General features: G+C 37.0%; 1 protein-coding gene across 2 annotated transcripts; it reads right to left on the bottom strand.

Moving 5' to 3' along the window:
- Positions 1-62,769: 62,769 nt before the first annotated feature.
- Positions 62,770-120,483, bottom strand: GABRG1 (gamma-aminobutyric acid type A receptor subunit gamma1). 2 transcript variants are annotated; one of them, XM_027457150.3, is made up of 9 exons: positions 120,166-120,471; positions 99,078-99,226; positions 92,777-92,844; positions 79,914-80,134; positions 76,951-77,033; positions 75,606-75,743; positions 75,290-75,442; positions 71,626-71,837; positions 62,770-65,728 (listed from the first exon to the last, which is right to left on the bottom strand). In XM_027457150.3, the coding sequence occupies exons 1-9, from the start codon at positions 120,255-120,257 to the stop codon at positions 65,450-65,452; spliced, it is 1,395 nt and encodes a 464-aa protein (XP_027312951.1). In that variant the 5' UTR covers positions 120,258-120,471; the 3' UTR covers positions 62,770-65,449. The 2 variants fall into 2 exon arrangements, with proteins under 2 accessions (XP_027312951.1, XP_071893749.1); XM_072037648.1 differs by lacking the exons at positions 62,770-65,728; positions 71,626-71,837 and adding an exon at positions 75,040-75,192 and having other exon boundaries at positions 120,166-120,483.
- Between the last annotated feature and the right edge of the window lie 23,696 nt (positions 120,484-144,179).

Raw genomic sequence — 144,179 nt, 5'->3', positions numbered from 1 at the left:
AATAATTTATTTATTTATTTAATGAATAATATATTACACTGAGGTTTTTATTAAAAGGTTGGTGCGTACTTGGGGAACTGTGCATTTGTTGTACTGGCTTTAAACTTAGTTTTCTTAAATGCTTTAAAATGTCTACAATATATTATGTCCATTACTACCTCAAATGCAGTATCAGAAAGAATATTTTCTTTGTTTAAAAAAACATAGTTCTCTGAATATTGACTCTGCTAAGGCAAAGCTTCAGATTAAGATCATATTATTTTACATTGCACGTGTATATTGTTTGCTTTTTAAAAACTGATGTTAAAGCTAATTGTACATTCCACTTTAAGTGATAAACTATTGTTTATGATAATTGAATTCAGCATTTGAAGGCAAATCTATACTTGATAGAAATCTAAATGACATGCTAAGCACTTATGCAAACTGTGGTTCAGAAAAAATGCATTACAAATTCTCTTCTTGCTGTTTATCCTTTTTCTAGAAGAAATAAATGGTTGCTTAAATGGGACATATGCAAAAATGGAACACCTTAATTTCCACAATAGTTCTTTGAATATGTTCATTAATCCAGCTAAAGTTAAGTAGGTCTGTGGTATTCTGAGGTAAGGTCACAACAAACTCATATAAAATTAAATGTTTATTTTAACAATCATATCTCATTAAGCACACTAAAGGAAAAATACTGTCATTATTAATACTAATTTTATAAATAATTATTAATAATAATCACAGAATCACAGAATCGTCTAAGTTGGAAGAGACCTCCAAGATCCTAGTCCAACCTCTGACCTAACACTAACCAGTCCTCCTAAACCATATCACTAAGCTAATAGAATCAATAAAATGATTCTGAAACAACTGCACGGTCTTTCAAGATTACAGAAATTCAGAGGAAAATCTTCAAATTTGGACACACAGCATAAGACCGATTTTAATGTCAGTTTCCCAAATCTTCATTTGATTTAATACCATGAAAATAAATTCTTGTTTACCACAGTCTCTCCCTTCTCTGTCTGACCAAAAAGAAATCCTGAATTATTAGTGGAGGCTGGTGTGGTTAAAGTATGTCTCATTGCAGGTTGTTGGTTTCCTTTCCTTTCCTTTCCTTTCCTTTCCTTTCCTTTCCTTTCCTTTCCTTTCCTTTCCTTTCCTTTCCTTTCCTTTCCTTTCCTTTCCTTTCCTTTCCTTTCCTTTCCTTTCCTTTCCTTTCCTTTCCTTTCCTTTCCTTTCCTTTCCTTTCCTTTCCTTTCCTTTCCTTTCCTTTCCTTTCCTTTCCTTTCCTTTCCTTTCCTTTCCTTTCCTTTCCTTTCCTTTCCTTTCCTTTCCTTCTTTCTTCTGTTTCATTTTTTTGCTTTTCTCCTGGATGAGAAACTCAAGAGGGAATCATAGTAAGAAACAGTAAATGTAGGGGACAGGGAGAAAAACCTACTGCAGATCATGGTGGAGGAAACATTTATGTCTAGCTTAACAGAAAGTCAAAAGAAACAAGGGGTAATGAGAAACAAGGGGTAATGAGAAACAAAGGAAGAGGGAAGATCATGAGAGAGTTGTTAATTGTCTCATAAGATGGATGTCTCTTACCAGGCTGGTAGAATAATTAACCTAGTACCTATGGGAACTTTTCCTACCAAAATCTGCCCAAAGGTGGGAGAGACAAAGAAACAAAAGGCTAGTTCAGAAAGTTAGGTCAATGTGGGGAGAGGAGAGCCTGAGAAGTCCTGAAAAAACAAACTCTTCAAAACAAATTAATTTGCCTGTTGTGAATGCTTAACCTTCTTTAAAAATGAAGCTTATCACTCAGTGTACTATAAAATTAATGCTGCCCAGTATTGAGAGAGAATGTCAGATGATTAGGAAATGTACCGGACAGCCATTGAGAAGTGTTCATAAGAAGTGTGAGAGAAGAGTATAATCTAAAGGTATTCTACAGCGATTAATACTGTGTTTGAAGTGCAAAATACATTTCAGTGAATTAACTGAACAATTATTCTAGACAAAACGTGGGTAAAATAAAGGGTGGTAGCATCATAAATAACAGTAGGAATGGTGCAAAAAAAAGTCAATATGGTTCATTCACACTGAATACACTTTTTTCAGCCACAAACAAAACTACACATACTCAATATGAGATGTTAAATATGTAGTAGAAAAAAATATCAGAAGTTTCTAAAACATTTTAAATGCTTTTGAAAGCAGAAATATAACTGGGATTACTGAGTAAGAACAGACGTGATTTTCACTTCTCTTTATGGCATGATAAGACCAACAGAAGCATAATGAGTAACAATGGGGGTTCATATTACACAAAAAAACATTACTGAGAAATCACAAAGGGTGCAGAAAAGTATTCAAAGGCTAGAGAAAATGCCTTCCTGCAGGAGATTTAAAGAATTCAATCACTACAGTTTATGTAAAAGAAAGTTAATGACAGTGGCTTCACACTGTCTTAGAGAGAAAATTTCTGTTATTAAAGCACTTGGTGAGCTATAAGAGAAAAGAAAGGCGAAAACCAATGTCTGGAAGCTGAAACCAGACAAATCCACTATGAAAAGGCACACAGTTTTAATAGTGATTAATGAGTGGAAAAACAATTATCAGAGGAGGTGATAGATTTTCTTTCCCTCTTGATTTCTTCCCATTATGACTAGGTGGCTTTCTACAAATTAAGCTTTAGCCAAACTCAGCTAATGGGCTTAGGAAAGGAATAACTGGAGATGCATAACCACTTATGGATGCTTTCCAGACTTAAACATTCTAAGTCCCTGAACATATCTTAAATTTGGTAGATTAGAATAGTCCTGTCAGAGGGCATTTTCTAGAACACACTTTGCTGGTCTTTGGAAGATGGTGGTGGGTGCCACCCACACCAACAAGGAGACTTCCTCATTGAACTTCTGCTGCCCACTACTGTATTTCAAAATGGCAGAAAGCTGTGGTGTTTTTGTGCTTGACAGGAAGATCCAATTTGAAAATAAAAACTATTTGGGAAAACTTACTGTATTTAGGCACATGATCACTGCTTTAGATGCAGACATCACTACATGACTTCACGGAAGAGGAAGAAGCCCTTTCTGACAAACCTGAACTTTACATGTCTGTAACAGGAGCAAAAAATGTCTCTACTTACCTTTAACCCAGAGTTAACCCAGACTGAAATGGCTCTTTCTTAGTACAAATGTTTATGTGGGTATGGCACACATGAATCATAAAAAGCATAAATTCTTTGAGTAGCATGCCAAACTGGGATAACCCATCTTCAGGTTTTTGTCTCTCCAGATCTAGCACACAGGCACCTAGAGTATAATTAAGGACAAAAGATCCTTTAATTATGAATGGCTTTGCTTTTATCCATCTTAGAAAAGATGGGTGTCACTAATACAATCAAATATATGTCAAGAAGTATCTGCCAATGTCAATTGTCGGGAGATACTTGTTACAACCACTAGTTGCATACCTGTAACATTTTTCATTTAGAAAGTAAATAACAAAGGTTTGTCTCTGTTGTTATTATATATATATAATGTTTATATATGTATATAATATATGTATATAAAAGTTATAATGGTTATCTAGTCTGGGCTTACTTGGGATATAAGTTGCTCTAGACCTGTTTTTAAGGATAAATTTCTTTTGAGAAGCAGAGATATGGGGATGGTGGTTTTGCCATCAATTTGCATCATATTATCCATAAACATTGTATTATCAGAAAGAGCAGAATATACGAAGAATTCAAAAGTATTTTGTTTACTAATCACATTTCTGATGCGCATTACAGATCTGTATGACTGGGCATTTTCAAAGGAAGGAAAAAGCAACTCTCATTGAAAAATTAATGATATATGACACCTGCCTTTATAATGGACATAATGGGCTTGAAAAGTTGATTTTTTTACAATGTACTTAACCAAAAATGGTAAAAATTAAGCATTTTAACAGCTGCTGCATATTTTATAACTGATTAAATTGACTATGCCATTTGAGATATGAATGACATTTAGCTGACAGAGTTCATGATAAATTCAGCTGCTGGCAACATAATTATCCCTAGTCATTGATTCATCTGTATGTTTCCAAGCAGTAAGACTTTAGTGTTTTTACAGATGTGGTAGCTAGCTGTGTCTCTTCCTTGTTGGATGTGGTAGCTAGCTGTGTCTCTTCCTTGTTGGATGATAGCTATATTTCTTTTCACTAGTTTATTCATTTTATTTCAGCTAATGTATTGTGTGATTGAACTTTGTATAATGCATAGAATATAGTTCACCTAGAATAAGATGCAGTACTGAAGAGTGGAAACTGAAGCAACTATCTTTTTAAAATGATTCAGTGATATCCAAGGAGTAAAAGATAAAGTTGAGTATTATCTGTGAGAGTTTCTCAGCAAAACAATATATGAAATTTCTGGCATATCCAGTGAAAAATAGGTCAATCTGAACTTCAATAAACAATGTTAACATTTGCATTTTTAAATGAAAACAAAGCATAGTCTTGTAAATGCTTTTCTGCATGGAATAGTTAGTGCAGTATAATTACACTGCAGTTATTTCTTTATACTACTACATTTCTTTATACTACTACATTTCTTTATATCTCTTTACCTGGAAAATATCATTTTATGTTAAGTAATTCTGCACTGAATCCCTCTCTTTATATAAAGTCATCTCCATTTTCCACATACAGAGAAGGCTCAAGAATTTAACATCACTAGGCTAAAGCTAACCTTTGTGAATTTAATCTACAAGTGCTTGTGTGCTGTAATTTAGTAGCTTCTCAGGAAGAAAAATTTGCTATAAATTATTTCCCTCATTTGCTGTGGATTAACTGGTCTGTGAAGACAAACTGTAAGTCACCTGGGTACGCTTGAAATTTATGCTCACATTTTTACCCTCACAGAACTTGTACTTTCTTATCATACCCAGACATAGCAATCAAAAATTTGACCTTGACCAGGGCCTAGGAAACAGCAGTTGCTCAAAATTAACCTTTAGAAATACTCAAAATCAGGATTGAGAGCAGTTTACTTTCTAAGAAACATTTGTAAGTTTTTGGTTGATTTTCATTCTTAGCTACAGAGGCAGTAACAGCAAAAAGATATCTGATAGTTCACAGCATGTATTTACAATACTAGACAATACTGCACTTTGTCAAACATTTTTACTGGTCAATTAAATTTCATGTGGATTAAGAAACGGGAATCCTGGGTTTAAAAACTTCTTTCTGTACTGATGTTTGTAAACAAAGAGGACTCTATTAGTGGATTATGAAAGCAGACATCTAATAGACTCTTGGAATGGTTGATGTTGACTTCTAGGACATCCCTTCACTAGAAAATATGAAGTAATGATATTTTTTTCTATTTTGTTTTTCATTCTTTTTGGTTTTTACTATCACTCATTGAAAGTACTGACAGATGAGGATGTGATCCAAAATTGTGTAGAATATTTGACACAATCAGAAATTTATCAAAGAAAAATATATAATACTCTAAGTTTTTGAATAAGAATGTATTCTTTTTTGGATATAGAATCTAAGTTTTACCATCCCTTGGAACTATTAAGTAACAGAGACTAGGGTTGTTGGGGTTTTTGTTGCTTTGTTGTTACTGTTTGTTTGATTGTTTTAATAGTCTATGCTTTCCTTCTGAGATAGTTGTGATAAATATTTTATGCAATGTTTTCCATCTAAGCCTAGAAATTTATGCATCATACCTAAATTGATATTTAGTTTTATAATATTTTATTAACAAGAAATTATATGTGCAATCATGTACATTAACAAAATTAATAAATGCTAGCATTTTGTTTTTAACACTGTTTTAGTATTCCTCTCCAGGCTAAGGCAACAGTGAATGTAATTCTAATTCAATATATATAGTGATAGTTTTATACAGTGAATTTTAATTGGGAAGGGATGGGATACTTTATTTGAATTATATAGCTGCTACTTAGGCCAGTGCTTACATGACAGATTTGTTATGTGATAATTCTGAGTTTGCTCAGAATTTTGGTCCTGTCAAAACTTTCCATAAAATCTATTAATTTTTAAAGGGATGGAGGTGAGAGAAGGCAGGTGAAAATAAGATGGAGCACACACCACAGTTATTAAGTGGCAGATGGCTTAATTCTATCAAAATTAAAGCTCTAGTTCTGATGTTTAGAAAACTTGATAAACATAGAGGTAACTCTACTGACTTCTGAATTAACATGTGTAAGATAAAAGCAAATGCAATTCTTCAACCATTACCATAGCAACATTATTAATGTTATGTTAGTTAAGACTGCTGCAATGTTTCTATTTTTTATAAAACAGTGCTTCCTCCTTTCTCGTAGTTCATGTAAAATGGAAAGAATGCAGAAATATTTATTACGTGTCTGTCTCCTAATGACAGGTTATCATCACAAATAACGTTCCATCACCACTGACATAGTATAGAAGTTTTGATGATCAATGATGTGTATTAAAGATTTAACACTGTAAAATAGTAGATCTAAATATTTTTGTTACAACTGAACCACAAACAATAATGACAATTCCAATGAGTCTTCTCAATTGAAGTGCAAAGCCAACGGACTTTCCACGCCTTCCAGCAGTCTTTACATAAGGATATTTTTATGTACATACGCACACTGAATTTGCTAGTCAGAATTTCTAGTATTCGTCATGAATTACTTCAGCTCACAATTTAGGTACATCAGTTATCTGCTGCCCTCGCAGCAATAGGACTCACAGAACAGTGTTTCTAATTACTGTTTGTAGTTACTCAAATGTAACCCATGTAATCCTACTTCTGTATATGCTATATGTAGCAATGCATAACAGATACATTTTTTCTTTACTCTGGATTAACTTTTTTTTCCCAGTGTGCCTAGATGCTCCCTAATATTGATGCTATTTCTTTCCACAGTACTTTATACCCTCAAATATAATTGAATCTTCATGAAAAGAGCAAAAGAATTACATTAGGAGATTTTGGGGCCGGGGGGGGGGAACTGATATGGTCTTCTGAATCCTTTATTCTTTCAATACTACATCAACATTTTAAATGGGTGAAAAAATAATTTACATTAGAATAATATGCTAAAGGCTAGCTAGACAACAACTAGTAAGAATGCACATACAGCTCACAGTGAGTTTGTAGTTCTCCCCAGTACTCCCATTTGCACAGTTCATGGGTAACTTTCTGATGCATTTTCAGATATTTGCCATGGAAAACACAGTAAGAGAAAAAAGTTCCCATAAAGCTGCAGTGTCAGCCAGAATGATTGGCATATTTTGTGCAATGCTCTTCCCCTTGCACATACCTGCTTCATCCTGGAAGACATTCTGGGCCACAAGAGTATAGGGAACAAGGTATTACTTATAATTAGTCAAGAATCCTTTGTGAAGAACAAAAAATTGCATTTTTGCCTTCAGCCAGTATAAATTTTATTTTATTTTATTTTATTTTATTTTATTTTATTTTATTTTATTTTATTTTATTTGCTTCCATGTCTTCAGGAAGGGACAAGTATTTGTCCAATCTTTGCAAAAAATAAAATAAATAAAAAAAATAAAAAGTGAAGTAGTTTCTAATCTCAATTGTAATAAGTACCTTCTCTGAACCATTTTATTGTAGTCAGCCTGAAATGTGCCCAAATCTTCATTTCTGGGATAATCTCCACATTCTCAATAAATGATCTTTTCGCTGTCATGAGATTTTGACCTGCATGCTCTCATTTGAAATGACATTAGTTCTAAATGTGTCCAAATTTTCAGAATTGGAAAAATACCCAAAAGTGAATTTTGTACGTTTCTTTGAGATAACCAGATGTCAAATTGATAGTAGGTGTTAATCCAGAATAATTGGGTTTCTATGAAGGGAAAGCATCAGCAGGGAATCAGCAGGGATGAAGTTCAGCAGAAAGGGTAAAATCCATCATTAGATAGTAAGGGACTGTCTAATTGAAATTTGAAAAGTGAAGAATGAATCACACTTTGTCCTAGAATGCTGTGAAGATTTCAAAGGAAAAAAAAAAAAAAAAAAAAGACCTTTTTACAGAATATTATCCAGGCTGCTTATGTGACCTAGCAGGCCATCTCTGAGTCAGAGAGCGTTCAGTACTCACTGACCTTCTGAAAACAAAAGTTGTCTTTTAAACTCTCAGTGACTGCATATGGAAGAGGATCAAAAAAGTATGTTTGCTACATGAAACGGAGGTTTTGGTTCTTTAATAATAGTGAAAAGACAACTTCACTAATATTTCTTTTTGCAGTGATGATGATATATTTCAGGAAGCAATACTGTATTTTTAGCTTTATACATCTGATATAAACATGTTCCTCAGTCTTTACAAGTCACAACAGTTTTGTGACACTGACTCAGTTCAGTCCTATAAATTATCTGAAGTAGCAAATTATTAATAATTACTCCTAAACTGTAATTAGAAATATAAGAGAATTGTTGAATTACCATTTCTAGTCTGATATCCTATTTTCAATTTCCTTTCAGAAGTGCGTGTCTCCATAAGTAGCTAATATAGCACACAGTAACTTGGCATGCTTAGAACGTTCCTGGGGCTTCCGTTATCCCAGTTTTGTTTTTGTTTTGTTTTGTTTTTTATCTCTCATTCTTGTAGCAGGATTAACCTTTTTACAGAGGAATGTCTGCCCTGGGTCAGAGCAAAGGTCTCTCTTTAACATGTCTTGTCCCCAGTGGTGGCAAAGAGCAGATATGAAGAGAAGTATCCTAGAACAGGGCAATCATGCAACAATGCTTTCACAGAATACTCTCCCAGTCTCTGATCTTATTGTTGCAGAAGTTGTATGATTTTGTTTAATAATTCTTGTGGATTCCACTGATTTGCCTAATTGCTTTTAGAACCCATGTAAATTTTTGTCATCACAACATATAATGACATTTCTACATAGCTCAACTATCTATCATGGAAAGATGCCCTTCCTCTTGTTTCTTCTGCATAAACCTGCTGATAATCTGGCCTCTTGTTCATATATTGGAATAAATGGTGTTACATCTTTCCCAAAGTGCTTGTGTTTTTACATACAGTTACAATTTTTTCACCCGTTTCTTTTCTACAACAGTAGTACAGGTTCACTTATCACCTCTTTGTAGAAAATGATTCCATGTCTTTGCTCATCCTTGCTGCCCCTCTCTGAAGTTTTCCAAGCTTTACCACAGCCTTTTTGAAAAAGGAGACATATGGGAGAGGCTATGTATTCAGAGTTTTATGTACATCATACAAGAGAGAGGAGTACCTGGGATTTACTGAGTAGGATAAAACATTTTCTTAGAAGCCCAATATTTCACTTCAGAATACTAGTAGCCAACTTACAGCCCAGTAGGTTTTAAATTTGCATCTTGTTCCCTTGCCAGCAATGAAATCTAAATTCTGTTTCCTTACTCCAGGAGAGTACTATGACAGTCAAGTCCTCCTGCTTGGTTCTGAAGTCATGTGTGTACAATGTGCAATTGGTATTCTTTGGTGTCTTTAGAATTTAGAAGCTCCTTGAGCTTTGTACTACCCACTGCTCAGTCAAGAAGAAACAATAATTATTCCAGATGTTCACAAGTCAATATTATCAATGCTGTAACTGAACTGAATCCAACAGTGGCCTGAAAAATAAGTTACAGTTAGAGGAAATGCTGGCTTCTCATAGGGAAAATAAAGTTTCTGCTCAGAATCATTATTTCAGATTATTTCAGTTTTATTTCCTTTTGTAAAGTGTACATGGCCCCCAATTATCAGCAGCATTTTCTGCTTAATTTAACTTGTTTTTATCACACAGTCTTATTGGTTTAAAAATTCCATGTTCTGAACTGGTGTACCACGAAAAATGAACAGTTTGCTTATATTTATTTTAGTGCAAAAAAATTTAATCATGATAAATTATGGCTTCTGGGAAGTGTTACATTTCTGCCTCAAATCTTAAGCAGTCAGAAACCAGAGCTTACACACTGACTCACTGTCATTCCAAGTGATATTCTTTGTCTACAGATTATTCTTTTCCTCATATCAGCCAATAGTCACACATGAGCTCAATGACAGCTGCCAAGCTTAACAAAATAAATTTTCCTTTCTCTCCAAAATATGTTTAAATCAAGCTGGATGAGACTGTAACCCAGAACTGTATCTAGTTTCAAGCATAGAAATGGGGCACAGATCTTTTCACGTCCTATTGAACCAGCTGTTTCCAGTTGTTTCTCATGGTGTCTGGTGCTCTCCGAGTGCTCTCTGCAGTCTATTTATCATATTTGGTGTAGATGGCTCCTGATTTGTCTATTTATTTTTTTTACACTGTGACTCCAACAGAGTTCAGAATGGATTTCCAAATGGCATCTTGCTGTTCTGTATTCATCATCTTACACCTTCCAGTTGTTTTCTCAATTACAATGTAAGAATAATTTATCCTGACTTTCCCCTGACTGGAAGCCCTGTAAACACATGCAAAGATATGCATGCCACTACATAACCATATACATGGAAACAAACTCATAGTAACAATGAGCAAGGCAGGTGACAACACTTTTAACTGTCTTCATGCCTTTAAGGAACTCAGCCTTTATGATTACTTATCTCAGTATTAATATTAAACATAATTCATTATTAATATTAAACATAATTCATTATGTTGAAATATTAATGTTATGCATAACAGCATGACACATTGAAGGAAGACATTTGAATAAAAATAGCTTTTCTCTTAGTCTGAATTATCATTTAAAAATACTCTTGTAGAGAAACATAAACGAAACAGTGCAGCTTACTGCATAATTTTATCTTTTGGATGAAGATTTTGCTTGCAGACAGAAGTAATTAATACTCTACTGAAGAAAGAAAGTTTTAAGAACTACTGTAACTCAGGAAGATAAGTTTGCATTAGGCTCAGTAAGTGAAAGAATCTTCTGTTCACTTTGCAGACTGTTATAAGTCATGGTTTTCAAACCCTGAGGCAGATTCTGCTGCAGAATTGAAAAAGAAGCCACTGGCCAAAAGCATTTCCATTGGGAGAACTGTTGTACATGTATATTTTTCATCTAAAATATTTTTCTTTCAAATGGAGGATAATTCCATTCAATAAATTTAAGTATCAATAGGAAAATTATATTCACATGACTTTTATTGCAACCTAGATCTTATGACTTTGTTAAAATTGTAAGATTAAATTGTAAGTTATATTATTACATTTTTTGTCTAAAAATAATCAGATTTGATCAACATTACCCAATGTATAATGAACAGCAAAATCTCAGCTAAATTACAGTGCAATTTGTCAATTTTAGTTGGTAGTTCAAGGAAAAAAAAAAAAAAAAAAGAAAAGAAAAAAAAATACCTCAGGCATTCCTACTTCTGGCTCCGGATGCTTCTCAGGAGAATGCACAAAATAATTGGAATGGTTACACTCTTTAAATGCTATGAACAATGAACTCAGCATGCAAACAGCTCTGACAGCAACACCCAACAATAAGATCAAGTTAAAAATGCCACTTTTCTTAGCACAACAGTTGAACAGGGCTTACCACTTGTGACAAGACATTACAGAAGTCTAGCACACTACCTTGAACTGTTTCCTTTTCCTCTTTCTTATATTAATATATGGCTTACATTGTCATCCTTCTGCCAACTGATGTAAGCACCAGCATGGTCCTGGTCCCAGGAGCTAGTGGTTATAAACCACTTAAGTTGGCTCCTGCCATGCATTTTCAAGAGAACTCTATTGGAAAAAAAAAAAAAAAAAAAAAAAAAAAAGAAAAGAAAAGTGCACATTAAATTATTTGGATAGAAGATAAGAAAAGCATTGTTTCAGGATAATTCTTGACAATATATTAGCTGATACTCTCTTTTAGGACCATCAGAACAGGAATAATGGTGTTGCATAGAACACCATTTTTCCTTCTGCTATTCTCTGACCATTGTTTACTGTTAGTGGGTAGAAAGTCCCCAAGTCCTGAAGAGTGCTTCAGGGTACCCTTCCTCCCAAAGTGTTCTTCACCAACATCCTTTCTACCCTAGAAAGCATCATCCAGTTTTACATGATGTCCCAACACTTAGTTCACAATAACAATTTCAGTGACAATTTCCATCCCAAATTTCTTCTATAGTTTTGCCTTGCTGAGCATAAAAACTCTTCTGAATTCAGTTCCACATTAAGTACTCTCAAGAACATGGATCCTTTTGTGGGAAGTTGTCACATCTTCCTCAAAAATACAAACCTCTTTTCACAGCCAGTTTCCCTACTCAACCCTCTCTGACTATGGAGTTGCAGTGACTTCCAGAGTCAGCAATAAATTCCTGTATAGTCTATTTTGAGGAAGCAACATTCTAGTAATAATTTCTCCATCCAGAAACAAGTGACAGAAGATGACTCTTGGTGTATTTTCTCATTCTATCACTGGAGCATAAGACCCAAAGACTGTTATTACTTTAAAGTTTTAGAACTGGAGCCATGTAGTCAAATGTGACATACCCTTAAAGCCACCACCAGAGGAAAGAAGGATACTGTGAAAGACAAACTAGCTTGAGTTTTAGACTATCTCTGTACTCTTTGAAAGGCAGCAGAATACAGCATCTGTTTTTTCTTAACTGTCAACTTAAAAACTGAGATATTCTTTCAATCTTTAGGGATTTCCATACATTAAGCTTAAATTTGTCTAATATGCACCAGGAAAAGAGAGTGAGGAATGGAAAGGTACCTGGAGTAGAAGAGTAGCAGATCCGTCAACTGACCCTCAAGTAACTTATATTTATAGACCCTTACATTTTTATTTATAACCCATAAATTCACCTGGTTTAGTCCAGAAAAGCCATGATGGGAAAAAAGACTGGCTGAGAATTTCAGAAATGTGTTGAGTACTTACACTTCCTACCTTCTTCACCTTTCAAATTCAGAGAAAGATAGAAATGGAATAATGATCATAAGTAGAAAAAAATGCAAGGTGATAACAGTAAAATCAGTAGTGTTACTGCAGTGTAAAACTGTTCATAAACATCTTTATTCTTTAGACAGTTACTAATGCCAGAGATTATACAATAAGATAATGCCTCTTTTGACTCATTCAACAAGCACCACATTAATATATGAACATTCAGGTCTAATGGTTTGTTCCTCAAAGAGCAAAACTATATGATTTTTCATAAACTGTGTACAAATTTAGATGCTTGATGAGAAAAAGTCTGTGAAGTGACCCTCTTAAAATGTTTAAGCTGCCCAAATATGCAATTTGCTGGAAGCTAAAATCATTCTGAGTAATCGTTTAATAGTGTCGTGGTTCCGCTCGAGTGGGCAGCCGAGCTCCACCACAGCCGCTCTCTCACTCCCCCTCCTCAAAGAGGAATGGGGAGAAAATATGTGAAAGGGGCTCAAGGATTGAGATAAGGACGAGAAAATCACGCAATAATTAGTGTAACGGGCAAACCAGACTCAGCATAAGAAGACAGATAGTAAGATTTATTGCTCATTACTAACAAGCTAGAGAAGTGAGAAACAAAGGAAAGAAACCAAAAGCACCTCCCCCCCCCATCCACCCTCTTCCACCTCCTCCCCCCGAGCGGCGCAGGGTAACGGGGGAATGGGGGTTATGGTCAGTCTACAGCACTTCTTCTCTGCCGCTCCTTCTCGGTCACTCTCGTCCCCTGTGCTGTGGGGTCCCACCCACGGGATGCAGTCCTTGACGAACTGATCCGGCGTGGGCTTCCCACAGGCAGCAGCTCTTTCAGAACTGCTCCAGATATGGGTCCGTACCACGGGGTCCATCCCTCAGGAGAAAACTGCTCCAACCTGGCTCCCCTACGGGCAGCAGCTCCTGCCAGATCACCTGCTCCTGCGTGGTCTCCTCTCCACGGGCTACAGGTCCGGCCTGGAATCTGCTCCAGCAGGGGTCTTCCACAGGCGGCAGCCTCCATCGGTGCAGGGCCACCTGCTCCACCGTGGTCTCCTCCACGGGCTGCAGCGTGGAACCCTGCTCCACCGTGGTACTCCATGGGCTGCAGGGGGACACCCTGCTTCACCATGGTCCTCACCACAGGCCGCAGGGGACTTCTGCTCCGGCGCCTGGAGCACCTCTCCCCCTCCTTCTACACTGACCTTGGCACCTGCAAGGCTGTTTCTCACTCCCTTGACTCTCCCGGCTGCTGTGTGGCGCAGCGTTTTTTTCCCTGTCTTAAATATGCTCTCACAGAGGCGCAAAACAACATCGCTTATTGGCTCAGATCTGGAAAACAATGGGGCCCTTCCCAAACATGGGGCGGCTTCTAGATCTTTCTCACAGAAACCACCCCTATGGCCCCCTGCTACCAAAACCTTGCCACGTAAACCCACTACATTAGAAAAGATAATGCACTACACCAGGGGTTAATCTGGCTAACACATATGCTTCTTTGACATCTCTAAGCCTTAAGAAGAAATACTAAAGGTTAAAGTGTATCTGTTATGTTATGAGATTTTTTCCCCAAGAAAGCAAACAAAAAAAAAATAACTTAAAATAACAAAAACATATCAACAAAAAGCAATAAATAAATAAATAAGGAAAAAATAAGCCAAGCAGAACCAAACAAACACTATCTTGCTACATTAGCATTCTTTGAGAATTAGATAAAGTATTAATTTCAGGAAGATAAGTAGAAAGCCTCCTGTAACAGGATGAGATACATATCTCTTCAGTGAACTGAAGTTGAGAAGTCCTAACAACTATACTAGTGGCTTTGTCTTGCTGAAGCTTTCAATTTAAACTAGAAATAATCTTACTCTTCCCTTTACAGCTGCACTGATTGTCATTATCCTCGCAAAGTATCAACTGTTGAGCCTGAGGGCAGTGAGGAAGAAACAGTGAGGAAAAAGGGTAGTTTTGCATTGTATCTGACTGAGCCAAATTAGAGATAAGGGTTGTAATTCCATGATATCAGCAACAACCTAACCTCTATGTTCTGCAAACTGACAAGGCTGAAATCCTGTCCGAAAATTCCTTGATTCTAACTAAATAGCAGATAGGATTAGGAATCTGTTTCTGTGGATCAGATATAGTAAATAAATTTAAATTTGACTGTGCCTGTTTTGAGAAGATGATAAGGCGGTAGCCATGGTTTTACTGTTTTGCCAATTAGTTTAGTTATTATCACTTAGGTTTGTTATTATTCAGTGCTTGCTTATTCTTTTACTAGAGTGTTGGCCTTATACATTATGAACTAGTCTTCTCTTATTTAAAGGTAGAGTCAGATCCCATCTGGATTTCAACTACTCTTCCAATAAGCATATTTTTTTTTTTTCCTAATTTACTTCTTCATTCTTTTAATCTACCTTAACCATGAAAATGATCACTGAGGTAGTCAGAAAAGAGAAATAACTTTCATGAAATTATTCAAATTCAAACTCTACATACACTCACTACAGAAAACATTAACAATTTTTCTATCAGAACAAAGTACCTTCCCTAACAAAGGGAGTAATCCTTGTTCTTGAAAGAAGAAAAATCATTAAGAACTAGCCTCCTTTTTCCTTCAGGCCATTTCCAAGTGTTGCTCATCAACAGTTATTATTATTTTTCTAAATAATTTTCTTCACTGAGGTAATAGAATGATATTATTTTTTCCTAAGATATTATTATGGCTATTATTCATAGATGGTGAACAGCCCAGAGAAAGGTTATCCTTGCATACCAAATATTGATGAATGAACAACGATATTCAACCTCCAGTAGATTAATTTTCTGCTTCTACAGCTAGAAGTCAGGAGCAAACCAAGTGTGTATATTAGAATGACTATATCACCTCTTCCTCGTCTTTCAGTGGAACAGAAATTTTGATCATTCATGAGCCTACTTAAAAGCAAGTAGATGAGTAATCTTGCTAGCACTGACAACCACATCCCTCCATCGCCTCCTTCCCTCCCCAGGGAAAAAAAAAAAATAATAATAATAAAAAAAAATGTTATAGAGTCAGCATGGGATTCAGTACCTCACTTAAAAAAGAAGCCGTTATGCCTACTGTGTTTCATGCTTCTGAGAGCTGAATGGTATACCGCTGTCTATCCACCAGCTGAAAATATTTCGGAACAGTCACTTTTAGATACCTAAATAAAGGTGATTTATGAATATGTATCATATTCATTTTAAAAGACAATATATATTCTCATGAAAAGATGTGTCAGACTGTAGCAGTCCTTGGCCATATTTCTGTGCAGCAGGAGTATCTCCTTTACCATCTAGAACTGATTTCTTTCTCAGCTCCAGACTTTCTCAGCTTCATACTGTGGATGTATAGCCCCGGATTCTGAAGAGGAATTGCTCAAAAGGGACTTAGCCAAGCCTGGAATATCCAAGCCAGGAATAAGACAAACATTGATCAAGTCTCAGCCAAAGTCTTCCTCCACCGAAAGGCTTCCTCCACACACAATGAGTGTTTGAGTTAATGGAAAGCACTCTACATTATCAAATGCAGTCCTAAAATTATACAAATATCATACTTAGAATGAGGATTTGAAGTGTGAATTATTCAAGTTTACCAGGAAAAATTTCAGCTGTGCATAGCTAACTCCTCCACACAAGTCTAGGTTAAAGCAAAGCCTCTAGTATAGACATAAATTTCCTGTTACTTTTCTCTAGTTCACCAAAACCACTAAGTTTAGGATGCTTATTTATTCCAATTTCATTCTGCAGACAACGAGAATTTCTATTTTATTATTATTTTTTTTTAAGTTAATGTATAAAGTTTATATTTATTCATTTACCTGGAAATTTAGAATTTCAAATTAGCTTTCAGTCACTTAACAGGGGATTTCAATGGCAATTTCATATAGGTAAGTTGAAAAATAGGACCATGAGAATTTTCAATTTTGTTCTTTGACTCCAATTCAAGTCTTTGTGTACTTGTGCTTATAAAAGCATTAAAACAGAGCTTCAGACAATATGAACAAACACATTTTCACTGAAGAAAGTGGACTGTATACACTCCACTTACAACAAGATGCAGGTCTGGCCCATTGTTCTGGTTTTGGCTGAGATAGAGTTAACTTTCTTAATAGCTGGTGTGGTGTCACGTTTTCCATTTAGGAGGAAAATAATGGACAATATATCACATTGTTTTAGCTGTTGCCGAGCAGTGCTTATACTAAGTCATGAACTTTTCAGCTTCTCATGCTACCCTGCCAGTGAGGAGGCTGGGGGTTCACAACACACCGTGAGGGGATAGAATGAGGACACCTGACCCAAATCAATATTCCATACAATATAAAATCATGCCTAGCAATAAAAGCAGGGGAATTTGGCCAGGCAGGATGCCATTGCTTTGGGACTGGATGGGCATTATTTGGTGAATGGTGACCAATCATGTTTTGCTTCACTTGTTTTGTGTATTCTTTATTATTATTATTATTATTATTATTATTGTTGTTGTTGTTGTTGTTGTTGTTATTATTATTATTATTATTCCTTCCTTTTCTGTCCTGCTATACTATCTTTATCTCAAACCATGAGTTTTACTATTTTTCCACTTTTGCCTCCAGTCCCACCGAGAGGGAGTGAACAAATTGGCTGTGGTGTTTAGCAGCCTGCTGGGTTAAACCACAACACCCATAATTCACAGTTTTGTTGAAATGTTCTATATAATGAACAAGTAAATAAAACATATACTCTTGTGCTTAAAACAAGCCTTTGGACAAACAGCAAGAACAGAACTCATGCCAAGCCATCTGCAAATCACAGGAATGCATTTCAGCAAAACCCCCTGCAAAACCCCCTTCTAGAATATAAACTGGCATATTTGCCTTTATGTTTCTTAAGCTTCTCCTAGCTAATACAGGACAACAAATATTAAGCTTAGCTTCAGATACAAAGGCATCCAGTAGATACTAATGGATGCAGACTATCTTAATGTTAGAACAAAAATTATAGGCTTTAAAATATCTGTCAGACTTTCCCCCAGGGCACTTGTTACTTGATTTTCACCATTTTAACAGGTAACAAGTAGAAAAATTAAGGCATCAGGTATGTGAAGGAAATTTCAACATCTGAACATTAAAAAGTCATTTTTTATCAGTATTTCTAGCTTTCAAAAAAAAAAAAAAAAGTAAATATAAAGCATTTATTTCTCCATAGCTTCCTTTTCACTGTAGTTAAAACACTGTCTTTGGATGTCACTGTTAACAACATTGTGAGTACATTACATTTAAACTTAAATTATGAAGACTATGAAACATATTTTCAGTGTAAAACTCTGATTTATTTTTTTTTTCACAAAGAAGTGAGAAACACATCATCAAGCTTAGTCTTTGTGTCTTCTTTAGGTGACAATGAAGAGCATGTTCTTTGTATTGAATGTTGCAGCAGGGCATGTTTCCCAGATGGAAACCAGGTAGGCTCACTCTTTCTTGGTCAGGTAAGTTTCTGCCTTCTCCTTACTCTTGCTGTTCTCACTGACACCAGTGGATCCCACATCAACTGCCTTCTAGGAAGTGGCAGAAAACGTCTGTATGAGGATCCATACAGCATCGCTCAGCTGCAGGTTCTGGACAGACAGTCCATTTTGGTTACTGTATGTAATTAAGATGCAACTGTCATTCAAATGTTTACAAGTCAACACAAAACTTTGCCCATCTAAACTGATGTCTTCCAGGCCATCATCCCTGATTTGTACTTTGGCAGTGGCATACCATGTGTTGTCTTTAGGATCCACTTTCAGTGAGATGCCAGTCAAGGTCTGTTTTTTCCAAGAGATCTTCAGGTACTTTATAAATAAAAACACATGAACTCATGTTAATAAAGACCAAGGTCTTAATCAAGATCAGGCCGGATTCAGTATGGTGATAGTAATGACCCAGGAGAATAGCATTTATCTAAACTAGTGAAATCCAATATTCACTCACACGATCCTGATTCTGGTTCTAACCAAAACGAAATATTAGTATCCCTTTCTATAGCTGTGGGCAACTGCCAGATAACTACTGATAATATTATTTATATCTCCCACTGCAATTAATTTCACCTAAATTTGTCAGACTGATTACAAGACCACAGTTCTCCTCTTTCCTGTAATTATTACAGTGCTAGCACCTCAAAATCCAATTCACAACTAGACTTCCATCATATCTGTTTTTCCACATACAAAAGAACATAAAGACCAGAAAGAGCTCTTGCAGGCTCTGCAGTTCTCAAGTTAAGATTTAGATGTGTGTAATAAGTAAAATAAACAGACAAACAAAAGACAACTTCATGACCTATTTACACTTCTCTTTATTATGCCAAGTTATTTCCCTTTCTGCCTTCCATTTGCACAGCTCTGTTCAACAGAAGCAACAAAGAAAATTCATATTATTTTGCAAATTTACCACCTACTGTTAGAGATTTATTTTCTTCTATTCATTTTCATAGTATACTGAGCAGTTTTAAATGGGCCAGAAACAGTATTTCTATTATTACTGCTAATGGTTCCAAAAGGGAAAAGATTTAACTTCATCATTATTTTTTACAATGCATTATCATAGAAAACATCAATATCTATAAATGATAGCTATTGAAAGATTGTATACTGCAAGACCTTTGAGACATGATGGTTTTGTTATGTTCATGGAGTGCAACTATCATCTTTGCAACTCAGTGTGAAATAGTGGCTTCTGTGCAATAAGCAACATTCTGTGTTAGTACCTCTTCAATCAGTAGATAGATGGCGGAGAAAATGAAATACAAATGGAAAAATACAGATATAATAAATAGACAGAAACTAGTTTTACAGGTCTCTAGTGGAATAAATTATCTATTTCTTTTTCCTCCTGGTAAGCAGGAATCAGGTTTATTGACTTTTCATGTAATATTATCTTGCTTAGTGACATATATTTTGTGCTTAGTTTTGCTCATTGTGTTTGTTTTGATTTGAATGCTTTTGCATCATTGAATTAAAAACACTATCAGTCATCTTATTCCCCAAACTCAAGCTAGAACACTGGCTTGAAGCTTCACTGATGAAGAATCTGTACAAACTTTGAAATTGTCTGGAATTCTCCAAAGATGAGTTTTGCCCTGCTCTTGAGTTGTAGCAGTCACAGTATTCCACCAAGAGGGAGGTCAAACCTAGAAGATATAACTATTCTTCTTATATTTACGTATGTGAGTTTGTGTGTATTTATGTACATATAAAAGATGTACATTCTTTCACTGATCAGGAACTCTGAGCACAGAGGAACTAGATGATCAAATGATGTAAAATGACCTATGAATTGAGATGGATTAAGTCCAGCTGAATTTAAACTACCTAAGAGCTGTAGAACACATTCTAACATTTCAGTAAATAAACATGAACAATTACATTGTTTGTAGCAGTTGTACAGTTGACCATACAAATTTTGACAAAAATGTTGACAACAAGAACATCACCATACTTTTTTTGTCCCCCTCAAGCTAGTAACATACAGTGAACAACTAAAACAAAGGGAAGAAAAGTAGAGCACAGTTATGGAAGGTTGATTAGATAGAGCAGATAAACATCTGTTTTCTAAGAACTAAAAATAAAATTAAAATAAAATAAAATAAAATAAAATAAAATAAAATAAAATAAAATAAAATGATAGTAAGAAAAATAAATGATTCTAGAGCTGAATTGAACAGAATAGATTAGCCTATCATCTAAAAAAGCCTTGTGCCAGGATATATATACGTTATATATATATATGTATGTATATATATGCATATATAATGCATATATATATTAAGAATGTATTATGAGATTAACATTCAGTATTTTCATAAATTAGAAATGATTTTCCTTTAAATATACAAACTGGGTCTATCTTGTCAGGCTCATCTCCACATGGACATCCTTCTATGTCCAGAGACATAGAAATTCCAAATTTAAATAAAACTTCAATGTTCTAATAATCTTCTGTAATGCACAGGCAAGCCCCAAACTTTTCCAGATTTCCACAGGATTAAGTCACAGATAAATATATATATATATATGTATATGTATATGTATATGTATATGTATATGTATATGTATATGTATATGTATATGTATATATATATGTATATATATAATTGTTATGAAAATTGTTTTCTTTCTAAACATGATCAAAGGTAGATAGGCAAATATTCAATTTCACAGAATCATAGAATAATGTAATATCTGAGGATAGAAGGGACCTCTGGAAGTCATCTGGTCCAACCTCTCTGCTCAGGTAGGGACACCTAGAGCATTTTGTCCAGGGCACTGTCTATTTCTATAAGACATACAGAGTTTTCAAGTCAGCATTATATCAAATGCCTGAGGAATACCTCAGAACCTCATACCTCTTATGTTATTTAAAATATTTAAAATGGTCATAGAATCTTGAAAAAAAAACTTTACACTGCTAACATAAAAATTGACAACACAACAAAATAAAATAAAAAAAATAATGAAAAAAAAAAAGACTTTTAAGTAATTGGAAGTAATTTGTGTTACTCATTGTCGATTTCAAAAACTCATAAAACATCTTTTACATGAATTAGAATTGACTAATGTCCATTCAGATGTTCAAATGAAATCTTGTAAATCTTTTTGTTCTCGAAGCCCTGAATTATTTGTATTTTACTTGGTCTATAATCAATATATAACATTTTGAAACGCATCTAGAACTCAGCTCATAATTATTACAAGCCATTGATATTAAGTAACATTCTTCATTTCCATTTCTTTCAGTAGGGCTATCCTTGATTTTGTCCTACATATCAAGGTGAATGAAATACAGTACTAAATTCTCCTTTAAATTGACTCAGGAATAACAGCAATAAGATGAAAAATGATGATGATAATAATATTTATGCTATGCACTATACTGTAATCAGGAAAGATCTCCTTGACCAGTCTGTCTAGTAAATCAATTTTACCAAATTTAGTGTCTACCTGAGCTGCATTTTGTTTCGTGCTTGGATTATAGAAGTAAAATAAAGTCACCATCCCTGCTTTACTGAACTTGGTGACTACCTTGGTTTCACCAACAGTGAGAGTAAGCCTGATGCTGAAATGCAGGATGCAGAATATGAAAATCAAGCCAAAAATGAGAATAAATCCAGCCAACAGGAAAAACAGAAAAGACAGGAGAGTGTTTAGAAAACTCATAGTTTTAAGTGTCTTGATGGAGCAGAAGCAGAATGATGTACTTCAGAGAGCACTACATCTCACTGTTGGCATTCTGGTGACCTGTCCTTAAGCCACAGGCCGCATCTTCAATCTAAGTGTGTTGGAAGTTCTGCCACATCACAGTCGGTGGCATAGGGATGACATAGAAACCTCCTGCATACCTGATATGCCTGTGCAGTTCACAGCCATTACAGGTCATGACCTTCCAGTCTTTGTATAACCATACAGCTATCATTATGATACTAACTGACTTTTTCAGAAAATTTTAGTGCTTCCCAGCAGTAACCTGGGGAGATATTAAATTTATCTAAATTGTGGGTTATTTCTCTAGTTGATCTCTATCTAACATATACGTAATTATGTCCTGGAGATCAAAAGATTATTGAAGATGACAGGAACAACTGGAGTTCACAGAATCACAGGATCACAGAATTTCTAGGTTGGAAGAGACCTCAAGATCATCGAGTCCAACCTCTGACCTAACACTAACAGTCCTGCACTAAACCATATCCCTAAGCTCTACATCTAAATGTCTAAACAGGGTCACATACAGAAGATTGCTTGGGGCCACATCCAGTAGTGTTTTGATGGATGGAGTTTTTCTGGGCAATCTGTGTCAACATTTCACCACCCTCACAGTAAAAGCATGTTCTCTTCTGTTCAGGTATGTTTTCTTTTGTGCCCATTGCCTGTTGTCATTTCACAAGATACTGCTGAGAAGAGCCCAACTCACTCTTCTTTACAACCCTCATGGGGTATTTATTCACATGGATAACATCCTTCCTGAACCTTCTCTTCTCCAGGCTAAACAGTCCCAGTTGTCTCAGACAGTCCCAAATGATCTCAGCTGTGCCCCAAAGACATCATAAATCTTACAATTTCCTCACCACACAAAGCAGCTTAGCCAGGATGGCTAGTGTTATGGAATATAATGTAAATTGGAAATACACCAAATCTAGCTTTCTTTTGAAGAAATACCTAGTCCAACAACAACAACAAAACAAAACAAACAAACAAAAAAAGTCTAGTTTTTAACATATTTAGTAGACTTGGTTTTAATATCAGAAATGGAAAACAAAAAAGTATGTACTAATATTGCTATTTATATTGCAGTACTGTACCAAGATTCCACATAAATATTTATGAAGCTCTTATTTGTTATTTCTTGAGAATATGTTACTAACTTATAAGTTGCCATTTGCCGAGGCGATCGGCTCCGGGGCAGACGCGTTCTGCGGCGGAGCGGGGGATCGGGCCAGGCAGGGCTAACTTTCCGGCATCGAGCCGACTTCAGGGAGCCGCCAGGAGCCGGCAGCCCTCGTGCGGGACGCTGACGAGGCGAAGGCGGAGCCAGCAGCGACAGCGGCGGGCTATTTAAACCGGGCGCCACCGCCATTTCACTGCCATTTGCCGAGGCGATCGGCTCCGGGGCAGACGCGTTCTGCGGCGGAGCGGGGGATCGGGCCAGGCAGGGCTAACTTTCCGGCATCGAGCCGACTTCAGGGAGCCGCCAGGAGCCGGCAGCCCTCGTGCGGGACGCTGACGAGGCGAAGGCGGAGCCAGCAGCGACAGCGGCGGGCTATTTAAACCGGGCGCCACCGCCATTTCACTGCCATTTGCCGAGGCGATCGGCTCCGGGGCAGACGCGTTCTGCGGCGGAGCGGGGGATCGGGCCAGGCAGGGCTAACTTTCCGGCATCGAGCCGACTTCAGGGAGCCGCCAGGAGCCGGCAGCCCTCGTGCGGGACGCTGACGAGGCGAAGGCGGAGCCAGCAGCGTCCCCTCCCCGGCCGTTCAAAAGCAGCCCCTAGGGAGCGCGAGCGACCAGGAGCGCGGCGAACAGGACGGGCAAACAGGGCGTGGCGCGGCAGTTAGCGCGGCAGTTCGCGCAGGCAGGGCGAGCAGGAAGGGCGGAGAGCAACACCCTCCCACACGAGCACCTGTTAACGACAGTCGTTAGCAAGGTGATAATGGTCTCCACCAGGCACGGAGCGCTCTGCAGGAGGTCGGTACACACCCAGACCGACTGCCTGTTAAGGAATGCAGCGGTTCAGGTCAACGGATGCAGGGAGTGTCAGAGCCTGCTGCTGCCATCAACGGGAGGCAGGGACGCTGCGTGTGTGAGGTGTGAGCAGGTGGAGGACCTGGTCCGCATGGTGGCGGAGCTCAAGGAGGAGGTGGAGAGGCTGAGGGCCATCAGGGAGTGTGAGCGGGAGATTGACTTCTGGAGCAACTCCCTGCAGGGCATCAAGGAGAGGTACCGGGGTGAGACACCCCAAACGGGGGTGGACCCCTTGCCCTGTCGCCGTCGGGCTGAGGGAGGGGATCTGGGAGCTGAGGAGGAGTGGAGACAGGTCCCTGTGCGACGTGGCAGGCGATGCCCTCCCCCTCCGGCCCCACCTTCCCAGGTGCCCTTACAAAACAGGTTTGAGGCCCTGGAGATTGAGAGACCGGTAGCTGAGGAAGAGATAGAAAGTGTTCCCAGGAGGATGCCTAGGGCGAGGAGGTCGACTCCACGCATCAGAACTGCCTCCACCAAGAAAGAAAGAAGGGTGATTGTCGTGGGAGACTCTGTCCTTAGGGGGACAGAGGGCCCTATTTGTCGGCCTGACCCTACCCGTAGGGAAGTCTGCTGCCTCCCTGGGGCCAGGGTCAGGGACGTGGCCAGGAAGCTCCCCAACCTGGTGCGCCCCTCTGATTATTATCCGCTCCTTATAATCCAGGCGGGCACTGATGACATTGACAACAGAAGCCTGAAGGCTATCAAAAGAGACTTTAGGGGACTGGGACGGTTAGTGGACGGAGCAGGAGTGCAAGTAGTTTTTTCGTCCGTCCCTACGTTGACAGGGAGGGGTACGGAGAGGACAACGAAAGCCCACCTGTTAAACACGTGGCTCCGGGGCTGGTGCCTACGCAGAAATCTTGGGTTTTTCGACCATGGGGCAGTTTACTCAGCACCTGGTCTGGTGGCCGTAGACGGGTCCCTATCCTTTAGGGGAAAAAGGATCCTGGGCCAGGAGCTGGCGGGGCTCATTGATAGGGCTTTAAACTAGGTAAGAAGGGGGATGGGGCTGGAGCGAGGACTGTTGGGGCTGTACCAGGGGGAGCAGTGGCAAGGCCGGAGGATAAGGTAAAGGCCCAGCTGAAGTGCATCTACACCAATGCACGCAGCATGGGTAACAAACAGGAGGAGCTGGAAGCCATCGTGCAGCGGGCAGGCTACGACTTGGTTGCCATCACGGAAACGTGGTGGGACCAGTCTCATGACTGGAGTGCTGCGATGCCTGGCTACAGGCTCTTCAGAAGGGACAGGCAGCATGGAAGGGGTGGCGGTGTGGCTCTCTATATTAGAGAGTCTTTCGATGTTGTAGAACTCGAGGCTAGGAATGACAAGATCGAGTCCCTTTGGGTTAGGATCGGCAGGGACAACAAGGCTAGTGTCCTGGTCGGGGTCTGCTATAGACCGCCGAGCCAGGATGAGGAGACGGATGAGGAGTTCTACAGGCAGCTGACAGAAGTTGCGAAATCGTCGGCGCTTGTACTCGTGGGGGACTTCAACTTCCCTGATATATCCTGGAAGCACAACACAGCCCAGAGGAAGCAGTCTAGGAGGTTTCTGGAGAAAGTGGAAGATAGCTTCCTGACGCAGCTGATTAGTGAACCTACCAGGGGTGGTGCCCTGCTAGACCTTCTCTTCACAAACAGAGAAGGACTGGTGGAGGATGTGATTGTCGGGAACAGTCTTGGGCAGAGTGACCACGAAATGGTGGAGTTCTCTATTCTTGGCGGGGCCAGGAAGGGAACCAGTAAAACCACTGTATTGGACTTTCGGAGGGCTGACTTTAGGCTGCTCAGGACACTGGTTGGTGGAGTCCCATGGGAGGCGGTTCTGAAGGGCAGAGGGGTTCAGGAAGGCTGGGTGCTATTCAAGAGGCAAATCCTAATGGCACAGGAGCGGTCTATCCCCATGTGCCCTAAGATGAGCCAGCGGGGAAGACGACCAGCCTGGCTCAACAGAGAATTGTGGCTTGAGCTTAGGAGGAAAAAGAGGGTTTATAATCTTTGGAAAATTGGGCAGGCCACTAGGGAGGACTATAAGGATGTAGCGAGGCTGTGCAGGGACAAAATTAGGAAGGCCAAAGCTCATCTGGAGCTCAAGCTGGCTACTGCCGTTAAAGATAACAAAAAACGCTTTTATAAATACATCAACACAAAAAGGAGGACTAAGGAGAATCTCCATCCTTTACTGGATGCAGGGGGAAACTTAGTTACAAGAGATGAGGAAAAGGCAGAGGTGCTCAATGCCTTCTTTGCCTCAGTCTTTAGTGGTAAAACTGGTTGCTCTCTGGATACCCAGTACCCAGAACTGGTGGAAGGGGACGGGGAGCAGGATGTGGCCCTCACCATCCACGAAGAACTGGTTGGTGACCTGCTACGGCACTTGGATGTGCACAAGTCGATGGGGCCGGATGGGATCCACCCAAGGGTACTGAGAGAACTGGCAGAGGAGCTGGCCAAGCCTCTATCCATCATTTATCAGCAGTCCTGGCTATCGGGGGAGGTCCCAGCTGACTGGCGGCTAGCAAACGTGACGCCCATCTACAAGAAGGGCCGGAGGGCAGACCCGGGGAACTACAGGCCTGTCAGTTTGACCTCAGTACCAGGGAAGCTCATGGAGCAGATCCTCTTGGGAGTCATCATGCGGCACTTGAAGGGCAAGCAGGCGATCAGGCCCAGTCAGCATGGGTTTATGGAAGGCAGATCCTGCTTGACGAACCTGATCTCCTTCTACGACAAAGTGACGCGCTGGGTGGACGAGGGAAAGGCTGTGGATGTGGTCTACCTTGACTTCAGCAAGGCTTTTGACACCGTTTCCCACAGCATTCTCCTCAAGAAACTGGCTACTCTTGGCTTGGACTGGCGCACGCTTCGTTGGGTTAGAAACTGGCTGGATAGCCGGGCCCAGAGAGTTGTGGTGAATGGAGCCAAGTCCAGTTGGAGGCCAGTCACTAGTGGCGTCCCCCAGGGCTCGGTGCTGGGGCCGGTCCTCTTTAACATCTTCATCAATGATCTGGATGAGGGCATTGAGTGCACCCTCAGTAAGTTTGCAGATGACACCAAGCTAGGTGCGTGTGTCGATCTGCTTGAGGGTAGGAAGGCTCTGCAGGAGGATCTGGATAGGCTGCACCGATGGGCTGAGGTCAACTGTATGAAGTTTAACAAGGCCAAGTGCCGGGTCCTGCACCTGGGGCGCAATAACCCCAAGAAGAGCTACAGGCTGGGAGAGGAATGGCTGGAGAGCTGCCAGGCAGAGAAGGACCTGGGAGTGATGGTGGACAGTCGGCTGAATATGAGCCAGCAGTGTGCTCAGGTGGCCAAGAAGGCCAACGGCATCCTGGCTTGTATCAGAAACACTGTGACCAGCAGGGCTAGAGAGGTGATTGTCCCCCTGTACTCGGCTCTGGTGAGGCCGCACCTCGAGTACTGTGTTCAGTTCTGGGCCCCTCGCTACAAGAAGGACATCGAGGTGCTTGAGCGGGTCCAGAGAAGGGCGACGAAGCTGGTGAGGGGCCTGGAGAGCAAGTCCTATGAGGAGCGGCTGAAGGAGCTGGGCTTGTTCAGCCTATAGAAAAGGAGGCTCAGGGGTGACCTTATCACTCTGTATAAGTATATTAAAGGAGGCTCTAGCGAGATGGGGGTTGGCCTGTTCTCCCATGTGCCTGGTGACAGGACGAGGGGGAATGGGCTAAAGTTGCGCCAGGGGAGTTTTAGGTTAGATGTTAGGAAGAATTTCTTTACTGAAAGGGTTGTTAGACATTGGAACAGGCTGCCCAGGGAGGTGGTTGAGTCACCATCCCTGGAAGTCTTCAAAAGACGTTTAGATGTAGAACTTAGGGATATGGTTTAGTGGGGACTGTTAGTGTTAGGTCAGAGGTTGGACTCGATGATCTTGAGGTCTCTTCCAACCTAGAGATTCTGTGTGATTCTGTGATTCTGTAAGTTAGCAACAAGAAAAGCATATCAGTTTTGTAGATACAACACTATATATCTGTGGATTTGTGTGTGAAAACAGTGAAATAGCTCATTAACATGCTTTTTACTGAGTCTACTTGCCAAGACAGCCTAAGTGAAAAAATAAAATTTAGATTTTTTTCAAGTAAAAATCTGAGTTTATATATAACTCTTTTCATACTCTGAGCATGAAATGCATATTACTAGTTTAGGTTGCTTTCTTTGTTTATTTGTTTTTAATTGTCAGATGATTTTTCTGGTGTAGATGAGGTCTTTGGTGACACCACAGTACATGGGACTGGCACTGACTCAAGCATGCTGAGCCAGAAGCTTATATTAAATTTGGGAAGAGTCCAGAGGCCTAAGCATATCTATAACTACAGTCTCTTAAATTCAAATCTAATGAAACTTGTGTGTCTACTGTAGATTTAATGTATAGACCACAACTGCATATAATAAAAGTGCTCTGGGGTTTTGTATCAGTTGTTATGTCTTTCCTAGCAGGAGGGATTTTCTTTATGTTTTACTGTAGAAACAATGATCTATTGGTGATCTATACAATTATAGACTACAGAGTATATACTACAGTATCTTTCAGTGTCTGTATCAAACATGTTAGTGAATAAAGAGCAACAATGAAGAATGAATCATGATACATATTGAATAAGTAATACATTCAAGACCTATTGATTTTCTCATCTTGTTGTAGATAGAGTGCAAAAAATTTGATCTCACATACTTCATAAGGTTCAGGTGAAGTGTCACCTATAAAATTTGCTAAAAGAACGGAACCACCACAGCACCTACTTTGAAAGATATTAACCACAGTGTAACAATGTTGCATATCCTTTTGTCTAGATCCGCGGATCCAAGTGGGGATAAGCAAAGTCCTGAATGATTACATACTGAAGTTAGAAACACCAACTACAGATAATCAAAGTTCAAGTTTATTATTATTATTATTATTATTATTATTATTATTATTATTATTATTATTATTATTATTTAAGGTACAGTTATTCATTTTCAATTTACTATATGTTCTTGGTAGTTACTCAGTAGTCACCTTTCCTAGAGGAAAAATTGAACTTTTAACTTGATTGTGTTTTCTTTGCCTTTTTAGCTTCCTCATAAAGCCATAAAAGGATTAGCAGTTTCATCTGTTAAATTGACACCTATGTGTCCCTGTTGCACATCATCAGATCCAGCAATAATCAGATACAGTCAGCACACTCTACAAGCTGAAACAGAAGTACATTTATACTAGTATTTCAGTGAGGCTGAGGACTTCACTTTGGAAGCAAACCTTGTGCTCGAAACCACCTACTGCATTTTGGTTGGCACAGTGGAGTGGCACAATGGTGTGCTCACCACACTTATTTTGTGTGACACATTCCAGGAGCACACTAGACTGGAGCTATTTCACAGTAAAACCCCTAAGATGACTATAATATATCTGTCAGGTCCTCAGGGCCAACTGTTTCTCTCTACAGACCACTTCTATTAAGCTGCACTACTTGTTAATGGAGACATAACTTAAAAGAACCTGTCTTTTTCCCTAAATACATTACTTTATCCTGGGGAGAGATCTCTTACTCTCACTCATCCTGTGAATTGAACTGTCACCTATTCTGACTGATATTAAGAACTAAATCTGCTGTTAAAGCACTAGTCAGAGAGATGAGTAACAGTTTCTCATACTATAATAGCTTGTAAAAGTCTGCAGACAAAAATAAATAAATAAAATTATGTGGATATGTATATGTGTGGCTTCATGCCTTTTGTAACTTTTGTTTTACTAATAAATACAGATTTACGCAATCATTCGTGTTGGGTACAAAACTATCTTGTTCCACTATGGCATTTTGTCTCAGAGTAGCATATTTTCACAACTTTATATCAAAAGGGTAAATAGAGGCTATCTACTTTATGTATGGAATATACTTTCATCTAGAAAAAATAAAATTAAAAAATCTTGAAAACATACTAATGCATTTTTTTGAACTCATGATTGATAATTTTTATAAGCTTATTTCCTACACTATTTCTTGGCATAAATAGATATGTAGATACATATATTTAAAGAAAAAAAATCACATTAACTACCCACTGCATTTTTATAGTATTCTGGACAACACATAATTCATACTCTAATGAAATTCACATACTAGATCTATCATGATTAAATTAATTACTTTTATCAGCATGGATGTTCTATCTTTCTAGCAAATGCTGCTCTCACACAGAGCAAGTAAGCAATATTATCATGGGAAGGAACAAGAAATATATCATGTTTTTCTTTATAATGAATAGAACAAGATAGCATGTGTTTTCACCTGGAATAACCCATGTCATGTTTGTCTGTAGGCAAAATATTGATTGTTTGAGAAAGATCTCTATTTCTAGAGTAGACTAACAGGAAAATATTAAGTATCTGCTATAATTTTTCTTCAAGGAAAAGTGTACTGCTTCTACCTCAGAAGTAAAAAGTAAACTATAGCTCTATGAAGCTCTCTCTTTCCCTATTTATATATATACATAGCTCTAACATGAAATATCATTTTGAATCATTCTGAATGAATCATTTTTATCTTAGTTTTCAAATCCTCTTTGTAGAGATTCATAAAGAAAAGGTCATTTTGTATTCACAGGCCTCATATCTTTCAACAAAAGAAGAACATTCCCAAGTATTATGGAGAAAAATTTGCATTTGCTTTTATAAAGAGGTTTTGCCTTATCTATGATTTCCATTCTTTTCAAGACAACATCTCTTAAAGATGTCTTGTGAATGCACAATGTTTAAGTATATATATTTGTGAAGGGAAAGGATAGGAATGAAAAAACTCTGTATATTTTATATATAGTGACAATCCATGTTCTAGCTACAATAACCTGAACAATAGAACTCAGTATCTGCTGGTACCAAACAGTAAGAATTCAGAAGTTCTTTGTTTCTCCCTATAGAATCACAGAATCCCAGGATGGCTGATGTTGGCAGAGCCCTCTGGAGGCTTTCTGCTTCAAACCCCTGCCCAAGCAGAGACACCCAGAGCAGGCTGATATAATTTTGATTTTGTATAAAAAATAATCCTGAATCCTCTGAATTCCCATATCCTCATTAATCCAAGAAAAGGAAAAAAAAAAAAAAGTCTGTGTTGGGAAAATAATAATAATGATGATAATAACACACCACAAAAACAAACAAACAAACAAAAAAAACTCCTTTATAAACAGCAGCATATGGATCACATACCTCAGGAAAAGCACATCCTCAGCTAGCAAGACCAATATTAAGAAAAGTTGAACGCTCTTTTCCACTATCCGAGCACTTAGTCAGTCTCTAAGGTCCCACGCAGCGCTGCCTGGCACAGATATCTTTTTATGGCTCCTGGATGCCCTCAGTAAATTTTTCCTGAACCAAGGTCCAGGAGACCAGATGTGTTTTTGTGTTTTTAAATGGAAATTATCTAGCTTCTTAGCTGACTTTTTGCTTTTGTTTGTATTGTTGTTGTTGTTGTTTTCCTTTATATATTTTCTTTCCCTAAGAAAAGCAAAGTAAGAAAAAAGTTTAAAGTTGTCTTCTCATCTCAACATGAGATCTCCATTGTTTGCTTCTATATGGTTTCTATTTCCCTTTTCAAATGCAGTTACCACACTTCTCACAAGCTAGATAGGTCTAAACAGAACTGTAAATTTAATGTGATGCCCTGACATATTTGATGTCTATTTCTTAGAAGTTCTGACCTGTTTATCCCCAACTTCAGATTTTTGTTGATTTCCACTCTCCAGGACATCCTTCCAGTTCTTTTCCTTAGTTATTTAAGCAATGTTGTGTAAACAACATGGGAGAACTGCTATTTCAGACTTCATAATAGAAAGGCAATGAAAATCTGGTTCCATGTGTTGCTTTCAGATGCTTAATTACTTTCACTGCCTTCATGTTTTGTCTTTGCTTTTTCCTCTTATTATAAAATTCCATTCAAAACACTACAAAAGTTGCCCATAATGTTTGCAAATCCTGAAGATACGTGTGATACTCCATCAGATAGAGATGAAGGATAAACAACTCAAGTTCCACTGCTTTCTGCTTCCTAAATAAATAAATAAATAAATAAATCTGCTCACTCCTGCACTTTCTACTTATCTTAATGAGGTGCCACCTTATTCCTGCCAAAGGCCATGAAAAAGGATATTGAAATATCATCTCTCATAAGCTCCAGGCAGTGAAACTGAAATGGAGTAAGAGTTTTAGGAAAGCCATTTTTGGTGACTATTATTAGACCTATCTCCATTTAAATGACTTGTGTGTTGGAAAATTATTATTACTTCACTAAATGTGTCGTGTTCTTTCCACAAACCACATAATATAGTACAAGATAATTAAATAGTTTAAATCTACCTAGTTTAATTGTCCCTGCTTGTATTACATAACTGCTGGTGTGTAGTCAATAAGATACGCTCACTTAACAAAGGCAAATTATTTCACTCAAAATTCTTCTTGCCTTATCAGCCTGAATGACATTATCAGCCTGAACTACTCTCCTAGACAGTGTTATGACCTATATTTAAAAGGGTAATACTGAAGACTAAAACAATAAACACTTCTTTTTAATTGTCTTTTAATCCTTAATAATGTATAGAAAAATAAAAATTTCTTTCAATTTGTCACTTTGACTAATTTTAATGAAACGTTTAAAAAGAAAAGATCTGGTGGCCTGGGTGTGATATGCACTGACAGGTTTCTCATGAAGATTTATGGAGATGAGTATTGTCTTATGGATATTTAAAGGATCATAGTTTGGAATGATAGATCAGCTACTTTATGTGCTCAAAAGGCTTACATTAATGAAGTTTAAAAATTACACATTCTCATGTGATTTAAGACTACGGTGATGGTGAATAAGGTGAATAAGACAGTATACAATGCATATTGTAGTCCTCACACTTGAAAGGACGTTTCTTATGGCACTGTAAAAAAATGATGATCTCCATTGTATAATCTAGTCAAGTGGATTTGCTCACTTTCATAAATGCTTGTCAGCTTCTAGACCCCATTACAACAGAAATTCAGTTTCACTTTCTCAGGGTCACTCCTGGCATTTTCAGAGGTATGAGATCAATCATATTTATATTTCTGTTTATTATTATTGTTAGTGTTTATTATTATTGTTAGTGTTATTATTGTTGGCATGAAAACTGCCAATAGCTTTTCCTTTTTTTCATCATGAGGATTATAACTTAGCTAAGTTATAATTAATTAGCTAAATAATTAGCTAAGTTATAATCCTCATGATAATAAAACATTAAATTCCCAAATTATAAGGAAAAACATAAGAATTAGCAACAAACTCCAAGAAGGCCAGCAATTATGCAGCACTGCCTGAAAGTACTTTAAATTTATATTTACTATATTCAAAGGAGTTTAAATTTACTTTTTCTCTCTGATTTCAAGGCATATAGAATGGCTTAATGCAAACAGAAACAAATGTGTTTCATGGATTTACATAGGACTTGGCATGACTCTGACTGTCTGGCTGCTAGTAAGCTGACTTCAATGAGGCTAATATTTATAGAAAAAAACTTTAATTAGGTATTCCATGCAATAGGTAGCATGTAATTGGCATGAATATACCTTCTGCTGAGCAGCCTGATTAGTCATAAATAAAGCTATGCAGTGCTGCTGAGAGTGATAGATGAATGCTGTGTTCTACTGGTACTGATGCATATTGACTTGAATAGCTCATGATGATAATAACATTGTTTTAATGAACTGGAGCTGCCAAGGCAAGACAGAGGACAGTTTGTGTCATAAATCTATAGCCCCTACATTTTAGATAATGAGCACAGACTAATTTAAGGTGACACAAAATAACCTGATTGCAACAATTCACTTGCAATTGGGCAAACATATATACATACAGTTGTGTAGGTGTAATTGGAATTCCATAATGAACCTTTTTTGCAGAATATTCAAAGTAATACAGACAGATTTGATTTGACACACTGTTCTAAGCATAGGTTATTTACATTATTACCAAACTTACTATATGTTTATAATGCCATCTGACAAACAGAAATTGGAAGTCAAATGTTGTTTCTTACTCCAGAGGAGTATGTTTGCTCCATATGAAGAACTACATTAAGCAGAGCTTGGACTTAATAAGTGATTTTGTAGTAAAGAAAACTCTTTACATAGGGCTGTCATAGATTTCTCTTTGTTTCACAACTATATATACACACATATTTACACAGGTGTTTATAAAGCTATCTGTAAATAATATTTATGTAATAGGTGTGTTTCTATCACAGACTTATATCCATACTCTTCAAAACAGGGATTTTTAATTGATGAGAACTGGTGAACATAGGAATATGAACTCTATAAAATAAAAGTGACAGTTACAATCTTTAAGACTCAAAATTATAACCAAAATCCTCTTGCTATGACACAATGTGTTGCTCTAAGAAAGGCTACAGGGGAACTAGAATATACATATAAAATGTGGAATACTAGATAAGAAAAAAAATACAAGTTATAGATATTATGAAAATTTTAGTGCAAAATGCACCCAAATAATCAGCAATCATGTTCAAGATCCAAAAGTAAACAAGTTTGGGCATATGTAATAATTATATACATTTAATGTGGTTGGCTGCCTGCAAATGGTCACTATTACCAATAAAAAAAGTTTAAAACTTTCTTTGTCATGGATAGAAGAGAAACTAACAAAAAAAAAAAAAAAGACAAATTGCACAACTTTTACATTTATCTATAAAGTTTACTCTTCAGAACTCTCTTCTCTTTTGTTTTTCTAGGGTGTTTTTTGTAGCACTAAGGAAGGTTATAATCAGTCTTGTTCAAGGAAAAGTGAGTTGTTAAGAAATGGTGAGAGCAAATTTCGAGCTTCTGTTCCTGGAATTTGGTCCTGTTTTCCTGAAGATTAAGCAAAACAAAAATACCCAAGAAATACAGTAGAGGTTAAAGGAAAAGTGGTGTGTCTCTTTCTGGTGTACAGTCTCAATGACATCTCTGCTGGATAATTAAATATTTAGTATATTCTTATGCATTTTAGAGAACTAATGAAAGGCATATATATATATCCCTATCTTCTGTCAGAGTACTTTCTATCATTTCCTTTTGGTGGCTTGTTCATTTTTCTCAGCTTTAAGTAATTATTTCTTTGGACTTTATGAAGTTCCATGCACCTTTCAGTGACTTTTCAGAAAACAAAGTAGTTGTGAAGATTATGTACACCAAAATGGTGATTCTCAATAAATCTCAACAGACCTACAAAACAAATAAGACTGGCATATACAACTTCACTTTGATCACAAAACTCAACCTGGATCAAAAATTATGTATGGTCTCTGTGGTTGTTCTTTCCCCCCTTCCCTCCCCCCCAGTTAAAAATTTCCTCCCCAGTAAGCACAAAAAAGAACTGAGCATTATTCTAACAATTGCTGTAGATTAGTATTGATGAAGATGTACTTAGTATTGATGAAGAATCAATAGTCCAAAGCAAAGTAGGGCATATGTTCACAACAGATCCAAATTTATATGAGTTTAGCCTTAGCCAGCAGTTCTTCATCCATAAGCTGAATTTTTATGTGCTCTAGGCTATTTCGCTAGCAACTCTGAGACTACTTGATAAGTGCTGTGTTGCCATTCTACATGGAGATTACTGGCTTCCCAGCCTGCACAGTCTGCCCATCTCAGCTAGAGGATGCACAGGAATTCTGAAAAGGGACAGAGAGAAATTATACTTATTCTTTCACATGGATTTTTCACCTGAAGAATATAGTTTTCACCACCTTACCTCTCCCAATACAATCCACAGTACATTCTTCAAGCAATACATTCGTGATTTCATGGGTGGTAGTACTCCTGGGAGGACTCTGAAGATAAAAATTTAGCCACTGATGCAGATGCAAGCAATCAAAAGGAAAAGAATTAATTGTCTAGGGAGCAAGTTAAGATGTGTGATGTGGATTTTAAAAACCCCTTCCTTTTATTAGCTATTTTTATTAGCTATTATTAGCTATTAGCTATTTGACTTTTTCCACAACTATCTCAAAACATGGATGTATTCACTATAAAAAAAATCATCATTCAGTGGTCATCACTATGTTGGAAAACAAAGCAAAGCAAAACAAAAATATAAAATTCTCTTCTTGTACTTCCCTGTTGTATTCCAGGTGATGTCAGTTATTTTCACCCATCATAATCATTTGCCAAAGCAAATGAGGAGCTGCTTCCACCCAAAAACCTGTTCTATAAAGTGCTGTAATAACATCTAAGGACAGTTTTCAATTTCACTGATCTTTCAGTAATACGCATAAAGCTTTAAAGGCAACCTACCTAGTGGTATTTCTGAAGAATGTGGTTTTACTCTACTACTCAGTGAGCTGCACAATGACCGCTCTTTATGGTTTATGGAAGATGCATAGAATGACAGTAATTAATTGATCCTGATCTGTTTCTCCTCTTCTCTTGCTAAACATCTGAATTTAAAGAGAGAAAGATTAGGTTATAGATTAATTTCACAGTTAAGTACCATGACATAACACATGTCACACACCAAGCGCATTTTGATCCTTTATTTTTCCCCAACTATTTTTTTTAGGATAAAGTTATAAAAATATTGAAAATCTTTCTTAGCATGGTAGTTTTACTAGATTTCATAGTGTCAAGGTGTTAAATCATGCAATTTCAACTATCACAAATTATTAGAGCTTATTACTAAGACTACTATTTGCTCTTTGCAAATGTCATAGGGAAGAAAATTTCAGGTATTGAACTTATAAACACTTGCAGACAAAGTCTGCCATTCTAAAAAGCAGAAACTTAATTTTTGTTTTAAATTAAACATAGATGACACATTTGTATAGCAATTAATAGATTGTAAAAATACAAATTCCTCTTAAAGCAGTTTTATTTATTTATTCTACAGCTCTCATGGCATACACAATTTTATAAGATTTCTTTTCCTTTTTTTTTTTTTTATTTTGACACTTTTTTATGCAGATTACAGATGAGCAAAGTAGAGAGAACTTTTAAATAGGTAGCAGTATAAAAGCACTTATTAGAATTCGAAGCTACATTTTAGAAAGTCCCAGACCTCTTTATGAAGATATTCCAAAAAGAAGTGATAACAGTCACATGGAGAAATATCAAATGACATTATTCCATACAAGATGAAGTCAGCTGATGAAGTTCCCAATTAGATGCAGTAAACAGGCAACATTTTTTGCCTCATTACTGATTTTAACTCCACGAAGTGACAACACCAAAGTGTTGACCATTTCACTGAGGGTCTGAAGTATTGGCCCTGTTGGTTAAAATGTGCTTTCTTTGCAGGAAATGTCATTTTACTTTAGTAATAGTAGTAGTAGTAGTAGTAGTAGTAATAAATCCATTTCATTTTATCTGAACATAAGTACAGGATTTGCATCTTTTCTGTACTACTCATCCAAATTTTTGAGTTCTTAAGGAGTTTAAAAGTTTTCATTAACAATTTATCATTGTTGATTTCTACATTAAACTGCTGGCAACAGTTTGCCATATAATTTGAAATTAATGTCCAAATTTTGACAAGTCACTTCTTAAATGGCAATTAATTATTTTCTACTGAGATTTACTAATAAACTTTCTTTTTCCTGTTTGAATCAGGCTGTGGTTTGAGCTAACAATATATCATACTGCTGAACACTTTTTCAGTTTTTCATGGTACCTAAACACCACAAGAATCTTGCAGCCATGCATTTACTGGGAGTATTATTTGTTGATATCATTGTCATTCTAGCAGTTATCATTTTTTAATCATTATATCACTGAAAACATATATCACTGAAAACAAGGAAGCCCACAGAAATAGGCATTTAAATGCTGTCTGTTTTTTTTCTTTTTTCTTTTTTCTTTTTTCTTTTTTCTTTTTTCTTTTTTCTTTTTTTTTTTTCTATCAGCTGTCTTTATTTGTATGCTGTCACATAGACACTTCTAAATGAGCCTGTTTGGAAGCAATTGGTCTTTGACTGATGTGCAGATGCAGCAAAGATGTTACTGTATAATCAGAGAGAGAGAATATATTTTCACTCCCAAACTTGCAACAGGCAACAGGCAAAGCAGATTCACAATCGAAGGGAGCTAAATACAGCTCTTCTTGGCTCAGTCTCTTATAAACTGCCTGACTGAGCTTCTACAATTCAATGTTGCCAAACCAGTAAGTTTCAGGTGACTGTAGCAGAGAATAAAAACTCTGTTATTTCAGCAGCAGTGTGAAGATTTGCTTTGCACTCTGCAAATCAGAAACAGTGGGTGCTATAGGGAGTGGCAGGGATATTTGAAAAGAAAGAAAATCAAGAATGAAGAGAGAAGGTTTCAAGCCCAATATGCTGACCTGAGTCAGAGCATTTGAAATAGGATAAAGAGAACACTTTCATCACTATTTTTCAGAGTCCTTGCTCTATTTTTGCTCTTTTTAATCCCTAAGATTTTTACATCAGCATAAATTAAACCTCCTGAAAGAGAAGTGTAGTTTTGTGAGTCTGTAGTATACTCATGTCTCCCACACTTCCCTGTTCTTCAATAGCAGTGGTCAGTATTACCTGACAGTATTTCATAAACAGGTCAGACCAACTGAACAAGAGGTGAAAAACAATAAAGACACCTTTCTGCTGTGTTGAAATACTGTGGTCCTTTGACAGTATCGTTTTTGAAAACATATCTGGGAATAAGATTTGTGGAGCTACACACATACATCATCAGTCTAAGAATTGATTTTGTACTGACAGAAATTAAGTCTTGGTGATTTCTGACAGCTTCATGATTAAGGAGATACAATCTGAGGTCACAATGTTGGATTTCACCACTAAATGTCTGCATGAGTCCTGCTTCAGAAATCTTAATGCTTTACAATGTCTGGTCTATGATCTTATTAGCCTTGCCAAGCCCTGGCAAACTTGTACCAGTAGAAGGATACTTGAGATGGCTCTTTTTGCCACCATTCTAAACAGAAAGATATAGAATTTTTCTTAAAAAAAATGTTTATATTAGTCTGCCATTCAAATAGCAGAATGAAATTGGAGACAACAAATATGGCTGGGGAAGGAAAAGGAGGCACAAGAATGGGAGAGGAGAGGAGAGGAGAGGAGAGGAGAGGAGAGGAGAGGAGAGGAGAGGAGAGGAGAGGAGAGGAGAGGAGAGGAGAGGAGAGGAGAGGAGAGGAGAGGAGAGGAGAGGAGAGGAGAGGAGAGGAGAGGAGAGGAGAGGAGAGGAGAGGAGAGGAGAGGAGAGGAGAGGAGAGGAGAGGAGAGGAGAGGAGAGGAGAGGAGAGGAGAGGAGAGGAGAGGAGAGGAGAGGAGAGGAGAGGAGAGGAGAGGAGAGGAGAGGAGAGGAGAGGAGAGGAGAGGAGAGGAGAGGAGAGGAGAGGAGAGGATTATACATTCAAATTTAGTGTTGTTAAGATTGACAATGGAAATTCCTCTCTTTTACTTACTTTGTTCAGGACATCTTTCAGAATGAAGATGATGAAGGTCTGGTGGTATGATGACCAGAGATGGGGAGAGTAACATCTAGAAAGACAAAGAAAGACAAAACTCACTGTATTCATATCAACTGTTCCTGTAACACCACCATCAACTGAAGGATTAGAAGATGTAAGAAGTCTACTAGTTCATTCTTGTCACAAGAATAAATTTTTTTATGCTTGTCACAATAGTTTTGATAGATATATCTGTCATGCTTCTTCCCTATTTAACATAATCCTGAATGAGTAAATTTAGTGTATCTTTAAATTGTTGCTGAATTTTAATTCTTGTCTTGAGCTAAGATGGATTTTTTTATCCCTACGAAAATTCATCAAACTTCCCTATATTTCTGAACAGTTAAGCATATTTCTACTGTTGAGTAATGTACACTATTACAGAGCACTACACTGGATTCTGCATTGGTCATTGCTCTTAAATATCTTTTTAAGAGGGGACTCATCCAATTAGAAAGCTAGCTGAAAGGCGACAAGCTTCACTAGACACAAAGGAACAAGCTATTTGAGAAAAAAAAAAAAAAAAGGATAGATAGATGGATAGATGGATAGATAGGTAGATAGATAGATAGATAGATAGATAGATAGATAGATAGATACATTTCCATCTTCCACTAGATTGTTGAGACCAATAGAAATCAGAAAACGTAAATCTGGACAAAGGTCACCTGGAGCTCAAATAATATTTTTGTTTTAGATCAGTTTTATAGCTGAGGAAAATGCAGAGTGAACTACAAGAAAAGGGTGCTGGTTCATCTCAGACCTATTTTATAACTTCAGTTACGGTGTGTTTTATTTTTTAAGGAAATAATAGTTATGCACACATGCAAAAAGCTCTCAGGCAGATTTAATCAACTCGAACACCTCAGGAAGTAGCTTTGGGCCTTGGTTAAATTGACAAGACCACTTATCTTTCTGAAATGGTGTATTTCAGTCTTTATAGACCAAATTCCCTTCATCCCTCCTGCAGCAGCTGTGCTAAACCTCAAAGGCTTTTTCTAAGCAATGTATCTAACTTGGAGCTCCTATTTTAAATTATCTAGTCTACCTACATAGCTTACTACTCCTGATCATAACACTGCTTAATGCAATGTGATGCGATGTAAATGTCAGCTTGAATCACTGCTAAAAACAAATGACACTTTTTGGGACAAACTAGGAATTAGAAATGGTAAACAAATATTCTGCTGTCAGCATGTCTCTGCATCAGGCTGATCAACAGCCTGGCCTTTCCCTTCTGGTGCACTCTGAACAGCAGCAATTTTGCTTTTGTGTTTTAATAATACTAGCAAACAGTATCAAGGGGGCCAGGAGTTTGAAGTGGTGAATATTCAGTCCCATGAAAGAAGCTCTTGTTGGATAAAAAGAAGAAAAATACTAGGCATCTACAAGGACAAATCAAAACAATGTTGACTGAAAAATTATTTAGGTGATACAAATAGTTTTATTCTTGCCAAATAAAAATGTAGTTAGTTATTGAACTCCATTGTAATATTTTGTTAACAGCAGTTTTACTTTAATATGGCCATTCTCAAGAAGTTAGCTAAATTTAGTAGTATGAAAAACATAAATAAATTGTTCAGAGGAATGTAGCTTACTGACTGTCAGAAATTGACTGTAAGATGTGAAGTTTATTTGGAGAATCTGTAATTCATCATCAATTTAAATCAATGGTAGTACACTGAGACTCAGTGAAGATGAACTACGTTGTGGTCAACAGCTATGCTTTTAGAATTCAACTCTTGTTTATGAAGACAAATGACTGAATTTTAACCTCCTGTCACAAGCAATGCATTTTTTTTCTGCAACCATCCTTGTGTCCTGAAGGACTTCAAGATAGAGGATGGTCTTCCCAGTACAGTCTTGCTATATTATATTTCTCCCACAACAGTTTCATAGTACCAGATAAAATGCTTTCACACATTTCTCTAAAAATACTTCAGGCAAAGCATTCGTACAAGGCTACTCATTTTTCCTGGGAAAATCATAACTTATTTGCTGAATTCAACCAATTCATTCAAAGGGTATATCACAGAATCATAAAATATCCTGAGCTTCTCCATCTTTGTTGCCCTCCTTTGGCTGTTCTTTAGTAGTTTTCTGTCCCTTTTATACTGTGGTGCCCAAAACTTCACACAGTACTTGAAGAGAGGCCTCATCAGTGCAGAGTACAGTGAGACAAATGCTTCCATTGACCAGGAAGTGCCTGATGCACCGCAGGATATATTTGTCTGTTTTGGCTGTCAGGGCACACTGTTGACTCACATTCAACTTGCCATCAAAAATAAATAAATAAATAAATAAATAAAAATCCCCAGATCGCTTTCTGTGGGGCCACTCTCCAGTCTCTTGTCTCCCAGCAAGACACATATATTCAGGATTGCCTTGTCCCAGTTGGAGAACACAATACTTGCTCTTGAGATCTAATTAAAAATATGACACTAGAAACAAATGGGTGCATTTTACCCTCCATCAAAGAAATACCCAGCTACTTTGGCATAGCACTTCAAAGGGACTTTTTTTTACTAGCATTTCCACAATCCAGGTACCAGAAGTATTGTGTCAGGAAGGTTGTTCTGAAGATCAATTACAGAAACTGCCATGCTGCAATGACAAGAGCTGGCATGTTCTAAAGCATTATCTTCACAGCTTGATCCATTTGTGTAAATGTCACAAACCAGGTCTAAATTTGTGTTTTGTTTTGTTTCCCTCTTTCAGTCATAAAAATTCCTGACAAAGATATGGGAACAATCTGTTAATGTCTAACATCTCCATAATAAGATTTCAGCAATTTTCTAAAGTTCCAGTCTCCAATGTACAAAACATTATCCTTTCTACTTCAGAAAGATCAAGATTGTTGTTCTAGCACATCCAAAAGAAGTGGATAGTACACATTCCAATTCCCCTCTGGATGGCACTCTGGCTTAGAAACATCTTTTGCAGACCAGAGGGTAATTCATTAAAAATATGACTCAGCCATCCTGGCAACTGAGTAGAAGTAGTGCCAAGCAGCTGTAATCTGCTTTGTCTCACACAAATAGATCTTCTACTATTAGAACTGATATATATATATATATATGTTTTATTTGTTAAGAAGGTTTTATATATATACATTCGTTAAGAAGGTTTTCCAGTAAGGTGTTTCTTAAACCGTCTTGCCAAAGAGAAGCCTCAATAGCAGCTGAGATCCTTTCCCCCCCTTCAGCCTTTAACAAACTTATTTACTTTCCAAAAACTTTAAACAGATCAGAATATATATATATGTGTGTGTGTGTAAAATCTGATCAAGGCTCAGCTCAAACTACTTGGTAATATCTAGTAAAACTATATAAAAGATTGTACAAATCCCATGGATTCAACTGCAAAGCAAGTATTACTTGTTCAATATTTCTATTATATTTCCACAGTTTATTTTTTTCTGTTTATTCTTCAAAGGGCATAATTCAAAAAATAATAAATAAATAAAATCATCTAAAGCCTCCAAAGAGTTTGGTATTCATTTTAAGTCCAGAACAAACTAAGTGAGGTCCAAAACAATTCTCCCTGACAATTTTTTCATCATCTTCTCATCAAGCCAGTGGCCTAACCCAGCTGATGCTTAAATTAAGGTCCTACACAATGGATTCTGGCTTTCTAATTAGTTCTACAGATGTTCCTATATCAGATTTTGTCTACATTAGTGTCAAGAAGTTCCAAAGAAGAGCTGGTAATTCTGGATAAATTTAGCTCTCTATAAAGGCATTCTCTGAACAGCCAACAGTACACATTATCCAAGACTGTGCTGTTTGGAGGTGAGATTTGGGGGAGAGTATGTTGTCATTTTAAAGTTAATTCAACTAAATCAACTCTAACTTATCCTTGTTGTATCTTCTACAACAGAGTCTATGTAGACAGAGCCCAGGACTCTCAAGTTCCCAGACCTTTTGTGAAAATCTCTGTGAAATGCCTACATTTCATGAAGAAATGTAACGATGTTACATGTAAATATGTTAACACAACCATTATCAGCTGCCTACATAACAGGCAGAGTTCTCAGGCTTCAGTAACTTCCTACTTTGGAGGAATCTGGTAAACTTGTGATTTTCCCATTTTACATCTACCTCACCTCTAGAAGTTGTAGAAGAAGATCTGCACACATAGCAGTGCAGGAAGACTCATATTTCAGGGTCAAACATCGGTACTTATCTATGGCAAGTAGATCTGTCTCAAGAACAGATTATAAGCAAAGATAAATCATTGGGAACCCTGTGCAGCTACACAAATAACAAATAACATCGAATGCCATGTCAAATATAAGTCATGTGTTGAGATGGACAGAGTGATCTGGTAACTCCTTCCATAGAATAAAGTGAGTTCATAGGTTACTGCAAGACTTCCAGAATTGAAGTATGTTCAGTCCATTTAAACTGACCAATTTCCTATTCACATCAAGGACGTATTAACCACTGACAAGTCAAGTTGAAAGTAAGACAGATAGAGTATTCCATACACAGGAGAATGTATGCCACAATAATTCCACTAGATTTTAAGAACAAGAAAGTAAAAAAAAATATTTTTTTAAATTAAAAATATGATGGAAACATCAGTGAAAATACAGTCAAACTCTGCATTGTGTGGATATGCATATAAAACTTTTACTAATTCATCATGTATATTTCACTCCATTTCAATGTATTTAAATCATTTTGAGTTCCTGGTATCTGTTTTCCATTCATCATTGATCACTCTCCTTTCTAATCAGTGTATAGCAGTTACTTGATTAATTTCAGATTTGTTGGTGACAAACAGTTGAAGAAAACTATATAGAAACAAACTTTGCATGTTGCTTTAAAAATATTATTTCCATTTTCATTTTTCTATGCTATATGCTTTCTCCACTTCCTAAGCTATGTCTACTGTCTGAGCACTGTCTATTCTGTATACATGTGAAAATCCTCTTCGTCAATGAAAGTTTCACTGTGTCAGTGGTGTACAGCTGATCTGGAAGGAAACACCTGTAGAAAGAAGCACATGTCATGCTTGAGATCTGAGCAGAGCATCCTACAGTGTACCAGTATTCCTTACAAAATACCAGTAAATTAGCACTGACATCAAGAATATATGCATAGCTTACAGTATTTGCCATGCAAAAATTCTACCTCAAATTCTTCTAGATTTCTTTGTTGTTTTTCCATTGCTGTTTTTATTGAAACAAGAAAAATAGTTTGCATAACAAGGATTTCTTTGGAAAGCTGGAAAAGGTGGAAAATCTCCCTCAAGACTTGAGGTATTTAGAAGTATTCCTCAGGGAGAAGAAAAAATAAATAAGTAAATTATTCTGTGCTACAATTCTTGGTTTATAATTCAGATGGTCCATACAGCATACGAGACAGCTGAAACACAGAATGTAAAATAATCAGTAGTCATGGAAGAACTGCAACTGCTGTTGGACTTACAGCAGGAATTAAGAGCGCTGGATGCCCACGGGTCCCTGTTTTGAGGAAGTATTTTTCCATTACGGTCATGTTGCTCCATGTGTTAATAATGATTCTGGTGCCAAAAGTCTTACGGTGTCTCTTCAACAATGTTTCTAGATGAAGTCTTCCTTCTATACCTACCTCTAGGCTCTGGTAAGAGCTCCTCTCAGACTTACATCTGAAAATATAACAAGGACAGGAATTTTAAAAGGATTAGAAGGCAATTCAAAATAAAACACTTGGTCTCATGGAATATACAAGATTAATTAAAACACTGGAACTAGAGGTTTGTTCTCAAATAGAACACTGATAAAACTGTTAAGAGAATATTGTACTCATAGTTAGCTTTGGAGAGTTCTCACAGAACAAGAGGAGTTCCAAATACAAATTATGATTTTAGCCTGAAGAAAGATGTCTCTGAAAAAGAGAGCTTTAGTTTATCATGAAGAGGATTGCTATATAATGGAGTAAAATGTCAAGTTCCCTCCCGGGTAGAATATATTGGTTACTTACAAGTTCATTAATTCTTTGGACACAAGTATAACAAATGCACTGACTAGTACTTTAAACCTCAGCATTCAGAGAAAGCAAAAAAACAAACAAACAAAAAAAAAAAAAAAAAGCAATGAGTATAATTGATCTCTTCTCTATATTATCAAGTTAAATAGTTGCATCTCTGCATTCTGAGTTTTTAAATCTTGAAAAAAAACATCTTTTTGAAACCCTGATGTAAACAGACTCATGGTTTTTGAGTTCTGTATTCCTCTGAGAATTGTATGAGATGCATCACTTTATGATATACAGTAGATCACACCAGATAATCTCGTGGAACCTCATCAGTATCCCCAGATGGCAATAAGAGCAATATCTATATTTTCAGTAAAGAAATATATAAAGAATATAAACCTTTCAGCAACAGTTATTATTTCACTCTGAAATGAAATACATTTCTCACCAGTTGTTTACCCATATTATTCACTGATTATAGATTTTATCTCCTTAGTGCATCCCTCTTAAGTTCTTATTTCTTCATTAGACTAAAAATGATTTGTCCAGCTGTCCCAGACACCATGAGTATGCCTTCAAGACGTTGTTGATACCATGAAAAAGAAAGAATGTCTCTCTTTGTAAGAGAAAAATAAATAGAAGATGCAAAGTGGGGGAAAAAAATAAATAAAGCATCTCAGTCTTCATATAAAAGCAGTTTCCATCTTTCAAGCAAGTCATGTCTTTACTTCTGAACTGAATCAGAAAGAATAAATGGAGGACCCTCTTTTCTACACCTCGAATATCTCTCTGCTTCAGGTCAGGCCAAAATGTCATTTCTTTGAGATTCTTGACAGCTTTGAAGTGGAGGATCATGGATATGGCTTCTGAATCCTGAGTTTATAGTTAAACAGTCATTTTCAGAGGGAAGATCATCACTTTTGGAAGGAGCCTACATTGAAGCTTGTTGATAAATTGAACTGTGTACACAGTTGACACTTAGACATACTTGATCAGTCATGTATTCCTTCTTTCTGTGTCTTTACATGGTGCATGGGCCTGTGGGAGTCCTTAGCTGACTTTGCTTGAGCAAACACACTCTCTCTGTGCAAAGTGAACAGCTGTTGTCTGAGGAACAGCACAGTGCTACACACAGTCTAATCAGCTGTGATGTAGAGCTATCATCCTACCTCTAGTTCTGGTGTTCTCTCTGCTAGCAGTGATTCAGGGGTCTTTGTGCCTTGTAGACCTACTGACACCATCTATAACTGAATTTAGTGAAATTCTTACTAAACACTGAGACCAAAATCGGCCAATAATAAAAAGTCATATTTGACAGTTTTCTGACTTCCTATGACATTTCTGAACAAAACAGAAGGACAGAACTACATTAAAAATATCTAAAATTCATCAGCAATTAAATTTAGGAGACATATGTGTTTTTTGTTTTTTATGAGTATCTTTGAAAATAATTTCCCTTCCCTTCCCTTCCCTTCCCTTCCCTTCCCTTCCCTTCCCTTCCCTTCCCTTCCCTTCCCTTCCCTTCCCTTCCCTTCCCTTCCCTTCCCTTCCCTTCCCTTCCCTTCCCTTCCCTTCCCTTCCCTTCCCTTCCCTTCCCTTCCCTTCCCTTCCCTTCCCTTCCCTTCCCTTCCCTTCCCTTCCCTTCCCTTCCCTTCCCTTCCCTTCCCTTCCCTTCCCTTCCCTTCCCTTCCCTTCCCTTCCCTTCCCTTCCCTTTTTTTTTCTTGCCCAGCAGCTGAAAGAAAATGTTTAGCATACAATTTTCTGGTAGTACATGTCCCACATTAGAGATATTTCAGATGATTTGGCTTTCTTGATAAATCATGAAAAAAGTTTGTAGACTCTAATACCCTTTACCACAATATTTAAGACTGCCAAAATGTAGTTTGCCTCAGACTTTCTGAATGGGCTTCAACTATTAACCTATAATTTCCTGATGCTAGCATTTGACATTTGTCCCTGTAGATTGATCCCCAGCAGCTAATTGTATTCTTCTCAAACTATTGTCCCTCGAAGAGCAAAACATCTGGTGAGGCATTTAAAAGCATAGTGACCTCCACTGATGTTTAAAGTTTTGTTTAGCTCCTTCACTGCTTTGATCTTTCTGTTTTCCATAATATCTTCTTTCTAGGGAAATGCCCTTGGAAAGGGGAATTGTGAAGAGACTATTCCTGGAAAGCTGTATCTGAGTAGTGAAAAGGAACAAGTAGGCATTATCAGCTTCCATCACCCAGTGAAGTTGTCTCCAGGTAAAATGTTGTCTTTGCATGGCCTTCACCAAGGGAGTAATGACTATTAGAATGCAGAATTGTTTTCCTGCACAGAAAACTGTAATTTCTCTGCTGGACTATGAATCATGAACTAGTGGTTTATTTTCAGTTTAAATTATCAGCTAATTATTATTTTTCAGGCAAGCAATAATCCCTTTCATGACAGAAAGCCTTCAAAGGGAATATTTTCAATCGAGAACACAAAGAGCTTAGGAATATAAAGCAAAGAAAGGTTAATCTTGTCTTGGTGCAAGCCTTCCCCCTTCTCTAAGTAGTACAGAGCTTCAAGTAGTTGGAACAGCCTTGAATACAGAGATTTTCATTTACCACTCTGTGATAATCCACTTAAAATCTATATCTGTGAAAATTTGTATTTTAAGGCCAGAAGTCTGAAAGTGAAATGGCAAGATAAAACAGGAAGACAGAAACGCAGCAGTGCTGGTAAAAGTGAGAGGAATTCACAAAGAAAAAAAAAAAAAATAGAATTTGATTAGGACAACAGAGGACAGCAAAATAAGAGATTTCGGATTAGATGACAACATAATCTAGGACATATTCTTCAGAATTAATTCCTTGTATAAAATTAGTGTTGTATCTTTCATCAAGGCAGAAGAATACAAATATTATTCTGGTTTTAGTCTGAAATACTAAATGAAGCACCATCTAGTCCTCGGAAAATGCCAATAAAAACTGTTGGGTTAGTGTGGAGAAGGAAAGTAGGCTCCTTCCTTCTTCTGAGCCATTAGTCTAAGCAGAAGGCACCACTGCCTTTCCCCCAAAAGGCAGGAGAATGCAGTGATGCTGGGAAGTCCATCTATTGGGCCTTTTAGCTTCCCATTTCCCTGCTGCATTAAGTGGAGCTGCTGAAAAGACTTGCACTAAGTGTAACAGATCCATATGGTAATATGTGCAGCGTGAAGCAGACATGCCTGCAGCACGCCACTGGCTTTGGGTTGCATGCTTATGGAGCTTCCCATGCTCTGCCAGGGCCTCCTGCCCACAGAAATGCTTGCATTTGGAAATGGAAGCATTTGCAAATGGAATTTGTTTGGGTCCCTCTTGGTTGTCTGATCCCAGCACTGAGTCAGGAAAATGTACTAGCATAACTGTGCCAGGTATAGATGAGCTCAGGAAAGCACATCTGAGCAGAGGATGGCATAGCATTCTTCATCAGTCTAGAGAGTGACAGGAACCCACATCAGTTCCTCTCTCCCCCCCCCACACACAAATTTTCTTTTAAACTCAACCTTCATGCCCTTCATTGTCATGTTTTGCCAGGCAATGATCAAAGGAAATTGTGCAGCTGCCTTTTAAGTCTATTACACAACAAGAGTTCCAGGATTTTGATTTCATTTCAGAGGTAGGTCACAACTTCTCAATCTAGTCCTTCCTATTTCTCTGCCTTTGAACTTTATTTTAGTGCCTGAAATGTTAAGCTGTTCATCTTCCTGGCTGGTAGCTCAAATACCATACAAGCATCACTTTATAGTTTGATGGGGTTTTTGAGTATTAGTTCAGCTGAAGCAGATGAGTTTCCTGGAGGTCAAAGTGAAGGAAGGGGAGACAAGAAAGAGAAAAATCTTGAAAATTTCTAATGCAAGTGAGAAATGGAAAGCAAGGTATCACCAGAAGATAAACCTTGCTAGGATAAGGAACTGAAGGGAAAGTTGAGAGGTTAGAGAAACATTTACAAAGTCAAAATGTAAACTATTAGAGAGAAAAATAAATAAAAAGAAAAAAATGTAGTCAAAAGGAATGTAAAATCATTGAGATTTTAGTCATATTTAAATAAGGATTAGAAATTACTTGAATTGCAACTGATGCCACTAATCTCTCAGCTGTTGTGTTTTGGCCATATAAACTAGTCTACAACAGTGGCAACTATTGTTCATTTATATCTTTTTTAAACTCATTCATTATTCTATGGTTTCCAGTTTAACATTCTACTCCCTACCTAGTATTGAAACTTCTTTAGAAAAAGGGAATTGTTTAGTTGGACAAAGACAATCCATGCAAGTTCTACACAAAGGTATAAAGTATTGTTATCTAAAACAGTTTTGTTTTGTTTTGTTTTGTTTTGTTTTGTTTTTTAACAGAATAAGGAAGACTCCAGTGCAGAGTTCATGGACAAAAATGCATTCAGTATTACACAATCTGTCTTGAGATCTGAAGGGCACAGCCAAGTAAGTTTGTGTTGTGTGTTTCTTCCACCAGTTAGAACAACAACAACTCCAGTCATTTAGTGGAAATTACAGCGATGCTTTTCATCAGATTCGGAGAATAATGTCTGGCAAAGTGGCTCTAGTCATCTTTCCTAAGGCAGCTATTGTGAGCATATCTTGGTACTGGCTTTGTGCTAACAGAGATATTAAAAGGTTTGCTCCTGGAGAAGGAAATGAAATGCTTCAGGACACAAAGGCGGCAGAGCATACAGAAAGCTGATAGATTTTAGAGGCAATCATATACTAAGGAATTAATAATTCTCACTGACTGAATCATGTACTAGCTAGTCAACATAGTCAAATACCATTTATTTCTACATGTCTTTATGAAATAAAAGTTTTGGCAACTTCATGACTGCTAGCTATATCACACAGGACAGTGACTCATAGTAAGGGTACCATTAATGGTTGTCTGTGCACTGCTGAATCTGCTGCCCAGTTATTAACCACTAATCCCAAGTAGTCTAGAAGACAAAATAGTTTTGATTTATAACTCCACTTAATGTGTTTTTTGGAGTACTGTAATGATAACACATGCACATTTATCTTCATTGTTGCTGCTGGGAAATATAAAGGATGTCTGTAGCAAGCTTTTCCCATTTAGAGAAATAAATGTTAGGATTTTAAAGCACTCTGTGTTATCAGAAGGAAACAACAAATCTATAACCTAAGAAATAGTATGTAGATTAAGAAAATAATATTCAAATTTCTTCTACTGCATATTGTTTTAGAATTCCAAATATACAGAATCAAACCCAATTTGCAGTAGATACAACCCTAATGTTAAGTCAAGAACATAAGCACTCAATGCAACTGACTGTGTAGGTTAAATAGCAGCTACTAATAAAACCAGTGCTGAATATTCCTTGTCAGTCTCAACTGTCATTTTGAATGACACTAGACTGTGATCTGAATCCCAGTGAATTGTGATTTCACTAGCTTATTGTATTCTGAGAAAGCTGTAATTTCAAAACCATGACTTCTTTGATGTAAAACACTTGTGATAATTCTTACCAAAGTCAGAACATACTGAGTTATAAAACACTTAGAACACATTTAGTTATGAAATAATTTAGGTCAAATACTTAGAACACATTTAGTTATGAAATAATTTAGGTCATGCAAAGTTGCAGCTGTAATTCAGTGCAATTCTATTGATTTCAGAGAAGCAATACTGCCTTACACTGATATTCTGGTCCTGTAAACTTAAATAAACTTAGAGCAGTTAGGACTGTCACTGCACAAGCTAAGCTTTGCTATTAACTCTACTTATTCTCTGACAGATATATATCTTTTTTTTTTTTTTAATCTGTTCATATATCTATATCTATATATATACATGTATATATTATTATATATTTTTTTTAATTTGCTCATTCTGACCATAAGCAATGCTGAGTTGTATTTATGGCTACAGCTTCTGTTAGTGCAACTATGAAGGTCTTAGGGTCCTCCAGTACTGTCTGTAGGACTAACTACAAATAAAGCCAATATTGATACAGTGTTTTGTTGTCAAAACAGACCTGAAACAGGCAACAGATAAACAAGACAAATATTGCTCATATGTATTGTCATTAATAACAACAAAAAGATATAATGTTACCTAATTTCTTACCTTTAGCAGAGAGGTTTTTTTGTTCTGAGGATACCTGCCTGAGAATTCTGCTTCTAGTTACTTCTTGAGGTTAGTCCTGATAGTTAAATTATCCTGAGGATGTATCTATTTTATTTACCTTATAATATGTACATGTAAGTTAAATTACTTTCATTAGTAGAGAAGTTTCAGGCACACTTCTGTCACCTGTCTCCTTAACCAGCGTAGGTTCACAGAAGAGCTGAATATATTTTCTTTTTGAGAACGGAATAACATCGACATAGAACGTGTATTCTTTGCATTCATTAATTCAGTGTTAATTTCAACAGCTTTATGAGTAATATTATTGACATCTTATGGATAGAATCTGAGACACAGGGAAACTACTTATATCAACTAAAAGGAACAGTATTTGAGTAATACAGATTCAGTGGTAGAATAGGAAGGAGAACCTTAAAAACCTGAGTCGTAAGGCTCATGTCTAACATTTGATTCATTCTCTGAGCATGAACCTCAGCATCAACCTTAAGTTAGGACTTTTAGTATAGTAAATTACAGGGGAAGCAGGGGAAGAAGGTGTTTACTGAACACAGTGTGTGCTGAAATACCAGCATCCCTGTTTGCCTATCCATTGCTGGTAGGATGCTTAGTAAAGTATATGAGCTTTTTTGCCAGATTATCTATTTTAACATGCATTTCTCACATGGGAAAGATGCATTCAGGAACCCTACTTGCTTTGAAGAAACTGTTGCTGAGAGCTTTATGATGTCAATAGCAGGGCCATGTAAGAATACCCAAACCAAAAATCATTCTTAAGGTGTTTTTTTTTTTCTCCTTTTCACCTTCTGACTTACTTAAGAGAGTGCTAGGAAAGATCTGCCACTTATTTACGGTTCCATATTAGATGACTTCACACCAGATAGAAGTCTACATTGGGATACTTCAGACAGCAGGAGGCTGATATACTGCATCTTCAGACCGCTGGTGGTGTGCGGGGAGAAAATGTCTCATTTCTTAACAGTGGCACTTTCACAGTTATCATCTCTCATCTTCCATAATTCTTTCTTGTGAACGTGTGAATTAACCCAGGACAGAACAGAAAATGAGAAAATAAAGGTGTGGAAGCAGGTGAAAGGATGGACAGTGCAGTGGAAGCTCAGGAAGACAAAGTGATTTCTAAGGCAAGAAGAGAACCACATAGCAGATTTTCTGGGTAAAGTTATGATGGCAAGGCTTGAGAAGACTGAAGGTGATGGCTCTGAACAAGGAGAAAAGGTGAGGGGGAAACCTGAGGCAGTGTTTCTTGCAGGAGAGAATAGATGAGAAAATAGAAGAGCTGCAGCTAACCTGACACTATGCACCAGGGACTGCCAATGAGATGTGAAAACTTTCCATTACTAACATTTACCTAACAATAGCTGGTTGAGTGAAATTCATTACCATAAATTGGCTGTTCACTGAACTATGGAATGATTTCAGTGCTCACAGTCCCTTTCCCAAAAGAGAGGTGAGAACATCACAGACCTCACTCTTACCAAAGGAACACCGTTCTCAGTCTCAGGTCCCGCAGACTGGTCCCACAAGCCAAAGTGCAGGACCTCATGGCAAGACAGGGAGCATAAAGACAGTTTAACCTACTACTGTGTTTAGTTTCTGCTTCTTTTCAACACAGATTTTAAAACATCCATAGGTAGCATTTGGACTCTAAGTGCACATTTTAAAAGAGTTCAATTTCTACTGTAGATATTATTAATAGAAAACTGTCAGCCCACATATTTGCTATTAAAAAGATTATTATTATTATTATTATGAAATTATTTTACTAATTTTAGCAATTGCTCTACTAATCATTACAAATTGATATCTAAAATATTATTAAGAGAACGTGGCTGTCTGGAGAACAAGTCCTACGAGGAGCGGCTGAGGGAGCTGGGATTGTTCAGCCTGGAGAAAAGCAGGCTCAGGGGCGACCTTATTGCTCTCTACAGGTACCTTAATGGAGGATGTAGAGAGGTGGGGGTTAGTCTATTCTCCCATGTGCCTGGTGACAGAATGAGGGGGAATGGGCTTAAGTTGCGCCAGGGGAGTTTTAGGTTGGATATTAGCAAGAACTTCTTTACTGAAAGGGATGTTAGACATTGTACCAGGCTGCCCAGGGAAGTGGTGGAGTCACCATCCCTGGAAGTCTTTAAAAGACATTTAGATGTAGAGCTTAGGGATATGGTTTAGTGGGGACTGTTAGTGTTAGGTCAGAGGTTGGACTCGATGATCTTGAGGTCTCTTCCAACCTAGAAATTCTGTGATTCTGTGATTCTGTCTTATCCTGATTCTTCATTGACATTTCATAAAATTAATCAGCAAGAGTGGTCCTCACTCAAGTCTTAGCAGCCTCACGTTTGTTTAAAAAAAAATAATAATAATTTATTTTGTTTTTTCAATTAGAAGTCATTAGTCTCTTGCAGGCATGTATTGTTGAAAATCACCATGTTGACAGGCATAATGAAAAATGTTTACCTTAAAAATATAGATGACAGAATTTACTTTGAAGTCTGTACATAAGGGCTTTGCCTAATTTCCTTATTCATCAGCTGCTTCAGTACTGTGAAAGCTAGTGGTTTGACTCTTCTGACCTGTTATAAATAGAGTCTCAACTCAACCTGAATTTAGTAATATTTATAAAAGACAAGTAAGCAGCGTTGGGTGCACAGGGAGTCTATGCTCTACCAACACACACACGCAAACATAGAACCTTTTAAATATACAAAACATTGCTTTTACATACTAAACCCGAGTATGCCTGTACATATGTACAATCAGAAAAGGTAACAAACAGTCCTTTAAGTCTATTACTATTGTCCATGACTGGGGGAGCATAGTTGGCCTCGATGAAGTGTTCCCATATCTTCCGTGAAAGTCTCCATTTTCCATTCCTTTTCTTGATTAAAAACACCAGAGAATTCCAGGGCTAGTCGTGGGAACAATATGTCTCGCTTTAAGTTGTCAAGCAACTCAGTCTTCGGGCCTTATGTATCCTAATCTTCCCAGATCAAAGAAAAACATACCCATCTCCTTTTCAAGGCCAATAAGGCCTGGGTCAAAAGGCACGTCCAGGTCAACAGGGGGTGGAACAGCAAAAGCCTTGGATGGCAGTAGCAGCAAAGGGGCCGATGGCGTAGCAGAAGGATCAGTAAAGGACCCCGCAGCTCCCTCACTGTCTGGCAAACCACATGTTTCTGACTGTGGCCCACGTGGCTCTTTAAGGCCTCAGAGATTGCTTGCCAGGTGCCGAGCAATCCCACTGCAACCTTGTCGTTTTTAGTTGCAGAGTCCCACACCTTGACCTCAGTTTGGTCCCATATTTCAGGCTCATAAACTGTCTGATTGTTAAGAAGGAGAATAAGCTGTAAAGTTACCAGGACAGTCTTTGTTTCTAAGGACGTATGATTCCCCATGATGCGCAACTGCTTACCGGCGACGGGCAGTTGTGTGCGCAGGTCTGCTTCTCTCAGCTCGAGCTTCTCTCCAGCTCCCGTGCAGCTATTTCCAGCAACTTTCTGTGCGAGCTTCTTTGAGTGGTTTGCTGAGTTTGGCCGAACCTATCTTCATGGGGCGATCAATGTGCCTGTTCCCATCCTAGTCTCCGTTCTGCTGGCCTGTTCCTTTTCATTCCTCTTTCCTGCTTCTTTATTGATGACACAACTTCATCATGTTGCCTTTTTTTTTTATCTTGAGGGCAGGCTCTACCCTTCTCCCCACAGCAGTCCTTTTCAAAAACAACTTTTCATTGGTCAAACAACTCTGAATAAAACAGCAACAGCAAACACCCAGAAACTTCCATGCCTTAATGGCTGGAGAAGCAACCTGAGACTGCATGGCATCTCCTGAATCACCCTTCTTTGTTCCCTCTAAGCTCTTTTACATTCCTGATGGCCTCATTGTTAAGAGTCTAATGTTATCATCAACCATGGGGCTTTCTGATCCCCATGGCCACACTCCCACATCTCCCCCTTCTTTATTAGTATCAACCATCCTTTAGTTTAAGTAACCCTAATAACTTAAATCACACCTTGCAAGTCATAATACTGGAGGTAGTTACCAGTGAAAGAAGAACATACAGTGTTGAAAGGAACCTAGACATTGCTGAGATTCCTGTTTTTAATGTAAATGTATAAGTGGCTGCAGAAATCTATGGCATCCTCCAGAACTCTGAATGCCCACAGTGGCTTAGAACATCTCTGACTCCTTTCCCAGAGTTTTTTGTTTTGTTTTTTATGTTGACTGTATGCCTCTTTCATCAACTTTCCACAGTCTATTTAGAATGACTTAAAAATATTTCCTGGAACAGATCACAAGAGGAATCTGGTGTTTACAGGCAGATATTCCTGTGTGCCATCCAGATCAAAGAGTAAAAACTATTTGAGGATTGAGGAAAATAAAGAGTGATTTTCCCCCAGGCATCTGCTTTCAGCATGAACTCTGCTCCTTGCCCCCTGACACAACTAATAGAAAAGTACAAGCTTTTATAAAATAACAAGCAAGACAATGAAAATGGAGACAAACATCATGGCCACGAGGGATCCTGGAAGAGGAAGGAAAGTGGGATTATCCAATCACCATTACAGGACCATTCCTTTTGGCAGTAACAGGAAATCTTTCATTAGGTCTGTGCTATTAAACTGGTCCCAAACAAAATGACTGGTAAAGTGGAATTTTGGCTCCAGACCTTTGGTTGGTCTTTATTCATTCCTAAAGAGAAAAGAATGTATGCCACATAGAAAATAAATAGCATTTAAAAGTAAGCAGCCAGGCACTATTTAATTTTTTTTTTTCACAGTGTAACCAATGCACTTCACAGCAGATACAGTGCCAACAACGCATTACAACTCTTACAAAGTTCAGTGTTGAAACTCTCTTAATTCTTACCAGTTTAGAGACATCAGAGCACAAACATCTAATTTGTTCATTTTGCACAGAACACATGGTATTCAGTGGTGGTTTTTACTATTTTTACTTTTACTTTAAAGACTATGGCTTTCATAGTTTTACATTAAAAATATTACAAGCCATGTCTTAGAGACGCCAGTATGAACCATGCATCAGGGTGCAAGCACATTTCCACTCAATGCACAAGGACTAGTGCAACATCTATATGAAAATTCTGTAGACATTAACATATTAACATTTACAATACAGTAATGAGTTATAACACCTATCCTTCAAACTAATGTCAGTCTTCTCTGGGCAACAGATTTGACTTTTTTTTTTCAGAAGTCCTTCTACGCTTGTTTTTCTCCTATAACCTTAATACAGAAATTCTGCTTTCAATGCTTTGAGCAGCTAAACACCTTCTGATAATGAGGGCTGCAAGCTCCTCCTTTCTGAGCTTGTTAGCATTATTCCTTCCATCAGTCTCAAAGGAGTACTCAAAATCAGATTTTAGCAGCAAATGTACTATTCTGCATGAGGTATTCTGTTGTCAAAAAAACACTGGGTGAAGTCCTTCTATTTGCTTTCATCTCTCCTCAGACCTCAGAAAAAAATAAAATAAAAATAAAATAATAAAGTAAAATAAAATAAAATAAAATAAAATAAAATAAAATAAAATAAAATAAAATCAGTAATAATAATAAAAACCCCACAGGCAAGAGAGAACAAAAGGCTAAAAAATTATATATAACCTTGAAATATATTTGAACTTTCTGCAATATTCTACAGAAATCTAAATTTTATATTTATTTAAAACTATCTGTGATACCTCGTTAGTTTGAGTCCCTTGCTTTTGGATTGCTTTAAATGCAAGCTTAAAGAAAGACAGAAAGGGATAAACACTCACCACTCTCTAGAAAGCAAGTATTTAACAGATTTTAAATTAAAACAGTATTTAAATTACACACTGGAAAACGAAGCTTATAAAAAAAATAAACTCTGAGTACATCTTTTACCTTGACAGCAATAGAATTCATACAATGAAGACTAGAATCCATCTGTTCCGTGAATGCAATCACAGCACCTCCCTCAGTACTGACGAAATTCTTTCCTATCTGCAAATCAACTTTTCACCAGAGGCAGAATTTTCATGTTTATCTTCAGTGATACCAATTCTTATCTTCAGTCAGAACATTTATGTTCTCCATTCTGTTGCTTTGTTTTTGTTTTTTAGTAAAAATAAATTAATGTGAATCCACAAAACTCATCAAATAAATCCAGAATTATTTTAAACTTCTGAAATATTTCTGCATTCTAACTGCGCAAACAAAATAAATAACAAAACATATTTTTTTATGCTTAGAACAAAATTTTTATAGAAAAAAATATTTCTGAAAATGACAATCAGAGCTTGATGTATATAAAAAGGTTTAAGAATATGCTCTCTAATCTATATATGAAAATGTCTTTCTATTGCTAATTGCTAATATAATTTCTAATACATTTGCAAAATCTTAGTTGTATGGGACTTAGCCAAGAGCATCACCAGTTTGTCGTCTATGAAGTTTTCTGTTCCATTGTGCTCTTTAATAATGTTGTCAAATACTAAAATGGTCATATCAATGTTTTACTCTAACCTGGCACACAGACTTTATCAAAGCAGAGAAGCAAATAATATTCAATTTAATATCTGAAAATGCTTTAATTTTGGCATTGCACACAAAATGTTACGGTATTTTAAGAGGGGCTGAAGAAGTCATGGTTTAATCACATTAAAAGCCTGTGAGGATACTTTGATGTTTCTGGGCAACTGAATATAATAATGGACAACTGCACAACAAGGTTTTTGGAGAAGTACCAAATAACTGAGCAGAACTGTAAATATCAGCACATACAATATTAGCCCAACTGAGGAGGCTTCTGAATGTAAAACTGAAATAGGATAGCAGATTTGCATTAGTATTATGTATTTTATATATACTCCTTAGAAGGAGCACTGAAAATTATTCAATTTATCTTAATGTTCTGTATTTTTGCTCAGGAAGGTACAACAAAGGCTTTCATATATCATTTTAAAAGTAACATTGATGCATAAATTGCAATATTGTCCACTGCTGCCAAAACTCTACCAAATTGAATACATGGTATGAATGTTCAATTACGTAGCTTAAAAATGACAGATTTTTTAAAAACAGAGAAAAAATAAAAAATAAAAAATAAAAAAGGGTGTATTAGTATGTATTAGTAAGAAACAAATTGTGAATCTGTGAAACATTATGTGACCTATAAATGTTGAGACAAAGACCTTCAATAAGGGTGTATGCACATTTGAAGCAGCTATTATAATGAAACGTCAATATAATAGAGACGTCATACAATAAATTACCAGGTGTTACTTTTGAACAATTACCATAAACTTAGTCTTCAGATGAAACACTATAAAACAAACTGTAAAAATAATATATAGAAAAACAAAACAAAACAAAACCACTGTTTATAAAAATTCATTAGAGAGGAATACAAATTACAGCATTATTGTTTAATTAATTGGAATAGGAATTATAAACAAGTATTATATTTTTCAAGATAGGAATCAACATAAGATTAACAGATTCTGATCCCTTGGTTTCATTTAAGGAAGTATTTATGTTATATTATAATTTAAACTATAAACAAATATATCATAATGCAACCCTCAATGACCATGAAGAACATTCTGGGCATTCATGGTGGGCAACAGTGAGAAAAGCAAATGTTGTGAAGACACACCAATCACTAAGATTTTTTGGGTGACTAAAGTGTGAACACGGATGGTGTATTTATGTTGAGCCTGTGAATACACAGATGTCCACATTTACCTGTCTTGAGTATTCCGAACCCTTCAAGTCCCTTCAGTTTTCCTGCTCCTATACCATCAGAGGCAGAGGGACAAACATGACATTACCTGTTTAAAATGACTGTGACCTGCTTTCTGCAGACTTCGCAAACCAAAAAGTTTGTATTTACTGTTTTTCCCAGAGGAAAAACAATTTAAAGGGAAATTGACTTTGCAGTAAACAATGACTCATCCTTACTTCCCACCCACAGAAGCCATTTGGGGGTTTTGTTTTTAAATATTGAATTGGCAAAAAATATTATACTCTCTGTGGGGACAGTACTGGTCATTGTTGTTAAGAGTGTTTAACATTTTCAAATCTAAATGACAAAGTAGTCTTAATGCCACCCTACAGAGCCAGTCTGCCTTCTCAGCTGGATCAAAAGAAAATCGTTTTTCCAATGGCTAGACCTCTCATACATTCCCTGAATGAATTCAGTTCAGGGAAGCTTGAAGAGGAAACCTTTCTTTTGAATTCAGCAAGACTCAAACCATGATGATAAAGATCATTCTGTGAAGCCAGAAATGCAAACAAATTACTTCCAGCCTGGGTAATCTTTGAGTTTCAGGTAGGCATGCAGAGATGTATGGAAAAGCAGCTACCACAAAGAATTACAAAAAGGAAGCCTTATTACTGTGAGCAGACTCCTGTCTCTTTCTGGATCCTATCAGTTAGTGAAACTCAAGCCCTGTTTTCAGTAGAAAAATTGTCCTCATTTATACATGTCATACACTTTCTAGTACTTTAATACTCTTTTCTTGACTAAGAACAGGGATGAAGAACATAGAACAGTTTATAGGTCTTAACATCCCCCGTGGCTCCCTCACCCAGCTCATATTATGTTGATTTACCATAAGCAAAATTTGTAGGCAAAGCAAGATTTGTCACTGTGAAGGGAAATGAGATTGCTCAGCAATTTTACAGATATAATTTCTTCCTTAAAATACCATGAAACTTTTAATATATTTTTTTAATACATATTGCAGACTTTTTAGTGGGCAAAAATACCTGCCTATAGATAAAAGGTGGAGATTCTTTATTCTATTACAGTTTTAAACTTTATCTGCTTACCTGCAATGGCAGCCTGAAGTTTCCTCTAAAGCCTTTGTAATGTTCCAGTTCTCTCGGTGAGATTTACTAATATATAACCTCAAAAGTTTAGTATTCACTGATCTAGAACAGGCCTCAGAACCCACAACCTGTAACAAGTTTTGGACATCTTGCCCAGGAGTACAATCCAAATTATCCCACATATGCAGAAAATCAAATCAAATCAAATCAAATCAAATAAATAAAATAAAATAAAAATCCAGTGCCTTGTAACAGGACAGTCAACACAATGAAACTGTACATGTGCAGACAGATGTACAGGGATGATTTTCCATTGTTCTGGAAGTAATAGCTCTGATCCATCTTCTAAATGAAATCATGTAGCCTGTTTGAAATCATAGACCAGCAGGCAGAACAGGCAGAAATCATCCTTTTTAAAAACAAAACAAAACAAAACAAAAACTGTTACCAGAATCCTTGGAGGACACTGGTTTATGCCTGACATGATCATAATCCACCTTTCCAACATCTGAAAGAGAAAGAAACTTAGTGATCTAGGGGGCCATACTGTTGCATCATCAGTCAGATGATCCCTTCCATCTCGTTGTAACATTATCTTAGACAAGAGTATAATAATAACCTTTTTTTTTTTCTTTTTTTTCTTTTTTTTCAGGTTTTGAGTCATCTGGCAACATGGCTTTCCAACTGCAATTGCTGGAACTATTGAAGCAGAAGCAAAGAAGACCATCAAAGGACATACTGATTTTTGTTGACTTAAACCACTTGGGTAAGAAGTACATGGTGTGAACCGGCACAGGTGTTTTCTCAGCCTGAAAAACCTTTGCCATTGAGTCAATTTCCCCCATGGCATGTTCATTGTGGAAATTCACTTTTTTTTTTTTTTTTTTTTCAGGAGTGGAAGCACAACATTTCTTTCTAATTCCTTGTTTCATATTCTAAACTCTAGTCTAGGTAAGAAATTTTACTTCAGTTGCTATTCTCTCTATTATAAACACCACAAAATACAATTTTATTTTACAAACATAAAATAATGTCTTTAATGTATAACTAAGCTGAGAACTGCAGTAAATTAAAAAAAAAAAAAGTTATGAAAGCAATGATTTTAAAAATGCAAATTAGAAGTATTAACATTAATCCTCAGTTTTATGGAAACAGTAAACTGAAATGATAACTGATACAATTAAATAAAATACATCTCTTACATCATGGCAATTTAAATCCAGATTCCTCCTGTTGAGCTTTCAATTGAAAGGCCAAAGGTGCTCACAAATTACAAATTGCAAAGTACAGTTCAGATAACAATTTTAAACAAATCTTTTACTACCATTACAAATAAGCAACAGAAAATTATAGAAACTGTGTTGGAGGTGATTCTCCTTCAAAGCCTTCCACAATCCTATGTCTCTGAATGTCAGAAAACTGGATAAGGTTAAAGTCTTTGAAGGACATCAACATGTGAATATAAAATACACTACCCAGAGCTCATGCGTTGGTTACACTCTTACTGCTACTACATTAAACAGATGCATTCAAACACAGAAGACACGCACTGAAGATCAGGAAGTACGATCACAGACAAAACCTTACGAAAAAATAACACTTTGACCTGTACTTACTTTACAAGTGGTAAACACAAATGCAGGAAAGAAATGTGTCTGTTTTGAAAAATACATTTCAGGAGATGTTCACAATGGGTGCAAACAGTTTCCATAGACTTGTTTGTCCCCTCTCTGCCTTTCTGGCAAATTCTCCTCTGTGTCCCTTTCTTTCAATGAGAAAATGTTTTACTGAAGAGGCTTTGGCTCCCATCCTTAATGCTCAATGATTTGAGCTACTGAGCACTCATTATTGAAATTAATGCAAATTAAGCATGTCTTAATGGCATCAATTCAGGATAGCATCACTCTTTATGTCAGTACATAAGCACACACTTTTCTAAATTCTGGCCTAATTACAGTACTGATTAGGAATAGGTTTAAGCATGTCTTTAAGCAGTAGTGGTTAGAATAATAGGACTCCATATATTGTAATCCCAGCTATCAGCAAATGGGTTTTTTTCCAGGTAGATTTCAAAAATGGTCACAGCATCTAAGCCTAGGTAACCATTGTCTCTGTTTCTTGCCTTTTTTTTTTTTTTGACCAATGCTTAGAGTTCTTGTAATTTATAGTTTACATGCAAACTGGAAAAAAAAAAAAACACATAGGACTAAAATAACACATTTATTACATGCTAAGTTACAGTTCACTGCATTCCCATTTCAATTTGAACTCACAGTACTATGGGAAACTGAAATGATTTCATCAGAAACAAATGAAATACACAGAAAAGTTTGTCAACAGACAGAAGCAAGTGCATCTCTAAACAAAAGTCATAACATTCAATAGATTTAATATTTCATTACATTGTTTTATAGAAATTAAAGATGAAAGACTTTTTATCCATCCCTCCTTTATTCAGGATGTTTTCTGTTGCCCAGGTAAATCACTGGAGGTTGATTGGCAACTGACAACCAAATAAAAAAACTAACTGGATGTGCTGTGAAATTTGTATTTCCCCTTGCAAAGTGACAAGTTCTTTCAAGTCCCTGTTGTTTAAAGATAAATGAATGACAAGCAGGAGCTCACAAAAATTTGGACCTGTATTGAGTAGCAAGTAGAATGACTTTCAAATATGCATCTAACATACTGCTACTGAAGCCACCTTCATCCCTCCTACAGAGGAAGATGTTTAGCGTGCTGTCAAAAAACATCACACTGCACTATGGAATTAAAACTGACATATTTCCATTGTACTGAACATTTTCTGAAAATGAGAATCTAAAGAAACAATAACATTGTTAATGATGCTGCACTTCTACCCTCAGTCTACCAGTCAGAGGAAGTAGGTGCTTAGAAAGGTCATACAACAGATGATGTTTGGCTAAATAAAGAAATAAAGCTTGAACTAAAATGTGATCTTCTCAGTCACACTTGCTTCCAGAATCACCGCACACAGTCTGGCATTCTTTATTAAACTTTGGGGCTGAACACTGCAGTAACTGTTCACATATGTACTGAACATCTTATTAATTCTGGTACCAACTAGCCTATGAAAATCCATTACTTTTTTTCTGATAAAAATTCAGAGGAGGTAGCACATTCAGAAATATGGGGGAGGGGGTGGGAAGGTGGCTTCTTCCATGTATCATTTTCTATAATTAACCATTAATCATGTCTTTATCTCTAGTACCGAGCATCCTCACCTACAGCCAAATGTTAATCCCATTAATCCTCTTTAAAGATCTGTAAGGTTTTCTGTGTAATTCTGACTTCTACTTAATGCATATCTTAATTTTACAGTGATTTTTGCAAGCTCACTTGAGACCAGTTTCTTTCTGAGAAAGAAGGAAAGACTGCATTTTTCTATAATGAAGACAATGGATTTAAAAATAGAATTTAGACAGTAAATGCTGCCAGCCAGCAATAGTCAACACATAGAAGTTAGTCCAGAAAGACTACCACTGAAGAATTCCTACTAAAGGGAACAGAAGCTCTGACCATAGAAAGGTTAGAGTACTGGTCCTGTGATTTTGGGGGGATACATCCCATCTTGAAGAAGGATCTGTAATACATAAGAATTATATTTATTTTTTCCTCTTATGAAAAGGCTTTTTCATTAAGAAAAAGAAAAAAAAAAAGTATATATATCAAGGATATATATATATATATATATATCAAGGAGGTAATTACACAGCAATCCGTAACACAGTATCAGTAAATCTGGCTTTGGCTCAGTGAGAATCATAAGCAGTAACAAACAGAATATACAAAACTATACTGTATGTGAAGCAGACCAGGTCCTATATTTTATTCATAAATGGATAGGATGGATAAATGGTTTTAAATGGTTTTGAATACAAAGTCTATAGTAATACTATAGGGTTTTTCCAAACTCTGATGATACAAATTCTACTAAACTCTTTAACTCTTTCTCTGCCCCTGAGTATGGATAAGACAAAGGAGATGGAGATGGGGAGGATGTGTAGAGTATTATGTTGAAGGGCCAACATAATAAGTTAGCCAACACCAGTCTGGATTCCATGAAATTAGAGCAATGGTAGCTAGGTAGGAATTTATCAAATTTGTAGCCCTCTTGGAGAACTCTGGGAAACCTGCAATAGTGAAATAAAAGCAGACGGAGTACAGACATACATGTAATCAAAGGCTGAAAGCCAAAAGCCTATATCAATGGTCAGGATAAGACAAGCTCAGAATTACCCTTGTGGATTTTTTGCAATATACGCATTTCTTGCTGCTCTTGTCTCTGTGTTTTGTATAAATATGAATGTGATTAATCATGACTTAACCATTCTTCTTAACATACAGCAGAGAACAAATATCTAGTTGAAAAATAGAAATGTTCCATTTCAACTTTTTAAAGTCAGGAGTTAATAAATATCATCATCTTATAGATGAAATGGATGAGAATAACTAATCTCGTATTATTAAGGCTTTATTTGTTAAGGTGTAAGAGATGCTACAAAATTCATCTGCATTATCATTTAGAACTGAAATTCAAAGGTTATGTAGAAATGTTCAGTTCAATAATATAGCCTTTTGTCTGTGCATTTTGTTAGAGCTGGACAAAAATAGGTTTGTTTTCAGATAACCTAAATCATAAGAAGTTTTATTTTTAAATTTCCTCTTCAAAATATGTTCTATAGTTGATCACAAGAGGGAGACCACATCATCATATTTTCTCTCATTGTTTCAGATTTTAAAAACATCCAATCTGAATCATTTTGGACCAGCTCTATTCTTTAGTCATTCCATGGTCATTCACTGAAAAGCATTGACAGATAACTAACTTTTTTTTTTCTGAGTTTGTCCAACCACTGAAATTTATAGATAAAGATAGCCAATCCAATAAACAAGATTGAACAATGCAAAGGCTGTTGGAAAGAAGATTCGAGAATAGGAGTCAATTTTTGCAATACGAATGTGTATCCTTCCTTCTCTCCAAGATCCTGTGCGGCAGTCTTCAAAACAACAAAAGAAGCTAGCACAGTCTTTCCCTTCTAGGCACTCATATCCATAATCATCATCACGTTCGGGGAGATGATTAATGTTATTAATTGGAATCAGTGTTGATCCAGGTCGAACAGCAATTGCAGGTGGTTTCTTAAGAGAAAAAAAAAAAAAAAAAAGAAAAAGAAAAGAAAAATACAGTGTTTGTTTTTGTTCTACCTTCTCATCAAATAATTCCATATGCTTCCCACAGCAAGGGCCACTATAAGCACATTAGCACAATATAAAGAAATTCAAATATTGCAGAAAACAGTTTTGGGAGCTTTGCAAATTATGAACTGCTCTATATAATCAGCTCAGGCATGCAAATATCATAAATGTTTTTCACCTACCACAGTGAAAACTGGGTTTTGATGGGATCTGGGAATACTGGATAAATAGTTACACAGATAGGGTTAGCTGATCCCATCTACACAACACTGTTCTTCTACACAGAAGGACATTTTGAAGTCAGCCACAGCTTGGTGACTGGGTCATAAACAAAACCATGGGCAGGATATAAGCACCACTACCAAGGGAATGATGGCTTTACTATCATTTGGAATCTTTAGTACTTGACTGGGCTTGTTTCTGGATTTTCACTAAAGGAAGATAGTGGGATCAGAACAGCATTACTGTTGGATTTTTGCAGGCTGATACACACAAGGCCAGGTTATGTCATCTAACCCTCCAACGCTAAATCCCTAAATATGCCATGCTGAAAGAAACCAAGACATAAGGCTCCTTAGGAGAATGCCATGAAGTCAGTGAAAATGATTAATTTAGTTCTTAATTCTTACTTCTACTTTCCATGTGCATAACTCAACCTTCTTGCATTCTCATTAAAACTGAGTGTAACAGGTGTTAAGATTCATAAATAACTTTCACAGAAATAATCTGTGTGCCTTATTACCTATTACATATGTTGTTTGTTACTACCTTTCTTGTGACTTTCCACCTTCCTTATACTTGCACTACCACTGCCCATCTTTCCTCTTTTTATTATTTTGTTTCCATGTAGCTCTTCACTCCTTATCCTTGTTTTCCCAAATATTCCAAAATACATTCTCCCTTTCTCTGTCTGTCCTTGTTTTAATTTCGAAATCCCATAACCTTTTTACACTATTCTGTAGTCATCTTGTTCACTCATTCTTTCGTTCCCATCCCACTTCTGGCATCTCCTAAAATTTTCAGACTGAATATGGTGGTTACATCAATACTGCTCTTACTTTTTTTTTTTCTTCTTGTCATACAAGGAATCAAAACAGGAAATAATGCAGTCATTAACTGAGTTTACAATGAAGTAATCAGCAACTCTCTCTACTGAAACATATAAAAGAATCCTTCATATAATTTATACATGATAGGAAAGTATGAAAGTATACATGATAGGAAAGTATGAGAAATGTATGAAAAGCAAGAAGCCACATCATATCAATTCTTCTGATGCTTTAGAGTCCAATTGTCCCACTTCCAGGAAATTACTTTGGCCAGTACACAGATGTCTATACATTGTTAAAGGAGGAACTTTATTGCTGCAGGGACATTTTACTACCATATCCCAAGGGGACAGTGTTAAAACTGTGCAGTATCCTCTATATTTTTAATAGCCTTTGTAACTTTATTTAATAAGCATTTTTACCAGAGGAAGATTCATACAGACTGCTGCTTCAACACTTTTTAGACATGATGACCTAAGGAGGTAATTATCATCCTAAAGGACCTCATTATTCTTTTCAGTTATGATAAAATACTGACAACAATAAAACAGCAGCTACATATGAGACATTACAAACAGATCTTATTTTTGTAAAATGTAACATTAAATTTGTTTTGAACTTACAAAACCATTACTTTTTTGAAATATATACGGAAATATGTCTATTTAATATAGGCATGCCTATTTCTGACTTTACAAGAATTTTCTGACTGCTGGTTCCACCAATGTAAGACTGATGGAATGATTCATTTTCATTTATGAAATAAAATAGGAATTCCCAACTCAGAAACATCATGGTAGGAAAAAAAAAATGATGGTACAACTTTTTATTGTTGACGGGACAAATGATTTCTAATTTTCTGAGAATTGATACCTCATCTTTATCTGTGCCTAATCTGGAGAATATCTCTCCCCCAAAATAGATATAGATTATAAAAACGTTTTTTTTGCAATCAAAACCAATCATTATGCATTACACGGGATTAAGACCACAGTAAAGAATGCAGTGAGACTTCATAATCAATGTGTTAATTCAACACCAAAAGGGGAAGGAATGTTTTATATTTCAAGGGTACATTGATCACATGACCTAACTCACCACTCAGATTACTATAGTAGTCACCTGCTCCCAGGAATTACTGACATATCACAGGAAGACATTCAGAGAAGGGAAACAAGGAAATAGTCCATTCCACAGCAAAACGGAAGAAAAACTAAAACAGTCCTATAAGAAGAGCAGCCAAGGAAATCCTTACTTTTCAATAGCTTGTACCTTCAGAATCCCAGCAGGATTCTCCAGCACTCAGTGATCGTTTGCTCTGGAGTTTCTTCTGTTGCTGGAAATATTACCAGCATTCTCCCTGCCATCTGTTCAACAAATCCTATGTTATACCACCATAGTAGATTGAAACTAGCTTTTGATGTACATGTAGAATTTTGTAGAGGTGCCCTGAGAGAGGCAGAAAGAGTGCCATCTTACAGGCCTAGCTCCTTACAGGGAATACATAACATGTACATAAAACAATGTAATAAGGAAAAGGAGGTGGGGTGAGGGGATAAGATGTGAAAAAGTTACAATGTTTTTCAAAATATCAAATGAAATCTTTAAGGTAAATCTGGAGATCAGGAAAGGACAAAACTAAAATAAATTCCTTAGCAATTTGGCCTACTGAGCCCAACATGGATCCACATCAATGAGAGAAAACACATCTAGGATCCATAACCTATGAATTTAGAGATTACAAAGCAGAGCTCAAATCATCAGAAAGGTGAATAGTCCAGAAAGAACAAAGAAACTTGTAGTGACAACTGGTAACTTGAACAAACAAACAAACAAACAAAAAATCATCTAACCTTTTTTTTTTTCCATTTTTGGCATAAGTGGGTTTATGGTGTGTGGCAAAGTAGAATACAATACTTCACAATAACATGAACTCATGTTATTGGCAGAGACTGGCAGGGACTTTTAAAAAAAAAAGTATATAGAGTCTATATGTGTACTGTGCATGTACATAACTATTAATACTGCAGATAAAATTCTACATACAGTGACAAGCATTTATAATACTCTGCAGTAAGATGAAAACCAAATTAGTTTGAATTAACAATAACACATGTACAAAAGACAGCCATCATCTGTGGAGCTCATAACATAGGTGATACATTCACTTCAGGTAAAATGGAAACCAGAACAAGATCCACAACTTATTAAGTTTAATCTTTCCTGCCCAAACTCATTATCATTACTAATGTGGATTTGCATAAGCCAATTCATAGTACCTTTCTTGATTTATGCCAGAACATATTTTGTAAGATAATAATATTGCAGTAATCATTTGTAAAATCTCACCATTACTTCACAAGATCTTTTGTTACACCTTTTCGGCATCAGTTCTTGGAATAATATTTTATTGCATTTTGAAATAGAAATAAAACTTATGCAAAGAAATTTTTCTTAGGAAAACACACCTGTGAATAAGAACTTTTCAGAAAAAAATAAAATGACTATTTGAATTAAATTAACTAAATTGTGTAGACTTTTCTTTTTTAATTGCACATCCATAATTGCACAAAAGAATGAATAGTAGTCTCTGACAAAGAAAAAAAAAAAAAAGAAAGAAAGAAAAAAAGAAGAAATAAATCCAGATCTGTAATTGTGTGACTTCCTATTGATTAACCAGATATTTTGTTTAATTGCTCTGTTTGGAGCAAGAAATTTTAGATTTTCTTAAATTTTAATAAAAACTTTATTTATTGAATGAAAATACTTTACATCTAAATATATTCAATTTGACACCCCCCTTTTTTTAGCCATTTATCTAGTATGCTCTTAAAGCCATAATGTGCTGAAGCATGTTTAAAGAACTGTACGTGAAAATATTTTTTTTCACTCCTTAGAAATAAAAGGCATGTTTTAAGAACAAAGTAAAACACAACTGAAAAGTGTTTTGAGTATTATTATTACTTCTAATCTTAGTCCAAATGTCAGCTGTTTATTCGATGTGTCTTAGTTTATATTTCACTATTCTTCTATATTTTGCATTATTTTATGTGTGGAAAATCTCAAAGCACTTGTCAGATTATTGCACAAATGGCTGATATAGGAAGACAAGTTCTGGAAGGTATCAGTGTTCCATTTCTTGAGAGTATACTTTCAAACCACTTCAATGTCTGCTGATTTGCCACCAGCTGATCTTTATTTTCTCACTGGTTTGAATATGCAGTAATCCTCCTCTCTTCACTTTTTCCTTGTTGCGTGAGCTGTGCATACACCCATTTCTGATCCCTGATCCCTAAGTGTTGTAGAGACTTCGTTGCCACAATAATCTCAAACTGAACTGAAACTATACTAACACTGGGATGTACCCCAAATTCTGCAGCCTCTATCATTAAGCAAAGACAGTAAGTTTAGCTGTGGCCCTTGCTAACACCTACCTTCCATGCAGTTGCTCTTACCACTAACAGCGAGGAGGTTTTAGGTCTACATTTTCCAATTGACTTCCAATTTTCTTGTCTGGGATTCCCTGAGGATCATGGTGATACCCGACAAAGGCAGGATAGTGTAGTACTAACCTTTCACCACTAGTCTTGTATATACCAAGCTGATACTCTTGGACCAGCTCACCATTATTAGTTGTCCATATGAAACAAAAGGACTCTCACTTCCCTGCTATTAAGCCACAGCAGTTCCACAGAGCTGCCATAAAACAATTTCCCACAATAGCACTGCTCAAAACAGGTGCACCAGCACTTACTGACGTGAGTCACAAAACAGATGTGGTTCATACCAGGATTTCTGCAATTCCGTATCTGGACTTCTGTAATTTCATTTCATCTTCTGTTTGATCTTACACAGGTGTCATTCAGCCCTCTCCCAGGAAAGACAACTGATTTGTCTATGCTACAACTTGTTTGGATGAAATGATCCAAAAGTGGGCTTTATAGCTTTGTCCTTCCTTTTATTCGGTCCCAAAGAAGACTAGAATAAAGCCTCAACTAATAGGACTACTGTTCTAATGAATAAGCTATTTAATTCCTTTACCTAAATATTTTAGTAATTTAAAGATGAGTTTTAAATATTTGTACTGTCTTCCAACAATGGATTTTTTCAGAAATTCCAATATTCTAACCATGTGAACAGAAATTCTCTTAAAATAGAATAGTATTTACTCCTATGATATCTGGGCATTCATACAAGAAAAACCTCAACTGGTAAAAAAACAGCAGATTCATTTTACCAGAAAGAAACATGGAAGTAAATGAAAAAATTACTTAAAGTACTGTTTATGAAGTGAAAGAGGGTCAGAATTCTAACTGGTAATAAGCAGTTTTTCCTCTGCAGTGTTAGCAAGGTAAGACCCAAATGACATTAGGTGATACAGACCCTAACAAATCCTCACAGCTTCGGTCCATTTACATTATCTTTGTTGCTAAAATCTTACCTGTGGCTCTTTGACAGATGTTGTTTCCAGAAATGCTTTGCCCCTACAGAACTCTCCATAGGCACAAGCTCCATGGGCAGCTGTGGAAGCACCATGGGCATAGCATGGAAAATTACATCAAAACAACCATCTAGGGTGTTTTAGACTGGTGTTATCACCCACATATGAGTGGAATGATCAAAAGTTTGCTTTTTAGTAGTATTTACAGAAAACGAATACAACCCCCCACTTATATAAAAATAATTAAATAAATAAATATATAAGCTGTCTTTGAAAAAGTACCTCAAAATTAATATGATAATAAAATCAAGAACCATTTTTTTCCTTCTTAATCATTTAGTTAAACTTACTGATGGCTTAGGTTTTGCCTTCTTATCTTTTCCTTTGTCCCCTTTTCTGTTGCTGGTAAAATAATGCAAGGTGCCATATTCCATCAAGGCAGCAAACACAAAAATGAAGCAAACTGAGACAAAAAGGTCCATTGCTGTCACATAGGAAACCTTTGGGAGTGACTTCCTGGCAATTGTACTCAATGTTGTCATGGTCAGCACCGTTGTAATGCCTGTTTGATAACGAAAGTAAGAAAGACAACAGAAAAGTAAGGAAATATATGAGTAATTTGATCATATTGTTACTATATATATATAAATACACTACACAAATTAGCCCTTAATTCATTCATGAGGCATACAAGAACTGAGCCACAACAGAATTCATCCTAGATCACATTCATACACACTGTGGATCCAGTGCCCACCAGGGGATCATTCAGAAGGTAGCACATTTCACCTTTAATTTAAATCCTTCCCATATTCAACACACATCAAAGAAAACAAGACACTGATAAAGTTTGTATAATTTTATAAATGTTACAGAATGCATGTGTAAAACAAGTACAATAGGCAAAGTGGTACAAATAAGCACACATTTTATAAACAGGTAAAAGACCCTTGGTTCTTGGTAGTTTAAAATGTCTAAAAACACACACAGATAAAATAAAGGTGCATTATATATCAATAATGAAAAATAATAACAACAACAACAAAAACAGAAACAATAAACTTTCAGAAAGCATCAGAAAAAGGAATTCGGTACTTGAAGGAGACTTATAAAAAAGATGGGGAGCAACTCTTTGCTCAATCGGATAATGACGGAATGAGGGGAAGTGGATTTAAACTAAAAGAGAGGAGATTTAGATAAGAAGTTGGGAGGAAATTCTTTGCTCAGAGGGTGGTGAGGCACTGGAACAGGTTGCCGAGAGAGGTTGTGGATGTCCCAAGACCAGGTTAGATGAGGCCCTGCACAACTGATCTAGTGGGTGACATCCCTGCCTAAGCAGGGGGGTTGGAACTATAAGATCTATGAGGTACCTTCCAACCCAAGGTATTCTATGATTCTATGATTATATGGTTATATGATTATATGAATAATGTTTACAACTATTTGCTTCTGATTTGTAGTAGGTCAAATTAGATGACTCTCTTAGCCTTTCTGGTCTCATTCTTTGTTACTAGATATTTTTTCAACACTTTGTCTTTAGTAATAGAAAATGTTTCCCTTTATTTACTTATATATAGGTTAATTAAATGAACAAGCTGGCCTTGGTAGAAATTTGCTTAGTATCTCAACAATACCCCTTTCACTGGTTTAACATTTAGAAGGTGTTAACACTTTCTTCTTATATGTGATGCTTCAGGGAGATGCAAAGCTTTTTCATAGTAGTCCAAAATTAAGATGTGACCTTTACTTTGGAGAGCAATACTTGAACACACACATAATTTGTTACTTACATGTGCAGGCTTATTGAAAAAAAAAAAAAAAAAAAAAAAAGTTAAAAGTTTTTGTTTGTTTGTTTGTTTTTTTTAGTGCTATACCAGTCTATGGCTTTCTATGGCTTTTCAATCAAAGCATGGAATCAGGAGTTGCTATTGACTGATGATGCAGGAGGGAAGCAGAGGTGATTTTGCAACAGATTTTTCAAAGAAATTACTTGCCTAAAAGGGCACACAGACAACCACACAGTTTTTCAGTAGTGTGCTTTGCTCCCAGTAGATGTTTTTGAGAATCAATTAGACATTACTCTGCAAAATTATGTATCCAAAGGCCTTTAATCATTGCAATCCTTCTGCTTTGGGAAACCCCAATCTGCCAGGATCTTCCAGCATGTATGCAAGAAAAATTACCAAGCAGTTTATATATACCTCATTTATATATACCATTTTATATAGACCCCAGCACAGACTCCAGGTTGGAAGTGACACCCACTATTCCCTCTGCTGGCTTCTGTTCCAAAAGGGTGAAAGATGACATGGACTTTTCCAGTCCTCTCCGCTCTCTGGAAGGAAGCAAACCTTCCACAGCATCACAACTACTTGCCATGATGCACCTTACTTAGTTTTGGATTTCTTTTCTTAATTTATCAGTCCTTATTTTATTTTTTTCCCTTTAAAATTACATCTGTTTAACGTCTAAACTCCTTAACTCTTTTTTTTTTTTCTTCATCAGGACGCCTGCATTTGAGAAAAGTCATCCTACAATCTGCCAAACATTGGCTTTTGATTATTCACACAAAAGGAACTCAGAGTTAACTGCAGGGAGCCATAAATATGATATGGCAAACATTTGTAGTACATCTCAAGTAGATGAAAGACAGTACTGCTGAAGTGACAGCATGAAAACTCTAGTTTCAACATGAGATCCAAAGCAAATTTGCTGAGTTAGTGGTACAGAAAAAGCACTCTGTAAAAAGAACAAATTAGATACTAGCAGGATACCAATATGACAGGTTTTTTTTTGTTACAGCTAGAATCCTCTTAGACTGTCCCCAAAATGATGCCCAATGATTACAAAGTAAAAGAAATTTTATAATACATTTATTAATATCAAGAGATAATTTCACTTATTTATTCAAGATTTTATGCTCTCTTCACTAACCTTCACAGAACTTTTGAATAGCACATATGTAAGATCCAAGACTTGGATTTTCTTCCCTTACCTCTTAGGCTACTAGCCATGCTCATTTTTGCTTAATTTCTTTCTTGACTCATTAATCTTCCAGTCCCGACTGGACTGTAGTCCATTTTCAGTGGAAAGGCAGGGAGTTTCCTACTTCTAGTAGGAAATGCTCCTACCAGGTGGGAATGGTGTATTCAAAACCCTTTAAAATGATGAAGATTTCTCACATCCTAAGATGTGAGAGATCTCAACTCTTGGCCTTTCCAAAAAGAAGGGGTCATACTGCCATTACCAGTTTTACTATAATCACCCACCAGTGCTAAGCTGTGAATTGCTAATGTGCATCCTATGCCTTCCATGCATCTCCGTCTATTACGAATATATCGGGACTATGACACTTCTACAAGGCAGTGTATGAATCCCAGATGATCACATGTAGGAGGCTAGTGCCACACTAATCAGTTCAGCCACGATAACATTAACACAGAACTAAAACTGTAGTGAACTTGCTACATTTAAGTAATATCTGTAATAAAATCAATGTCCCAAAGGACAGAAACAGAAAATTTGCAATTTAATGTGCTTAAATGCTTGACGTTCAACTTTGGTTGCAAATTTTCTCTCTTATCTTGGACTTAAGAGAGCAATTTGTTTTCATTATTAAAACAAACAAATAAACAAAACAAATTCACCAAACACACACACATAAAATAAAATAAAAATAAAATAAAATAAAAACAAAAACATATCTTCACAGTTTTCTGGAGAATGGAGATGTCAAAAAAAAAAAAAAAAGAATATAAAAAAGAAAAATATATATTTATGTGAACAGCAGCATGTCCACAAGGCCTGGGTCAATATTTCCAGATTTTCATTCTCAACACTCCCTCCTTGTGCTGTGCTACTACAGCTGGATCCTCATACCTTGCAGTTCAAGAGAAAGGGTAAGCAACGGTCATAACCTGAAGGGGAATAAACTGTGGTTAATTCAGTGCCCTCTGCAGTTTTGTATTCCTGCGGAGTACCAGAACCTTCAGAGGTGACAAAACACATCCTTACCCAGAGATGTCCTTGCAGGAACTGCATCCTTATTGATCCAAAATGACACCCATGAAAGAACAACTGTGAGAATACAAGGAATGTATGTCTGGATAGTGAAATATCCCATACGTCTGCTGAGATCAAAGAAGATTGTCATAATAATATAATCACCTACAAATTAAAAATAAATAAATAAATAAATAAATAAATAAATAAATATAAATAAATAATGCATTCTTGGATGACATTTAAAATGGGTTTTAGTTATATCTTCTTCTATTATATTTGTTCTACATTGACATTACATGCAATAAAACTTCACACTTTGCCTTACCAGACAGAGTATGAGAAATTTCAGTTGTATTTCGTAACCCTACAAATGCAAACTGGTACAATCTCCAGTATTTTGGATCTGCTACTTCAACAGAGGTTTTCTTCCATTTGTATTCTATTTCATTTCTGGGATATCCATCTAGAACAAAACAGAGCAAATCAAGTATTCAGCCATGGTATATATCAAAGCATGTTTTGTGATTTCTGAAGTTTTTTATAAACTAAACTAGGGCAATATATAAAGTGCATCAGAAAGTGAGAAAATCTGTACTCCACCTGATACACCTAACAATAACAAAATATCTAGCCTAACTTTTAAGTCTAGCTAGTGTGATCAACCAAAAACAGTACAAATACAACTGGTTAGGAAATACCTTCACAAAATTTTGGAGCTCTGACATGAAAAACTGTCTCAGAGTCATCACTATGTATCAATATGTAATATACATTAAGTTTAATAGACTACAAAGAGCTTAAAAGTATATATACACTTGCTAATTTATATGTTGGTAAAATTTCAGTTTCCTAGCATGGATTTTTGTGACTGGAGTCACTGTTCAGTAATCCAACTGGAACTGCAACCTTCTTGATTTTCATGTGTTTCACATGTTGTTCCAAATTATCCAAATTTTATTTAATCATCAGAGCTACCAAAGTTAATTTAGCTAGAAATATTAAAAAAGAAAGTGCTAAATGAAAATATTCATTTAAGAAGAATCACTGAAGTTTGATTTCATTGCCTATTAGATTTCACATTTAGGAATAAATTGTTTAGCTGTGTTCAGGTTGTTTAGGATTCTTTTGCCAGTAATAGAACAATTCCCTTAGGAACAGTATATATATATTTAACATAGTTTATATTAAAAAAATAAGTCTGTATGTTGTATTTGTTGCTCATATAAGTAAGTTCGACTGAAAGTAGAAGGAGTCGTTATATTGATTTAGCATTTACAAGAACAGGCTGAAGAGAGCAGGTCTTTTTGCTCTTAAGTATACCACATGGAACCAATTCAAAGCTGGCAAGTATGGCAGGCGTTAAAAAATAAAGTTCTTCCAGGAAAATAGATTCCTATTAACTGGAATGGGCACTGCATCACATTCCTAAGCAATATGATTATTTTTAAAGCTGCAACTAAATGAAACACATGTAATTCAACTCATTCATTATTGCATTTAATAATGCAATAAATAATACGATAAATCAAAGCAAATTATAAACAAGTCTGTTATTTTTCCTTCAGTGCAAGGCGTTAAAAAGTAATTACTTGCTCTCTTGTTGCCAAAACTTAGGGAAATTTAAAGCCTGAATGTAGAAAGAGAAGAAAACAAAGTATTGTACCACCTACAGCTTGAAAATTCCAGTGGACAGGAGTGTTCATCCATAGGAAAGTTATGAAGCTGAAGATAACATTCAGCATTAATTGTCAGTCTAATTAGAAAATGAAATTAAAAAGAAAGAAAGAAAGAAAGAAAGAAAGAAAGAAAGACAGAAAACAAAAAAGAAAAAAAAAGAAGAGAAAAAAAAAAAAAGGAAAAAAATAAAAAGACAAGGGAGATTATATTCAAGCATCCAGACATCCAGAAACTTCAGACTAGATAGTAAAAAGCATGCACTGAAATCAGTTTTGCCACTTAATGGACCTTATGGATAGCCAACTGTGTATCTGCAAAAAGCATCCACCATGACCTTTGAAGAACAAAAAACTATCATCACATGCAGCCTGAGGACCTGTGTTGTTTCAATTGCCATATCAAGTCAATTTCAAAAATGTCAAGTGATTTGAGGGATTTCCCAGATGTCTCTTAAAGAAAAAGGGGTAAAAGAATGGGGATGAAGGCAGGGCAAGGAGAGGAGTTTATTACACCAAAACTTTAACATAGGGCCTGCTCTACGCTTATGGAAGAAGCTCTGGTAAAGACAGTAGTATGGACTGGAAAGAGCAGTCATAACATTTCTACTCATCCAATGTCTAAGGCACTTAAGTTATTCAGGTAGCTAATAAACATTTTAGAGGCAGTTTTGAACTCATACTATTTGGACAACAGAAATATTTGCTGCTTTTAAAAAACACTATTACAGATTTCCAAAGATCTTCCAAGCAACGAATGAGAAAAACAGTTCAACTAACTTTCACTTGAAAGCTAGATTAAAGGGTTTCACTCTGAACTGCCTTCTTTGCATTTAGAATAGTTCCTTGTCTGATGGTACTACAGTGAAGAAAATCAGAATTTCTTCTAAAATAAGACTTTGAAAATTAACATGAAAATTAACAAAATGCTCATGCGCTGAAGTGTATGCAATACTTCCATACCAGAATAAAAGAGATAGGAAAAGGGTTGTTCCATGCACTACCATAAAACACCATAAATCTGTGAATTAAGTAGTTATTCTACCCAAAATGTCATTAGGTTTCCCAAAATCTGACCTGACCAAGAGAAAGATATGGGATTATAAGGTAAAGTGTAGTTCTTTTTATACACCTTGGGCGGGAGGGGGGGGGGGAGGAGAGGGGAGGAGGGAAGAGACCTCTGGAGATGCTTTTCAAATTTACCAACTATGGTATATGCATTTATTGCCTTTGCTTTCCATTTTAAGTCTTTGGATAATCAAGCACTTAAAGAAAAAGACAACAAAACCAGACTTCTTTAAAAGCAATGCAACCAGATCTGGAATCACTGAAGGGTGCAAAGGAATGAGTAAGGTCTAAGCTCAGAGTAAACTCAGTAGGCCAGAATGTAAGAGTAACTGAGCATTAAAGAATCAGCACACCTTGAGTTAGGAAAGAGTGGTGGTGCAGGGGAATCTGGAGTACTGTCAGACTTACTTTTTGTTGCTTCAATCAGCAACCTATGGTTTTCTCACTGTTATTCCACTTAAGGCTAAAATCAGACCATAATCTCAACTATACAGATGTTTGCTTTTTACAGTGCCAGGTGAATACACAGTTTTGCTCTTTTATTACTAGCTTACTGCGCTTTATAGCTCAAACTCCAGCACAATAACTCTAAAATATTGCTTTGGGAGAAAGTATTGCTTTTCACATTTTTTGGTTTGTTTTGCTTGTTTGATTGATATATTAAACTGTTAAACTAAACAGACAAAGGAAGGGTAAAGTCTAAGTATAAATTTTTCGCTAAAAATAAATAAATAAATAAATATCATGTTAACAAAAGAGACTATATAGGGATTTTTATAAACACCAGAAGAATAAACTGTTTACAAAGTGCTCTCCCAAGGTGTTCATATACCTTCAAATGAAGCATATTAAGAAAAAATTAAGGGAACAGAATCTCTTTAAAACAATACAATTCTTCTTTCTTCTGTTACAGAATACTTTTACAAAATACTCATACAACACTAACAGCCTGCATATGAAAACATCATAAATGAGAAAAAGAAAGTAATTTAAACTTTCTACTTTAAATAGTAATCATGATAGTAATAACTGATGGAGAGCAGAATCAGATTTACGGCATCTTTTGCATTCACTAACAGCTCCAAAACTAGCAAGATTTTTTAGACTTTCTTGCAAAATGAAAATAAAAACTGAGAGATGACCCTAAAATCCTTTCTGTAGACTAAAGCTATTCAAGAACTCTTTGATAAGTGACTAAAAGATCAATACAGATAACCTACATGCAAAACTTTAAATCATCTAAAGCATGCCCCATTTACCAAGCAGATTAATTGCCAACATGTTTGCTTATGCCAAATTTGGAGGAACAGGTTTAAAAGCTTTTTAGGGTAAACACGTAAAGTAGTATAGGCAGAACTTGGTCCTTAGAATTAATTAAACTTTTTATGATTTTTATTTTTTGAAGAACTCATATTTTCCTGATAGAATATAATTGGGTGAAAATTAAATACTGAACTGCTTAGCACAGAAATGTGTTAAATGATTTATGACTAGATCTGTGTTAGCTTAATGACAGACCACCACTATTATGTGTTACTATATATGTTACTGACTGATATATTGACTTATGTTACTGGCTACATAATATCTTTTTTTTTTTTTTTTTTAATCCTGTCTTTACCTAAATGTAATTAAAATTTGCTATCCATTTCAATTGGATCTACCCAATGATCTGCGCGATATATTTCAGTACTAACTATTTTACTAACTATTTTATGTTTTTCATGATCAAATAATTTATTCTTTTTCTCCTTAGAAAATTTTCAAATTCCTGTGGTCCAAGAAAGAATTGCCAGAGACATGCTCCATATTTTTTATTTTCATATTCTTAGCTATAACAATTCTGTTTGTTTTTTTGTTTTTGTTTTTCTACTTATTTATTAAGAACCCACCTTAGAGTGTATAATACTCTTCCATCACTCCAGATTCGAAGTAAGCGATTTGGAGTTGTAATCCAGTGAGCATCAGATTTCCTTGAGTTCCGGAAGAAAGTGTCTGGAATCCAAATTTTTCCAACCATATTGCTGTTAAGCATAAGCACTTTCATTGAGCTGTTAAATTTTAGACGACTGTCATACCAAGTCTGGGCAAAAATTATATCTATGGTGTATTCCTAAAAAACAAACAAACAAACAAACAAAAAAAAAGCACAGAGAAATATCTATACCTATGTATACATTTACCAAAGCCTGCAAGTCAATAATTTGTAATTCATATATAAATCCAAGGCCACCTCTTCTATTCTCTTTTGTATCATTTGTGTTGCACTCGGCTGCCCCAAGCTAGGAAATTACAGACTGATGAAAGGCACATACAGCCTTCTGCCTCTACCTCCTCTCCCCTGAAACAGAAGGGAGGAGCTAAGGAGTAGGAGACCTGATAGAAGCTTGTTGTAACTTGGTGGTCCTCAGAAAACACAACAAATTCTGGGGCCACAGACAGAAATTTAAGATCAGCCTTTATAATTCTGGGCTAGACTACATACTACATACTACATATAGACTACATACTACAGACAGAGATTCTCCATTGCTTAAAAAGCAAATCAAAAAAAAAAAATTCTTACGTTTTTCCTTTCCCCAAAAAACTTCACAACATATGCTTTAAGGTCCTTCAAGAAAGCTACAATCATCTTCAACATTCAACAACAACAACAAAATAATAATAAAAAATCATCCAATAGCCAAATTTCAGATTTTGAAAAATTCTTGGATATACAGGAAGTGAACAACTCAGATTGCAGAATTACCTGTTACTATCTGCCTTATATATTTACTACATACACACAAAATGTGTGACATTATCATAGTCAGGAAAGGAATTTCCCTAAAGGAACTTGACATTACTTATTAGATCCTGAAGAAAACTTTTTGGATAGAAAGCAAACTCCTCAGTAGACTTTTATGGATATAAAATAAAAGTGGTGAATAATAATAATAATAATAATAATAATAATAATAATAATAATAATAAACAACTTAGCCTTTTAATGAAGCAATTCTTGACACAGTAAAGAGGGAGATATGCACTGAAATAAAAAATTCATAGCATCTGCAAAGAATCCCACCATTTGCTCCTCCACATCACATAAAGAAGCGAAGCTTCCATTGTGTTTGTCACAGCTCCAGACCATGGCTCTGATCTAAACATCAATAGCCACTCCATTTTGTGGCAGATCTTTCCTACATGGCTGTCCCATGACACCTCCAATGAACAACTCAACATCTCTTTTCAGAGCTCAGTCTGCTGGGAAATAGTACTGAAGACGAGACTTAGACACATTGTGTTTGTTGGTCACCTGTCATTCATGAGGGGAAAAGGGAGAGACAATGGTTCAAATGCCTGCTTAAGCCAAACGATGTGCTACGAGTTTACTTGGCCAACAAAAATGCATGTTGCAAATAGTCAATGGACTCCTCACCCAGTTCTCCAAATGATAAAAGCCACCTCCCAAGAAAGCTTGTGAAATTTTCCACTCCATCCTTGAGAAGTGCAAAGATAGGTATTAGGACTGCCTAAACCTCTCTCAATTTTCCCGCCTCTTCATGTGGGAGAAGAATAGGTTTGGGATAGAATTCAAGAAGGAGGCTTGCCTCTGCTCTCTGGTCCACCTGGACTTTGGTAACTCATTCACTCACAGATTATAAATGATTAGTGTATGAGGCAAACAGCAGGGGGACAGACGGAACAAAAGGAGTAATTAAAAATGCATTTTAGGGATGACTTCACTCAAATTCTGCTTATTCCTTGAGGGGCTTTGCCACCAGGGGAAGATTCTGCAGGTCAGAACAAGTACTTGATTATTTTATTTCTATGAAAGTCCTTCAAGACAGCTGTGAAAACCCAGGTCTTGTTTATCCTTAAAATTCTGTTTTCTGTGTTCACCTACAGTAGTTACAAATGGAAAGGAAACTTGCTTTGGTCTATTGTAAATGAATACCCAAGACAGTACACTAAAGAAGTGCTTTAATGGACTTAAATGGAACAGCATGAACAAAGATTTATTTGTTGCCTTAACAGTACAAATAGGAGAAAAAAAAAAAGTCAGTGAGTGAAATCAACAGAAACAAGCAAATGTATGAAAAGAGCAGGCTGACTGAGTTTGAAGGTGTTAACCTAAGCAACCACTTCACAGTGGCACTGTATTGTCTAAAAAAATGAAAAAAAAAAAAAGGAAGGAAACTCAGGTTGCCATAGAATACCAACCACCCTAAATTAGAGGATCTCACAGATGATTTTGAATGTACAGAGCAAAGGAACAGCCTCAGTAGACCCAGATGCTTGGATTCTACTATTTTTCAGTATTAAATTAATTTAATTTTATTTTTTTTATCAGAACTGTGTATTACAGGAGTTGTTTAAACAAAACTCGTATTTTCTCATTAAAAGGGGAAACAGGGGTCCCTAAAATATGTTGAAAATGCAGTAGAAAAATCATTATAATAAAGCATTTAGGTATCTTCTCTAAAAATACTTTGTTTCCAGAATGAGATGAATAAAATCCCCATCTTTGTTTATATGCCATAATAAAAAGCACAACGGCACATCAGATTTATACAATTTTATTTTAGTGCAGCAAATCTTTCTGAGCAACTATTTTGCTTTCCTTGTTTTCTTAGAAAAAGTGAAATTTAACACTCTTATCACTACCTCTATTAATCTTATAAAGCTCACAATTCAATGCCATTCTGTAACCATAAAAACTGGTTTACTATTTTCTCTTCCAAATGAAACTAATGATAAAATAGCCATGCAGAATAAAATGAAATCAATCTATGCCTACATTAGTCACAGCCATAGCAAAATGTGTGCTTATTCATATTTAGCCTCACATGGTTCAATAACCATGTCACATGTTAGCTCATATTTGGTATTTGATTAGATCACTGAACTCTTTTGCGCAGCTGGCATAAAGAGCCCACCTGCCTAATTATTTACAGATAACTGCAATCCTCTTCCATCTCTTTCCTCTCTAAAAGATCATAACAAACTCCAAAATCTGGGAATACAGTGACGAATCAGAGATTACCATTAAAGGGCCATGCAGTCACAACAATCTGTGAATACTGACAAGCAGGTGTGTAGTCTCAGAGAAAAACAAGTAAAAGCAACTATTTCAAATAGAGTAGGAACAGTTATTCTATGGGAATATATTGAATTCTCAAAATTAGTTTCTCAAAAAGAACAAGTACAGTTCAATTATAGTCAAGCAAGAAAATAGCCTGCTAATGTTTTTTATTGAAAAGTTGGGGGGGGGGGGGGCAAATACCATTCTACAAGATTATTTCTTAGTGTACCTACAACATGTCAATTCCAACATAACAATAGCATCAATAAGGATTAAAAAAATTACACGAAGAAGAAAACATTTTTTCTTGATTATTTTGTCTGGCAGTCTCACAAGTGATTTGATATTCCATAGTAAAAATTGTAGAAAAGTCAAGCAATGAGTAGCTAAATGTCCGGCTGGATTATGTTAACCACAACACATTTTCTTTGGCAACTGGAAAAAGTAGCCTAGCTTTCTGGGACTAAATACAATGCAGTGACAAGCCCCCCCCCCCCCCCCCCAAAAAAAAAAAAAAAAAAAAAAAGGAGCTGAAATATTGTGTTATCCAACTACAGTAGTGCAATACAGTTCATTACTGATGAATTTCAGAGGGGTAAAAATAAATAAATAAATAAATAAATAAATAAAAGTGTCTTCTTTTCATTTCTTCTTCACTCACAATAAACCTACCCTAGCTTTACTAGATTCAAAATTTTACATGAAGCACACCTGGATTTTTCTGCAGTGCCACAAGCGAATTCAGAAATCTATTTCAGAGGTCGTGCCTGAACTCAGTTCAGTCACTGAGTGTGACATGATTTCATCTTGTTTAGTTACCCATAATATTTTCAACAAGTTTCTTTATTCTATTCAGTTTTCTAATTCCTTTAAGTCAAACTTAATGTGAATGAGGCAGGGAATTCTTCAGGGAAAAAGAAATGAAGAAAGGGAAGCTAGAGAAAACACTCTATCGATCTATATGTTTTGACATGAAGTTATGTGATTTAATATCAAAGACTCAGGTAAGTGTGATGGTTAAGAGGTTTAGACAATGAAGAGTCATAGACAAACTGGCAACCAACCACATGCTCTCTCAAGAGGTAAGAGCCAACAAAACCATGAGGCACTAGCCAATTTATCTTCACCTTGTCATTGAGAAGCCAGTATGCTCTCATAGTCTTTACCTTTTCCCTCACCAAAATATCTCTGGACACCAATGCAGTGTCTTTAAGTACTTTATTCAAATACTTAGCTATCCTTGAAGTATAACTTCTCTTAACAAAAGTTTTAACATACGGTTGCTCTCCCTGGTGGGTTACTCTAAAAGCTGTTTAAATAAGGTTTTTGAGCTGCATCAGACTCAACCATGGTTTCAGAACTTGATCCCCATGTCTGGGACTGAATCAAAAGTAAAATTCCACATTTTAGTAAGCATTTTAGTTTGTTCACTTGTGGACCCTCCAATGAGATTGAAAAGATCTGACAAATCACAGTGATTCTGATATGTACATCTAATATTAAATTAATGATATTACAGTGGTGGAAAGGGTGGAGGTTGCAGGAAATACACTAAACAAAAGTGTAAACCATCTGCTCCCAGACTCTCTTAACCAGTCAGATTGTTATAATTATGCAGCTAATCACACTGGAGGGTATTACTATGACAACATATGCACAGGGGAAGTGTAAATATGGCAAATCATATCTACAGAAGGTGAGGCAGCACAGAAAGACCTATATAGCCATGATACAGAAGATATCCACTGCTCTTCACAACATAATTTGGCATCTGTGCTTCTCCAGTCCTTGTTTTGAACATGTAAAGTGACAGATGCAAATCAAAATGTGAAAAAAAGGCAAGATTTATTTGTTTTGTAGATTATAATAAAAATCTTGCCCACTAGTTAAAAGATTAGATAGAAAAATAAAATACTTCAGCAAAATCTCTGCTTTCATATGATCAGCTTAGATTTGGGACTTTTGAAGAAAGCATGAGAAGAGGAAGTAAACAATATGGATACATTTGCATATTGAAAATAATACAGAAAGGGTTTTTTATGTTTTTCAGTTGAAATCTGAACATTTCAGCCACTGCCATTCAAAAACATTAAACTACAGAAAGAAGCAAAGACAACTCAGATCTCAAAAATCAGACATACATCCATACATAGATATAAATATAACTCAGGAGTGAATGCTAATAAGGAGTTAGTCTTCAGCTTCAAGGCTGCCAGTAGTGATCTATCAACTGCATTAACAGTAGTTTCTAAATTCTGAAGCTACATCTACCTTTCTGTAACTAGAGAGACTTAAGTAGTCAAAATTAGGCCCATGAACAAATTTAGCAACAAAGCTGTGCATCAGTCAAGCATACATGGTTTTCTACAATTTCATTTTATAAATAAGTCTCAAACACAACACTTCACTGTTCAGTACACTACAACTGCTTTACCACCAGATTAATTTCACTCTTTGCTCTTTTAAAAAAGAGCAAAGTTACTCTTGGCTCTTTTGATTCCACAGTTTTCCTGATAAGATTCAAAATCCCAACATTGATGGCAAAACCAAAATCCCAACGTTGACAGCAAAACCAGGACAGAGACTTACCTGCTTTTGGTTTCTACCCTGCAACTCTTGTATGATACGTGATATATGTGATCCTATGTGAAATAATAGCAGTCATACCAGTTTACCTTTCTGGTTCCTGAGGCAGTCAGGAACCTCCTAATACCTGTGTGCTACACTGAAGATATAAAAGCATGAATAAATGATAAGAACTTCCAAAGACTTTATTGATCCCAAGTCCTTTTTAAGGGCTGGCACACTACAACAAAATAAAAATAATGAAAGCCAAGATAACAGCCAGGGAAGTTACATTCACTAGTAAAAGAACACTGCATTTCTTAACAGCTACTTTATCAGCTCTCTCACACCTACTAAGGGTGTAGGACAAACACTTATTCCAAAAATGGGTTTGCCTCCTTAGTAAACAGCTAGGAGGTGTGGCCGTAGAAAGAGCAAGCAGCCCATTCCCTCGCTTGGCAAAGTAGACTTCCTAGAGCATGCGCTATGAGGAGAAAAATCCTGTTCCTATAGCTGCTCAGCTTTTAACAGATGTTGAGATTTTATAGTGTCAGCATAGATCCTGGCACTCACAAGGACAGCAGCTTTCCTCTGGAGCACAATAGTGAAAGAGTCAATGACAACCTGTATTGTAGGAGCCAAAGCCAAGGGCAATTTCTAGATGACTACAAGCAGTTTTAACAGTCAAAGCACATCCCTCATCTTTCTACCCAAAACCTAGGCAAATCTAGGCCAGCAGAATCACTCCCACAAGTTGAATGCAGCATCACAAATTTCCATATAGACAGACAGATTAAGAATTAATAACAAAGAACAGACATGCAATGTTCTCCAAAATATTTATAATATATTTGAAGCAAAGATAAGAGGTACATGACAAAGAACTATATGTAGCTTGTCTAAGCTACAGATACAAGACAGACAACCACAGCAGCAGTCAGAAAGGGTTTGGAGCAGATATTAAGGTATCAGAAGTAACAATAAACTGTACAGCAGAGCAGCCAAGAAGTCTGTGCAGTCTGGGGAAAAAGCAGGAGCGGAACACTGGTTGAGTGATAGCTGATACCTTCATCTTTTCAGTGAAATGCTATGTGGTAATTATATTAATGTTATTCTTGGTTTAGGTCAAAACTGATTTCACAGATGCTCAAAAGTGCTTATATAGGATACACATCCTCTGCAAGGAACTTACAGTTTAAATTTAACATAAAAAAATAAATAGATAAAATAAAATAAAATAAAATAAAGTAAAATAAAATAAAATAAAATAAAATAAAATAAAATAAAATAATAAAATAAAATAAAATAAAATAAAATAAAATAAAATAAAATAAAATAAAATAAAATAAAATAAAATAAAATAAAATAAATCTGTAAAGGCAATAGGAACAAAAGTAACAGAAAACAGAGAACACAATACCAGTCAGAATTACAGATTACAAGTAGTGATTTTAGCACAGCAAAGGCTTAATTGCTTGCAACATTTTGTAGCCTCTACCAAAAAAAAAAAAAAAAAAGTTTAAGCAGGATCATGATGAGAAAAAAAGGGAAGAAGCTTAGAAGCTTTTTTTATTTGCTTATAAAAAGTTTCTTTCAAGCAGAAGCTAGCCTCTTGGGAAAAATGAAGAAAAAAAAAAAAAAAAAAGCTGAGAATAGGCTTTGAAGTGCCTTAAAGGAAGCAGGAGCAAGAAATAACAGTAGAAACTGTGGAATGTTCTCTCTGTAGGACATGTCTAAATGGTATGAGTGGAGCAAGACTGCAATTGGAAAGGTTACAAAAAATTGTCATCATAACAACGAAAACACAAACAAGAGATTAACTGTGATAGATAGATTAAGAAAAAAAAAAAAAAAAAAAAGAAAATCAGAATTTGTGAGGTTGTCTGAGGCCTTGCTCATAGTTCTGTGATCCATCACATTATGGAAAATTTTTAGATTTCAGACTTCAGACTTCACATACAGAGCAGTGATTATCCACAGCAAAGGACAGTGTGGAAGGGTCAAAAAGTTATTGTTTTGTCTGTGAATATGATGAATCTAAAATGATATAAAATGGATTTTAAACCAGTGGCATACTCTCTACTGAAGTCAATAAATTTAAAGTCAAGTTGTTTTTTTTTCTTAATTATTATTTATACTGAAAATATGTCAACTGTGTCTTAAGTGACACAATGCTACTAAACAAAAACAAAAACAAAAACAGTATCTCCTGAAACATGAACTAGACTAACACAAGATTAAAGAATGAGCTACAGAACAAAAAGTTCGCAGATTACATCATTCCTAAATGATTCCTAACAAATTAGGGCACATTTTATATCAAAGAGCACAGATTTTCTAGTGTATTGTGTGGGACCTTAACTACCTATTCTGACTTCATATCTGTAAAGAGACAACTGGCAAACTGTAGTTGAAAAAGTGACAAGTACTAAATGCTGTTTAAAGTGGGGGCTGAAAAGATGGCTCTTCTTTGGTTGGCTTTCAGAAAGCTACTGCAACGTTTCCCTGTCATACAAAGGCTGTCTTTTCCCTCATCCCTTGCCCTTCCCTTCAAAATGATCACAGAAATTGAGAGTGACGTACAGACTGTTGTGCTGAGCCAGTATGAGCAGAATATTGCTTGTACTTGGCTGATTCCCCCAAAACCAGGTAGGATAAGCTGCAAGTACCTTGCAATAGTAATAGGCAAACTCGCTGCCTGCCAGAACCAGACTAATCAATTTAAGCTATTTTTTTCCCCCATGAAAAACAGAAAGCATTCATAAAACTGTATTTATGAATTATTATTCAAGTTCCTACAGCTGGCAAAATAAGAAATACTAATAGACATGCTGCTTTTAATACTTAAGTGTATTTTATAACAAAGAAACAACAATGTTTAAGATTATAGAAGGTTTGTTCAGCCTGGAGAAAAGGAGGCTCAGGGGCGACCTTATCGCTCTTTGTAAGTACATTAAAGGAGGCTGTAGATGGTCGGGGGTTGGTCTATTCTCCCATGTGCCTGGTGACAGGACGAGGGGGAATGGGCTAAAGTTGCGCCAGGGATGTTTTAGGTTGGCTATTAGGAAGAACTTCTTTACTGAAAGAGTTGTTAGGCACTGGAACAGGCTGCCCAGGGAAGTGGTAGAGACACCATCCCTGGAGATCTTTAAAAGATGTTTAGATGTTGAACTTAGCGATATGGTTTAGTGGGGCACTTGTTAGTATTAGGTCAGAGAGGTTGGACTTGATCTTGAGGTCTCCCAACCTAGACAATTCTGTGATTCTGTGAATATTTCCTCAGCTGTTGTAAATGAACATTGTCTCCATCTACCTCAAACACTCCTCTGAGTAACAAGCAATTAACTCTGATCACTTTTAGTGCTGATAGGCATCAGAATGATTGGGATCTACCTTTCTTAGTCAAAATAAAAGAGTAAGTTGGGAAAGAAAGTGTGCTATTCTAGTTCAGTCCAAAGAAGATGCTATACAATAAGCGACAGGTAATATTCAAAGACTTGTTGATATTTCTGTTTTGATTTCCAATTATTCCTACACTATGAAAGAGAATGGAAGCTGCTTTCATAAAATGCATACAATGGACTCCAAAACAAAATAAAACAGAACCTGTAATGCTTGCATGATGAACATGCACAACCTTATGAAAACTCATAAATTCTCAAACATGGCCAGAAGTGCTCATGCCTTTACTCTCACTTGGTTATCACAGAGCTCTTACAGACAATGGTTCTGCTCTGCACAATCTTCTTCCAACATGAAAGGAATTCCAATCTGAGCTGTCAGACCACAAAAGCCAAGGCACTGGCATGGTTCTGCCACAGGCAGTAGCGGAGAACATCTGCATATCCTGGAGACATTGGGGCATCAGTAGCACAAAACTTTATGTGTTGGTGAACACAGAGGGACTGGGGGATGAACACAGCAAAAAAAAAGATTGTGAGGCCCGCAGACAGCATGGATGAACATGTATTTCTACACAGGGACCATATAACAGACTTAAAAACTGTACCACCAGTGGCCTTTTTTAAATATATATATTAGCCCTACTTTGGAAGGAAAGAGCCTAAAACGTATATATTAAGCACTCATCAGAATAAGCTTCCACATAAATGAAAACAGGCTCTAAATATTCATCATATGTCTAAATTCCATTAAGAAATATCTAGACCACTGCAGAGGTATTGGGGACCGAGACTTTGGCCATAAAAATGCACTTAGATATGGTTTATATGACCATTGCAGGATGCATAGCCCAGGGTAGTTCTAAACGACAGATTCAAAAATCTAGTATTAGAAGCCTAAATACTTCATTGATCTGGACACTTGTTAAAAATGTTTACTCAGGCTGCAGATGCCTAGAGAGACCACATGCTGTAGGAAGACATTATTTATGCATGGGGTGTCTATACCATCTAGAAATTTATGTAGATCTTTGTTAAATTAAATACTGAAAGCCAAAATGCAAGCCTTCAAAAACAAATTCTAATGAATGTCATACATATGCTTAAAGCCTCACTTTTATGAAAGTGAAAGAGTCTATCAGATAGCAAGAGGAAAATAGACTGAATTATAAACATAAATCAGTTTCCTCTCATAATGAGTGTCCTTTGAAGCTTTCAGAGGAACATACTCCCCTGATATGCTGTTTCAACATCGTTTCAAAAAAACCCCTTTCTACATCATGCCATATTGTTTCCTAACTAAATAGTTAAAGGACATCATTTGCCGGAGTGAATTAACATATTTGGCAAGTGAGTAATTCGATGGGGAATCACAGATATGTGTTCTCACATAAAGTGATAAAATGAAGGACTAAGGACAACCCTTGTAATGGAAGCAATTTTTGGAATATTGGTTAACTAGCACAAACAATATTAACTCCAGGGAAAGTGCTTCCCTAATGAAAGAGCTCACATAACAATTGCTTACAGGGTCAAATCCATAATTATTTTTTGCTGAGAATGTTGTTTCCTAGATTAAAGACATCTTAGTTGGAAGCCTTAATAAAAACTATTTGCATATATATGGTTTTATTTATTTTCACAAACATTTATTTTTCTAGTGATATTAGATGTTCATATGATCCAGGTTCCTGGAGTCCAAGCACAGAGAAAGCAATTGCTATTTTATGAAGACCATAGTGCCCTTAGATTATAATTTGAATTGCTAAGTAGTTCTTTGCTCATTTTTTTAAAACATAGAATAGTTTTCAAAGTTCTGTGTTTTAAAGACATTTTTACCTTATTAGCCTCTGGTGAGCAGCTTCATTGTTATTTCTTTTTTAAATCAGATTAGGGGGATAAATGTTGATATACATTATAACCATTAGGATCCTACTTTATAATGAAGTAATATGCTTTTTAAATTTGATATCCTTGCCTTAGATTAAAGTCAGTATGGCTGCATTTTGTTATCACTATGTCAAAAGCAGCATTGCCCAACTGTAGCAGATATGGGTAGACCTCTAACCAAGTGTCATGATATAGTCCTATGGCTGATCCTATAATTACTGCAGGTGTAACACATGGTAGGGATAAGAGGATGGCAAGAGTTGGTTCTTTGTAACTGGCAAACTGGAGCTGGAAATATTTCCCGTTTTTGGTCCTCATGTATGCAACCTACTGGTCACTGGCTGAAAGACCTCATTACTAATAAAGGAAACCTTGGTTACTAGTAAAGGAAACATTTACAATTTGCTATGTTCTCATTAGCAGTAAGTGCCTGTCCCCATATTTTGCTCCCGCTGTGAGTTCCTTCAGAAGATGTGAAGAGGAGAAGCAGAGGAGAAAGACTACATTTGGAAAAGGGATGAAACCACAAAAAGCACTTATATTGGACATGAAAATGTGAAAAAATTCCCCTACCACATTGCTCTTGTGCTCTTTCAATCAGTTATTTACGTACAGCCCTCACCTGAAACACTGAATTACCTGCCACAGCCCAAGTGATGACAACCCTAAACTTGGTAGACTGTTACACTTTAACGTATGTCATTTGCCATAGATCTGCATCATCTGTTTTTGGCATCTTTATCCTTAGTATCTAAGTACCACTGCCCTTTCCTGCTTCACACCAATGAAAGTCAACATTCCCTGTTCCCAAGCGTGATGACATTCAAGCAAATCACTAAATCTTTAACAGTCTTCTGGAATAACTGCTTTCACGAAGTGCTCAGAAATTGCCTGCACTGGCATATCCCAGCATACTAGAACTGAACAAAATGCCCTTCTGTATGCAAATGCAAAACTGTGAGCAGTCCTGTAGGGAGGTGGAAAAGGAAAAAGACAGGAGGACAATGAGCTCAAACTCACCCAAGTGCCAGTCTCAGTCTTAGTACTTCAGATCCTGAGCTACTGACAGGAGCCACTGCCAGTGCTGGGTGGCACTGCCCAGGAGAAGTCTTGTACAGAAGCCTCTCTAAATCCTCCACCATCGCCATTTCAGACAGAAATGACAGAAAATCTAAGCAATTTGAGAAAAGGCCACAGACTGAACTTCCTCGTAAGTGCTGTTATTTCAGCATTTGTACCAATAGATGAGATCTGACCTCAACATATCTCTCCTGAAACTAAGGTGCATTGCATTGCTTTAACTTCTGAAGAAACCAGCTATGTGCACACACACATTGAGGAAGACCCATAAGACTAAATAAGACATAGAAGAAGGAAGACAATAGAGTTTATTTATTTTTTTTTCTTTCCATGAATTATCAAAATAAATAACTCATTACACTGAAAATGGTTTTACTCACAAATGCTGGGTAAATTGTTATTTTTCCTAGTCTTAAGAATATCTCCAGGAAATATTTTATACTGGGCCAGAGGTAGACCAAATATAAACAAATGTAGTGAAATTGTTCAACATGTACCAAAATAAACACTTGATGCAATGTCTTCTGTATTTTTAGAAAACACTTTTTTAAAAATAAGTTTATTGAAATAATTAAAACAATTTGAAGTACGTAGTCTAAACAAGTTTCTGCAATAAGCACAATTATATCTAACAGCACAAGAATACACAGTAAGACATAAATAAGCTTATTTGAATAAGCTTATAATTATTTCATAATATTAATCTACAACATCTTTCAGATACTACTTTCTGTCAATATTCAAAACTTACCATATTGATTGGGTCAACTGGGCCAATGCTGTTAACATAGACATCTGTCTCAATTACCGTAGTTCTCACTAAACAAAATAGTAACAATAGTAATTACATATTTAATTAATTCTTTACACTGTTAATGTATTTCAATGTATGTATTAAAACAACAATATTCATTTATTAAACTCAGAAAAAGTAAATCTTGTTTTGTTCATTCTGTGAAGAATCATATATGATTTGACTCCCTTATTCCATGTGAATTAAGTTAGAATTATCAAGATGATTTTTTTAATTCTTAATACAACCACCATCTGTCATGTTAACAGGTACAAGATAGATATAAAAAAGTATAAAAGGTAAGGGGGGTGCAGAGGGATAACATTCTTCCAACATTAAAAATTAATCATAAACAGAAACAAATGTTTAGAAAAAAAAATGATAGCAGAGCAAACCATAAGGTCTTGGAGCAGGTGTGTTTATCAACTACAAGAAATCAATATACAGCACCTCTGTCAATTCCTACTGAAGATGTCTGACAAAAATAAAATAACTTATTACATATTTCTTCAATTCATGCAATAATAGAACACCAAAGGATTATTAATATCTTTTCATCAACTTGATCAATATACTGCTCCACACACCAAATTGAAAGTTCATTAAGAGAAAGTCATTTAAAAGTTAAACATTTTCAAACTTACTTTTCTTAAGAAAGCCAGTAAAACTACTCTCACTGGGCTGACAATATTAACTGTTTTAGAAATATATTCTCATAATGTATTTACAGAAAGACAAAAACTCTAAGCAACTTCCAAAGAAAGTCATGTCTGATGTACCTGTCATTGATAAATCAGTTCCAACCTCATAACTGTTTTTTGGGGAAAAGGTACAAATGGTCAGGGTGTGGTGCCGGAGAGAATTGCGATTAAACATCAATTCACCAAGCATTTTTTCCAGCTTGTACTGGAGAGTGAATGACAAAGAGTATGGACACAAGATATATGTCCTAGTCCCTTAATTACAAAGTTCTGCTGCTCTTTCTCCCATGATCTGACACATTAAAGTGAAGCACCTCTGCTCATTTGTAGATGGAAAAGGAGGAAGGTACAGGAAAAATGTACTTTGATTTCATAGAAGAGGAGTGCTACGTCATCAGATTTGATTTCTTTATACTGCAAACAATCAGAGATCTCCTAAGTGCTCTATAACAAATGTAAAACCTTAATTAATACAGGATTTTTCAAACTTAAAACTAAAAAAAATCTAAAAATCAAAAACTCAGACAGGCACACAGAAAGAAAAAGGGCATCCCTCCTGTCAGCTATGACAACAGGCAAGATACATTTCCTAAATATCCAAAGATACCTTTTCCCTGTTAGTCTCACTTGGCAGGAAATTCTCCCTGATCCCAAATCTGACTACCCATTGCCCTGAACCTGAGACCAAGACACCCTAGTCAGGCTGCACAAAGAATTTTCTGTATGACCACAGAGCACTAAATCCTTTGATCATCCTGCTGTCCCGAGCACGATTCACAGAATGTTTAAATGGACCCTTGGAAACTAGTATGCACAGATGGAAATATTGGAGGAAGAAAAAATAATAAATAAATAAATAAATTTGTGTGTATATATACACACGTTGCCTATGTAATGTTACATGTATTTTTACACACGCCACGTCTCATAAATACATATGTACTCCCTTTGATTTTGAAAGCCTGTTTATCTATATAACAAACCCCTCATTTTAACTACTGCCAGACTAGAACATAAGGAGCTGGATCAAAGTATATCTTGCTTCATTGGTCAAGAAATGCGGGATCCTGTCCTTTTTGCCCTGTAATTGTAGGAAATATTTAATTCTTCCTATTAATAGGAAATTTTGCTTTATTCTGAAGTTCAGTTCTTTAATTCCAACTTTGGCAATTCCTAGCCATATGTCAAACTTCTTCACACACAAACACAAGGATTAAAGTCACCTCAGACTTCCGTAACCTGAGCAGTTCATGCCACATACTGCAAATGCTAGTCATGGATAATCTGTTCAGCTTTAACTTCTAAACTTGTTCTATTGTTTCCAGACCCATCTTGAGTTGTGAACACCAAGAGTGGAATTTTTTTGTAATGGTGTTATCAGTGCTGCATGAATACTTCCAGTTTTCTACTCATAGTGTCTCTTTTCAAAGGGGACTTACTCTTCTGGGTGATGCATACCTAAGAACTCATACTACACAAAATAACCAAGTTTTGCCCTAAATCATTGCTCTTCAGTGCAGCTCTCACCTTGAATTATAACCCACAGACTTTTTTTTTCCTTTTTTCTTTATTTTAACAATTATATTTTGTTTGTCTCTGAATTTACTGAAGGACGGAATTATTCTGCACATAAAGTCTCCAACAATCTGTGTATCATTTGCCTACTTAAAAAAAAGTAAATTTGCTGAAATCTTTTAAAACAGCACTACTCTTGATCAAGACTTTCCTGTGAGACAACCCTACCTCTGATATTTCCTTATTAATAACTGAATTTTGAGATCTGTCAGTAAGCCAGTTTTTAATGTGGGTTGTGTGAATTTTATGAAATTCCAGCTTGCAGAAAGCAGTACTTGATCTGCCACAAGGGTTCTCTTGTAATGTGCCACAGGGTTCAGTTGCCTTTTCCATACTGCTCTGAGTAAGATTATTAGACCTATTAAGACCCAGTGAAGAGTCTGAAAATCTGCCTCTGTTGAAATTATTTTAATTGACCCAAATGAAGAAGAAGAAATATATCTGATGCAATATCATTAAAAGGGGCTGTTTTTTCTTAGTTCTTCTGTATAGAACAGATCCCAGTGTTTCTGTGAATTAGAAGAAAGAATTCATTCTACTCATGTTCATAAACTAGAACTGATATGAGCCCACTAAAATGACAAAAGCTGGAGGAAAATACATTATTTATACTAATTTAACATCCATATAATTACTTTGTTCAACTGCTCTCCACAAAGAGCTAAATGTGAAACGTGGTTTGGGAAGATATTTCTACAATGAACACTTCTTATTTTATTTACAAAATTTAGTAACAGCCTTGAAAACATTATGAGTAGGAAGAAAGCTGTTTAACACATCCTGAGTGAAGTGCAAAACAGTATTATAGACTTACAGAAACTTCTAAAGAGTGAAAAGAGAGCACGAAAGAGGTTAGAGTAAAGCAAGAATGCAAGAGGACAGTAGACTGCATATTAAACAGGGAGAGCAAAGAACACCAAGAAGCAGCTGCCCCCAAGAGAGAATTCATCAGGTCTCAAATTAGCTGTAGCATGCAAGAGACAGAGGGAACCCATTCGCTAAGCCTTATCTGGAGAGATGCACTCACACTTCCTGATTTCCTGCTTTTCTACCTTTTCTTTACTAGACTAAATTTCTGTTATTTAGAAAGTTTGACTGGCACTGAGCATCATTTGATACAAACGTAGCTAAGGACAGGCTTGTCCCAGAAAAGAAATAAGTGACTTGTGCTTAAAATTCAAGAGTGAGAAAGAATTTCCCAGCAAGCAACAAGACATGGAAAGAAGTCTTTCTTTTGCAGATACGAACCAGTGCTCCACTAGCAAGGGATGATGCTGGATAATCCCCAGGAATATTCTGAACTCAAGTTTGGGTTCAAAAATCTGTAGATTGATAAACTAATATTAATTATTTTAGTATCCATTAGTTGTGAAAGGTGGAATAATGAGCAGCTAGAATACTTGCCTTTTACAAAGTTGAAAAATAATAAATAATTTGATCTAGTACTGGAGCTAAAACAGTGTGGTTATAAGTAGCCAAAACATACGGGAGAATATTTTTTCATTAATACATCAACACTCCAAGATCGTATCTGTAATTATAGGAATTTATACTACAGATAAGAGATCCCAGGTGGTAACCGCTACTATTTCATACTGAGAAGAAGTACTTTAATAATATGTTTATGCTCCAAACATCTAAAAGTATGTTATATGTGAGTTAAAGACTAATATGCTTAATAAACATATTAAAGGTTAGCAATTTAGAAATCAGTACAACTCACGGATACTTGTGTGAGACACACCAAAAATGACAGAATGTGGTTTTCTGCTATTAAATTTCAGTATTACCATTAACTTTTCCACTTTCATTTGGCTCTCCTTTATCATCTTCCTCTGCGTATTTAACAATGAAACCTCTTATCTCACTCTGAGATGCTGAAATTCTGTGTCAACGTCAGGAAGAAAAAAAATCTGCTCTGCTATTTAAATTCAAAAATTGCAGGCCTCAAAAAAATAATAATAAAAAAAAGAAAGTGTTTTTAACTGAGCATTGTAATTCAATAGTAAAGATTTTATGCGGGAGATTATTACCTTGAAAGATAATTATAATTCCAGTCAATAACTTTGCTGTAAAAGTACTGACATATACTGTGAAGATGTGGAATCTGACACTAGATTTCATCCATATAATTGAAGCAGACTAAGATGAATGAACCATAGGCTGATTTTGTTTTTCTCTCTGATAAATCTCTACTGCATTTCTCAAGCATCTGGACAGAATATGATGCCTGTATTTGAAGCTGGAAATTTCATCTTACATTCTCCAAAATTTCTGCCCTGTGGCAGAACTCTGCAATTTCTCCTCCATCTAGAATGATCAGCCTTAATACTTGTTCCCCTAACAACAATGTGAATACCCCAGAATGTCTCCTGTTCTCATCACTGGCTAATGTTCACCAGCCTTTTAATATATGGGTAGACGTAAGTCCCAGATAGCAAAGGTCAAATTACTATAAAAGTGTATCATCAAGAAAGTAAAGAAGAAAAAGAAAGGGAGCATTTATATGAGAGAAGGTAGAAGTTAGGAGGTGTTTTCTTTTGGAAACTAGTATTTGAAATCCAGAAAGTTACACATAGAGTAGCTCACAGAAAGTCAGAGTTTTTGCTCTGCCAAGACCAGTGAATAACCAGTTGGATATGTCAGAATAATTTTCTCTTTCTCTATTTTCCCTTTCTTTTTTACAAAATATTAAGGGGAGAGAAGAGAAACAGAATTCTGTTTTCTTTCATCTACACCTTCCATTTGAAGGATTTTTTGTGGAGATAGATTACTCCCTTATAATTCTCTTGCATCGAGCAGTCTGAAAAAACAGGAATGCTATACATCTGCCACACATTGAGAATTTAAAGAAAAATAAGCTGGAAGAGTTTTTTGTTGTCTAAATCTTCACAGTAGTTCAATTATATAAAGGTGAAGGGAAGGACTTAGAGCAAACTTCATGAGATTCCCTGTTATGACAAACAGAAAAATTGCCATTCATTGTCTTCAATGAAACAGTCAGCAACAAAACAGAACTAAGAAATTTAGGGAAAAAAAAAAAAAGATTGTCAGAAACAAGAAAAGAAAACAAACAGTCTGGGATTGCATCTCTCTGATCTCCTACATAAATGAAGTAAGTCTAGATTGTACAATTGTTTATTGTATAAGCAGCTTATAGACTTACATTACATTTCTTTGACACCAAGTATTTAACACATAAGTCTGTCCTCCACCTCTCCATCCACAGTTCAGAAAACAGACTCAGAGAAATAAAATTATTTTTCTTAGCTTGATCCACTATGCATGTGGCAGACAAGAGATGGTGAATTTTTCATGTATTCCATGTTTTCAACACAAATCCTATTAAATATTTATACTTAATAGTTATATCTGAATTGATATTTTGACTATTGAAAGACAAAATTGTTTTCCTACTAACTGAAAAGTTTAAAATATAGTAATGAAATCTTCCTTCTTATAATCTTCAAAAGTCCTAAACTGTCGTCATAGATTCTTACAAAGTTTTTCAAAATCTGAGCTAAGGAAAGACAAGTGGTGGATTGAGTTCAATCTCTTTAAAATACACATTTACAGTTCACTTTCTAAAGTAAGGTTAAAATGTCTAGGAATAATACTTTAATAAACTCCTGCTGACTCTCTCTCTATATATTTAATTGTGGCTGGTTTATATATACAATTATTTTTGTAATATTATCTTGGAGTAACAAAGCAAAATATAATTATCTTTTAATGATTTATTGATCACTGTCCCAAGAAAACAATACTTTGCATAAGGAAAAAATTATAAATATAACACAAAAATTCTACTCATGCACGATATATTATTTTTACCAGTTCTAGAAAACCACTGCATTTTATTGCTGTTATATTTAACTTTATTAAGCATAATAACATATTAAACACATTTTTGCCAACTTTAGCAAAATGCAGGTGATCTCTGGTTCACATCTTCTATTTACTGAATTATTTTAAGAGCTTACCTCCAATATCTGGCCGAAGCTTATTGTCATATCCTTGAAGTAAGGAGTCCAGTATGTGAGTCACATCCCCACCATGAATCTTTGGTGCCAAGACCCATGTTTTATTCACTGTTAGATCTTCGTCATCCTCATCATCTGCTTTATCAGCTCTAATGGTGAGTGAATTTTTAAAAAAAAAAAAAAAAAAAAAAAAAGGAGGAGAGAGAAGAAGAAGAAAAAAGGTTAGAAAGAAAGAAAGAAACAGTGAAACAAAATACACAAGGTGAAGAAGAAAATGGTAAAATACTGAATATAATTTAAAGTAATTCATAATGCGTTTTGGTGCCAACAGAAAGAGAAGTACCTTGTTTGAAACATCAACATTTTATTTTATAACAGAGAAATTTTAAGCTAATAAATATGTCAAGAGAAACATTAACACATTACATACACAGAAAAACTCAAATCACGAGTAAAACTCATAAAAATACCAGTAGGCATCCTCTGTCAACCTTTTCCTGTTTTAAAACGCAAAATGGAATTCCTAAGTTTTTTTTGCTGTACATACTCCATTTTCAATTCGTGGTATTAATGTTTCTAGTAGATGTTTAGTCATCGTAATAGGCACATATTGGTGTCAAAAGCATTAGCAGAATTTCCTTCTTAGTAGCATCTTATTCTATCTATAACAATAAGACCTCAAATGCACTCACTCAACTCCATTCAAATTTTAAGAAAACAAACAAATATTGTGTCCATATGCTATGAAACATTCACAGTTAGAAGCTGCAGTCATGTGTCAAAAATATATCTACACGTATATGTGCTATATTTAAAATTCTGTACCATTCCTTCCAGTTAGGATTATCTGTTAGCCATCTATTTTATCAAGATGGAACAAATGAACAAGAAAAACACTTGTATATTCATGCATCGCCTATCTTTTAATTAGATAAGCAGCAATATATATTTTATCGCTAAGTCATTAGTAAAAAAATGGCAGTACATTGGCTATGTCTGCAGATTCACTCAGATATCATCAAAAGGTCAAAGAGTGCCTGGAAGTAGTTTTCTTTCCATTTGCATGTGGACTTAAGTATTCCTCCAGTGCTAAAGTTTGCAATCTATATTACTCATCCAGCATATTTCAGGGAACTGCTATGGGCTTCAAATCAAGCAAAGTACATCAGACTGATAGCAGTAACTCTGAGAGTCACACAATCTTCACAAATGGACACTGGATAGCAATTATTACTGAGGGTATGCAATTCATATAAATCAGTTCTAATGTTACCATAAGCATAGGTATTCCCGTAAAGGAAAGGAATCAAAGAATTGCCCTTGTACCAATTTGTATTGTACACCAAAACTAAAAATGTATTTCTACATTATTAGAAAAGGATTTTATAGAGCTTCTAAATTACAAGCATACTGCACTCAACGCTAAGGGTGGAATTTTTCAGTAAATTTCCTATAGGAATGAAGACCACAAGGATGTTCCACAACACTATTATTTTACTTCATAGAGAAAGTACAGAAAAAGTCAGGAAAGGACAGAGATGGAATAGGCATGCCTGGTTGTTATTGTAGTCCTTCATGGGAATGCACCAAAACATTCTGTATCCAAAAGACCTTGCACCACCTCTCACATAATGCTATTAAGTCTCGCTGAAACTCAAGACTATCACCACTGTAGTAATTGCTAAGTAGTTTCAGGACGTCTGCTTAGTCAGGCAAGTGCAAGAGGGAGCTGGCCACAATTCAGTAAGTTTCCAGAAGGTGAACAAAAGGCACTGATTGGATATCAGGATTTTCATACCTAGCTTGCTGCAAACAAGTCACAAGAGTCTATTATAGCTGGAAGTAATAAGAAATCTAAATACAAGGTTCACCATCAGCTTCCCCTCTAACAACCTGAAAAGTGCTTTCATTCTCTTAAATTGAAATGTACCTTTTACTGCACTACATAGACATTATAGAAATGTCAGCTATTAAATATTTAACATTCCCCATTAGCAGGATACCACTAATGGGAGTACTAAAAGAAGTAGGAAGTGAAGTTTTGTAAATGTACACTCCTTTTCCCTCAAAGCTACCTATTGCCATCTCTTTCATGTTTCATTACCACACTATTTTATTTATTTATTTATTTATTTATTTATTTATTTTTGGCCTGGTTGTACTTTATGTCATCTAATTACTACATAAATTATCTTATGGTTCATCAGAGTGCAGAGGCAATCCCAGCCTTTCCCTGAGGCATTAAGATGACGAGGAGTAAAACTTAACTTATGAGCAGCTCTCTAAGGAAGGAAATGTTCACTACAAAACTGACCATTGTGTCTTATTCTTTTTGTTCCCCATTCCTTAAACAACAGAAAGTACAAGGAAACTGCCAGAGCTCCATAGTTGACACAGAGTGATGAGGACACAGTTTTGTCTCCCTTTAATGTTCTTTTTTTCATCATCATTATTAAAAGTAGACTAGATTTTGCCAAAATGAATGGTACAAGACATCATGCCAAATGCCCATGCTGACCTAAATGCAAAAAGAGTTACAACCATGATACCTCCATGCACAGCCACTCAAATACCCTGCCATTTTGAAGCGTTCGTTTTATTTATGGATTTACAAGACAACTCATATGGGAAGGGACCACATGAAGTCTCTAGTCCAGCCTAAAGGCATGGCCAGCTCTGAGGTCAAACCAGGTTGATCAGGGCTTGATTCAGCCAGGTATTGGAGACATCCAAGGAGAAAAAACAGCACTACCTCTCCAACCAATCCACTCTCCGCTTCTCCTTTTTCTATCATGTAATATCTTTAAATATATTTGAAATTAATAAGAATAAAATAAATATATAAGTACATATCAGATTTGTACTTCCTGTTTTGCTCAATGGAAAATCTCTGGACATCTACTTTTAAAACTTTGAAATATAAAGTACTATGAAGATGTGGACACTGATAAGTTTCTGAAAGCTATTAATAATACAATAGCAGGGTGAGATGGAAAAATTCCATCCCAACATCCAACAGCTTTTCCAGACACTACTAAATAAATCCTTTTAAGGTAGTTCTTTTATCAGGAACTGTTTCTTTTCTTCCATACCAGTATGCTATCTCAAGACCTTGTGACTTGTTCATCCATTAGCTAAACAAGCAAAGGAACCAGTGCAGATTAGAAATAAATATATCCAAATGTGGAGGAAAAGGCACTATTGCTATTCGTAATTTGAGAGGAGACATTCTCACTCTCTCCAATCCTATCTAACTAGCCTTTACAGAGATGACTGACTGTGACATCTTGCTACCAGAACACCATCCTTTTAATTTTTGTTTAGAATGTGCCCAAGACCACTTTGAGCAAGCAATGAAGACTATAATCTCTCTGCAATGGTAATGGCAGACATTTCTGCACTTTTGATTCGAAAGCCATAGCAATTGACTTGCAAGTCACACAAGAGAGATAAGAGGAATGGTGTTGACTGGAAAAAGGAAGTGAGCAGAATACATAGAATATCTTCTGTATGCGTTCCAGTGAAAGGGAGCACACAACACCTGCCAGCTGGAGTAATCCATTCAGAGATTTGGGGAAAGTCGCATAAAGCAGATAATTCCCCACACAGAGCAAATAGACACATGAAGGGCAAACAATGGATATACACTCATTTCTAGGAATCAGAATTACTAATTCTTGTCATGCTACACTGGTTTGACCCACTCTGTTTCAAAGGTAGAAAACCCTTCAGAATTACAGTCAGCAGGATTTGTTGAGATGTTACCAGGATCTAAACGAGGCTGGTAGACTACATTATTTAAAGAAATATTCACATAGGAGAACAAGTTGGTCCAAAACTGTTTATCTTTGGCCTAATTACAGAATCAAAGAATTGTCTAGGTTGGAAGAGACCTCAAGATCATCAAGTCTAACCTCTGACCTAACACTAACAAGTCCTCCACTAAACCATATTGCTAAGTTCAACATCTAAACGTCTTTTAAAGACCTCCAGGGATGGTGACTCCACCACTGTCCTGGGTAGCCCATTCAAATGTCTAACAACCCTCACAGTAAAGAAGTTCTTCCTAATATCCAACCTAAAACACCCCTGGCGCAACTTTAGCCCATTCCCCCTCATCCTGTCACCAGGCACGTAGGAGAATAGACCAACCCCCACCTCTCTACAGCCTCCTTTAATGTTCTTATAAAGAGCGATAAGGCCACCCCTGAGCCTCCTTTTCTCCAGGCTGAACAAACCCAGCTCCCTCAGCCACTCCTCGTAGGACTTGTTCTACAGACCCCTCACCAGCTTCATCGCCCTTCTCTGGACTCGCTCGAGCACCTCCATGTCCTTCTTGTAGCGTGTGGCCCAAAACTGAACACAGTACTCGATGTGCAGCCTCACTAGAGCCAAGGACAGGGGGATAATCACTTCCCTAGACGTGCTGGCCACATTGCTTTTTATACAAGCCAGGATGCCATTGGCCTTCTTGGCCACCTGAGCACACTGCTGGCTCATCTTCAGCCGACTATCCACCAATACTCCCAGGTCCTTCTCCACCAGGCAGTTTTCCAACCACTCATCTCCCAGCCTGTAGCTCCGCTTGGGGTTATTGTGCCCCAGGTGCAGGACCCAGCACTTGGCCTTGTTGAGCTTCATACAGTTGACCTCAGCCCATCGGTCCAGCCTATCCAGATCCTCCTGCAGAGCCTTCCTACCCTCAAGCAGATCGACACATGCAACCAACTTTATGTCATCTGCAAACTTAATGAGGGTGCACTCAATCCCCTCATCCAGATCATCGATAAAGATATTAAAGAGGACAGGCCCCAGTACTGAGCCCTGGGGAACACCACTGGTGACCTGCCTCCAACTGGATTTGACTCCATTCACCACGACTCTTTGGGCCTGGCTATCCAGCCAGTTTTTAACCCAAAGAAGCGTACGCCAGTCCAAGCCACAAGCAGACAGTTTCTTGAGGAGAATGCTGTGGGAAACAGTGTCAAAAACCTTGCTGAAGTCAAGGTTGACCACATCCACAGCCTTTCCCTCATCCACCCAGCACGTCACTTTGTCATAGAAGGAGATCAGGTTCGTCAAGCAGGACCTGCCTTTCATAAACCCATGCTGACTGGGCCTGATCACGTGGTTGCCCTGTAAGTGCCACGTGATGACTCTCAAGATAATCTGCTCTTTGAGTTTCCCTGGCACTGAGGTCAAACTGACAGGCCTATAGTTTCCCGGGTCTGCCCTCCGGCCCTTCTTGTAGATGGGCGTCACGTTTGCTAGGCGCCAGTCAACTGGGACATCTCCCGATAGCCAGGACTGCAGATAAATGATGGAAAGCAGCTTGGCCAGCTCCTCCACCAGTCCTCTCAGTATCCTCAGGTGGATCCCATCTGGCCCCATTGACTTGCATACATCCAAGTGCCATAGCAGGTCGCCAACCATTTCCTCATGGATAGCGAGGGCCACATCCTGCTCCCCATCGCCTTCCACCAGCTCAGGGTACTGGGTATCCAGAGAACAACCAGTTTTGCCGAAGACTGAGGCAAAGAAGGCATTAAGCACCTCTGCCTTTTCCTCATCTTTTGTAACTAGGTTTCCCCCCGCATCCAGTAAAGGATGGAGATTCTCCTTAGTCCTCCATTTTGCATTAATTTATTTGTAAAAACATTTTTTGTTTTCTTTGACGGCAGTCACCAGATTGAACTCCAGATGAGCTTTGGCCTTTCTAATTTTATCCCTGCACTGCCTCACAACATCCTTATAGTCCTCCTGAGTGGCCTGCCCTCTTTTCCAAAGATTGTAAACCTTCTTTTTCCTCCTAAGCTCAAGCCACAATTCTCTGTTAAGCCAGGCCGGTCTTTTTCCCCACTGGCTCGTCTTTGGGCACGTGGGGACAGACTGCTCCTGCACCATTAAGATTTCCTTCTTGAAGAGTGCCCAGCCTTCCTGGACTCCTCTGCCCTTCAGAACCACCTCCCAAGGGACTCTACCAACCAGTGTCCTGAACAGTTCAAAGTCGGCCCTCCAGAAGTCCAATACAGCAGTTTTACTGGTCCCCTTCCTGGTTTCTCCAAGAATGGAGAACTCTACCATTTCATGGTCATTCTGCCCAAGACAGTTTCCAACCACCACATCTCCCACCAGTCCTTCTCTTTTTGTGAAGAGAAGGTCTAGCGGGGCACGCCCCCTGGTAGGGTCACTAACCAGCTGTGTCAGGAAGCTGTCTTCCACGCTCTCCAGAAACCTCCTAGACTGCTTTCTCTGGGCTGTGTTGTGCTTCCAGGATATGTCTGGGAAGTTGAAGTCCCCCACGAGAACAAGCGCTGACGATTTCACAACTTTTGTCAGCTGCCTGTAGAACTCCTCATCCGTCTCCTCATCCTGGTTCGGCGGTCTATAACAGACCCCCACCAGGATGCTAGCCTTGTTGGCCTTCCCACTGATCCTAACCCATAGGGACTCAACCTTATCATTCCCAGCCTCAAGTTCCATGACATCAAAACTCTCTCTGATATAGACAGCCATACCACCACCCCTTCCATGCTGCCTGTCCCTTCTGAAGAGCCTATAGCCAGGCATTGCAGCACTCCAGTCATGAGAGTGGTCCCACCACGTTTCCGTGATGGCAACCAAGTCGTAGCCTGCCTGCCGCGCGATGGCTTCCAGCTCCTCCTGTTTGTTACCATGCTGCGTGCATTAGTGTAGATGCACTTCAGTTGGGCCATTGCCTTCTCTCCCAGCCTTGCCATTGTTCCCCCTGGCACAGCTCTAACAAGCCTTGTTTCAGCCCTGTCCCCCTTCTCACCTAGGTTTAAGCCCTCTCAATAAGCCCCACCAGCTCCTGGCCTAGGATCCGTTTTCCCCTTAGAGACAGGGACCTGTCTGCAGCCATCAGGCTGGGTGCCGAGTAAAGCGCCTCATGGTCAAAAATTTGTATGTTGGCACCAGCCTCTGAGCCACGTGTTTATCAGGTGGGCTTTCCGTGTCTTCCCTGCCATTGCAGGGATGGATGAAAATACCACCTGTACTCCCGCTCCATCCACTAACCATCCCAGTCCCCTAAAGTCCCGTTTGATGGTCTTCAGGTTTCTCTCTTCAGTGTCATCACTGCCAGCCTGGACTATTAAAAAAGGATAATAGTCAGAGAGGTGATCCAGGTTGGGAAGCTTTCTGGCAATGTCCCTGATCCTGGCCCCAGGGAGGCAGCAGACTTCCCTACGGGTAGGGTCAGGCTGACAAATAGGTCCCTCTGTTCCCCTGAGTCACCCACAACAAGCACCCTTCTTTCTGTTCTGGTGGAGGCGATCCTGAGGCATGGAGTTGGGGTAGACTTTCTACCTCTTCCTGCTCACCCTGCCTGCGCCAACTGCCGTGCCTCACCCTTCTGCCGCGCCACGCCTTGTTTGCCCATCCTGTTAATTGCCACACCACTCCCTTCTGACACGCCACTCCCTATTTGCCCGTCCTGGTCACCATGCTCCTGGTCGCTCGCGCTTCCTAGGGGCACCTTATGAATGGCCCGGGGGGAAGGGCGCTGTTGGCTCCGCCTTCGCTGCTGGCTCTGCCTACGCCTTGTTCTGGCCTCATTCACCTCCCTCGAGAGGGCTGCCGGGTCCTGGCGGCTGCCTCGAGTGGACTCGGTGCTGGAAAAATTAGTCCTGCCTGCCCAATCTCCCACTCTGCTGCAGAACGCGTCTGCCTCAGAGCCAATCGCCTCAGCAAGTCTCTGTGCCTCTTAATTCACTTTTCAAAGGCCATTTTTTTCCCCAGGTTTTGGAATGGGATAAAGAGCAAGATAGAAAGTAATAAATTTAATTCCAAACTAAAAAGATAAAGTGTTAAATTCAGGTATGCCATTGAAATATAACAACAACAGTTAACTTCAGCTTAACACTGTTTTACTTCTTTGCAGTTGAAATAAATCTTACAAACCCATGAAGACAAATGCTAATTAACTCCACCCTAACTTTAACAATTGTGCTTTCCTCTCTCTCACATAACCCAGGGGAGAAAGGCAAACTTAATTAAAGAAGAGTTCTTTTCCTTTCCCAGTTTACCTAAAGATTATTTCACTATACACAGATCATCACACTTGATCCTCTCTCCATTTACTATAAACTATATTTTTTTCAACAAATTTCACTCAGTAGGTCTTTTTCAGACTGTCTGGAGAGACAAAGATTCAGAGCAAATATATTACATCTTTACATTCAAATATTTCTAGGTTGACCCTAATTTTTATAATTCTCTAAGTATGAAAGTCTTAACTTCTTAACATGCTTGTTGTTATAACATTTCAGCTAGCTTCATAAACTTAACAGCAACTGCATGTATACAGTGAACAGTAATTAGGCACAAAGTGCCCTAATTATGCTCTCTGTCCTTCAACTAATTGGAGACATTACCATGACTAATAAATCCCTCAGCACAAGCAAATAATGACTGAATAAGTCTTTTCAACATCAGGCAGCATGCACATCTTCAGACATTAATATCACAGGTCTTTGTTCTACTTTAAGTATGAGAAAAAACAATGAACTTTAACTTGCAATTAACATCTGTCAGGTTATATAAGGAACTGAAAAAAAAAATGGATATAGTGAGACTGCTGCTACTGCCATTTGCATCAGCATATGAAAGCATTACACATAGAAGTACATGCATAGCATAGACAGGGTATTTAAACACAGCTGAGAATCAATTTCATTACCCACTCCCAGGCTCTTCTTCTCACCCAACACACACAAGGGTTCACAGTCCTCCAGGTAGTGTTGATCTATGGGGAACCTATAGACTTTTGGAGAAGCAATAGAGAATGGCCAGAAAACCTGTATTATCTCCACTGACATTTCATGCCTTCACTTTCCTCTGAGTAAAATGAGCATAATCCCATTTTACTCTAGAAGCACTGCTAACTCTCTCCTGTTGGTAAACTGGACACACTGCCTTGCACAGAGCATTCCACTCATCTGACTCTCTGAGACAAACTAAAAGAAGAACAGAAGTCAAAGCTGAGGATGAAAGAGAAAGCTCCTTTTAATGAGCAGATGAAATAACATTTCCATTTCTAAAAGACCAGTCTCAAGTCTGCTCTTCTGGCTGACAAATTAACTGGTTCAGCAGCTAAAGATGCATGCAGAGGCTTTACAAAGAAAAGGAAAGGATAAGGGGAGGAAATCAGTGTTCACAAACCACAGCCAACTAATAGATGTCTGACACTGGATGTAGTGACTGGAACCTGAGAAAGGAAGTTCCCAGCACACATTGCCTGCACAGCTTTCAAAAGGTTGCATAATGATAGATAGAGCACAAATGTGAAGACCATGTCTTCACAAGACATCTTCATCTTGACAATAATAAAGTCCACAACAGAAAGCTTAAAAACTTAAACGACTCCACAATCAGTAACAGCACTTTTCTGCTTCTTATATGTAAGGTCCTAGCAGCCTATATATTTTGATATATTTAATGCAAGAAGCAACTAACAAATCACAAAAAATGCTTGAAGACAGCTGTTATTCACTGTTTGTGCTTCCCAGCATATTAATTGTATCTCCTCTAAGTATAATTCAATTTAACTTCTATTTTACAGTACTTCAAAAATAAATAAATAAATGGTTTTCAACTTTCAGACAAAATGGTAATGTTTCCCAAACTACAAACATGAAAGAATACACTCATGGTAAAAATACGACTTCAGAAGTCTGTCAATATCCTACAATTAACCAGACAATGTTTCACAATAAATTAGTCCAGACAAAGGTTTCCAGGTCAGGCTTCCAACCTCTCAGACATCTAACCAGACATGATTTTGCTCCAGAACACCAAACATGATAAGCTTGGATACAATACAAAAGTGTATTTCATGGCCCCATCAGTAAGAGTTCAGATGTCAGATAACCTAGTCAACTATGAAAAAAGACCTAAAGCATTGCCGAAAAACAAAGCATGGGATTTGACAACCCAATATTCAGAGCCAAGCACTTTTACAGGTGCTGGTTCTAATTCTGAAGGTAAAAAGGCAAGTTCTTATATGTTTCACATGAATGACCAAGGCATAGGGCCAGGTATAGATGAAAATCTGAACTGTAGAAGTATGACAAGTTTAAACATTGCCCAAGACAGAAGAGACTTCATTACAAATAGTGCAAAATACATGTACAACTTCAACATGGTAGGAAAGAATAATTGCTCTTATCTGAGCAATTTAAAATATATAATAGCATATTTTCTTGGATCTACCTAAGATAAAACAAGAATCTGAAACAGATTTGCAGTATCCTTCAGGACTCCAAGTCCTGCACATACAAGAATATCACTTTTTCACAGCAATACCAATAGCAGCAGGACCACATAGTCATAGAATCATAGAATCATACATGTAGAATATCCCGAGTTGGAAGGGACCCATAAGGATCATCAAGTCCAACTCCTGGCACCACACAGGTCTGCCCAAAAGTTTAGACCATGTGACTAAGTGCACAGTCCAATCGCTCCTTGAATTCAGACAGGCTTGGTGCAGTGACTATGTCCCTGGGGAATGACTGCTAGAATAGGACACAACAACATTTTTTCCTCAAGGACTTTCCTGAATTTTTTCTTCTGCTTCTACGAGTACTGTATTTTTTTAGACATCTCTCCAAAACTTCAAAACTTGATGACTGACTTCATACTCATTTGATATATGAAGTTTCAGTAGAACTCTTTTGCATTACATCATCAGCTTCTTCACCGGTATGCTTTATTCATGGCAGAAAATTCCTGGGAAAATACTGGAACTGCAAACAAAGAAATGTGGCTACTGAAAACATTTATCTGGGAAGCATTACTAGCTCTTTCTAATCCTGTGAGATACAGACTCACTGACATATTCCTTCATCTTCATTCTTCTTAAAGTGGTTTGACATTCTCTTGACAAAAACATCTCTTTTATTTTCTCCCCATCCATTTCATCTCAGATGCTTTTATCAATTTATTCCCTTTCCTCCTGTTTTTTTTTGTTTGTTTGTTTTTTTTTGTTTTTTTTTTTTTTGCCTTGCCAGAGTCTGGCATCTAGTTGTGTGTCAAAATGAATTTCTATCCCATTGTATCCATTTCTATCCCAAAAAAAGTATCTGTTTTACTTAATATAGCTTTTTAAAATATTTTTGCAGTTTACCTACCAGATACCATTAGGCTGATTCTTCTTCTGTATATACATACTTACTTATGCTCTTCGCTTTCTCTAATCTCATGTTTTCTGACTATTCATAATTTCTTGCCTTGTTTCCTCTTTCCCTTCTCCTTCACAAGTTTTGACTGAAGGGATGAATTTTCCCCTGAAACCAGCATTAAAATTATCAGGGAAAATAATAATGATAATAATAATTAAAAAAAAAAAAAAAAAGGATTCTTATCATAGAGAAAGAAACACTCAATTTTTAGGTTAAACTTAATAAAGAAGTAAAGTTTACTTACCTATTTGATAATTGGTAAAGTTTTGTTTAAGAAAATCACCTAACAAAACAAAAGCTGGCATTTCAACAATTCATATAATGGAAAGTGTTGCCTACAAATTTGAGTGTTTAGACTATCAGACTCATGGCATCTTAATGCATATCACAAGCATCAGGTGATCAAGCTTTTCTGAGTCATTACAGCTTTGAAGTGCACCTCTGAAAGATATGAAACTTTTCTCCCACACACAATAAGTTCAGTACAATTAATTTTAGTCTCAGTAAGACCTTCACTTAAAAGCATTATCACATTTCTTGTAAAATGATCTTCAACACCTCGGTGATATACTAGTATAACAAAAACTAATATGAACAATACAACTGTACTTAACTCTGAACACTTAACAAAAGCACTACCTGACTCCAAAGAACATTTATAGAAACATGATTTTCTGAAGTTCAGAACAACAGCTATTATTAAAGATATGATACAGAAGATTTTTTTTTTCTGAGACCAACACAAATTGCTCTCCTCCTATGTCAACTTTCATGTAATGTTATATTATTTCAAATGACACTTGTCAAATTTGTTCTTATTAATTCAAATGACTTCAAGGTTCTCACAGAAATTATCATCTGGACTCAAAGCATCACAGTTATTATTTATCCACCAGTCCTTGCACATAACACTGAGTTAATTTTCTCTCATTGAAAGTTCATCCAATTATTGGTATGTTCAAACCAGTATAACCGCCATCTCTGCTTCTACCAAGTTACTGTCCAAAAATTAATTGAAAATTTTCCTCACATCTATCTATCCGCATACAGGTAATTCTCTGTGCCAGTTCAGAGCTACTGGTTTCTCAAACATATTAAGTTTGATAAAGCATTTTGACCACCTTAGTAAAAATAGTAGTTTACCTTCATATGTGGTCACAAAAATACTCTTCCCAGTTTTGTAAATCTGATTGGGACAAGTAGCTGTTTCTGCACCTCTGCACCCCTTTTCTTTTACACTATAAAACAGAGAGCAAGAACCTCGTATGAGTGAGATAGCAAACAATACTGGGGAAAAAAAAAAAAAAGTAATTTAAGTAATTTGCTAATTCTTGCTATTTCCCACAGAATCACACACTTTAGAAAAGACCTTGGGAAGTCAAATTCAACTCAAAGGAGGGCTCATACTGAATTCAGAAAAGGATGATTAAAGCTTAACCCATTTGGGTCTTTGAAAACTCTAAGGACAGAAATCCCACAGCCTTAATGGACATGTTCCACGGCTTATCTATCCTTATAGTGTGTGTTGTTTTTTTTCATTACACCTTATTGGGTCTTGTCCTATTGCAATTCTTCACCATTGTTCTTTATTCTCTTACCATTCATTACTGTGAAGAGGCTATCATTGTCTTCTTAATCACCTTCCTGTAAGTGCTAGGGGTTCCTGTTGGGTCCCTCAAAGCCACTTCTTCTGCAGGCTGAACAAGCCCCAGTCCCACAGCCTCTCACCTCTCATCACAGGGAAAGGTTTCCTGCCTGACCAGCTTGACAGCCCGCTGCTGAGTTCTCTCCTCTTTAGACCCAAAAGTGGATGCAGTATTTATGTGTGGTTTGGCAGGTGCTGAGCAGAGTGAGACAGTCACTTCCCTCAACCTCCTGAGTACATGCCTGTTCAGCTCAAGATGTTGCTGGCCCCCTTTGCTGCTAAGGCACCCTGATGTCCACCACAAGTTCCAGGTCCTTTCTGGCAAAGCTGCTCCTCAGATAGCAGTCCCCAGCCTGTTCTGTTGCCTGGGGGGGCTTCTGGCCCAGCTGCAGAACTTCATATTCATCCTCAACAAATTTCATAATATTCCTCTCAACCCATTCTACCATCAGCTCTGGGACCCTCTGAATGGCAGCACTGCCATCAAACATATGAACATAAGCAATCTTTCAACAAGTTAAAAATACATAATTTTTCTTCAGCAATGGCTATACTAACATCATTGTTCCTGATGCTCTGAGCAGCACTTTTTCTGCCCCAGACAAGTGAGAAACCAGGACACATTTATCACTAGTCCTCTTTTCTTCACACCAATTCTATGTTCTGATTACAAACTTGCAGAATGTGTTGTGTGTTTTGTTTTGGCCAACAAAACCTCTTAGGGATAAAGTGCATTCTGCCATTATATTTTTTTTAGAGAAATATGCATTTATGTTCTCCTACCAATTGTCTTCTAAGGAGAGTCTTCCCACCATTATATGCAAAAGAAAATAAAACTTATCAAGAAGATAAAGTAGTTTTTAAGAAAATTGATACTGCCTTGACTGAAACTGAAGTGTAAATTACTAAAATTCTTAGGGAGATTTATTTCAGATGGATTTGAATGAAACCTAGCAATGGACATTGTTAAGTTTTGCCTTCTCATTTAGTAAGTCTCATCTTTTTTGTGGGTTTTGGTCAGACCATGCAATCAAGTAATTAAAACATAAAACGCCATATTCCAGTGCTCCTTCAGACCAAATAGCAGAGAAGAAATGGAGCTTCAGAGAACAGGAGATAAAAGGATAACCATAGCAAATTATAGAGTCTAAGTAGATATGACTGAGAAGAGACAAATGGCACTAAGTAAAGGACAAAATGTTCCCAAATTACTAAGAAAGGACATGATGATGAAAAGGCATCACCTCTGGATATCTGGAGCACATTAAGCACAACAGTATCAGACCTCCTCGGGGTTTCAGACTAGAATCATCACACAGAGACAAACAGATATAAATCCATGTGCCACATGTCAGCATCCAGTCCAAGAGACTGCATATCTTTATCTGCAGTTGACTGATGAAAGGTTAATTATCGTCAGGTTCAGAATGAACTGATGTATTGTTGGTGTGTTAAGTGCTTTGATTGAAGAAATGTTTTCCAGAGTAGAACTAGACCTAAAACAAACCTAACATAAATGAATACTGAGATCCATAACCTTAATAAAAAGCAGTTACCCTAATTAAATGCCATCCCACAGCCACTATAACATTAATCAAATCACAAAGTCAACAGTGTTAGATTTCAACTTTAAAATGTCTCCTGCATCACAAGAAATATATAAAACAAGTTCTCCTTCATGAGGTAGTTTCAGTTATATAAGCTACTGATATTTATGCATACTAATGCGAACATGTGTTCTAACACAATTCATAGCATATTTCCTGCAAAATCTTCAGGTAACTAGGAATCTACTATAGCCCTTCACAAAAACTAGCTTCTTCAAAATACTTCCAAGTAATGACACACACCTGAGCAAGCACCAGTCTTCTTCCCTGGGAGTTTAAGAAACATATATAGGTTGTAGTAGCAACAGAACTAGAGACTTGTATTGAACTGCATACCATAACTGCAGTGTATAGGTGAATCTGGCTCAATACCATAGAAAAAGCCATACACCTTCTATAACTAGGCAATGACAACTTATACGCAAGAGAAAGAGAGTCAATGGGTTCTTCTGAAATTTTTGTGTAATTGTTGTGTAATTGTTATTAGGCAATTGTGGACTAATCCAAAGGTCAATGAAATTAATGAATAATCATACAAAGAGGCAAATATGCTCTTTAAGGGCTAGTGACAATACCTAAACCATGCAAGATAAAATTTGCTGTCTGTCTCTGCAAGCAAAATTCTCTCTTCCCCAGTGTAATTTATTGTGTATTAAATATAACACATGTATTTTACAAGAGAAGCATTCCACCTCTTGACAGATGGTGAATAAAGTTTATGACTGTCAGAAATATCCCTTGCTGGATGAAACCTGCTGGCCATCAGATCTTCATCAAAAAATCTAGATCTTAAGATATGGCTCCATAGCTCACCTGCAGCAGGTCTGACACAATCTGGTACATATTCAATGTCTATATGTTGGTGAGGTCAAGTACATTTCTCCCTCAAGGAAAACTTAGAGAATAGTTTATTTTTAAAAACATCTACATAATCTATTCTACAATGTAAATGTGAATGAAGAGAAAACAAAAAATTTGTCATGACTTACAGTGCCAGAGTTAGCAACCTAAATTAATACTTAATATTACAACTTTTCCTAATATAAATTCCACCCAGCTGAACTTTATTCTGAAAGATAAATTGGACTATAATATTACATTATTAATAAGAAGGCTTAATCCCTCATGGTACACTGCCTTAAATAAGAATAAAACCATATTATATGGGCAATCAGCTACTTTTTAAGCCTTCAAATAATTTCATCCAGTGGGGATGTATCTTGTGTTACCTCAGATCTTTTCTACCCGCAATTTCTGTCTATCTTCTTGAAAACAAGAAGAATGACTGCATATAATTTAGGACCATGGAAAGACATTCACACCCGACCAGGAATGAGGAATGCAGTAGCACTGAAAAGGATTTGAGAATCAAGGCAAAAATCAAAAAGAACACGAAGTACACCAGGGCAGTACTGGAGCTAATCCCGGGATATATTATCTCAGCAGTATTAAGCAGGAGTAGGGAAGTAATATTCTGTGTGTATATACCATTAGTGAGGCTAATATTTGTATAATCTACCCATTTTTGAGGTCTGCTCTTCAAAGAAAAATTTGAAAGGGTTTAAAAAATGTCTAAACGAATAATTCAATATTTGCTGAAGAAATTTATGTAGCTCAGTTTACTTATCTGAGAGAAAAATGTAAGCTGATATCAAGTTGCCTCTTAAACTATATATACCAAGGAAATAATTCCAGCTGTAGCTTGGGTAAATCCAATTTAATGGAAAATTCCACCCTGTGCTGAATATCTCTGATTGTCACACATTTGTATAAAACTTTCATTTTGGACTAGATCACTCACCCCATAAATACTGCTATGCACGTAACTGCACAGCAGTTTCTCATCTCTGAGAGGTGAGGAAGTTTTTCGAAGCAAGGAACATGAATGTAGTCTTTCATGATACAACATGTCATGAAAGACTATGGTGAAAACAGAAAACTAGATGTTTTATAATCAAGATAGGGATTCCCTTAAGAATCTCAGGATTAATTTGAGGTGCTCTGAGATTTCTTCAAGGTGCTGCAGACCATGCTCCATTCCTAAGAGCATCTGTAGCCATGGGTCCACACTGGGAGGTTGCCCTCACAGAGGTACAAGAATCAGAGGTACAAACAGGGTCATGGTTTTCCCAAGAGATGGACTGAAGCACATCAGATTCAAAAGTGGCTGGGACAGTTGTAGCATGTGGTAAATAGAAGAGGGAAAGAAAAAAAAAAAAAAAAAAAAAAAAAGGAAGAGAGAAAGAGAGAAAGAGAGGAAGAGAAAGGAAGAGAAGAGAGACTTTTTCATCTAGCAGAAGAAGGCAGAAAATCCAGTGGCTGGAAACTGGAAAAACCTCAGACTAGAAATATTGTAAAATACTTCACTGGATTCCTTCTTGTTGAGTGTGTGTGCAGGGGCTTAGAACAGTTATATTGAAGCAACAAACCTGATGCAGAAGTTAAGTTCTGCATCTTCATTTATTCTTATGTTGGACCAGATTATCATAACAGGTCCTGCAGACTTGAACATACATAATTGAAAGCATATTTTATGAAGTATTTATTTTCATCTTTGCCAATCATTAGGATTTCCCTCTTTGAAGCAAATTCCATTCTGTTCAACTCCTTGGAGCACTAGAGAGACATATCTAGTCTTTCCAGCCACCTCTATCACAACATCTTTTTCAGTGCACGATTTACCTTTTTAAGTTTAAATATGTAGAATCAGGTTTTTACATAGGCCAGTAGGCCACTGAACTCACCACACTATTTTTAGATTTATTAATAGAAGCACTCACATGTGTAAAACTGCAAAATTTCCATGGATTTCCATGTCATCAGCAGATTAATTCAATTGCATCTGCACTATACTTCCTTACAAATTTTTACTATTAATTGAAATTGTCAAGAAATGAAGCTTAGCACCACTGCCATCCACCATCTTTTCAAAGACTCTTGTCAGTGTGCTACATACTATTGTTTGTAATCATAATTTCTCTCTGTCACTTTTTACCACACGTTATGATATTATTATTTTAAGTACATAACCAGTTTAGTACACCATGCAAAAGAGGACTAAGCAAGTAATTAAAAAGCCCAGACACTCTTCTCTCATAAATGTTACTATCAAAAAAAAAAAAAAAAAGGTTGTTCATCTTGGCAACTTGCAGACTCATCTTTTTTTCTGTGAGTTCAAAATACATGACCTCTTCAGCTATATATGATAGCACAAACCAGTGCAACTCACTTTTCAACTGCACATATGCCAAGGTACTCCTGCATACTGTCCATAGAAACTAGGTGTTGCATTAAACCCAAATTATGTTCCTCTGTAACTTCAAAGAAAAAACATAGTCCTTTTATCCCCTTGTAATTTACGTGGTCAGACATGGATCCATTAAAAAGTTGACCAAAGTCAATGAGTGCTCACCTTTAACATTTTCTACCCAGCTTAAAAAAAAAAAAAATTGACTTGGTAGCAAGCAACAATATTTAACAAGCAGAAAGTTAAAAGCAATTGAAAATGTTGTTTAATTTACTATGAGTTCATTTTCAGATTGCCATAGTTTGAAGATTTCCTTTTAATCCAATAAAGGAACATAAAATTATGCATAAATAATAGTAATTCTTGATATTTAACTATTTCTAGTTAAACTTTATATTAACTCTGCCAAAAAAGATTATGAACTGTTAATAAAATAAAGAACTTTAAACAACTGGTACTACTAAATAACAAGTTCTTCATTGTCACGTCATGAACAAAGCATATATGAGTAAGGATAATAATGAATAAACATCGCAGATGTTCAAATGAAACACTAAATCACTATTATCAAGCATTAAGAAACCCATGTTGTTATGACAGGCTTAACTCTGATCCATGAATTTATCCAAGAAGAAAATGTAAGCTGTATTATATAAGTATTTTCCTACAAGATGCTATGAAATGGAAAAGAAAATATTAGCTGACATTTGCACCTGCTGACAGTCCCATTGTGATGGAGCATTTACAATTGCTTTTTAGAACAGCCACTGCCAAAACTAAAGAGAGTGTATGGCAAAATAAAGTAAACCTTACAGTATACTGTTATATATGCTGACCGACAGATATCATTCAGACAATGTCCTCATTAATAAGCTTGATCTTTTGGTTAGCCCTGAAGAGGTCAGGAAGTTGGATTCAATGATCTTTGAAGGTCCCTTCCAACTGAACTCTTGCTCTACTCAGTAGAAAAAAAAAAAAAAAAAAAAAAAAAAAAAAAAAAAGTGATAGTTTAGCTGTGCCTGTATATTTAGAACTAGGAAAAAAATATTAATTTTATTATCAGCCCTCATGGTCTCCCCAAGAAATATCTGTTTATTTGAGATTACTAAGTATAATGAGTGTGCTGAACTGCTGAACTTGTAGGACTGCGGTGACTGCACGTACCTGGAAAGGATCACTTCTGTAGAAGGTAGACAAGCTATTGAAGACATCCTTCTTCAAAATACCAGCTCATGAACTTACACCAAGTGCAATGGCAATTCTGGTCTGTTTGTGGTGTGTGTGCAGAACTAGGGTAAAACAACTGTTTTACAGATCAGAATTCAACTGTTGCAAATTCCTTCAGTGAAGGTGTGCTATGGCGTTGGGGGCAATACACTAAAAATGGTTGAAATCAACTTCAGATTTCCTTTCTTAGGCTTTAGTTCCACGTGTCATATCTGCAGTAACTTTTACCCACACTCGACACAAAATGACATATATAACTGAGGGTTGGAACTAGATGGTCTTTAAGGTCCCTTCCAACCCAAACCATTCTATGAAAGGCATATGAAAAGTTATGCAATTTGCAGCCTTTAAAAATCATGGCTTGAAAGATGTTTTGGCTCCTGCAGGATGTTTTTGGAAAACCAGCTAGAATTGGTGTAGCCTAGTCTATTCTTGAGAAAAGCATTGCTTCTATGTTTTTTCATTTGGACTTCAATGAAAAGCTCTGGCTGAAACTACAGAAAGGCAGCCAGAGAAGAGAAATAGTATTTCCATCATACTTTGTGGCAAGCTGCTAAAGGGTGCTAGAGCTCGCAAGCTCTCTGCAAACACCCTGAGTTGTAATGCAATACACATCAGAGAATCGGGATCTGAAAAACATGTCCATTTGTGGTTACGTTAAAAAAAAAAAAAAAAAAAAAAATCCCTCAACAGAGACACTGTTTTCCTATGTATTCTCTGGATGAAAGGCAAGGCTGAAAAACATTGATTCAGATATGTGCCTATTTAAACCAACGGGTGCATTTTATCTGAGATGTTCTGAAGCACAAAATAAAAACATGCTTGTAAGTTACTCCTTTTTCTCACTGAAGACTTCTCATCAACTTCTTTATAAATGCAACCATTAATGAGACGTAAACATAATAATCTAACACCTAGTCTTATAATCACAACCACACTTTGAAAAACAAAACAACAACAACAACAAACTTTTTTTTTTTAAGCTAGTCCTTCTCCTTCGTAACCAAGCCTTTGAACTGATATATTAGCATGCATATTCTTTTCTCTCAAACCACTTGATAATTTCTTTCATACCTGAGGTACAATATGTTCATTAAGAAGCATTCTGAAGATGCACAGCTGCACTGGTATAATTTCCATCAATGCTTTTGAAAAATATTTCCATAATATGCCAAGGTTTTAAAAGACAGAATAAGGAAAGTATAATCAGTAGGGTTTCTAAGTAGGATAACACAGCAGTCTTCTGAAGATGAGAGATGAGCTGAGATGAACACACTTCACACGATTGATAAATGATCATTCAACATGAGGAAGGGGTCTACATTCTAATGGACTTTTAAAAAAATGTTTATGGATTTTTTTTTCTTTTCCAGCCAGTCTTTATACAACATATCTGATATAGCCTCTTGGAATGACAATTTGGTCTTCCTTTATGAAGAAACTGAGCAACAACTGAATACCATTTCGATACTGCTTTGTTTTTTAAGGACAGTATAACCTGTGGAATGATACACATTACTTCTGAATTATTAAAGCCGTTGAACGATCAGATTGCCTTTTGTTATTTTTTTTACGGGCACTAGTAACACACAACAGCACCAAACTGTTGTGTCTTGAGAGCCCTCCAGCCCAAATTTCGCAACTCTCCCTCGGAAGGCTCATCTCCAACTTGGCGGACTTAAGCAGCAGCAGCCCGGCACGCGTGGGCCCGATCCCGCAAGCTGGGGCTGGGCAGGATCAGGGCCAGGAGGCACCCCCGGCTGCGAGCACCCCACAGGCTGGGGGAAAAAAAAAAAAAAAAAAAAAAAAAAAGTAGCAGCACTAGCAGCACCACGAGCGGTGCCAGCACCCTGCCATCCGCGGCGGGGGCAGACTCTCCCCACCCGTGGGAGCGCAGCCGGGTCGGGGGTGGCTTTTTGTTGCGCCGGCCGGGTGATGCGACGCTCCCACGAACAAGTGGGATGCGGCAGAACTTTTACTTTCCCGGTGCCGGCTTCCCCCGCATCCGAAGGAAGCACCTTTAAAATTGTATTATTATTATTTATTTATTTATTTATTTATTTAAGTTTCTCAGCACGCCTCCTTCCCTTCCCCAAGCCCGGCCGGCACCTCCCCGGGAGGAGACGGGCTGGCGGTGGCGGTGCCCGGCCGTACTCACCCGCTCCCCAACCGCACGGTCAGCAGCAGCAGCAGCAGCCGGGCCCCGCGGCGGCGGCTCCAGAGGGGCGCGGAGCCCCCCCACGCATCCATGGGCGTGCGGGAGCTTCTCCTTTCCCCGACTTTCCTCCGGAGAGGCTGGGGAACGGCGACCCTGCCAATCCCACCGTCCCCCCCCCCTTCGCGGCACACGGCAGGCAAAGGGAGGGGAAGGAAAAGGGGGGAAAAATAAAATAAAACACCCAAACAGGTAGGAACCCACTCTACAAGGACCGAGCAACTCGCCCAATAGGCTCATCAGGTTGCTCCATAAATTATCCTAAAAACCGCCGGGCGAATCAATCTCTAGCAGAGGTGGAGCCTCTCTTACTAGAAGAGAAACATGCTTGGAGGAAAGGGTGGCATTGATTTGCTATTTTCTCCAAAGAGGGAAATAAAACATCTTAAATATATATGTGTGTGATGTATAAAATATTTAATATCTATTTAAAGCTATATATTATATATATTAAGCTTTTTAATATATATATTAGTCTTTTTTTTTAGCCTGAGGGGCAGCACTTCGGCCCTGGCAAACGGAGACCCACGGCCGGGAGGGGATGCGCTGGGTCCCCTTGCGCGGACACCCGCGGGAACTGCGCGACCCCTCTCGACCGCGATTCTGGGGGAGAGCGGCACCAGCCGCAGGCATCGGGGGAGCCTTCAGCCTCCAGCCCCTCGCCCGTCCCCAGGGACCCTCCCCTCTAACCGCGGCCCCCTAGGGCTGCGCTGGAGGCAGGCGGCGCGCAAGTGCAACCGCGGGAATTGTGCGCACCCCAAAAACGAGAGCCGCGCAAGCCCGGAGGCTGCAGGCGTCTCTGCGCGGCCGCAGAGCGCCCCCGGGGTGGGGAAGGGAGGCCGGGGGCTGAAGCCGACGATGCTACAAAATGCGTAGGGGCTTGCTATAAAATGCAAACCGAGCTATCTTTATTTTTTTTCCACCTCTCCTTCCCCTTGTTGCTTCTTCCTCCTGCCCCTCTCGGGAGACCTGCGGGGAAGAGTAGGCGGGAAAAAAAAAAAAAAAAAAAGGCGATTTGTATAAATTGTGAGGCAACCGCGGTGGCGGAAACTCGGCGACTATTTCGCGTCCGCAGCCCTTTCCTCTGGCGGGACTAGCGCGAAAACTACGCGCGTTCCTGTGCTTCAGGTCGGGCGGCAACCCCAGTCTCTCCCCCTAATTCTTCCTGGCCCTGGAGGTGTCCCAGACTGCAGCTGTCTATGGGGCACTCCTGGAATAACTGCACTGCTTGATTCTCAGCATGAAGCAACCTGTTTGGTTGTGATCATTATCATCATCCTCCTCTGAGCCAAAACTGTATAGAAATGCAACTAATGCCCCATTCAGTGGTTATTCCTATAAAAGGTGTTGTTTTGTTTTGGGTTCTCCTGTTTCTTTATGCATCATCATCCAGTTATTGTTCCACACACACAGTTTACAGCTACTTTAATGGTTAAAGAAATTCACCACGCTTCAGAGAGCTGCAGTACATTAAGTGAAAATTCAACGACTTGAAAATTAATAGCCAGTCCTGGGGGTGCTGGCAGAAGGTAAAGGCACATATTAGTATATGACCTGAGGTCTCTTTATTGGCGGATTAACACAGCAGGCAGCATCCTAGCATGATGGCAGAGGCATGAGCTCAGAGGAGAGAACATGCATTTATTAAAGAGTAAGTGCAGGAGCAGCTCTCCTGCTGCAGCTGGTGGCACTGGCTCTAAGGAGCAGGTTTGCTGTCCCCCTAAGCAATAAAGTAATCCCAGCCCATCTCCAAGTCCCTTTCTCTCTGTGAAGTCCTTTCGCCCTGAAAACAGCCATGGTGTTTAGGTTTGTTATGGATTGATCTGCCAAATGGACTGAGTTTCACAAAATATGCAATGAATTCTTCTTATGACTTTGTATTCTGATGTTTATGGAGCCATTAAAATTCTTACTATTCTATAAAACTTCATCCCATCAATGAAATGGTATACAATTAACGTGACTATTGAGAAAGTTTGGCATGAGAAGTTTAAGGGTACTTGCAGGATTACAAAACAACTTCTTTCTACATGAGCAGTTTACAATAAAGATTTAAAAACATAATTTCACCCCTGTGTAGGACCACCTGCTTGCTAGCACTTAAGGAGGTAAAGGGTTACAGCTAACATAACATTTAGAATAAATAGTGCAAAAATATTTTTTGTTAGATTTCTGGGATTAGGATACTGAGGCACAGAAGACTGACATTAAAAATAGTTTAAAATAAAATCAGCACCAATGAGATTTCTCAAATGACACAAGAACAAGAATGGTATCAGGACCCACTGGATTCAGATAGTAGCAAATCTGACTTTTCCTGTAAGCAAAGGAAGTCCATCATAAAACAATAGATGAAAAATTGTTATAAAAACTTTGAAAAGCAAACATGGAAGAATAATAGTAAGCTATCAGAAAAAGAAGACTCAAGGATAAAAAAAAAAAAAAACAAACTCAGATTTTCTGTATTTCTAGGAAACAAAAGAAGCAATAAAGGAAAACTCTAAAATGGGAGAGGTGATATTGAAGGAAATCTGGGGAGGTTAACTTTGCCCAGATGAGCATCAAAAGAAGGAGATGTTGATGCAGGATAATAAACTAAAGGACAGTGTGTTAATCAGGACTTGCTGATACTCATCAAACACTTGGTATTGGTGAAGCTGACCTAACAACAATATTTAAATTCTCAGTTAAAGTCACTTTCTCCAGCTGACAGTAGAAGGGCTCTCTTCAAACAAACAAATGACTAAAACATTAGAGGGATCACCAGTGCAATTTCAGACCTATTAGGCATCACTTCAGAAACAGCAAAATGAACAATGCTAATGCTCAAACAAAATTGCAGGATTAAGATCACTGTTGTTATTAAAGAGGAACAAACCAGAATGTCTTCTGCAAAGGAAAACCAATGTCTCTCTAACTTCTTCAGTCATATTTAATGAGTCTGCGAATAGAAGAATAGGGCTACATAATTTATTGTCTTTCAAGACCTTTTTAAGTCTATCAGTTAATTGTTAAAAGAGCTGCATAATTATAGGTTGGGTAGGACATTAATGTCATCTTTCACAAATTGCTTGAGACTACCATTGGCATGGTCACATTTTTGTAGGTCTGTTCCTGAGATTATTTTATTTAACCGATTCCTCACTGAAGTGATGGTTTTAAAGACAAGCAATAGCAAATTTTGCAGATGAAAGTTTTATTTTTTAAGACTACGGAAAATAAAGAGTATTGATAAATTCCTTAGAGTAAAGAAAATAAAAAGTAAAATGGGAAGTGATGATGCTGGTAAACAGAAGATGATAATTCAAGGACTGAATTTGGTAAAGATTTGAAGTACCTAAATATGAAACTGCATTGCAGCCCTCAGCAATGCAGCTACCTAATAGTAGAAGATCCACAGAAAGCATTTATGTTTGACCATTAAATGCTCCAGCATTGTAGCACAGCACCCTTATAAGCAACCAGAAGGACACTAGTTTACATAGGTCAGGACCAAGATTCTGCCTAAGCTCATCTGAAATCTTTTTCTACACTCCAACCTTCAGGATTGCAATATAATAAGATAATCTAATGCAACGTGAAAGTCCTTTAATACACAGCCAGTGTAGATAACTCCTTTCCCAACTTCTTATAACTGTGAGGTTTGTTTTGGATTCCATGCAAATCCCTCAGGCACTGTATATAGTGTTTATATTTATATATATAAATACCCCTATCCCTCAGGCACTGTAAGACTTGGCACAAGCTCATGATTTCCAGTCTGGATGCTACCTATTCAACTTTGAGGTACCTACAATCTGTAGTGCATCTACAATTATAAAGAATTTTAATGCTTAAAGTCTAAGTCCAAATCAAAGGAGGAGGAAAATAAAACAAAACTGTATTTTGCACCTGGGAGCTTTCACTTCTAGTTGAGGGGTGAAAAGCATGTTGAGTGCTCAACATTTCATAGTTAGAGACCACCCAGGAACCTAAAAGCAGCCCTATGTAATTTCACATAGTTGGTATCACACATTCTTTATTTCTCTGTGACATAACTGTTTTCCTGACAGGAACAAATTGAATTTGAAGGCAGGTCTGGGTGTTGCATACCACTTTGAGTACATGAAGAGTTTTGAAAAGGTAGCACTAATGGGTTGTCCAACTGCATTCACTATGCTTGAGGAAAGTTGGTGGTCGTCACTTTTGTAGTTGTGTAAGGAGCACTTATCCTACTGAGAGCAAAGACATCCAATGTGTGGAGAAGGAAAAGAAAATAATTTAGGTCTTCTGTTCCCCAGAAAAATAAAAGTGCGTATAATAGCAAGAGCTAAAGGACCATTGCAGCCATGTCTTCAGAACGGTAGATTCAAATTTATTTAGCACATTTTTAGTGAAGTTACATATGCAAATCCTAAGTGTGGATGCACAAAGTAATTACTTGTGGGAATTGTGGGTACCTTGCCCCTCAGATTGCAAAGAGTATACATGTGATTTATGTTCTTGCACTTGAATAACTAGATATGCCAGTGCAGAGTCACATGTATTTTGTAACTGCAGTCCAAACAAAAACAGTTACATTCTTCTTAGGAAACATCAGGAAAAAAAAAAAAGTTAAAAAAAAAAAAAGTTGTTTCAAATATGTAATAAATCTTTCATACTTAAACCCATCTGAATGTTTACCCTGTAATAAAATTGAAGAATTGTATAATAAACAGCATGGTAGCCTGCTGTTGCAATTGTAAAAATAAATAAATAAATAAATAATAATAAAAATAATTTCAAGAACAAAGAAAATGAATACAAACATTGTAGCACTGACCTTTTAAAATGTATCCTTAAAGATGAAGCTAGTGGATTTTCATGGAGGAGAACAGAAAGATGGAGAAAAATAACTTCAGTGAAGCTTTCATATCATGATTAAAACCACAAAATAATTGTGTTCGGTGAAACAGACAACATCTTAATAGAAAATAAATTATAAAACTCTCACTTCCCATAGCTAAATACCATTTTAATTAAGATTTCATCTCTGATACATTGATTTAACTGCTCACTCACTTATGTTATTCATTAAAATGATTACTAACAGTGCAACTATAGCGGCACTTAAAAATTAAATGAGAAGTAATCTCAAGTAGAGAGCGACGGATGTGGGAAGGGAGAAGGCTAGACACATCTTTGCATCCAGGGGAGAGGAAAAGTGTTAGATCATACAAAACTGTATTCCTCTACAATTACCATTTGTTACCCTTCTCCTTTTATGCCATGACAAAATGAAAAATGTTGAAGTGGAGGTAGATACAGGGTAACAAGGCTGAAGTGCCTAGGTGCAAAAAGGTAATTTCAAATCCCAATAATTTGCTTGGCCTTCCTAAAGACTATTGCCATTGCCTTTCACTAGACCTTGAAATATTCTCAATATGAGTCAGAAAACAGAAGTGAATACTTTCTTGCCCTGTCCTCTTTTTTTCAGGATATGTCAACACTCTGTCTCTTTTTCCCCCCAAGAGTATATTTTTTTCTCTGCCTCTCCCTCACCTTCCAGGAAATATCACAGAAAATGGAGGCCATGGGTACTGGATTTCCCAGGACCTGGATTTCCCATCTTTTAAGATGGTGGACTTTCCTGTGGAACATAGTGACCAAGAGAAACACGGCTGCATCATATTTGCAAGTGCGAGGCACTTGTGTTGCAGACAGGATGAGTAGTCTTACACAGGAATGGGGCACTGAGATGCCTGTGGCATCTCAGGCCAGTGGTTTAGGAACATAAGTCCAGTTTGGACTAGGTTGGTATTGCAGGCGGGAGGTGAGCACTGGTTCAGACTCTTCTCTAGTCTATGTTGTTTTCCCTGGCAAGGAAGCAACATGGTTCACCGCAGTGACCTACAGATGTGCATATACAGTTTACTTTCAAATTGAACTTCCCAATCATCCCCATGTACTGAGATTTTATTGGCATAACAGAGAGGCCCTGAAGCACATGATGATGTTTGCATCATCTTTTTGGAGGAGACTAAACTAGAAAGTGCCTTCCAGAAGTGCTGGAACCTACTGTATTCCAGTTCTAATAGGTCTTCAGTCTACAGGACCAGATAAATTGTGGTCCTCAGCACCAACTAATTTTCTCCGAAGACCTTCTCCTCCACAGTATTTGCCAATGTAGCTAAAGCCACATTAAATAATTAGAAAACAGGAACCCTGGCATCAGATGTGGCAAATCTGCCTTCCAAGCACCTGCTCTCATAGTTTCAAATCGTATAGCAAAGTTTTCTTTTCTTTTTGCTGTTTCCTCTTGTCTCCAGGCAGGATGGAAATTCTCTGAAAATGGTAAGAATAAGAATTGTTTCACAGCTTATAGGATGCTCTCAGGAGGCTAATATTTGATTATCTGTCTGGTCTTATTTTGTTAGAGGCTAACAGGGCAGCTGTTCTATCTGACTACTGTGAACACTTACTGTTCCAGCCAGATCAGGAGGACAAAGATGTGAAAATGAAAAATAATGGGACAGGCAAAAGAGTGTGGTCTGTACTTTTCCCAGTTTCAAAAAGAATTGGTTGGTACTTGGTTCAGCCTCTGTTGAAAGTTGAAAGTGGCTTTTCAGTATACCTTATCTTGACAAATCCTCCTCAGAATATAAGAAGTTTTTTAGTCTGCAAAGTATAAGACATAAAAAGGTGAATCCTCTTCATAAGACTGGTCTGTCCGATAATGTAAAAACACTCTCTCCAGAATGCCAATTTAAACTCTTAGTAACAGAATCCCATCACAAATCTAATGAAGAGTAATATAATTGCTGTCCAGAACATGAGCACTCTTTTTGTAATATATTATGTCACTTACTGAACTTCTCCTATAATTGTTATTAATTGACCTCTAGACCTCTCAACTGTAACAAAAACCTGAGGCATTTAGGAGATTGCATTTTTTGTGCATTAGATTACATTTCCTTGCCTATTGCAGAGGGTATATATTCTCTGAGATTGCACTAATTTTCCCATTTTCTTTTGCATCTCCATTTTTCTTCTTATGGTTCTCTTTCATCTTCCCATTATTGGTTAGTGTAGAAAACTTTAAAAAGATATCTTCAATTTCCATTTTTAATTCATCACAATCATCAGTATCTCCCATGCTTCCTAGGTAAATAAGGAGAGATCTGTCTGAGCTTCAAATTATACAAATACTTTGCTGTAAAGTCAATTGTCAGGTCAATAGATTTATTTGCAGTGTCAGGAATAGGTCAAAATACATAAAGTAAAAACTGCATTAGTTCCAAGCTTAATTACTGAAGCACAAAGTGGAAAATAACAATCTTCCTCAGTAGTTTTTCATGACAAGTCCTCACTAGATCACATAAAGATAACACTATTAATTACCAGTAACCATTTCCTGATGGTATCAAACATGTCAGCATTAAGGAGTGTTGATATAGACTGAAGTTAAACAATAAAGAACATATGCATATGAACAATGCATATTCCATTGTGTCAAAATGCAGAAGTCTTCAATGTTTTCAAAATGACTTCATCACTTCATCAATACAAAGTGCTCTGATTTTTTTTTTTTTTTTTTTTTCTTAACAAGTCCCAGAGAAGGTTATTTTTCTCTTTTAATCAGTACTAGAGAGGTAAGACTAGAATACCCTTAGTCTTGGGACTTTTGCTGCTAGACAAACTCTTGTTTTTGCAGTCACCCTTAATCACTGACTTGCATATTCTAGTATATGATGAAAATTCATCATTCCAGCATGACGCAAATTTTTTGCTGTGCAGAGGTAGTTCTAGTGAATGGCGCAGAAATCAACTTTTTTTAATATGAAGTAATTATCTTAAGGTTTATCGTGTGCTCTCAGGAGGATAATCATTAACAGCTACGATTATCAATAACAATTCATCCTTTTGATCAGAGACTAAGGTAACAGTTGTTTAAGTTTATATCACTGATGACTATTATTATTGAGTATGATCCTTCCTTGGGGTAATTCAACCATTCTCTTGAAATATCTCCTAAAATAATTCCACTGACAAGACTGGTGATGTTCATATTATCTTGTTCTTCAGCTGGTATTCTGTTATATTCTTTGATTTCTTTAATAGCAGCTAAAAGTATCCCATGTTTTTGAGAAGTTTCACCTCAGTTACCAAACCGTATTAGCCATTTAAAAGAGATTCTTTATTTACTCTGAAAAATATCATTTTAATTTAAACTGATTTAATAAAATAAATTGCAAATTAAAAATAATTTTCTAATGAATATTGTTTAATTTCTTTAAATTATTTCTTCTATATTACTAATTCTTTTTCTCTATTAAACACTCATTAGCTCCTGGCAAAATGTCATCCACCAAGAGGCTAGCCCTTTTCCTTGAGAAGTATTGCAAAGACTGCAATATGTTAATAGCTGTCAATCTCAGTGTGTCATAGGTTTATGACAGGTGTCCAGTAAAAGCTGCCATTCATTCAGAATTTGATGATGCATACTGTAGCTGAAGAATCTCCATTTTATACACTTCTTTATCATAGTCCTCACTTCTCTCTGGATCAATACCAGGACCTAGGTGAGTATTTACAAGGCATTTTGCAGCTCCTCTTGTGTCACACTATTTCTGCTGAGAAAAACTTCTTTTAAGAGGACCATACCCCTACTTCCATTTTTCCAGCTTGTCTCTTCCACTCCACAGAATTTCTTCATAGAATCATAGAATCATAGAATATCCTGAGTTGGAAGGGACCCTTAAGGATCATCAAGTCCAACTCTTGACACCGCACAGGTCTACCCAAAAGTTCAGACCATGTGACTAAGTGCACAGTCCTATCTCTTCTTAAATTCAGACAGGCTCGGTGCAGTGACCACTTCCCTGGGGAGCCTGTTCCAGTGTGCAACCACTCTCTCTGTGAAGAACCCCCTCCTGATGTCAAGCCTAAACTTCCCCTGCCTCAGCTTAACCCCGTTCCCGCGGGTCCTGTCGCTGGTGTTAATGGAGAAAAGGTCTCCTGCCTCTTGACACCCCCTTACGAGGAAGTTGTAGACTGCGATGAGGTCTCCCCTCAGCCTCCTCTTCTCCAGGCTGAACAGGCCCAGTGCCCTCAGCCGTTCCTCGTACGTCTTCCCCTCCAGGCCTTTCACCATCTTCGTAGCCCTCCTCTGGACACTCTCCAACAGTTTCATGTCCTTTTTATACTGTGGTGCCCAGAACTGCACACAGTACTCGAGGTGAGGCCGCACCAGCGCAGAGTAGAGCGGGACAATCACCTCCCTTGACCTACTAGCGATGCCGTGCTTGTTGCACCCCAGGACACGGTTGGCCCTCCTGGCTGCCAGGGCACACTGCCGGCTCATATTCAACTTGCTGTCAAAATTTCTTCAAAATATCCACCATAATATCAATGACTTTTTAAATTTATTTAACTACCTTGTCAAATTTCAGAGTGGGGTGCACACATTCCAGTTAATAAAAACAGATATCAAGTGTGAAAACCTTCTGGAAAGACAGAAAGATAAAGATAAAATCACTGTTCAGTGCTGTCTTTCTGCAGAGCCTTCTGCCGTCATGAACCCTGCTTGCCTTTGCTCATTCTACAGATTTCTTCCGGTAATTACTCTTTTGATAAGGTCCTGCCTCCAGGTTTTAGAGTCTGTGTTGTGAGCTGGACCTGGAGTACAGCTGCACTCTCTTGGTGAATCATGACAAGAACAAGAGAGAGACCTTACTTTTAGCTCAGTCTCAGACTTTGCCAAAACTCCACAGATCCAGTCCATAGCAGAGTGAGATCAGGTCCTTTAAAAAAAAAAAAAAAAAAAAGTAATATAAATGGAAAAGAAGCTTTCATGCTACCTCTTGGCCATGAGTCACCAACATACTATGCTAAAGCACAGTCCCTGTATAAGACCCAGATAAGTTGAGTCATAGCTGTATGAATGACTGTAGGAGCATACTGCAATGGCAAAATACTTTTGAATAACAGTGGTATAGTCCCCTGCCAAATGGATATCACAGAACATTTTTCTCCTGGTGACTAAACACTAAAAACTGTCTTTAAAAAGTAAAGCTACTTGCCTTCTTGGGATGATGGAGATTCTTGCTTGCAGCAACTATTCTTGCTGTAGCCTTATAGGAATGTCCTAGTCAGAAGTGCATATTTCTTGTTTGGGCTCAGAATAAGCTGCTTTTAAACAAATCTTTAAAACTTCTGAAAAATGGGTGACCCTACACATTACATCTGTTGAGGAGAGATGACTTCATTAATCTTGTTTGAGTCTCTGATGATTAAGAATGTATTGAAAATAACTGCAACATAATATAAAGTTGTGCAACATCTTACTATATGCACCTAATGTCATCTTACATAATGTATGTAGTTGTGATTACATTTTGATTTTATTTAAACGCATTTCAAGATAGCAAGATATGTTTTTTTCCTGTAAGAATGCTCCTTGAAATAATGTCATATTTTCCTTGGAGAAATAATTTAGGTGAAAAAAAAAATCACAATACTGAAGTAATTTTTACATGTTTTACTTATCAAGGAGAGGAGAGAAAATTTTAAATGCAGTCTCTCTATTTTGTTAGAATGTGTCCGGAAATTCCAAGTTATAGCTGAACTTCAGAAAGTCACAGCAAAAATGAACATTTAGCAAGTGCCTAGTTGGACACCCAATTTACCTCTGATGTTGTGGAGTGTTTAGGCTAAGAGATTTACTTCTCAGGATCACTAAGTAGTCCATGGAAAGGAGAATAATTCTTTTGGAGGATTCAATTTCTCTTTCTCAGCTGCACAGGGAGTCTACAATTCAGCTGTGTGACTAGTCCTTCCCTCCCATTCCTTCAGATGAATTTCACTGTAGCTGTACTACTGCTAATTACTGTTTCTGACAAATTAGTAGAATGCATTTAATTCCTAGAAACTCAATATGATCAGTCTCCCCTCTGCCTTATGCCCCACCGTACAGCCTCTTGCCTTCTTTCATCCACAGTGCGGCTATACGGAGTTGAGGTGTTAACTACACCTCAAATCCCCCAAACCAAACCAAATAAAAAACAAACCAAAACAAATCACTATGTATCAAGATCTTGCAGATTTCATGCTGCTAACGCTGCCTATATTAATCATTGAGAATTTATCCAATTAACTATAGCCAAAAGAAATCCCTTACTTTTCTAATTAACTTTTCTGAAAATCTTTTAGCCATGGATGAATGTACCCAACTGTCTCAACCTATCATCTGAAGGTCGGTAGTCTTTTCCCCATTTCATCATACACGTCTGTGGCTGCTTTTCTTTCTCTCTGTAAGGAAAATATAAAATCACCCTGCTAGCTACAAGAATAACCGTAGTAACAGACACCATGTTACATCTCCGAGCTTATCATCATCTTAGAAAAACTAACCCAAATATTAAACTGAGAAACTTTCGCCCTGTTGTGTGACATCTGGATTGCAGAAGGCTTCATCATGTCCTTATCTTTCTTGTCAGAAACTGCCCACCTAGTGTATCTACACTGACAGCAGATTGTGTTTCCTACAATTGAGGTAGGTATGAACAACATAGATATGCTTCCTTTTGCCTTTTCCAGATGTAGTCCTTCATCCTTGGCTATAGAAATATTTATCACCTTCATCCCTCTAAATAATGGTGACTTTTAAATACCTTTCAATCTTGTTTTAAATTTCAGATCTTATTGCTGGTTTTGTGGCTTTTTTTATAGGAGCCCAATATATTATTCAGGATTATAGGTCTGTAATCTGCTGCATGTTGATGATCCATCTTTATCCCCATATTTCTCTGTCAACAAGTTACCGGAATCAAGTCTGTTGTGATGCTTTTTGTCTTTTCTTAGGGGAAAAAAAAAAAAAAAAAGGTAAGATACTGTCTAAGACTAGCTGAAATAGTTGGAGAATGCAGACAGACTTTCAGCTACAGAATGTCTTTACCAAGTCTGAAAAAAAATGTGAACAATTCCAAGCAAAATAGAGGTTAAATGGAGTTACTTTCAGTTTAACATAATTTTATTTGTCAAACAGACAAGTTGAAAGCAAAGAGCACTTAGCACCTGTTGAACAAAGACCTATAGGAGGTAGAAGATAAGGTAGATTGGTTTAATGATCCATTCACAATACGGTTCTGAATTTTTGGCTGTTGAACTAAGAGAATTATGTTTGGTGCTGGAAGGTTGTTTTTTTTTTTTAAGCAGAATTCTGAAATCACACGTCATCTTCAGACAGTATTTTTCCATGAGATTTTGTAAGTTTAAGTACTTTTTAGTGCCTTTAAGTCCTTCAGTAAATCCTCCTCAACTTGATGAACTTACCCAAATATTCTTTTCATAAATCAATTCAAACTTTTAGCTCTAGAAGAACTCCCACTAATATAGCTCCTAAGAGTTTGCTTCCCTGTTCTCCTGTCTGCAACTAGTTTTACTTCTTCCCAGGATTTTTCATGGTAACTGGATGTTTTATATTGTGGTCCTGCCTCTTTCTCCTAACAAAGCCAGTACACAGCTTCCAGTATAGTATTACAAATCCTGTTTAGAATATGTAACTGTCAAAATATCCAGTCTTGGATGGGGGAAGAGTTGCTAGTAGGCATTTTGAGCTGCCTTTGTTCTTTGTACAAACCTGCTTAATGTGATATCATTATCTGTGCAAAACATAAATGGATTTTAAACAGAACTGTTAAGTGTACAAAGAAACTTAATACATGTCGGTAATAACAATAAGTTGGAATCAATGATTTAGGAGTTGTGTCCCAGTGCTACCTACCAATGAATTTTGCATATTCATTGCATTCAAACAGAATTACTCTATCTTCTTTCCTACACAGCTTTTGACAATGTGTGAAGTATGCTAAGGATTTGAGTTTAACTTCTCAAATCTTCTCTGAGTTATAGAAGCCACTAAATTGCACTACCAAGTTATATAATTACATTAAGGCAGTGACCAAAAGTAACATGCTATAAATGTTTTAAATAGCTACTATGATTCTACTGACTGAAATCCCTCCTGTTGTAAAGCAATTTTGATAACAGTGATATTGCCATAACTATCAATATCAAGGTATTAATATCAAGTAGTTACCAGAGCATATCTATATACAAATCGATGCATATGTGGAGCATTATTTTTGTAGACTGAACTCTTTAATAAGCTTTGAACAAGGATATATGCTTGTGTGCTTGACTAGGTTGTGCTAATGAAGTGTTAATTATTTTATCAGGAAAGAACACCTTCAAGGCTCATGAAGAAGTACAGCAGCCTCCAAAAGTTCAATATTATAGCCTTGAAACTGCAAGTGCAGGATGATACCAGAAACCTCAGGGCTAAATACATAAATCACAAACAAGCAGTTACTGGTTACTAAAGAAATGCAACCTTGAGGCCAGGGTAGCACAGGGCCGAGGGAAAACAAAAATAGCAAAGGTATCTAACACATGAAAAACCATATGTACTAAAATCCAAAAGTAACATGGAATTTTCAGACCACTGGAAAAAAAAAATAAAGCATATGAATTTTCTGGAAAACTTATAAAAATAATCTCAGACCAAACCAGAAAAAAGGAGGAAGAAATCCAACCATCAACACTGTGTTCCTTCTAGTGAAACACCTGAGATGCCAGATCCCCAGAATAACTCCCCTTCCTTACCATATTCTCTTTAAGGAAGAGTAGTACTATCAGTCTTCTGACCCAGAGTATCAGTGAAAAAGTGAACATAAAAGAGACAAGGATAGACACTACGAAGTCTGTGCTCAACAATTGTATCTTTATTATAAATGAGAATTAGCTGTAATTGGATAATTTGAACAGTAAGTGCCAGTATCATTGTAACAAGATTAGTAATAAGTCTTTGATTAGATTTCTAATATGTTAATCAGACTAACAATAAATTCTTGACTTTGCAGAAGGTGTGTTTCTTTAGCCCACATAGACTGCACAAACTATGTGGTCTGGTGCTCCACCCTTGTGATTGCAATCTGGATGCGTTACTCTAAAGATATGTAGTGTATCTCAATTATCGTTTATTTGTTCATTTCTTAAAACATACACCTGCTGTAATCATAGACAGGTTAGTAGGATAGCTTTTCTTTTAATGAAGTGCTCTGTATATATAAGGTCCTACTGAGTAGGAATATTTGATTACCTTCTATGTCACAACAATCAAAACAAGAATAGCAGCAATTTGATGAAGAGATTGTGTCATTGTTTCCACCTAGCCCCTAGCACTCTGGAAAGATGCAGGGATTGCAAGACCTTAAAGCACAAACCTGTGCAGCATTGGCTAACTACAGTCACTTAACAGTGCTCCCTGAACTACACAAATAAGGACCCACCTCACACCCACAAGTTAATTGTGCCCTCAGCTCATCTGTACAGGCACCATTTGACCTCCTGACCATCTCTGAATTCTCTGTATACTCGCATTGTTACAATTGCTGCTGACTAGATTGGTCAGACTGTATCAGGATGGGACTGAGCTTTCATTTATCTAAGGCTTCTCCAGGCACAATTCATCTTCTGATGGCCCCAAAGAGCACCTGTGAAGGTGAAACTTTTCCTTTTGCACAGAAAGCTCTACTTCCTTCCAGCTACAGAAGCTTCTGTCCAAAATTATAAAGTTTCAGAGAGACGAGTGAGGAAAAAAAAAAAAAAAAAAGAGAGAGAGAAAGTTCCTTGTATCTCTGATATTTGTTTTGGGATAATTAGTTTTTCACTAGTAGAGGCATTTTAGGGAAAACAAATGTTTATAAAGTAGTGATAAATGCTTATGAAATGAGCTGCTGGAGTCCTTGATAAAAATCACAGCCCATCAGACACAGTTACTGAAGAACAATGAATCGCTTAATATGCCACAGCACATCTTTGTACTGTATCCTTAAATATAACAACACCCTAAATACATAAAACCCCAAAAGTCCTTTCTAGGACTTTCTAGACATTGTCTTTTTACTTCCCTGACATGTCTGATTACTTCAGTTCACAGAATTTCTTAAATAATCTCTCAACCTAACGTAATTCAATAATTTTTGAGTAGGATGTTTTCAGGAAATCTCCCTCTAAGGGAGTAATACCGTAGCTTGTGATTAAATATAGCAAATTATTAATGTGTTTGCTTCTTCCTTTTCCTATTCTGAATTGCCTGAGCATTTTTTTCCCCTTTATCTACTTTGTAGGCATTCTCTCCACTTCAAAATAGCTGTGTCAGTCATAAAGCATAAAAGAGCTATAAAATCTGACTTTAAATGGTGTCCTAAAATCCCTTAGGGACCATCCAGCATTCAGCAGATTAAAGTAGTAGTTCTTCAGGACTGAAATGACATCTAAGTGTGAAAACATATTTTAAGAAAAAAAACAAACAAACAAACAAACAAAAAAACCACAACAGTTAGATACTCCAGTAGGCAAACAAACCTTATAAAGACAGCTCTTGTAGAACACAGTAGCTACCTAGATATTAATATGTCTCACATCATTTTTCATATGCTCTAAATGGAAGTGCCTGTGATAAGAAAAGGCTGTGTGTGCTCCCTCATCATTTACACAACACAGTGTTGAACATGGCTACTGCTTTGTCATCTTCCCACTATACCTGTCACTGCAGAGACTGTGCTAATGGAAAACAAACCATTCCCAGTTAAAATTCACTACAAAGTCACAAGATGAGCTTTAAACACAGCATCTTGAACATGCCATGGTGCCTGGATATCATGTATTATCTCTAACATCCTGATTATTGTCTATCTGTTTACTGGCACCAGAGTTGTAAATGTTGTTTTGCCAATAAACACAAAAAGCTTGTGCCAAAGAAAACACAATTTAAATGCAGGCAAATTAAGTAGGGAAATTTGCTAGTAATAGAAATCAGTAACAGAACTGAGGAATGACATTTTGTGACACATTACCCCAACAGTTACTCTTTGGGGACCTAAGCACAAACAGAAGAATGCTGCCTGTAGGCAGACCCACAGGAGCTTCGTAGGGTAAAGCCTCACAAACCTCAGAATCAAACTTAAGATGACATACCTTAGAGAATGAGATTTTGAAAATAACCTTTCTTTATTATAATTTCCAGAGAAGGAAATGACATGACAATTTCATTGTTCCTACCCAAGCAAAAGAAAGTATAGATGGGTGCTCTGTGCATGCAAAGTAAGGGAGAAGAATTTTTGTGAGGCAAGTTAAAGGACAAGCAAAATATAATTATTTTTCATGCAACTCAGGCTAACTGAATTGGGAATGGAAATGCTGAAGGAAAGGAAATTGTAAAAGTCTGAGCTTCGTTTTATCAAAGCTACAATGTGATCTGCTTTAAGAGAATTCCCTGGAGATCAGTCCAAGGCATTCAAGTGAAAGAATTAATATACTCTATATTTCAGAAATAATTTGAGGCACCAGACAAGTTGGAGGTAGAAAATACCTTAAATAAACTTGAGTTAAATATCCCTTGTCAGGTTATTGTGAGTTTTATGAACCAAGAAGTTCCTTTGAAGCTGTTTAATATTTATTACAATTATTAATTTTATCCCACATTATTTTAATAATTAAACCATCCCAGTTGTTTCTAAATAGGAAAACAACAACAACAACCAAACAAACAAAAAAACAGTGATCTGGTTTGATGCCAAAAGACATCAAGTAAAATGATTGCTAACATCTGATAAATGTGGAGCGAATTTTATTCTCAAAGCCATTTCTAAGGCACCTATCTTACTATCAGAACAAATATTCTGTCTCTCTCTCTCTCTCTTTTTTTTTTTTTTTTTAAACAGAGTACTTACTTGGGATTTTCTGGGAATTAATATTGGTTTGAAATATCTCAAGGCCTTTTTTTTTTTTTTCCTAGGTGAACTTTGTTTCTGTAGAAAAAAAAAAATTGTATGATCTGAATCCTCTAGTTGACTAAAGTGTATGTTCTCTTTTACATTTTACGTTTTGATAAGTTCTCTCATACCCGTCAGGAACTTTACCACAGACTTTTGGAATAACTCTTTTATTATTGCTCTGTAATGTTACTTGAGCTTTCTTTTCTGTTGCAGCAAGATGGGACACACTTGCATACATCCCATCTTACACAGCCTGATGCCAGGTTATATATGTATGTGGGTGAAGCAGAAAAAGGGGACAGCCAACAGCTTGACTGTTCATAGGAATGGAAGGAGAGTGAAAAGAAAATGGTTACCCTTTCCAGTTGTTGAGAATTTCCCTGGGACTGCTGGCACACACAGCTTGTAACTGAGCTGTCTCTGGAAGCCCTCTTTTTTTGGCTTGCATACTGCTGAAAGATGGTCTCTGATGCGAGCTGCCTGCCATCTCCTCCACACACTGTGCAGAGTTGGTGCCAGTCTCCTCGTGCCCCTGTTGTACTGCAAGAGCTGGGGGATCACCATGCCTTTTGCACCCACCTGCAGCTCCAGCTCTATACCCTCCCTGAGCAAGCACAGGGGAATGAGGGAGAATTTCTCAGATGATTTGGAAAAGCTAAGGAAAGGATTATGGCTTTACATACATTATAAATCCTTACGCCTTCGTACTTTCAGACTAACTGCAAAGGATGTTATGCAGTTGAGGTTTGCCTGTTACTGACTTCTCTCTAATGCATGCAGACATTTCTGAAAATAAAACTGTTTCTTCCTCAGAGTTCTGTGCCTGAGAAGAGGTACACTACATCTTATCTTCTGTGGTTTTGTGGGGAGATACAGGACTCAGAAATGCTCTTGTAAGCTCCCACGCTTTTTAAAAGGAAATACAATGATAAGTACAGAAGCTAAGGGAAAAAATCCTATCACTAAGCTAATAAAGAATTCACTAGAATGCCACTTGCTGGGAAAACAACCAAAAAAAAAAAAATCCCTAACAAACAAACAGAATTGAAAGAAATTCAACTTGAAAATGCTTGATGCTAGAAAAGATAGGGAAAGATCTGGAAAAGACCAATGCTAAGGAAGAGTTATTTTCACTAAGGAAAAAAATCATGAGGATTAAATGTGTTAGCAAAGAAAACAACAAGAAGAAACAAGAAGAAATCCCTCAAACAACTGAAATTTAAACAGGCTGATTTTGAAGAAAGCTATTCCCCCTCAATTGCTCAGCAAGTTTTCTTTGAGAAAGTGCAAGTTTTCTGCTTTTCTGACTTCCTGCTGTAAAAAACAGGAGACTGAAATATTTTTCTTTTGATAAAATCCTCCTTGCTTTCTACATATATTACAAAGAGCTGAAACACAATAACAACTGCCTTTATTCTGCACAAGTCACCTTGAGAGGTAGAATCTAACCCCGAATTTATTTATGGTGACTCTCAAGTATGACTATGAAAGGGATATATAGTACTGAGGAATGAATATGAAATACGTTTTACTTGAAGCGGTACATTATTACATAACCTCTCTTTTGTTATATAGCCTCTTGTAACCTGATCGAAGGCTACAAGAGCAGAAAGGCTACAAGAGCACTTTAAGTAGAGGAAGGTTTTCTAAAAGTCGACTGCAATGAGAGCTCACTGTTGAATACAAGGTCCCCCTCTACCAAAATCTCAGTGTCATGGATTCTGAATAAAAGACACATCTAAGTATTAATGTTTTTTGAAATAAAAAGTTATAGGAGAAGAAAGAACAACTCACAAAATCAGATAAGTTGACTTTTTTGTGTGTGTGAATTAAGAAAATTATCTGTATTTCTCTTTTCTCACGTGCCTTTATTGCTGGGACATTTTCCAATACAAGAGCTACATACCTGAAGGACAGTTTGAGAGGTTGTTATCATTCTTTTCAGCTCCATCCATACCAGCTTTCACAGTTTTCCCACCACTAAAAAAAAAGCCCTAATGTCCCCCATCCTTGTGAGCACCACAAGAAATATGCTTTGTCAGGTGCCCCAGTAAGACAAGGCACCTGACATCATCCTTCCAATCATTCCCTGTAAACCTGGGGTCATGCCATAAACCCCAGACTCATTTGCCCAATCTGCTGTTGCAACCACCAAAATGAGCTATGGCTGTTGGACTCTGTGAGGCCACATTGTGCCACCAGCTGACATGAGGGAAGGAGGTGGCAGCTAGATAGCCACACAGAAGTCAATCCAATATTTTACATCCATGAAAAAAATAATAATAAAAAAATTATAAATAAAATTAAAAGGTTGTTAGAAACTTGAGATGTAATACAATCTAATCTTTCCCTCAATGGCAGCTGATGGTCTAGGTCTTTCACAGCACAAAGAGCAGGTCTATCCATGTTTCTTCCCAGGTTCATCCACCTGCAAGGTGCCCCTTCACCAAAAGCAAGCACCACCATCTGCTTAAGGGTCAGAGATTTACTCAGAGATTTCAACAAGATGTAAGACACCACAGCAGTTAGCAATACAATTTTCCAAACACTCAAATGCTTACTTTAAATTATTCACAAATATTGCAGGTATTGATATTCACATTCTGCTGCACTGGGTGTGAGATTTCTTTGAGTCACTCCCTAATTATTGAGCTAATGACTATTGCCTAGACGAAGTTTCTGATTTAGAATTAGGGAAATATACCATGAAATGAAAATACAATTCTCATCTCATATTAAATTTACAGAAATACAGTTTTTTGTTAAACATTTTTATGCTTTAAAGAGTTTTATACAGTTGTACGTGCTGGGAGGATGAAAAAGTTATAAAATCTTTTATTTTTCTAAATACCAGTGACAATTACTTTTAAAATAATCCTTAAAGCATGAGTGATTTCTCTTATAGAAGACTTTTCTAACTTATTTTGGTTATAGATGTTTCTTATGAGTGACAAATGTTACTTCTGTGCTTATATATAGAATGTGGTTTGTGTAAACACCATTTTTAACCCTAATTTAACAATTTACTGAAATGGTCATATATCTGGCTTAGCAAGAAAAAAAAAAAAAAAACGGTTGTGCCTTTTACTGAATTACTTCTTAAAACAAATGTATCAATAAATCATGTTACTTTATTTAGTCAGATTTTCTAAAGTGTAAAAGAACATAAAAAGCATCAATTCCTTAAAGGTAGGTCAGGCTGAATGACAGTCAGGGTTAGAAATAAGATTTTCTAAAATTTTCTCTTTAAAATCTATTCTGAATAATTAAACACTCAAATAACATAACACATTTCTAAGCGATTTATTTGTAACTTGCTATGAAAATAATATGAGTCATGTTCTGCACTTTTCTTCTTGGATGATTCTCCCTCTCCAATTATTTTCCAATTAAAGTAATTCTTTTATTAGCTTCTTTGCACATTTTCCTTTTCTTTCAATCCCTATGGTGCTGTACCATACAACAGATGTGATTTCCATAGCTTTTTCCTCTTTCATTTAAACCACTTTTCTTTTTTTGTAGGGATTTCACTGAGATATCATATGAGTGGGATGTTAAACAGATATTGAGGTTATTTTACAGCCTCAACATTGCATTTTATTTTAAAAGCTTTTATGCAAAATGGCAAAATATGAACAATAATGGTCCCTGAAGACTAAGTAATGCCTTCAGGCTCAACTGTTAGCATCATTCCTTGATTAAGTAGAATGAAGAAAAATTGTGGTACAATTCCTATGAACGAAAGTCATTGTCTTTCCTGTAACAAGACCAGATTATATTCCACTTCAATGGGAGGAGAGAGCAATGGCCTCACTACACACCATTCTGCTTCTTTCAGGACTGCAATTAAGTTTAGGAATGAATGTGAATCTTCCCTTGCATGCTACCTGGGCAGGAAAGTGTTTTTTTTCTGAGTTCCATAAATTTAAATTTAAAGAAGCTTGAAGCCCAAGGCTTAGACAGTTACACTCTTTGCTGGGTTAAAAACTGGCTGGAAGGTTGGGCCCAGAAAGTAATGGTGAATGGAGTTAAATCCAGTTGGTAACCAGTCAAGACTGGTGTTCCCTAGGGGTCAGTGTTGGGGCCCATCCTCTTTAACATCTTTATTGACAATTTGGAATTGAGTTCACCCTCAGTAAGTTTGCAGACAATACCAAGTTGGGGGAAAGTGTCTGCCAGAGGGTAGGAAGGCCCCGCAGAGGGACCTGGACAGGATGGGTCGATGCTAATTGGGTGAGGTTCAACATGGTTAATCACCAGGTCCTGCACTTTGGCCACAACAACCCCACTCAATATTAGAGGCTTGGGGCAGGGTGGTTTAAAAGCTGTGCAGAGTAAAAGGATATGGGGATGTTGGTTGACACTTGCCTGAACACGAGCTGGCAGTGTGCTCAGGTGGCCAAGAAGGCCAATGGCATCCTGGCTTATATCAGGAATAATGTACCCAGGAGGATCAGGGGGGTGACTGTCCCTCTGTACTCTGCTCTGGTGAGGCTGTACCTCAAGTACTGTGCTCAGTTTTGGGCCCCTCACTACAAGAAGGACATCAAGGCCCTGGAATGTGTCCAGAGAAGCTGGTGAAGGGTCTGGAACACAAGTCCTGTGGGGAGTACCTGAGGGAGCTGGGGTTGTTTAGTCAGGAGAAGAGGAGGCTCAGGGGAGACCTTATTGCGCTCTACAGCTACGTGAAAGGAAGGTAGGAAGGTGTGGGGAGTTGAGGGTCGGCCTCTTGTCACGGATAACTAGTGATAGGACTAGAGGGAACGGCCTCAGATTGTGCATGGGTAGGTTTAGGTAGGAAATTAGGAGAAATTTCTTCTCAGAAAGAGCAGTGAGGCATTGGAATAGTTTGCCCAGGGAGGTTGTGGAGTCACTGTATATAGGGGTGTTCACGGAGATGTTGGACATGGTTGAGTGGGTGATACTGGTTCAACAAGGCAAGAACAAAACCCACACCAGTGTAATTCAAGCATGAGGTGAGGGATTATTACTTAGTAGTATTTGGTATGACCTTTTCCTTAAATTAAATTTAAAATGTAAACAATTACATATGAGAACATGATGTAGATCAGTAAGTCAGTTACTCACCTATTTGCCTGCGCAATTTCAGCATCTTTGGTTGTTTACAGTATATACTGTACTTATTCTCTTAATCAAATGCTATGACTTTCCTCAAGGAGCAGGTACAAGGCAGACTTTGTCAACTGAATGTTAATTTCTGCTAAAATAGTAATTTTGATACGCAGCGACACATTACCCCACTGAAGAAACCTTTAGATGAACTGAGACTTTTGTTTCAGTTTTTATATATGGTCTACATTTTAGAAATTGTAATCAGTAAGTGAACTTACCAATTAATCAATGGGAATAATTTTTGGGTAATGTATTAATTAAATACTTGAAACCAATAAGATTCCTTCATAGAATGACAGTGGTTGAGGTTGGCAGGTACCTCTGGAAGCCATCTGGTCCAAAGCCCTGCAGGGACACCCACAGCAGGGTGCACAGCACCACGTCCATGTAGCTTTTGAAAATCTCCAAGAAGGGAGACTCCACAGACTCTCTGGGCAGCCTGTGTCAGTGTTCCATCACCCACACAGTAAAGAAGCATTTTGTGATGTTCAGAGGGAACCTCATGTGTTTCAGTTTGTGCCTCTTACCCTGGCACGGGGAACCACTGAAAAGTGCCTCTTTGTACTCTCCCTTCTGGTATTTATAAAACCTAATATCCCACCTGAGCCTTCTCCAGTCCCAAGTCTCTCAGCCTCTCATTATAAGAGAAGTGTTCCATCCCCACGACCATCTTTGTGGCCCTCTCTGGTCCTTCAAAATTGATCAAAATAAATTCTAATGAAGGAGACTTATGAATGTTCTGAACAGCAGTACTCAATGTGTTATTGCAACACATACCAGGATGAGGAAAAAAAAATACTTAATTGTTACCAGAAAATGTAATTGGATGCAGGGATGTAATATGCAGTTGGTACTTGAGCAGCTGTAAGGGATTCAAGTATAATTACTAACACGAGAAATCAAATGTCAACATTAAAAAAAAAAAGTCAGAAGTAATTCTCATATGTGGAAAGAGAGCAGTTTTTCCACCTCAGAAAGTAAAATATATATGTGTATATATATATATATATATATATGTAAACAAACAAACAGTAAAAACAAGTGAAAAGTCTGAACAAAAAAAAATAAAAATCAAGATCTGCAGTGGGAGTTAGGAGGAAACAATGGTTAAGACATGCTATCATGACCTAAATGCATTGCTAAAATTAACAAAATATCACTCATAACAAACTTTCATTAGCATAAAATTTTTTCTTCAACACTGATGATTACTATTTCTTCAATATTTAAATAACTAAAACAATGTGGATATGTGTGTTATGCTTACTAAACTTCAAAGTTAACATGTTGTTATCATTATTATAACTTAGCAACAAACCAACTACTGTTCAGGCATAAATACTTAGGCCTTAGCAACCAGTATAATGTGTGAATAGCGAGAAAGGGAATAATTTCAAGTAGTCAGTTATTTATGACATTGTGAAAAGCTCAGAATAATTGGAAATCATCGTATTGTCATTAATGTTCTGCAAGACTGAATGGATAATTTAGAAATTTTCATTGCAAAAGCAGAGAATGAATAGCAGGAGATCAGGACACTGAGTCAGTTGCAGTATCATAACATAAAAAGGATTATTCCAAGTAACTTTAGACTAATAAACATAAGATATTAAAGTGTAATAAGAGATCTAACCATGTAATAAAGATGAAGCTGCTGACAAGCTGAAACACACTGTGAAAAACCTTCTCACATACTGGCTTTTCTGTGGTGAACAAAAGAATTCTCCACACCGCTATCACCAAAATGAGGTGCAGCTGCAATTCTAGACCATGTCCCACCATTTCCCATTTCCTTATTAGAGGGCAAGTGTTTGTATTGTTTATAAAATCTATTGCTTCTGTAGTAGCTTTTGTAGGAACTTTTAAATAAGTTCTTCCTTACCTTACCATCTGCAGTTTTAGTTCTATTTGGTTCAGAATGTTGGTGCAAAAGAAACTTCAGTTTGATCTTCTTTTATGATTTCCTCTTTTCCATTTCCTTAGCACCACACACAGTTAAAAATATGTATTTGTAGCCCAGTAGGG

The sequence above is a fragment of the Anas platyrhynchos genome, chromosome 4, assembly GCF_047663525.1.
Source record: "Anas platyrhynchos isolate ZD024472 breed Pekin duck chromosome 4, IASCAAS_PekinDuck_T2T, whole genome shotgun sequence".
NCBI lineage: Eukaryota > Metazoa > Chordata > Aves > Anseriformes > Anatidae > Anas > Anas platyrhynchos.
Note: the sequence above shows the minus strand (reverse complement) of the source record. Positions and strands in the feature narration are given on the sequence as shown.

Coding starts and splice junctions, on each gene's coding strand:
- GABRG1 (XM_027457150.3), bottom strand. CDS start 120,257: ATGGATGCGTGGGGGGGCTCCGCGCCCCTCTGGAGCCGCCGCCGCGGG. Junction 99,227..120,165: donor ACCGTGCGGTTGGGGAGCGG/GTGAGTACGGCC, acceptor ACTCACCATTAG/AGCTGATAAAGCAGATGATG. Junction 75,443..75,605: donor AATTTCTCATACTCTGTCTG/GTAAGGCAAAGT, acceptor TTTAATTTGTAG/GTGATTATATTATTATGACA.